Source organism: Ornithodoros turicata, chromosome 1, assembly GCF_037126465.1.
Source record: "Ornithodoros turicata isolate Travis chromosome 1, ASM3712646v1, whole genome shotgun sequence".
Taxonomy (NCBI): Eukaryota; Metazoa; Arthropoda; class Arachnida; order Ixodida; family Argasidae; genus Ornithodoros; species Ornithodoros turicata.
The window spans coordinates 156,506,294-156,636,332 of NC_088201.1; the positions used below are offsets into that span (position 1 = coordinate 156,506,294).

The 130,039-nt window shown below is 45.5% G+C and overlaps 2 protein-coding genes, 2 long non-coding RNA genes and 28 other non-coding genes across 32 annotated transcripts; 2 read left to right on the forward strand and 30 right to left on the reverse strand.

Annotated features, from left to right (window-relative positions):
- Positions 1–44,288: 44,288 nt before the first annotated feature.
- On the reverse strand, positions 44,289–44,362 carry Trnat-agu (transfer RNA threonine (anticodon AGU)). Its single transcript has one exon. It is a non-coding gene; the product is annotated as a tRNA-Thr (tRNA).
- A 475-nt stretch (positions 44,363–44,837) lies between these two features.
- On the reverse strand, positions 44,838–44,911 carry Trnat-agu (transfer RNA threonine (anticodon AGU)). Its single transcript has one exon. It is a non-coding gene; the product is annotated as a tRNA-Thr (tRNA).
- A 3,993-nt stretch (positions 44,912–48,904) lies between these two features.
- Positions 48,905–48,978, reverse strand: Trnat-agu (transfer RNA threonine (anticodon AGU)). Its single transcript has one exon. It is a non-coding gene; the product is annotated as a tRNA-Thr (tRNA).
- A 109-nt stretch (positions 48,979–49,087) lies between these two features.
- On the reverse strand, positions 49,088–49,161 carry Trnat-agu (transfer RNA threonine (anticodon AGU)). Its single transcript has one exon. It is a non-coding gene; the product is annotated as a tRNA-Thr (tRNA).
- A 109-nt stretch (positions 49,162–49,270) lies between these two features.
- Trnat-agu (transfer RNA threonine (anticodon AGU)) lies at positions 49,271–49,344 on the reverse strand. The gene has a single exon. It is a non-coding gene; the product is annotated as a tRNA-Thr (tRNA).
- A 292-nt stretch (positions 49,345–49,636) lies between these two features.
- Positions 49,637–49,710, reverse strand: Trnat-agu (transfer RNA threonine (anticodon AGU)). The gene has a single exon. It is a non-coding gene; the product is annotated as a tRNA-Thr (tRNA).
- Positions 49,711–50,002: 292 nt separating this feature from the next.
- Trnat-agu (transfer RNA threonine (anticodon AGU)) lies at positions 50,003–50,076 on the reverse strand. The gene has a single exon. It is a non-coding gene; the product is annotated as a tRNA-Thr (tRNA).
- A 109-nt stretch (positions 50,077–50,185) lies between these two features.
- On the reverse strand, positions 50,186–50,259 carry Trnat-agu (transfer RNA threonine (anticodon AGU)). Its single transcript has one exon. It is a non-coding gene; the product is annotated as a tRNA-Thr (tRNA).
- Positions 50,260–50,734: 475 nt separating this feature from the next.
- Trnat-agu (transfer RNA threonine (anticodon AGU)) lies at positions 50,735–50,808 on the reverse strand. The gene has a single exon. It is a non-coding gene; the product is annotated as a tRNA-Thr (tRNA).
- Positions 50,809–50,917: 109 nt separating this feature from the next.
- Positions 50,918–50,991, reverse strand: Trnat-agu (transfer RNA threonine (anticodon AGU)). Its single transcript has one exon. It is a non-coding gene; the product is annotated as a tRNA-Thr (tRNA).
- Positions 50,992–51,100: 109 nt separating this feature from the next.
- Trnat-agu (transfer RNA threonine (anticodon AGU)) lies at positions 51,101–51,174 on the reverse strand. The gene has a single exon. It is a non-coding gene; the product is annotated as a tRNA-Thr (tRNA).
- Positions 51,175–53,626: 2,452 nt separating this feature from the next.
- Positions 53,627–53,700, reverse strand: Trnat-agu (transfer RNA threonine (anticodon AGU)). Its single transcript has one exon. It is a non-coding gene; the product is annotated as a tRNA-Thr (tRNA).
- Positions 53,701–54,175: 475 nt separating this feature from the next.
- Trnat-agu (transfer RNA threonine (anticodon AGU)) lies at positions 54,176–54,249 on the reverse strand. The gene has a single exon. It is a non-coding gene; the product is annotated as a tRNA-Thr (tRNA).
- Positions 54,250–59,982: 5,733 nt separating this feature from the next.
- Trnav-cac (transfer RNA valine (anticodon CAC)) lies at positions 59,983–60,055 on the reverse strand. The gene has a single exon. It is a non-coding gene; the product is annotated as a tRNA-Val (tRNA).
- Positions 60,056–60,970: 915 nt separating this feature from the next.
- Positions 60,971–61,725, reverse strand: LOC135371529 (uncharacterized). Its single transcript, XR_010415631.1, has 2 exons — positions 61,613–61,725; positions 60,971–61,146 (listed from the first exon to the last, which is right to left on the reverse strand). It is a non-coding gene; the product is annotated as an uncharacterized LOC135371529 (long non-coding RNA).
- Positions 61,726–63,715: 1,990 nt separating this feature from the next.
- LOC135388078 (uncharacterized) lies at positions 63,716–65,735 on the reverse strand. Its single transcript, XM_064617389.1, has 2 exons — positions 64,830–65,735; positions 63,716–63,733 (listed from the first exon to the last, which is right to left on the reverse strand). Exons 1-2 carry the CDS (start codon positions 65,733–65,735, stop codon positions 63,716–63,718), a joined length of 924 nt encoding a protein of 307 aa, XP_064473459.1.
- Positions 65,736–86,330: 20,595 nt separating this feature from the next.
- Positions 86,331–86,877, forward strand: LOC135371540 (uncharacterized). The gene is made up of 3 exons (XR_010415632.1): positions 86,331–86,401; positions 86,483–86,712; positions 86,789–86,877. It is a non-coding gene; the product is annotated as an uncharacterized LOC135371540 (long non-coding RNA).
- A 13,986-nt stretch (positions 86,878–100,863) lies between these two features.
- Positions 100,864–100,936, reverse strand: Trnav-cac (transfer RNA valine (anticodon CAC)). Its single transcript has one exon. It is a non-coding gene; the product is annotated as a tRNA-Val (tRNA).
- A 1,118-nt stretch (positions 100,937–102,054) lies between these two features.
- Trnav-uac (transfer RNA valine (anticodon UAC)) lies at positions 102,055–102,127 on the reverse strand. The gene has a single exon. It is a non-coding gene; the product is annotated as a tRNA-Val (tRNA).
- Positions 102,128–102,360: 233 nt separating this feature from the next.
- Trnav-cac (transfer RNA valine (anticodon CAC)) lies at positions 102,361–102,433 on the reverse strand. Its single transcript has one exon. It is a non-coding gene; the product is annotated as a tRNA-Val (tRNA).
- A 233-nt stretch (positions 102,434–102,666) lies between these two features.
- Positions 102,667–102,739, reverse strand: Trnav-cac (transfer RNA valine (anticodon CAC)). Its single transcript has one exon. It is a non-coding gene; the product is annotated as a tRNA-Val (tRNA).
- Positions 102,740–102,971: 232 nt separating this feature from the next.
- Trnav-cac (transfer RNA valine (anticodon CAC)) lies at positions 102,972–103,044 on the reverse strand. The gene has a single exon. It is a non-coding gene; the product is annotated as a tRNA-Val (tRNA).
- A 232-nt stretch (positions 103,045–103,276) lies between these two features.
- Trnav-cac (transfer RNA valine (anticodon CAC)) lies at positions 103,277–103,349 on the reverse strand. Its single transcript has one exon. It is a non-coding gene; the product is annotated as a tRNA-Val (tRNA).
- A 232-nt stretch (positions 103,350–103,581) lies between these two features.
- Trnad-auc (transfer RNA aspartic acid (anticodon AUC)) lies at positions 103,582–103,654 on the reverse strand. Its single transcript has one exon. It is a non-coding gene; the product is annotated as a tRNA-Asp (tRNA).
- A 232-nt stretch (positions 103,655–103,886) lies between these two features.
- Trnav-cac (transfer RNA valine (anticodon CAC)) lies at positions 103,887–103,959 on the reverse strand. The gene has a single exon. It is a non-coding gene; the product is annotated as a tRNA-Val (tRNA).
- Positions 103,960–104,191: 232 nt separating this feature from the next.
- On the reverse strand, positions 104,192–104,264 carry Trnav-cac (transfer RNA valine (anticodon CAC)). Its single transcript has one exon. It is a non-coding gene; the product is annotated as a tRNA-Val (tRNA).
- A 232-nt stretch (positions 104,265–104,496) lies between these two features.
- On the reverse strand, positions 104,497–104,569 carry Trnad-auc (transfer RNA aspartic acid (anticodon AUC)). The gene has a single exon. It is a non-coding gene; the product is annotated as a tRNA-Asp (tRNA).
- A 232-nt stretch (positions 104,570–104,801) lies between these two features.
- On the reverse strand, positions 104,802–104,874 carry Trnav-cac (transfer RNA valine (anticodon CAC)). The gene has a single exon. It is a non-coding gene; the product is annotated as a tRNA-Val (tRNA).
- Positions 104,875–106,922: 2,048 nt separating this feature from the next.
- Trnav-cac (transfer RNA valine (anticodon CAC)) lies at positions 106,923–106,995 on the reverse strand. The gene has a single exon. It is a non-coding gene; the product is annotated as a tRNA-Val (tRNA).
- Positions 106,996–107,227: 232 nt separating this feature from the next.
- Trnav-cac (transfer RNA valine (anticodon CAC)) lies at positions 107,228–107,300 on the reverse strand. Its single transcript has one exon. It is a non-coding gene; the product is annotated as a tRNA-Val (tRNA).
- A 233-nt stretch (positions 107,301–107,533) lies between these two features.
- Positions 107,534–107,606, reverse strand: Trnav-cac (transfer RNA valine (anticodon CAC)). The gene has a single exon. It is a non-coding gene; the product is annotated as a tRNA-Val (tRNA).
- A 9,775-nt stretch (positions 107,607–117,381) lies between these two features.
- Positions 117,382–119,037, forward strand: LOC135388086 (endothelin-converting enzyme-like 1). Its single transcript, XM_064617402.1, has one exon. It carries the CDS (start codon positions 117,382–117,384, stop codon positions 119,035–119,037), a length of 1,656 nt encoding a protein of 551 aa, XP_064473472.1.
- The last annotated feature ends 11,002 nt before the right edge of the window (positions 119,038–130,039 follow it).

Genomic DNA, 130,039 nt, shown 5'->3' on the forward strand with positions numbered 1-130,039 from the left:
TAGGTGATTCTTTTTATTTTGTGCGTGCGGACCAAACACGCGTGTATGCGGTATTTCGGGCAACAATGGGTGCCTGATGAACTGTGCACGTTTATGCTTTCGACAATTGGAATATTTTCAAATCATAGGCGATACTTTTTATTTTGTGCGTGCGGACTAAACACGCGTGCATGTGGTATTTCGGAACCCAGTGGCTGCCCGATGAACTATGCATGTTTCTGCTTTCGACAATTGCATTATTTTCAAATCATGGGTGATTCTTTTGATATCTTACGTGCGGACTAAACACGCGTGTATGTGTTTTGGGCAACAGTGGCTGCATGATGAAATTTGCACGTTTGTGCTTTCGACAATTGCAATATTTTCAAATCATAGGTGATTCTTTTTATATTGTGCGTGCGGACTAAACACGCGTGTTTGCGGTATTTTGGGCATCAGTGGCGGCCTGATGACCTTTGCACGTTTGTGCTTTCGACAATTGCAATATTTTCAAATTATAGGTGATTCTTTTTATTTTGTGCGTGCGGACTAAACACGCGTGCATATGGTATTTAGGGCAACAGTGGCTGCCCGATGAACTGTGCACGTTTATGCTTTCGTCAATGGCATTATTTCCAAATTATTGGAGATTCTTTTATTTTGTGCATGCGGACTAAGCACGCGTGTATGCCGCATTTTGGGCAACAGTGGCTGCCTGATGAACTTTGCACGTTTGTGCTTTCGTCATTGGCAATATTTTCAAATTATAGGTGATTCTTTTTATTTTGTGCGTGCGGCTAAACACGCATGTATGCGGTATTTTGGGCAACAGTGGCTGCCGGATGAAATTTGCACGTTAGTGCTTTCGACAATTGGAATATTTTCAAATCATAGGTGATTCTTTTTTATTTTTTGCGTGCGGACTAAACACGCGAGTATTCGGTATTCTGGACAACAGTGGCTGCCTGATTAATTTTGCACGTTTAGGCTTACAACAATTGCAATATTCTCAAATTATAGGTGATTCTTTTTATTTTGTGCGTGCGGACCAAACACGCGTGTATGCGGTATTTCGGGCAACAATGGGTGCCTGATGAACTGTGCACGTTTATGCTTTCGACAATTGGAATATTTTCAAATCATAGGCGATACTTTTTATTTTGTGCGTGCGGACTAAACACGCGTGCATGTGGTATTTCGGAACCCAGTGGCTGCCCGATGAACTATGCATGTTTATGCTTTCGACAATTGCATTATTTTCAAATCATGGGTGATTCTTTTGATTTCTTACGTGCGGACTAAACACGCGTGTACGTAGTGTTTTGGGCAACAGTGGCTGCCTGATGAAATTTGCACGTTTGTGCTTTCGACAATTGCAATATTTTCAAATCATAGGTGATTATTTTTATATTGTGCGTGCAGACTAAACACGCGTGTTTGCGGTATTTTTGGCATCAGTGGCGGCCTGATGACCTTTGCACGTTTGTGCATTCGACAATTGCAATATTTTCAAATCATAGGTGATTCTTTTTTTGCGTGTGGACTAAACACGCATGTATGCGGTATTTTGGACAACAGAGGCTGCCTGATGAACTTTGCACGTTTGTATTTTCGACAATTGCTATATTTTCAAATTATAGGTGATTCTTTTTATTTTGTGCGTGCGGACTAAACACGCGTGCATATGGTATTTAGGACAACAGTGGCTGCCCGATGAACTGTGCACGTTTATGCTTTCGACAATTGCAATATTTTCGAATTATAAGTGATTCTTTTTATTTTTCGCGTGCGGACTAACACGCGTGTATGCGGTATTTTGGGCAACAGTGGCTGCCTAATGAAATTTGCACGTTCCTGCTTTCGACATTGGCAATATTTTCAAATTATTGGTGATTAATTTTATTTTGTGCGTGCGGAATAAAGACGCGTGCATGTGAGATTTAGGACAACAGTGGCTGCCCGATGAACTGTGCACGTTTATGCTTTCCACAATGGCGTTATTTTCAAATTATGGTGATTCTTTTTATTCTTTTCGTGCGGACTAACACGCGTGTTTGTGGTATTTTGGGCAACACTGGCTGGCTGATGAAATTTGCACGTTTCGGCTTGCGACATTGGCAATATTTTCAAATTATTGGTGATTAATTTTATTTTGTGCGTGCGGAATAAACACGCGTGCATGTGATATTTAGGACAACAGTGACTGCCCGATGAAGTGTGCACGTTTATGCTTTCGACATTGGCAATATTTTCAAATTATAGGTAATTCTTTTTATTTTGTGCTTGCGGACTAAACACGCGTGCATATGGTATTTGGGACAACAGTGGCTGCACGATGAACTCTGCACGTTTATGCTTTCGTCAATGGCATTATTTCCAAATTATATGTGATTCTTTTTATTTTGTGCATGTGGACTAAACACGTGTGTATGCCGTATTTAGGGCAACAATGGCTGCCTGATGAACTTTGCACGTTTGTGCTTTCGACATTGGCAATATTTTCAAATTATAGGTGATTCTGTTTATTTTGTGCGTGCGGACTAAACACGCGTGCATATGGTATTTAGGACAACAGTGGCTGCCCGATGAACTGTGCACGTTTATGCTTTCGACAATTCCAAAATTTTCGAATTATAGGTGATTCTTTTTATTTTGTGCGTGCGGACTAAACACGCGTGTATGCCGTATTTAGGGCAACAGTGGCTGCCCGATCAACTGTGCACGTTTATGCTTTCGTCAATGACATTATTTCCAAATTATAGGTGATTCTCTCTTATTTTGTGCATGCGGACTAAACACGCGTGTATGCCGTGTTTTGGGCAACAGTGGCTGCCTGATGAATTTAAAATATAGGTGACTCTTTTTATTTTGTGCTTGCGGACTAAACACGCGTGCATATGGTATTTAGGACAACAGTGGCTGCCCGATGAACTGTGCGCGTTTATGCTTTCGTCAATGGCATGATTTCCAAATTATAGGAGATTCTTTTATTTTGTGCATGCGGACTAAACACGCGTGTATGCCGTATTTTGGGCAACAGTGGCTGCCTGATGAACTTTGCACGTTTGTGCTTTCGACATTAGCAATATTTTCAAATTATAGGTGATTCTTTTTATTTTGTGCGTGCGGACTAAACACGCGTGTATGCGGTATTTCGGGCAACAATGGCTGCCTGATGAACTGTGCACATTTATGCTTTCGAGAATTCCAATATTTTCGAATTATAGGTGATTCTTTTTATTTTGTGCGTGCGGCTAAACACGCGTGTGTGCGGTATTTTGGGCAACAGTGGCTGCCGGATGAAATTTGCACGTTTGTGCTTGCGACAATTGGAATATTTACAAATCATAGGTGATCTTTTTTATTTTTTTCGTGCGGACTAAACACGCGTGTATTCGGTATTATGGAGAACAGTGGCTGCCTGATGAAATTTGCACGTTTGTGCTTTCGACATTGGCAATATTTTCAAATTATAGGTGATTCTTTTTATTTTGTGCGTGCGAACTAAATACGCGGGTATGTGGTATTTCGGGCACACAATGGCTGCCTGATGAACTGTGCACGTTTATGCTTTCGGTAATTGCAATATTTTCAAATCATAGGTGATTTTTTTTATTTTGTGCGTGCGGACTAAACACGCGTGTATGCGGTATTTTGGACAACAGTGGCTGCCTGATTAACTTTGCAAGTTCGTGCTTTCGCCAATTGCAATATTTTCAAATCATAGGCGATTTTTTTTATTTTGTGCGAGCGGACTAAACACACGTGCATGTGGTATTTCGGAACCCAGTGGCTGCCCGACGAACTATGCACGTTTATGCTTTCGACAATGGCATTACTTTCAAATCATAAGTGATTCTTTTTATTTTGTGCGTTCGGACTAAACACGCGTGCATGCGGTATTTTGGGCAACAGTGGCTACCTGATGGACTTTGCACGTTTGTGCTTTCGACATTGGCAATATTTTCAAAATATAGGTGATTCTTTTTATTTTGTGCGTGCGGACTAAACACGCGTGTATGCGGTATTTTTGCAACAGTGGCTGCTTGATGAACTTTGCACGTTTGTACTTTCGACAATTGCAATATTTCCAAATTATAGGTGATTCTTTTTATTTTGTGCGTGCCGAGTAAACACGCGTGTATGCGCTATTTCGGACAACAGTGGCTGCCCGATGAACTGTGCACGTTTATGCTTTCGACAATTCTAATATTTTCAAATTATAGGTGATTCTCTCTTATTTTATGCATGCAGACTAAACACGCGTGTATGCCGTATTTTGGGCAACAGTGGCTGCCTGATGAACTTTGCACGTTTGTGCTTTCGACATTGGCAATGTTTTAAAATATAGGCGACTCTTTTTATTTTGTGCTTGCGGACTAAACACGCGTGCATATGGTATTTAGGACAACAGTGGGTACCCGATGAACTGTGCGCGTTTATGCTTTCGACAATTCCAATATTTTCGAATTATAGGTGATTCTTTTAATTTTGTGCGTGCGGACTAAACACGTGTGCATGTGGTGTTTAGGACAACAGTGGCTGCCCGATGAACTGTGCACGTTTATGCTTTCGACAATGGCATTATGTGGCATGAGGGGGCTTTTTGGCAGCGGCAGGGAAACAATCTCTTATGCCTATTTCTTCTATTTCTGCTGCTGACTTCCGGCAATGGCACATGTCTTGAAAACAGCAGATCTTCTGCATGGACGGCAAGCAACGTGCATCGCGATAGCGAAGCTGTATCAGCGACGTATGATCTCAAGGTAGACGACACGGCAGGAATCTTCATGAAATTGATTGGCTCACCGACTACTGCCACACCACAGCTTACCTTTAAAAGATGTGAACTGGCCGATGGCATCAGTGGGCTTTTTGGCAGCGGCAGGGAAAATGTCTTACGCCTATTTCTTCTTTAATATTCAGCTGCTGCTGACTTCCGGCAATGGCACATGTCTTGAGAACAGCAGATCTTCTGCATGGACGGCAAGCAACGTGCATCTCGATAGCGAAGCTGTATCAGCGACGTATGATCTCAAGGTAGACGACACGGCAGGAATCTTCATGAAATTAATTGGCTCACCGACTACTGCCACGCCACAGCTTACCTTTAAAAGATGTGAACTGGCCGATGGCATCAGTGGGCTTTTTGGCAGCGGCCTGGAAACAATGTCTTACGCCTATTTCTTCTTTAATATTCAGCTGCTGCTGACTTCCGGCAATGGCACATGTCTTGAGAACAGCAGATCTTCTGCATGGACGGCAAGCAACGTGCATCTCGATAGCGAAGCTGTATCAGCGACGTATGATCTCAAGGTCGACGACACGGCAGGAATCTTCATGAAATTGATTGGCTCACCGACTACTGCCACGCCACAGCTTACCTTTAAAAGATGTGAACTGGCCGATGGCATCAGTGGGCTTTTTGGCAGCGGCAGGGAAACAATGTCTTACGCCTATTTATTCTTTAATATTCAGCTGCTGCTGACTTCCGGCAATGGCACATGTCTTGAGAACAGCAGATCTTCTGCATGGACGGCAAGCAACGTGTATCTCGATAGCGAAGCTGTATCAGCGACGTATGATCTCAAGGTAGACGACACGGCAGGAATCTTCATGAAATTAATTGGCTCACCGACTACTGCCACGCCACAGCTTACCTTTAAAAGATGTGAACTGGCCGATGGCATCAGTGGGCTTTTTGGCAGCGGCCTGGAAACAATGTCTTACGCCTATTTCTTCTTTAATATTCAGCTGCTGCTGACTTCCGGCAATGGCACATGTCTTGAGAACAGCAGATCTTCTGCATGGACGGCAAGCAACGTGCATCTCGATAGCGAAACTGTATCAGCGACGTATGATCTCAAGGTCGACGACACGGCAGGAATCTTCATGAAATTGATTGGCTCACCGACTACTGCCACGCCACAGCTTACCTTTAAAAGATGTGAACTGGCCGATGGCATCAGTGGGCTTTTTGGCAGCGGCAGGGAAACAATGTCTTACGCCTATTTCTTCTTTAATATTCAGCTGCTGCTGACTTCCGGCAATGGCACATGTCTTGAGAACAGCAGATCTTCTGCATGGACGGCAAGCAACGTGCATCTCGATAGCGAAGCTGTATCAGCGACGTATGATCTCAAGGTAGACGACACGGCAGGAATCTTCATGAAATTAATTGGCTCACCGACTACTGCCACGCCACAGCTTACCTTTAAAAGATGTGAACTGGCCGATGGCATCAGTGGGCTTTTTGGCAGCGGCCTGGAAACAATGTCTTACGCCTATTTCTCCTTTAATATTCAGCTGCTGCTGACTTCCGGCAATGGCACATGTCTTGAGAACAGGAGATCTTCTGCATGGACGGCAAGCAACGTGCATCTCGATAGCGAAGCTGTATCAGCGACGTATGATCTCAAGGTCGACGACACGGCAGGAATCTTCATGAAATTGATTGGCTCACCGACTACTGCCACGCCACAGCTTACCTTTAAAAGATGTGAACTGGCCGATGGCATCAGTGGGCTTTTTGGCAGCGGCAGGGAAACAATGTCTTACGCCTATTTCTTCTTTAATATTCAGCTGCTGCTGACTTCCGGCAATTGCACATGTCTTGAGAACAGCAGATCTTCTGCATGGACGGCAAGCAACGTGCATCTCGATAGCGAAGCTGTATCAGTGACGTATGATCTCAAGGTAGACGACACGGCAGGAATCTTCATGAAATTGATTGGCTCACCGACTACTGCCACGCCACAGCTTACCTTTAAAAGATGTGAACTGGCCGATGGCATCAGTGGGCTTTTTGGCAGCGTCAGGGAAACAATGTCTTACGCCTATTTCTTCTTTAATATTCAGCTGCTGCTGACTTCCGGCAATGGCACATGTATTGAGAACAGCAGATCTTTTGCATGGACGGCAAGCAACGTGCATCTCGATAGCGAAGCTGTATCAGCGACGTATGATCTCAAGGTAGACGACACGGCAGGAATCTTCATGAAATTGATTGGCTCACCGACTACTGCCACGCCACAGCTTACCTTTAAAAGATGTGAACTGGCCGATGGCATCAGTGGGCTTTTTGGCAGCGGCCTGGAAACAATGTCTTACGCCTATTTCTTCTTTAATATTCAGCTGCTGCTGACTTCCGGCAATGGCACATGTCTTGAGAACAGCAGATCTTCTGCATGGACGGCAAGCAACGTGCATCTGGATAGCGAAGCTGTATCAGCGACGTATGATCTCAAGGTCGACGACACGGCAGGAATCTTCATGAAATTGATTGGCTCACCGACTACTGCCACGCCACAGCTTACCTTTAAAAGATGTGAACTGGCCGATGGCATCAGTGGGCTTTTTGGCAGCGGCAGGGAAACAATGTCTTACGCCTATTTATTCTTTAATATTCAGCTGCTGCTGACTTCTGGCAATGGCACATGTCTTGAGAACAGCAGATCTTCTGCATGGACGGCAAGCAACGTGCATCTCGATAGCGAAGCTGTATCAGCGACGTATGATCTCAAGGTCGACGACACGGCAGGAATCTTCGTGAAATTGATTGGCTCACCGACTACTGCCACGCCACAGCTTACCTTTAAAAGATGTGAACTGGCCGATGGCATCAGTGGGCTTTTTGGCAGCGGCAGGGAAACAATGTCTTACGCCTATTTCTTCTTTAATATTCAGCTGCTGCTGACTTCCGGCAATGGCACATGTCTTGAGAACAGCAGATCTTCTGCATGGACGGCAAGCAACGTGCATCTCGATAGCGAAGCTGTATCAGCGACGTATGATCTCAAGGTAGACGACACGGCAGGAATCTTCATGAAATTGATTGGCTCAGCGACTACTGCCACGCCACAGCTTACCTTTAAAAGATGTGAACTGGCCGATGGCATCAGTGGGCTTTTTGCAGTGGCAGGAAAACAATGTCTTACGCCTCTTTCTTCTTTATTATTCAGCTGCTGCTGACTTCCGGCAATGGCACATGTCTTGAAAACAGCAGATCTTCTGCATGGACGGCAAGCAACGTGCATCTCGATAGCGAAGCTGTATCAGCGACGTATGATCTCAAGGTAGACGACACGGCAGGAATCTTCATGAAATTGATTGGCTCATCGACTATTGCCGCGCCACAGCTTACCTTTAAAAGATGTGAACTGGCCGATGGCATCAGTGGGCTTTTTGGCAGTGGCAGGGAAACAATGTCTTACGCCTATTTCTTCTTTATTATTCAGCTGCTGCTGACTTCCGGCAATGGCACATGTCTTGAGAACAGCAGATCTTCTGCATGGACGGCAAGCAACGTGCATCTCGATAGCGAAGCTGTATCAGCGACGTATGATCTCAAGGTAGACGACACGGCAGGAATCTTCATGAAATTAATTGGCTCACCGACTACTGCCACGCCACAGCTTACCTTTAAAAGATGTGAACTGGCCGATGGCATCAGTGGGCTTTTTGGCAGCGGCCTGGAAACAATGTCTTACGCCTATTTCTTCTTTAATATTCAGCTGCTGCTGACTTCCGGCAATGGCACATGTCTTGAGAACAGCACATCTTCTGCATGGACGGCAAGCAACGTGCATCTGGATAGCGAAGCTGTATCAGCGACGTATGATCTCAAGGTCGACGACACGGCAGGAATCTTCATGAAATTGATTGGCTCACCGACTACTGCCACGCCACAGCTTACCTTTAAAAGATGTGAACTGGCCGATGGCATCAGTGGGCTTTTTGGCAGCGGCAGGGAAACAATGTCTTACGCCTATTTATTCTTTAATATTCAGCTGCTGCTGACTTCCGGCAATGGCACATGTCTTGAGAACAGCAGATCTTCTGCATGGACGGCAAGCAACGTGCATCTCGATAGCGAAGCTGTATCAGCGACGTATGATCTCAAGGTCGACGACACGGCAGGAATCTTCATGAAATTGATTGGCTCACCGACTACTGCCACGCCACAGCTTACCTTTAAAAGATGTGAACTGGCCGATGGCATCAGTGGGCTTTTTGGCAGTGGCAGGGAAACAATGTCTTACGCCTATTTCTTCTTTATTATTCAGCTGCTGCTGACTTCCGGCAATGGCACATGTCTTGAAAACAGCAGATCTTCTGCATGGACGGCAAGCAACGTGCATCTCGATAGCGAAGCTGTATCAGCGACGTATGATCTCAAGGTAGACGACACGGCAGGAATCTTCATGAAATTTATTGGCTCATCGACTATTGCCGCGCCACAGCTTACCTTTAAAAGATATGAACTGGCCGATGGCATCAGTGGGCTTTTTGGCAGTGGCAGGGAAACAATGTCTTACGCCTATTTCTTCTTTATTATTCAGGTGCTGCTGACTTCCGGCAATAGCACATGTCTTGAGAACAGCAGATCTTCTGCATGGACGGCAAGCAACGTGCATCTCGATAGCGAAGCTGTATCAACGACGTATGATCTCAAGGTCGACGACACGGCAGGAATGTGCATGAAATTGATTGGCTCATCGACTATTGCCGCGCCACAGCTTGCCTTTAAAAGATGTGAACTGGCCGATGGCATCAGTGGGCTTTTTGGCAGCGGCAGGGAAACAATGTCTTACGCCTATTTCTTCTTTATTATTCAGCTGCTGCGGACTTCCGGCAATGGCACATGTCTTGAGAACAGCAGATCTTCTGCATGGGCGGCTAGCAACGTGCATCTCGATAGCGAAGCTGTATCAGCTACGTATGATCTCAAGGTCGACGACACGGCAGGAATCTTCATGAAATTGATTGGCTCATCGACTATTGCCGCGCCACAGCTTACCTTTAAAAGATGTGAACTGGCCGATGGCATCAGTGGGCTTTTTGGCAGCGGCAGGGAAACAATGTCTTACGCCTATTTCTTCTTTGTTATTCAGGTATGCAGACCTCCCATTCATTCTTATAGAAGTGACAATCGATTCTTAATGCTGCTGCCGCTCCCACGTGTCCAGAATGAATGTTGTGGGGTATTTTGGATGAACTTACTCGTTTTGTGTGGGGATGTTGAAACGAACCCTGGACCTAAGGATACGCAAGAGAAGATTCTTTCTCAAATACAGTCGACCCCCGTTTATCCGGACTTCATTTATCCGGATCCCGCGGTATCCGGACAAAAGGCACGGGAACGGATTTTTCTCCATGTATTTTGTTCTCGTTTATCCGGACTTCAGCTTCCGGACTCGGACAAGAATTCCAGGGAACGACAGTCGAAAATTCTTGTAATCCAGCTTCAGTTATCCGGACTACCGTGAGTATGAGGAGACACTGACCCCGCTTCATCACCCTTTTCGCTGTGTCGGGGTTATTCCCGTCACACGTTAGGGACCTACATTCCTCCGTAGGGGCGACAACCGTGCACGATGACCCCCTTTTCTATTTGTATGCGTTTGTCACGTTGACCAGTCGAGTCATTTGGAAATATCTCGAGCAACTGTCCGGTTCTAGAGGGGAAAACTCCAACCTGAGGGCCTGCTGCTTACGGCCCGTTGGCCGATGAAGACATTCCCCTAGGTGAGCTGCGATCCCTGATGCAGAGGCTCACTGTGACTGCCGTAGGTGATGCCTGGGGTTTCTGACTACGTTGACGTTGATAAGGATGATGACGCGTGCGCAGCTATGACTGATGACGGTGTGATTGCTGCTGTCGCCTCCGATGATGTGCAGCAAGACGGTCCCGATGATGCCAGTGAGAAACAAGGCTCCGACATTGACACTTTGCGTCCGCACTGACATTCTTCGAGCAGCGCAACGGCGTGGCTCAACTCTATGCAATTAGCAAAAGTTTGCAGGAATCGAGTGACTGCACTACTATGGAACAGCTGTCATTGACAAAATTTTTGTGTTTTAATTAAACCTTGCTCTGTAGGACGTTTCTATTCGGTCGTTTCATTTATCCGGATGCCCCGGTATCCGGACGATTTCGCCGGGAACGGTACCGTCCGGATAAACGGGGGTCGACTGTATTAGAAACTCAGAAAGCCATCGTGGAAGATCTTGGCAAAGTAAAACTGCAACAGACGGAACTAACGGACAATCTTATGAGCTTTCGGTCTGATATGAATGTTATGAAACAGAACCAAGACAAATGTGAAAATACAATGATGGATCTTTCACAGAGATCCTTTCACAGATTAGAGTCAACCAAGAAACCATAGAAAATAAATTACTTGGCTTTGAATCCAGGTTCACACAGTTTGATAATGCACTCACTAGAGTGGACTCGCTAGAAGTAAAAGTGTTAGATCAAAACAAAACGATAGGAGAGCTATTGCCAGTCGTGATTGATCTCGAAAATCGAGGGAGGAGAAATAACCTGGTGATTTATGGCCTTGCGGAAGAAGAAGGCGAAACTGGACAGAAGTTGCAGAATTTGGTATTGCATACCTTATTTGACCGGAAGATGGGGTTGCAAATCAAAGGCATGGAACGTTGTCATCGCCTCGGCCGAAAAGTGGGAAATAGACATAGGCCTGTGGTATTACGAAGTTGCTGATTTTCGCGAAAAAATATCGATTTTGAGGGCCGCACCAAAACTCAAAGGAACTACTATTGCTATTAGCGAAGATTTTTCTCAGAGCACCCGTCAGATCAGGAAAATGCTTTGGGATAGGGCGTCAGAAGGGCGTAGAAATGGTGCTAAGGTGGTACTACGATATGACAAGCTGTTTATTGACAATGTTCAGTATAAGTGGAACGCACAGCTACAAAAGAGAGTCCAATGCACTAGCAGTATACGGCCATGACGCTCACGGGGTAGTCATCTCACAAGCCCGTCATGTTCAACGCTTAAGCTGGCAAATAAATGCAATGAGTTTGGCCAATAAAATCACAGAATTCGAGACTTTTATAATTGCGCACTCGCCACATGTGGTTTTTGTTACAGAGACGTGGTTGCATTCTGAAATCAGTGATTTAGAACTAATTCCATCTTGTTATCATATTCAGCGTACAGATCGCGGTCGAAGAGGCGGTGGTGTAGCGATAGTCTGTAGAAATGACATACCCCTCATGTTGATGCAAAAAGACTCTGAAGGTGAAATTTTAACTTCTAAGATAATAATTGATGATGAGATATATATTGTGTGTGTCGTCTATCGCCCCCTAATTCCTCACAAGAATTTTTTGAGGATCTCAGATCACATATATCGATGTTTAAGAAATCAAAGCTAATAATAACAGGGACTTTTATCTCCCAGAAATGAATTGGGACGCATTAGTGCAGAAATAAGTGATAAAAACTGTGAATTACTGATTGATATGGCGTTGGTGTTTAACCTGAGACAGGTTGTTACTAATCCAACGCGTGTTCAAGCGGACAGTTCTTCCATACTAGACCTTGTGTTCTTAACAAATGATGTTGCATTGAATGAGTGTGAAGTTTTCGATGGTATGTCAGACTATTGCGCCGAAGTTGTGACTATTCCAATGAAAGTTCCTTCGAAGCACCACATAAGTAAAGTGTATAACTTTGATAACGCTGACGACACGAGTGTCCTCGACTTCCTGGCAGACAGATACGACAACTTTGAAAGATGTGTGATGTGCGAGTCCAGACGTGTTGATGACTTGTGGCTTCGTTTCAAGGCACTTGCTCATGAAAGTATTACTAGGTTTGTCCCAATTAAGTTGAGAAAGGTGAACATTTCAAACCCTTGGATAACACGTGAGATTATACAATCTAAAAGACGTCTTCAAAGGTTACCCTCTCGTCGACGATTATCGGCATCAAATGAACTTGCTTATCAGACCGCAAACGCTGATTTTAAGCTGAAGCTTAAAGGAGCGAAATTTAACTTCTATAACATCACTATGAAAAATTACTCCACCAAAGTCCACGGAAATTTTGGAGATATATCTCACCCCCAAAAGGAAAAGAAAACCGGTCATTTACTATTAACGAGATTAGTGTCGAGGACCCTCGTCTCGTATCTGAAGCATTTAACTGCCATTTCCAGTCAGCTTTCACATGTGATAATGGTCGTTGTCCAGATTTTGTTGCTAATAGAAATGTCGATTGTCTAGGGGACTTGATAATTCGCGAAGAAGGTGTTCTAAATCTATTGCCAAGTTTGGATGTGAGAAAGAGTGCGGGTTCAGACGGGATCCCTAATACGTTTCTGAGGCGCTATGCAGTTTGGGTGTCGAAATATCTTTGCCTTATATTTAACCGCAGCTTACGTGATGGCTCTGTGCCGCCAGAATGGAAGGTCGCGAAGGTATGCCCGATACCTAAAGATGGGGGACCAGCGTATTGTCACGAATTACAAGCCGATTTCATTATCAGTTGCTGGTAAGGTAATGGAACATATAATAGCGGCGCACATAATGAATTATGTAGAAAAGTACTGTATCTTATCAAAGAAACAGCACGGGTTCCGCAAAGGTTACTCGACAATTACACAATTAACTGAAATTATGCACGGCTTCCCTTCTGCAGTGAACGATAAAAAGGAAACAGATGCTGTATTTTTGGATCTCCGTCGCGCGGTTGATAAAGTGGTGCACAAGAAGCTTGAGCAAAAACTCCAGCATATTTTACGTAATGATGCAGTTATTAGGTGGATGTCTGATTACTTATCCGATAGGGAACAATTCGTGCACTTCGCTGGCTCTAGTTCCACACGAGCTCCTGTTAGCTCCGGAGTCCCACAGGGATCTGCGTTGGGGCCAGCACTCTTTCTTCTTTATATGAATGATATCTGTGAATCGGTGTCTCACTTACCTGTATGTATTAGACTTTACGCTGATGACTGTGTTGTTTATTGTCGAGTCAGTGATGAGAATGATCATATTATACTTGCACATGCTCTCGAGAAAATTAACGAATGGTGCGACATGTGGCAGATGTCAATTAATCCCGAGAAAACCGTTGTTATGTCTATATCACTCAAAAGGAAACCTAAAAGGCACTTCTATTACAATGCTACCACAAAGAGGAAACTTAGGCAGCATCCCGGACAGATTTAGGATGGAGAGACTCAAATTCTTGTAGCAAATCGAAGCGGTATTTCGGACAAGAGTGGCTGCCTCATGAACTATGCACGTTTATGCTTTCGACAGTTGCATTATTTTCAGATCATAGGTGATTCTTTTGATTTTGTACGTGCGGACTAAACACCCGTGTATGTGGTATTTTGGGACACAGTGGCTGCCTGATGACGTTTGCACGTTTGTGCTTTCGACAATGGCATTATTTTCAAATCATAGGTGATTCTTTTGATTTTGTACGTGCGGACTAAACACGCGTGTATGCGGTATTTGGGGCAACAGTGGCAGCTTGATGAACTGTGCAAGTATATGCTTTGTACAATTGCATTATTTTGAAATTGCAGGTGATTCTTTTTATTTTCTAAGCGCTGACTAAACACGCGTGTATTTGGTATTTCGGAACCCAGTGGCTACCAGATGAACTTTGCACATTTGTGTTCTCGATAATTGTTACGGCACTTCTATTACAATGCTACCACAAAGAGGAAACTTAGGCAGCATCCCGGACAGATTTAGGATGGAGAGACTCAAATTCTTGTAGCAAATCGAAGCGGTATTTCGGACAAGAGTGGCTGCCTCATGAACTATGCACGTTTATGCTTTCGACAATTGCATTATTTTGAAATCATAGGGGATTCTTTTTATATTGTGCGTGCGGGCTATACACGCGTGTATGCGGTATTTTGGCCAACAGTGGCTGCCTGATGAACTTTGCACGTTTGTGCTTTCGACACTGGCAATATTTTCAAATTATAGGTGATTCTTTTTATTTTGTGCGTGCGGACTAAACACGCGTGCATATGATATTTAGGACAACAGTGGCTGCCCGATGAACTGTGCACGTTTATGCTTTCGTCAATGGCATTATTTCCAAATTGTAGGTGATTCTTTTTATTTTGTGCGTGCGGACTAAACACGCGTGTATGCGGTATTTCGGGCAACAGTGGCTACCTGATGAACTGTCCACGTTTATGCTTTCGGCAATTGCAATATTTTCGAATGATAGGTGATTCTTTTTATTTCGTGCGTGCGGACTAAACACGCGTGTATGCGGTATTTTGGACAACACTGGCTGCCTGATTAACTTTGCAAGCTTGTGCTTTCGCCAATTGCAATATTTTCAAATCATAGGCGATTCTTTTTATTTTGTGCGTGCGGACCAAACACGCGTGCATGTGGTATTTCGGAACCCAGTGGCTGCCCGACGAAATATGCACGTTTATGCTTTCGACAATGGCGCTATTTTCAAATCATTGGTGATACTTTTTATTTTGTGCGTTCGGACTAAACACGCGTGCATGCGGTATTTCGGACAACAGTGGCTGCCCGATGAACTATGCACGTTTATGCTTTCGACAATGGCATTATTTTCAAATCATAGGTGATTTTTTTGATTTCGTTCGTGCGGACTAAACACGCGTGTATGTGGTGTTTTGGGCTACAGTGGCTGCCTGATGAAATTTGCACGTTTGTGCCTTCGACAATTGCAATATTTTCAAATCATATGTGATTCTTTTTATATTGGGCGTGCGGACTAAACGCGCGTGTACCGGTATTTCGGGCATCAGTGGCGGCCTGATGACCTTTGCACGTTTGTGCTTTCGACAATTGCAATATTTCCAAATCATAGGCGATTCTTTTGTGCGTGCAGACTAAACACGCGTGTATGCCGTATTTTGGGCAACAGTGGCTGCATGATGAACTTTGCACATTTGTGCTTTCGACATTGGCAATATTTTCAAATTATAGGTGATTCTTTTTATTTTGTGCGTGCGGACTAAACACGCGTGCATATGGTATTTAGGACAACAGTGGCTGCCCGATGAACTGTGCACGTTTATGCTTTCGTCAATGGCATTATTTTCAAATCATAGGTGATTCTTTTTATTTTGTGCGTGCGAACTAAACACGCGTGTATGCGGTATTTCGAACAACAGTGGCTGCGCGATGAACTGTGCACGTTTGTGCTTTCGACAATTCCAATATGCACAGATTATAGGTGATTCTTTTTATTTTGTGCGTGCGGAATACACACGCATGTATGCGGTATTTTGGACAACAGAGCCTGCCTGATGAACTTCGCAAGATTATGCTTTCGACAATTGCAATATTTCGAAATTATAGGTGATTCTTTTTATTTTGTGCGTGCGGACTAAACACGCGCGTATGCGGTATTTCGGGCAACAGTGGCTGCCTAATGAACTGTGGACGTTTATGTTTTGGACAATTGCAATATTTTAAAATTGTAGGTGATCCTTTTTATTTTGTACGTGCGGACTAAACACGCGTGTATACGGTATTTTGGGCAACAGTGGATGCCGGATGAAATTTGCAAGTTCGTGCTTCCGCCAATTGCAATATTTTCAAATCATAGGCGATTCTTTTTATTTTCTGCGTGCGGACTAAACACGGGTGCATGTGGTATTTCGGACAACAGTGGCTGCCCGATGAGCTCTGCACGTTCATCCTTTCGACAATGGCATTATTTTCAAATCATAGGTGATTCTTTTCGTTTTGTACGTGAGGACTAAACACGCGTGTATGCGGTATTTTGGGCAACAGTGTCTGCCTGATGAACTTTGCACGTTTGTGCTTTCGACAATTACAATATTTCTAAATTATAGGTGATTCATTTTCTGCGTGCAGACTAAACACGCGTGTATGCGGTATTTTGGACAAAAGTGGCTGCTTGATGAACTGTGCCTGTTTATCCTTTGTACAATTGCATTATTTTTTATTTTCAAATTGTAGGTGATTCTTTTTATGTTCTAAGTGCAGACTAAACACGCGTGTATGCGGTATTTTTGAGCCCAGTCGCTACCAGCTGAACTTTGCACATTTGTGTTCTCGACATTTGCCATATTTCCAAATTATAGGTGATTCTTTTTATGTTGTGCGTGCGGACTAAACACGCGTGCATGCGGTATTTCGGGCATCAGTGGCGGCCTGATCACGTTTGTGCTTTCGACAATTGCAATATTTTCAAATCATCGACAATTCTTTTTTTGCGTGCGGACTAAACACGCGTGTATGCGGTATTTTGGACAAAAGTGGCTGCGCGATGAACTGTGCACGTTTCTGCTTTTGACAATGGCATTGTTTTAAAATCATACGTGATTCTTTTGATTTTGTACGTGCTGAATAAACAAGCGTGTATGCGGTATTTTGGGCAACAGTGGCTGCCTGATCAAATTTGCACGTTTGTGGTTTCGACATTATCCATATTTTCAAATTATAGGTGATTCTTTTTAGTTTGTGCGTGCGGACTAAACACGCGTGCATATGGTATTTGGGACAACAGTGGCTGCCTGATGAACTGTGCACGTTTATGTTTTCGACCATTGCAATATGTACAGATTATAGGTGATTCTATTTATATTGTGCGTGCCGACTAAACACGCGTGTATGCGGTATTTTTGGCAACAGTGGCTGCCGGATGAAATTTGCACGTTTGTGCTTTCGACTGTTGCAATATTTTCAAATTATAGGTGATTCTTTTTATTTGTGCTTGCGGACTAAACACGCGTGTATGTGGTATTTCAGACAACAGTGGCTGCCCGATGAACTGTGCACGTTCATCCTTTCGACAATGGCATTATTTTCAAATCATAGGTGATTCTTTTGATTTTGTACGTGCGGACTAAACACGCGTGTATGCGGTATTTGGGCAACAGTGTCTGCCTGATGAACTTTGCACGTTTGTGCTTTCGACAATTACAATATTTTTAAATTATAGGTGATTCATTTTGTTCATGCAGACTAAACACGAGTGTATGCGGTATTTTGGACAAAAGTGGCTGCTTGATGAACTGTGCATGTTTATGCTTTGTACAATTGCATTATTTTCAAATTGTAGGTGATTCTTTTTATTTTCTAAGCGCAGACTAAACACGCGTGTATGCGGTATTTCGGAACCCAGTGGCTACCAGATGAACTTTGCACATTTGTGTTCTCGATAATTCCAATATTTCCAAATTATAGGCGATTCTTTTTATTTTGTGCGTGCGGACTAAACACGCGTGTATGCCGTATTTTCGGCAACAGTGGCTGCCTGATGAACTTTGCACGTTTGTGCTTTCGACATTGGCAATATTTTCAAATTATAGGTGATTCTTTTTATTTTGTGCGTACGGACAAAACACGCGTGCATGTGGTATTTGGAACAACAGTGGCTGCCCAACGAACTCTGCACGTTTATGCTTTCGACAATGGTATTGTTTTCAAATCATAGGTGATTCTTTTTATTTTGTGCGTGCGAACTAAACACGCGTGTATGCGGTATTTTGAACAACAGTGGCTGCCCGATGAACTGTGCACGTTTGTGATTTCGACAATGGCAATATGTACAGATTGTAGGTGATTCTTTTTATTTTGTGCGTGCGGACTAAACACGCGTGCATGCGGTATTTCGGACAACAGTGGCTGCCCGATGAACTTTGCAAGTTTGTGCTTTCGCCAATTGCAATATTTTCAAATCATAGGCGATTCTTCTTATTTTTTGGGTGCGGACTAAACACGCATGTATGCGGTATTTTGGACAACAGAGGGTGCCTGATGAATTTCGCACGTTTATGCTTTCGACAATTGCAATATTTTCAAATTATAGATGATTCTTTTGATTTTGTGCGTTCGGACTAAACACGCGTGCATGCGGTATTTCGGGCAACAGTGGCTGCCCGATGAACTGTGCACGTTCATCCTTTCGACAATGGCATTATTTTCAAATCATAGGTGATTCTTTTCATTTTGTACGTGCGGACTAAACACGCGTGTATGCCGTATTTTGGGCGACAGTGGCTGCCTGATGAACTTTGCACGTTTGTGCTTTCGACAATTACAATATGTACAGATTATAGGTGATTCTTTTTATATTGTGCGTGCGGACTAAACACGTGTGTATGCGGTATTTTGGGCAACAGTGACTGCCGGATGAAATTTGCACGTTTGTGCTTTCGACAATTGGAATATTTTCAAATCATAGGTGGTTCTTTTTATTTTTTGCGTGCGGACTAAACATGCGTGTATTCGGTATTTTGGACAACAGTGGATGCCTGATGAACTTTGCACGTTTGTGCTTTCGACAATTGCAATATTTTCAAATTATAGGTGATTCTTTTTATTTGTGCTTGCGGACTAAACACGCGTGTATGTGGTATTTTAGACAACAGTGGCTGCCCGATGAACTGTGCACATTCATCCTTTCGACAATGGCATTATTTTCAAATCATAGGTGATTCTTTTGATTTTGTACGTGCGGACTAAACACGCGTGTATTTGGTATTTGGGGCAACAGTGGCAGCTTGATGAACTGTGCAAGTATATGCTTTGTACAATTGCATTATTTTGAAATTGTAGGTGATTCTTTTTATTTTCTAAGCGCTGACTAAACACGCGTGTATTTGGTATTTCGGAACCCAGTGGCTACCAGATGAACTTTGCACATTTGTGTTCTCGATAACTGCAATATTTCCAAATTATAGGCGATTCTTTTTATTTTGTGCGTGCGGACTAAACACGCGTGTATGCCGTATTTTCGGCAACAGTAGCTGCCTGGTGAACTCTGCATGTTTATGCTTTGTACAATTGCATTATTTTCAAATTGTAGGTGATTCTTTTTATTTTCTAACCACTGACTAAACACGCGTGTATGCGGTGTTTCGGAACCCAGTGGCTACCAGATGAACTTTGCACATTTGTGTTCTCGATAATTGCAATATTTCCAAATTATAGGCGATTCTTTTTATTTTGTGCGTGCGGACTACACACGTGTGTATGCCGTATTTTCGGCAACAGTGGCTGCCTGATTAACTTTGCACGTTTGTGCTTTCGACATTGGCAATACTTTCAAATTATAGGTGATTCTTTTTATTTTGTGCGTGCGGACTAAACACGCGTGCATATGGTATTTAGGACAACAGTGGCCGCCCGATGAACTGTGCTCGTTTATGATTTGGACAATGGCATTATTTTCAAATCATATGTGATTCTTGTTATTTTGTGCGTTCGGACTAAACACGCGTGCATGCGGTATTTCGGACAACAGTGGCTGCCCGATGAACTATTCACGTTTATGCTTTCGACAATGGCATTATTTTCAAATCATAGGTGATTCTTTTTATATTGTGCGTGCGGACTAAACACGCGTGTATGCGGTATTTCGGACAACAGTGGCTGCCCGATGAACTGTGCATTTTTGTGCTTTCGACAATTGCAATATGTACAGATGATTCTTTTTATTTTGTGCGTGCGGACCAAACACGCGTGCATGTGGTATCTGGAACATCGGTTGGCTGCCCGACGAACTGTGCACGATTATGCTTTCGTCAATGGCATTATTTTGAAATCATACGTGATTCTTTTTATTTTGTGCGTGTGAACTAAACACGCGTGTATGCGGTATTTCGGACAACAGTGGCTGCCCGATGAACTGTGCACGTTTGTGCCTTCGACATTGGCATTATTTTCAAATCATAGGGGATGCGTCTGATTTTCTACGTGCGGACTAAACACGTGTGTATGCGGTATTTTGGACAACAGTGGCTTCCTGATGAAATTTGCACATTTGTGTTCTCGACAATTGCAATATCTCAAAATTATAGGTGATTCTTTTTATTTTGTGCGTGCGGACTAAACACGCGTGTATGCGGTATTTTGGGCAACAGTGGCTGCCGGATGAACTTTGCACGTTGATGCTTTCGACAATTGCAATTTTTTCAAATTATAGGTAATTCTTTTTATTTTGTGCGTGCGGACTAAACACGCGTGTATGCGGTATTTTGGACAACAGTGGCTACCTGATGTACTCTGCAATTTTGTGCTTTCGCCAATTGCAATATTTTCAAATCCTAGGCGATTCTTTTTATTTTTTTCGTGCGGACTCAACATGCGTGTATGCGGTATTTCGGACAACAGTGGCTGCCCGATGAACTGTGCACTTTTGTGCTTTCGACAATTGCAATATATTCAAATTAAACGTGATTCTTCTTATTTTGTGCGTGCGGACTAAACACGCGTGCATGCGGTATTTCAGACAACAGTGGCTGCCCGATGAACTATGCACGTTTATGCTTTCGACAATGGCATTATTTTCAAATCATAGGTGATTCTTTTTATATTGTACGTACGGACTAAACACGCGTGTATGTGGTATTTTGGGCAACAGTGGCTGCCCGATGAACTGTGCACGTTTATGCTTTCCACAATGGCGTTATTTTCAAATCATAGGTGATTCTTTTATATTTTGTGCGCGCGGACTAAACATGCGTGTATGCGGTATTTCGGGCGACAGTGGCTGCATGATGAACTTTGCAGGTTTGTGCTTTCGACATTGGCGATATTTTCAAATTATAGGTGATTCTTTTTATTTTGTGCGTGCGGACTAAACACGCGCGTATGCGGTATTTCGAACTACAGTGGCTGCCCGATGAACTGTGCACGTTTGTGCTTTCGACAATTGCAATATCTACAGATTATACGTGATTCTTTTTATTTTGTGCGTTCGGACTAAACACGCGTGTATGCGGTATATTGGACAACAGAGGCTGCCTGATGAACTTTGCACGTTTGTGTTTTCGACAATTGCTATACTTTCAAATTATAGGTGATTCTTTTTATTTTGTGCGTGCGGACTAAACACGCGTGTATGCCGTATTTTGGGCAACAGTGGCTACCTGATGAACTTTGCACGTTTGTGCTTTCGACATTGGCAATATTTTCAAATTATAGGTGATTCTTTTTATTTTGTGCGTGCGGACTAAACACGCGCGTATGCGATATTTCGGACTAGAGTGGCTGCCCGATGAACTGTGCACGTTTGTGCTTTCGACAATTGCAATATGTACAGACTATAGGTGATTCTTTTTATTTTGTGCGTTCAGACTAAACACGCGTGCATGCGGTATTTCGGACAGCAGTGGCTGCCCGATGAACTATGCACGTTTATGCTTTCGACAATGGCATTATTTTCAAATCATAGGTGATTCTTTTGATTTCGTACGTGCGGACTAAACACGCGTGTATGCGGTATTTTGGGTATCAGTGGCGGCCTGATGACCTTTGCAGGTTTGTGCTTTCGACAATTGCTATGTTTCTAAATTATAGGTGATTCTTTTTATTTTGTGCGTGCGGACTAAACACGCGTGTATGCCGTATTTTGGGCAACAGTGGCTGCCTGATGAACTTTGCACGCTTGTGCTTTCGACATTTGCAATATTTTCAAATTATAGGTGATTCTTCTGACTTTGTACATGCGGACTAAACACGTGTGTATGCGGTATTTTGGAAAACAGTGGCTCCCTGATCAAATTTGCACGTTTGTGCTTTCGACAATGGCAATATTTTCAAATTATAGGTGATTCTTTTTAGTTTAGTTTTAGTTTGTGCGTGCACGCGTGCATGCGGTATTTCGGACAACAGTGGCTGCCCGATGAACTATCCACGTTTATGCTGTCGACAATGGCATTATTTTCAAATCATGGGTGATTTTGTACGTACGGACTAGACACGCGTGTATGCGGTATTGTGGAAAACTGTGGCTGCCCGATGAACTTTGCACGTTTGTGCTTTCGACAATGGCAATATTTTCAAATTATAGGTGATTCTTTTGATTTGATTCGTGCGAACTAAACACGCGTGTATGCGGTATTTTCAGCAACAGAGGCTGTCTGATTAAATTTGCACGTTTGTGCTTTCGACCATTGCAATATTTCAAAATTATAGGCGATTCTTTTTATTTTGTGCGTGCGGACTAAACACGCCTGTATGCGGTATTAGTGGCTGCCCGATGAACTGTGCACGTTTGTGCCTTCGACAATTGCAATATTTTCAAACCATAGGTGATTCTTTTTATATTGTGCGTGCGGACTAAACACGCGTGTATGCGGTATTTCGGGCAACAGTGGCTGCCTGATGAACTGTGCACGTTTATCCTTTGGGCAATTGCAATATTTTCAAATTATAGGTGATTCTTTTTATTTTGTGCGTGCGGACTAAACACGCGTGCATGCGGTATTTCGGACAACAGTGGCTACCAGATGAACTTTGCACATTTGTGTTCTCGATAATTGCAATATTTCCAAATTATAGGCGATTCTTTTTATTTTGTGCGTGCGGACTACACACGCGTGTATGCCGTATTTTCGGCAACAGTGGCTGCCTGATGAACTTTGCACGTTTGTGCTTTCGACAATGGCATTATTTTCAAATCATATGTGATTCTTGTTATTTTGTGCGTTCGGACTAAACACGCGTGCATGCGGTATTTCGGACAACAGTGGCTGCCCGATGAACTATTCACGTTTATGCTTTCGACAATGGCATTATTTTCAAATCATAGGTGATTCTTTTTATATTGTGCGTGCGGACTAAACACGCGTGTATGCGGTATTTCGGACAACAGTGGCTGCCCGATGAACTGTGCATTTTTGTGCTTTCGACAATTGCAATATGTACAGATGATTCTTTTTATTTTGTGCGTGCGGACCAAACACGCGTGCATGTGGTATCTGGAACATCGGTTGGCTGCCCGACGAACTGTGCACGATTATGCTTTCGTCAATGGCATTATTTTGAAATCATACGTGATTCTTTTTATTTTGTGCGTGTGAACTAAACACGCGTGTATGCGGTATTTCGGACAACAGTGGCTGCCCGATGAACTGTGCACGTTTGTGCCTTCGACATTGGCATTATTTTCAAATCATAGGGGATGCGTCTGATTTTCTACGTGCGGACTAAACACGTGTGTATGCGGTATTTTGGACAACAGTGGCTTCCTGATGAAATTTGCACATTTGTGTTCTCGACAATTGCAATATCTCAAAATTATAGGTGATTCTTTTTATTTTGTGCGTGCGGACTAAACACGCGTGTATGCGGTATTTTGGGCAACAGTGGCTGCCGGATGAACTTTGCACGTTGATGCTTTCGACAATTGCAATTTTTTCAAATTATAGGTAATTCTTTTTATTTTGTGCGTGCGGACTAAACACGCGTGTATGCGGTATTTTGGACAACAGTGGCTACCTGATGTACTCTGCAATTTTGTGCTTTCGCCAATTGCAATATTTTCAAATCCTAGGCGATTCTTTTTATTTTTTTCGTGCGGACTCAACATGCGTGTATGCGGTATTTCGGACAACAGTGGCTGCCCGATGAACTGTGCACTTTTGTGCTTTCGACAATTGCAATATATTCAAATTAAACGTGATTCTTCTTATTTTGTGCGTGCGGACTAAACACGCGTGCATGCGGTATTTCAGACAACAGTGGCTGCCCGATGAACTATGCACGTTTATGCTTTCGACAATGGCATTATTTTCAAATCATAGGTGATTCTTTTTATATTGTACGTACGGACTAAACACGCGTGTATGTGGTATTTTGGGCAACAGTGGCTGCCCGATGAACTGTGCACGTTTATGCTTTCCACAATGGCGTTATTTTCAAATCATAGGTGATTCTTTTATATTTTGTGCGCGCGGACTAAACATGCGTGTATGCGGTATTTCGGGCGACAGTGGCTGCATGATGAACTTTGCAGGTTTGTGCTTTCGACATTGGCGATATTTTCAAATTATAGGTGATTCTTTTTATTTTGTGCGTGCGGACTAAACACGCGCGTATGCGGTATTTCGAACTACAGTGGCTGCCCGATGAACTGTGCACGTTTGTGCTTTCGACAATTGCAATATCTACAGATTATACGTGATTCTTTTTATTTTGTGCGTTCGGACTAAACACGCGTGTATGCGGTATATTGGACAACAGAGGCTGCCTGATGAACTTTGCACGTTTGTGTTTTCGACAATTGCTATACTTTCAAATTATAGGTGATTCTTTTTATTTTGTGCGTGCGGACTAAACACGCGTGTATGCCGTATTTTGGGCAACAGTGGCTACCTGATGAACTTTGCACGTTTGTGCTTTCGACATTGGCAATATTTTCAAATTATAGGTGATTCTTTTTATTTTGTGCGTGCGGACTAAACACGCGCGTATGCGATATTTCGGACTAGAGTGGCTGCCCGATGAACTGTGCACGTTTGTGCTTTCGACAATTGCAATATGTACAGACTATAGGTGATTCTTTTTATTTTGTGCGTTCAGACTAAACACGCGTGCATGCGGTATTTCGGACAGCAGTGGCTGCCCGATGAACTATGCACGTTTATGCTTTCGACAATGGCATTATTTTCAAATCATAGGTGATTCTTTTGATTTCGTACGTGCGGACTAAACACGCGTGTATGCGGTATTTTGGGCATCAGTGGCGGCCTGATGACCTTTGCAGGTTTGTGCTTTCGACAATTGCTATGTTTCTAAATTATAGGTGATTCTTTTTATTTTGTGCGTGCGGACTAAACACGCGTGTATGCCGTATTTTGGGCAACAGTGGCTGCCTGATGAACTTTGCACGCTTGTGCTTTCGACATTTGCAATATTTTCAAATTATAGGTGATTCTTCTGACTTTGTACATGCGGACTAAACACGTGTGTATGCGGTATTTTGGAAAACAGTGGCTCCCTGATCAAATTTGCACGTTTGTGCTTTCGACAATGGCAATATTTTCAAATTATAGGTGATTCTTTTTAGTTTAGTTTTAGTTTGTGCGTGCACGCGTGCATGCGGTATTTCGGACAACAGTGGCTGCCCGATGAACTATCCACGTTTATGCTGTCGACAATGGCATTATTTTCAAATCATGGGTGATTTTGTACGTACGGACTAGACACGCGTGTATGCGGTATTGTGGAAAACTGTGGCTGCCCGATGAACTTTGCACGTTTGTGCTTTCGACAATGGCAATATTTTCAAATTATAGGTGATTCTTTTGATTTGATTCGTGCGAACTAAACACGCGTGTATGCGGTATTTTCAGCAACAGAGGCTGTCTGATTAAATTTGCACGTTTGTGCTTTCGACCATTGCAATATTTCAAAATTATAGGCGATTCTTTTTATTTTGTGCGTGCGGACTAAACACGCCTGTATGCGGTATTAGTGGCTGCCCGATGAACTGTGCACGTTTGTGCCTTCGACAATTGCAATATTTTCAAACCATAGGTGATTCTTTTTATATTGTGCGTGCGGACTAAACACGCGTGTATGCGGTATTTCGGGCAACAGTGGCTGCCTGATGAACTGTGCACGTTTATCCTTTGGGCAATTGCAATATTTTCAAATTATAGGTGATTCTTTTTATTTTGTGCGTGCGGACTAAACACGCGTGCATGCGGTATTTCGGACAACAGTGGCTGCCCGATGAACTATGCACGTTTATGCTTTCGACAATGGCATTATTTTCAAATCATAGGTGATTCTTTTTATATTGTGCGTGCGGACTAAACACGCGTGTATGCGGTATTTCGGACAACAGTGGCTGCCCGATGAACTGTGCACGTTTGTGCTTTCGACAATTGCAATATTTTCAAATTATAGGTGATTCTTTTTATTTTGTGCGTGCGAACCAAACACGCGTGTATGCGGTATTCGGAACAACAGTGGCTGCCCGACGAACTGTGCACGTTTATGCTTTCGTCAATGGCATTATTTTGAAATCATAGGCGATTCTTTTTATTTTGTGCGTGTGAACTAAACACGCGTGTATGCGGTATTTCGGACAACAGTGGCCGCCCGATGAACTGTGCACGTTTATGCTTTCGACAGTTGCAATATTTTCAAATTATAGGTGATTCTTTTTATTTTGTGCGTTCGAACCAAACACGCGTGTATGCGGTATTTCAGACAACAGTGGCTGCCCGATGAACTGTGCACGTTTGTGCCTTCGACATTGGCATTATTTTCAAATCATAGGTGATGCGTCTGATTTTGTACGTGCGGACTAAACACGTGTGTATGCGGTATTTTGGACAACAGTGGCTTCCTGATGAAATTTGCACATTTGTATTCTCGACAATTGCAATATTTCCAAATTATAGGTGATTCTTTTTATTTTGTGCGTGCGGACTAAACACGCGTGTATGCGGTACTTTGGGCAACAGTGGCTGCCGGATGAACTTTGCACGTTTATGCTTTCGACAATTGCAATTTTTTCAAATTATAGGTGATTCTTTTTATTTGTGTGTGCGGACTAAACACGCGTGCATGCGGTATTTCGGACAACAGTGGCTGCCCGATGAACTACGCACGTTTATGCTTTCGACAATGGCATTATTTTCAAATCACAGGTGATTATTTTGATTTTGTACGTGCGGACTAAACACGCGTGTATGTGGTATTTTGGGCAACAGTGGCTGCCTGATGAAATTTGCACGCTTGTGCTTTCGACATTGCCAATATTTTCAAATGATAGGTGATTAATTTAATTTTGTGCGTGCGGACTAAACACGCGTGCTTGTGGTATTTAGGACAAAAGTGGCTGCGCGATGAACTGTGCACGTTTATGCTTTCCACAATGGCGTTATTTTCAAATCATAGGTGATTCTTTTTTATTTTGTGCGTGCGGACTAAACACGCGTGTATGCTGTATTTCGGGCAACAGTGGCTGCCTGATGAACTTTGCACGTTTGTGCTTTCGACATTAGGGATATTTTCAAATTATAGGTGATTCTTTTTATTTTGTGCGTGCGGTCCTAAACACGCGTGCATGTGGTATTTGAAACAACAGTGGGTGCCCGATGAACTGTGTACGTTTATGCTTTCGACAATGGCATTATTTTCAAATCATATGTGATTCTTTTTATTTTGTGCGTGCGGACAAAACACGCGCGTATGCGGTATTTCGGACTAGAGTGGCTGCCCGATGAACTGTGCACGTTTATGCTTTCGACAATGGCATTATTTTCAAATCATAGGTGATTCTTTTGATTTCGTACGCGTGGTATTTTGGGCATCAGTGGCGGCCTGATGACCTTTGCAGGTTTGTGCTTTCGACAATTGCTATGTTTCTAAATTATAGGTGATTCTTTTTATTTTGTGCGTGCGGACTAAACACGCGTGTATGCCGTATTTTGGGCAACAGTGGCTGCCTGATGAACTTTGCACGCTTGTGCTTTCGACATTGGCAATATTTTCAACTTATAGGTGATTCTTCTGACTTTGTACGTGCGGACTAAACACGTGTGTATGCGTTATTTTGGACAACAGTGGCTCCGTGATGAAATTTGCACGTTTATGCTTTCTAAAATTGCATTATTTTCAAACTAGCGGTGATTCTTTTGATTTTGTACGTGCAGACTAAACGCGCGTGCATACTGTTCTTCGGACAACAGTGGCTGCCTGATGAACTGTGCACGTTTGTGCTTTCGACATTTGCAATGTTTCTAAATTATAGGCGATTCTTTTTATTTTGCGTGTGCGGACTAAAAACGCGTGTATGCGGTATTTCGGTCAACAGTGGCTGCCCGGTGAACTGTGCACGTTTGTGCCTTCGACAATGGCATTATTTTCAAATCATGGGTGATTCTTGTGATTTTGTACGTATGGACTTGACACGCGTGTATTTGGTATTGTGGAAAACTGTGGCTGCCCGATGAACCTTGCACGTTTTTGCCTTCGACAATGGCATTATTTTCAAATCATAGGTGATTCTTCTGATTTTGTACGTGCAGACTAAACACGTGTGTATGCAGTATTTTGGACAACAGTGGCTCCCTGATGAAATTTGCACGTTTGTGCTTTCGACAATTGCAATATTTTCAAATCATAGCTGATACTTTTTATTTTGTGCGTGCGGACTATTCGCACGTGTATGCGGTATTTTGGTCAACAGTGGCTGCCTGATGAACTGTGCGTGTTTATGCTTTGTACAATTGCATTATTTTCAAATTGTATGTGATACTTTTTATTATCTAAGCGCAGACTAAACACTCCTGTATGCGGTATTTTGGAACCCAGTGGCTGCCTGATGAACTGTGCACGTTTATGTTTTCTACAATTGCATTATTTTCAAATTATAGATGATTGTTTCCATTTTGTAGTTGCGGACTAAACACGCGTGTATGCGGTATTTTGGGCAACAGTGGCTGCCTGATGAACTGTGCACGCTTATGCTTTCTAGACTTGCATTATTTTCAAATTATAGGTGATTCTTTTTATTTTGTACGTGCGCACGAAACACGCGTGTGAGCGATATTTCGTGCAACAGTGGCTGCCTGATGAACTGTGCACGCTTATGCTTTCTAGAGTTGCATTATTTTCAAAATATAGGTGATTCTTTTTTTTTGTACGTGCGGACAAAACATGCGTGTATGGGATATTTCGGGCAACAGTGGCTGCCTGATGAACTTGGCACGTTTATGCTTTCTACAATTGAATTATTTTCAAACTAGCGGTGATTCTTTTGATTTTGTACGTGCAGACTAAACGAGCGTGTATACGGTTCTTCGGACAACAGTGGCTGCCGGATAAACTGTGCACGTTTGTGCTTTCGACAATTGCAATTTTTCCAAATTATAGGTGATGCTTTTTATTTTGTGCGTGCGGACGAAAAACGCGTGTATGCTGTATTTCGGTCAACTGTGGCTGCCCGATGAACTTTGCACGTTTGTGCTTTCGACAATGGCAATATTTTCAAATCATAGGTGATTCTTCTGATTTTGTACGTGCGGACTAAACACCGGTGTATGCGGTATTTTGGACAACAGTGGCTCCCTGATGGAATTTGCACGTTTGTGCTTTCGACAATGTCACTATTTTCAAATCATAGGTGATTCTTTTTATTTTGTGCGTGCGGACTATTCGCACGTGTATGCGGTATTTCGGTCAACAGTGGCTGCCTGATGAACTGTGCATGTTTGTGCTTTGTACAATTGCATTATTTTCAAATTGTAGGTGATACTTTTTATTTTCTAAGCGCAGACTAAACACTCGTGCATGCGGTATATTGGAACCCAGCGGCTGCCTGATGAACTGTGCACGTTTATGTTCTCTACAATTGCATTATTTTCAAATAATAGGTGATTATTTTTATTTTGTACGTGCGGACTGTACATGCGTGTGTGCGGTATTTTGGGCAACAGTGGCTGCCTCTTGAACTTCGCACGTTTGTGCTTTCAACAATGACATTATTTTCAAAATATAGGTGACTCTTTTTATTTTGTACGTGCGGACTAAACACGCGTGTAAGCGGTATTTCTGGCAACAGTGGCTGCCTGATGAACTGTGCACGCTTATGCTTTCTAGAGTTGCATTATTTTCAAAATATCGGTGATTCTTTTTTTTTTGTATATGCGGAAAAAACATGCGTGTATGGGGTATTTCTGGCAACAGCGGCTGCCTGATGAGCTTGGCATGTTTATGCTTTCCACAATTGCATTATTTTCAATTAATAGGTGATTATTTTTATTTTGTACGTTCGGACTGTACACGCGGTATGTGTGCGGTATCTTGGGCAACATTGGCTGCCTGATGAACTTTGCACGTTTTTGCTTCCTACAATTGAATTATTTTCAAATTAGCTGTGATTCTTTTGATTTTGTACGTGCGGACTAAACACGCGTGTATGCGGTATTTCGGACAACAGTGGCTGCCTGAGAGTAGACGCCGTTACCTAGTGTCCCGGCTCGTCCGCCCACCTGTCGGTCGTTCGCCAAGGCTATCAAGATCCCTCCTCCGCGCCAAAGGGCGCGCAGTGATTGGCCTCGTCCGGGTGATGTTTCCAGAGAGGAATCCCGGAATCCGTCATCTGCTCTTGCCAAGTTTTATGTCAAACTGCACATGAAGAACGCCACTAATTGGCGTCGGGTTTTCGGTCGTTATTGTCAGTAATGAATGCGAAGTAAAACGGCGCTAGAGTTTTGGAATCGACCAGGACGAACGCGATAGTCACTTTAAAGTGTATGTACTTCTGCTGCAAGAAATGCGTTTAACTAGTCGTTTTGAATTAAGTGTCACGCTTTGAAAAGGATTACGGTGTAAAATTATACTGCAGTTTTGGAGCTTCAAATAGCCGGGGCGAATGCATAGTTTCATTAAACATAACCATGGGAACAGTTAAAGAAATTCACGAAGACATATAAGGGAGATTAGTAGCAATCGATTTAGAATTACCGAATAAGCGGATGATAAGAATTATTAGCATATACGGTCCGAAAAAAAACAAGATATGCAGTGTCCTTTTATAAAGATTTGTCAATGTATCTGTGCAAGAAGTACTCGCTTGTAATAGGCGGATATTTTAATTGCGTGTTAGATAACGAAAAGGACAAGAAGGAAAGACTTTTTATAAGAATTTTGGGAGTGGGTGGTGATAATTTATGTTAGGAGTAGCAGAACAAGTCGGGAGACGAGTTCAATTTCTCTCCTTTTTTTTCATTACAAAGGAACAAAAGGTTCTTAACTGCATAGTTCCACATTTGTTGATAATAGCTCAATTGCAGCATTTTCGTTTTATAAATCTTTGTTTTGTGCCGTAGTTAACGACCCGCTCGTATAGTTTCGATTTCGTCATCAAAGGCCACTATGGCCAATTAGGTGGACAGGCCGCTGTCATTTCTCCTAGTAGCGCCACCTTTTGCATACGCATGTAGCGAAGGCGGCTGAAGAGATCGTTGGCAAAGGTATGCCGGCGGTTGAAGCTGCGAATCCTGGCGAATACATAGTTACTGCCAGGACTTTTGAAGATGCGAACAAGTAAGAGGATGTCCGCCATGGGAGGAGTGTCCTCCTATGAACCTGAGGCCAAAGTAGACATGGTGCATCGGTGCCCAGCGAAGTTTTCTTAGAGTCAACTAAGGGCCCAATAAGGGAAGGCACTCGACATTAAAAGGGAAGTAAGTAACCAGGGGGATGTTGGGAGTAAGAAAGGTTATAGTAACTGCTATGGGTGGAAATTAACTACCCTGGAATCACTCGTCATCTGTCTGTCATCATCTAGTGAGGGATTGAAAGGCGCGGAGATTTGGTCACAGGGCCGGTGTTGAGGCATGCCCACGTGGTGATTTGGTGATTTAGTAGTTCACCATTCCGACGCACGGAAGCCTTGAAATAAGAAATACGAGTATGGAGGTATAATTGCCTCTGGCAAAATGCGTTTCTACATCTTCAGCATATTCTCAATTATTTCTTATTAAAAACGAACTACAACTCAAAGTATTGCAAAAAGCGCCTGCGTCGCCCACTTGCCATAAAGGCTACAAAGTACCGACAATAACAGGACACCACATTTTTTTTCAAAATGTAATTTAAGTAAGTCCTCCTCCTCAGCGTATTCTGCGTTACGTCTTTTTAAAAACGAGGTACAACTCAAAGTAGAACAACAACAAGAAGAGGAAGAAGTAGCACAAGAAGCACAAAAAGAACACGAAGACGACGACGAAGAAGGGGAAGACGAAGAAGACGAAGAAAAGAAGAAAACGAAGAAGTACAAGAGGTGCACGAGAACGATGAAGGAGAAGAACGAGAAGACGACGACGAAGAAGAAGCAAAAGAATAAGCACACGCAGACGACGAAACAGAAGAAGCATAAGAAGAAGAAAAACAGAGAAAAGAAGAATGCGAACCCACGCTTCTTCAAGAATCCCGTTTTGCATTTTGTGTCATTCTCCTTCTTGTTTTTGGTGATTCAGTAGTTCACCATTTCGACGCACGGAAGCCTCGAAATAGGGTATACCAGCATGAACGTATAATTGCGTGCGGTAAAATGCGTTTCTACATCTGCAGCATATTCACCGTATTTTTCTTATTAAAAACCAACTACGACTCAAAGTATTCCAAAAAGCGCCTGCGTCGCCCACTTGCCATAAAGGCTACCAAATACCGACAACAACAGGACACCATATATTTCAATTAATTTTAGGAAGTCCTCCTCCTCACCATATTCCCCGTTATGTCTTTTTAAAAACTAACTACGAGGGCTGTTCAAGTCAAACAGGGACTTTCTGTCTCCTGAGTGTACAAATGGCTCGCGCTACTTCTTTTTCGTCATTTTCACACGGGACAGGCCTCCGCGTTCACCACGTGGTGGTCCAAAGTTTGTGCAAAACAGAAGACACGTGCTGGACAATGTGGCCGACAACGAGGCGAGCCTGCACATCGAACAGCGAATTGACATGAAGTTTCTCGTGAATGAATAGGTAAAGTCATCTGAAATTCACAGAAGACTTCAGGCTCAGTATGGCCATGATACACTTAGCCGCAGGAAAGCGTTTGAGTGACGCAAACGGTTCCGAGACGACCGCACATCAGAGCAGGACGATCCCGGCGGAGGCGGCTCAGAGCCCAGTGTCAGAGTTCCTGAGAGCATCCAACTTGTGGAACGCCTGATCCTCAAGGGCAGACGGACAACATGTCTCGAACTGGCTCGAAAGACGGACCTTTCTGTTAGAACGTTGAACACTATCATTCATGAACGTTTCCAGTTTCGGAAAGTGAGTGCCCGTTGGGTCCCGAGGCAGCTCTCCGTGTTTGACCGGCAAAGAAGACTGGAAATCTCCCAAAAGCTAAGATACCGTTTCGACACTGAAGGACAGCCGTTCCTTGATTGGATCATCACGTGAAATGAAACGTGGGGCCACCATTTCACTCCTGAGTCTAAACGATTATCAAAACAATGGAAGCATCCGGGCTCACCAGCTCCCAAGAAGTTCCAAAGCATCCCGTCTGCGGGTAAGGTCATTGCCACGGTTTTCTGGGACAACAACAACAACTTTATTTTTAACTTTGGAGAGTGGGGAGGTTCCTCGCCAGAGGCGATACCCTACCCCATTGCTGGTAGGAATGTGGGGAATAAAATTACGAGCCCCTTCACAATAACGATCGAAGTCCGATGGTGTCCAGAAATGTCAAAGGAGCTTTGAGCGCAGAGCGTTGCTGGGCTGGATTGGGCCAGGGACCAAGCAGTTTCGATTGGGAGAAGGGGCGAGAGTCCGGCTGACGAAGAGACTCGGAGAGTGCGGTTCGGGAAGTTTAGTAGTGGGGCAATGAAGAACAATATGCTCCAGATCCTCAAGAGCACCACAGTGGCAGCAGGTGGGAGAGTCAACTTATCTCAAGCGGTAACGCCACTGAGCTGTAAAGGCCACATCGAGGCGCATTCGGGGGATTAATGCAGCATCTTGACGAGAGGTGTTTCGTGGCACGCGGAAAGCGAGCGTTGGATCAACTCTCGCTCAACAAAGAGGGGGGGGGGAGAATGTCGGTTGTCCATTGGCGGGAAGCCAGGGGTGTCGTGAGGCGTCGCAGAATGGAACGGCGGTCTTCTCTCAGCAGAACAATACTGGTCCGTTTCCGATACGAGAGTGCTGCTTCTGCGGCGCTGTCGGCCTGCTCGTTCCCCACGACATCACAATGGGCTGGAACCCACTGGAGAACTAGCCTGTGGCTGCTGCGTAGATAGTGTGGTAAGCCATTAACACATCTGTGACTAGGGGTGCAGATGGGCCTCGTATGCCGGAATTTTGAATTGCTTGAAGTGCAGATTTGGAGTCTGTGAAGACTGCCCATTCCCGCGGTGTAAAGTCAGCGATGTATTGTAGAAAGAAAAGGATGGCATAGCAGCTGTGGCGGAGGTTGGATGTGAAAGGCGTCTTCCGTGCACTACGCGTTCGGATGGTATGACAAATGCTGAGGCGGACTTGATGTTTCGGGATGCGCCATCGGTATATGCTGCCGTTAACGTAGAAAACTTCTCGTCTACCAGAGCATGAGAATGGGCTCGGAGGACCTGATCTCTTCTATCCAGAAGGTTTGGATGGCGTACAAAGGTCGGCGATACCGGCACATACCAGGGGGCTTCCGGCAGTATAATGTCCTTAGCTATGAAGCCAGGGAGAGTCTGGCGTGTCTTCTGCGCTACTCGATAGAAGCTGCTTTCAGGGCGGTATCGAATTTTCCTGAGGAGCGGCTGACGGAGAATGTGAGCAAGCAGACAGAGGAAGTGCCGAGTCGTTTCACGTTCATGGAGAACTTCAATCGGGAGTTTACCACCTTCAGCCAGTACTTGCCATGTTTCAGCCATTCTTGGAACTACGAGGCATCGACTGAGGCTTCGGGCAAACAGGGACCGAAGGGTATTTAATGATGTTGTTGATATCCTGTGCAGAACAGGAGGGCTGTAAAGCACAGTCGCCCTCACCAACGCCGCGTGAACAGCGAGCAGGGAACGCTGATCACAGCCCCATCCTGAGCCAGAAAGATGTTGAATGGCGGGAAGCCATCGCTGCACTTTAGTTTCAAGGTGTTTAATGTGCCGAGCGCAGCGCAAGTCCGAGTCGATTACCACGCCAAGTAAGCGGTGGAAAGGTACCGGCTCAAGCTTCTTTGCACCAAGCCAAAAAGGGAAATTGGCCATAGCTTTGCGCGTGAAAGGGAGCTCAACACAGTTTTCGTGTGAAAGGCCCATCCCAAGGTGCGTGAGGTACGTATGGACATTATTTAAAGCGAGCTGCAGGCAGCGCTGTATGGCTGGGCGTGATTTTCCTACTGTCCAAAGCGCGACGTCATCCGCGTACACGGAAAACGACACTTTGCGAGGAATTACTGATTGTAGGCCGGCCATCACCACGTTAAAAAGTGTCGGGCTGAGAATACTTCCTTGGGGGACTCCTTGAGGAACAGGATGTTGAGGGCTTTGGCCTTGGAACGCACGGACAGCGACAGTTCGGTCCGTAAGGAAGTCTCTGAGCCAGATGAAGAGCCGACCGGATACCCCAAACGAGCGCAAGGCGTTCAGCACACAAATGTGCGAGACTGCGTCATATGCGCGCTTCATGTCGAGGAAAACCGATAGGACGATCCGTCGATGGGCACGAGCATGTTGAACTGTAGAGACTAGGTCGAGAACTGGATTCATGGAGCTTCGGTGGCGACGAAATCCAGCCATTTCGTGAGGGAACGCACGTTGTTTTTCGAGCCACCAGTCGAGGCGATGCAAAACCATTCTCTCCATCAGTTTCCCCATACAGCTTGTTAGACTCACAGGGCGAAAGGAGGATAGGGCATTTGGGGGCCTGCCTGGTTTCCGAGACAAGTCTGGCGTTGTTCATGTTGATTTTCTGCCCAGTGGTACCATCATCAATAGTGGATATTACTGCCAGATTCTCAGGGATGTGCATAAGGCGCTGAAGCAAAAGCGGCCAGGCCTCATCCCTAAAGTTGTCCTCCTCCTACAGGACAATGCCGCCCGCATACCGCGCTTCTCACGACACGCACCTTACAGGAAATTGGCTGAGAGTTGCTGCCACATCCCCCGTACAGTTCAGTCCTCGTCCGCAGAGGTTTCCATCTCTTCGGGCCACTGAAGGCTTCTTTGGGGGCCGCCACTTCAGCTGCGACGATGAGGTCAAGAATGCGGTACAATCATGGCTGCGACTCGCGGTAAGGATTTCTAGGCTGCTGGCATCCTAGCCCTCGTGAAACGGCGGGACAAGTGCATTAGTGCAGCTGGAGATTACGTTGAAAAATAAAACTAATTTCTCGCCTGTAAGTTTATTTTACATTTGCGAAAAATGAAAAGTCCCTGTTTGACTTGAACACCCCTCGTACAATTCAAAGTATTCCAAAAAGCGCCTGCTTCCAAAAAAGAAGCACACGAAGACCCCGAAGAAGAAGAAGTAGAAGAGGAACAAGAAGAATAAAAAGAAGACGAAGAAGAAGAAGAATGCGAACCCACGCTTCTTCGGCAATCCCGTTTTGCATTTTGTGTCATTCTCCTCCTTGTTTTTGGTGATTCAGTAGTTCACCATTTCAATGCACGGAAGCCTCGAAATAGGAAATACGAGTATGGAGGTATAATTGCGTCTGGTAAAATGCGTTTCTACACCTTCAGCATATTCTCAGATATTTATTAAAAACGAACTACAACCCAAAGTATTCCAAAAAGCGCCTGCGTCGCCCACATGCCACAAAGGTTGCCAAGTGCCGACAACAACACGACGCCATATTTTTTCAAATTAATTTAAGTAAGTCCTCCTATTCAGCATATTCTCCGTTATTTCTTATTAAAAACGAAAAGCAACTCAAAGTACAACAAGAAGAAGAAGAAGCAAAAGAAGCAGAAAAAGAAGACGACGAAGAAGAAGACGCAGCACACGAAGATGACGAGGATGATAAAGAAGCACAAGAAGCACACGAAGATGACGAAGATGATAAAGAAGCACAAGAAGCACACGAAGACGATGTAGAAGAAGAAGAACGAGAAGACGAAGCAAAAGAAGAAGTAAAAAAGAAGAAGAAGTTGAATGCGAACCCACACTTCTTCGACAATCCCGTTTTGCATTTTGTGTCATTCTCCTCCTTGTTTTTTGCGATTCAGTAGTTCACCATTTCGACGTACGGAAACCTCGAAATAGGAAATGCGAGTATCGAGGTATAATTGCTTCCGGTAAAATGCGTTACTACATCTTCAGCATATTATCCGTCATTTCTTATTAAAAACGAATGACTACTCAAAATATTCCAAAAAGCGCTGGCGTCGCCCACTTACCGTAAAGACTACGAAGTACTGACAAAATCAGGAAGCCATATTTTTTTAAAGATTAATTTAAGTAAGTCCTCCTCCTGACCATATTCGTCGTTATGTCTTTTTAAAAAGAAACTACAACTCAAAGTATTCCAAAAAGAGCCTGCGTCGCCCACTTGCCATCAACGCTACCAAGTACCAACAACTACAGGACGCCATATTTCTATAAAATAATTGACGTAAGTCCTCCTCCTCAGCATATTCTTCGTTATTTCTTATTAAAAACGAACTACAACTCAAAGTATTCCAAAAAGCGCCTGCGTCGCAAACTTGCCATAAAGGCTACCAAGTACGACAACAACACGACGCCATATTTTTTTCAAGCTAATTTAAGCCCTCCTCCTCAGCATATTCTCCGTTATTTCTTATTAAAAACGAACTACTACTTCAAATATTCCAAAAAGCGCCTTCGTTGCGTAAGCAGCCACTGTTAGAAATAAACCTCCCACAATATGCGTTTAAAAATCAACGCACAAAAATAATCGCTGACATATCCCCGTGTAAATAAAAACGCTAAGGAATCCGTGGTTGAGAATATATCGTTAAAAATAAATCGTTCCAGAAACCCCCATGTCTACCCTACGGGTGCTACAACAATATGGTATAGCCGCGGGTGAAATGGACAACCAGCTTAGAGAAATAGTCCAGTTTAGGCTTTAGTCATAAAGATTTATTAGCGTAATCCTGTTATGCCTGCACTGCCCAAAGGAGGGTGAACTGCAAACAGGCGACTTAACTAACCTCACAAGGCCGAACTAGCCTAGGCTATCCCAAACAAACCCCAACTTAAACAAAACTAACCTAACATAACCTGATCTAACCCGACGCAGAATGTAATCAATCCGCCTCAGTGCTGGATGATGAGGGGATTTTGAAACATTTTTAATGGTGCATTCATAAGCGGTGATCTCTAAACGGAGTTATTAAACTGTTTATTTTTGGAGATTTATTTTCAACCAAGCATTTTTTAGCGGTTTATCTTGAATGTTTTATTATTAAGCGGCTTATTCTTAATGTGAGATTTCGGGTACGCCCCAGCGTGGGCATGAGAGTCTTCCTAACTATAACATAGACATGCGGATGGTGGGAGAGTTAGGCACCGGAGGGAGTTGAACCCTCGATCTCCTGTTTACTAGACAGGCGCTTGAACCTAACCTAAGCCACGGCATTATGAAAGGCAGAATACAATGTGATGTCGCGGACCTAAGGAAAACTAGCAGGCCGTGGACATGAGAGTATTCCTAACTATAACAAACATGCGAATGATGGGACAGTTAGGCACCGGAGGGAGTTGAACCCTTGATCTCCAGTTTACTAGACAGGCACTGCACTTTAACCACCTAAGCCACGGCGCCATGGAAGGGAAAATCCAATGCGATGTCACGGAGCTAAAGAAAACTAGCACCGCGTGGACATGAGAGTCAGTAGTGCTAGAGGCACAAGACTGTACACAGAAGTGAGGGAAGAGCGGCCAGCCGAACAACAGCCCGAGCCGGCCGTGCAGTCGTGTTTTATTAACCGCGCGCCGGGTTTTATTAACCGGGGGATGATGGTGGCGATGCCGCTACAGGGCTCTCCTCCCCCCTAGCGAGTGGCAGGAAGGCAATGAGCGGTGTGGAGGTGTGATGCCCAGGAAACTCGGGGGCGAGGGTGCGTTTGCGCTTGTTGCGGAGCGCAGGAGGACTCGACGGGGGGTCGATGGGGATGGCTAGTGGGATTGCCAAGGTCCAGCTCTGGGGTAACACCGAGGGAGCAAGCACTGGATGTTGCTTGAGGGGCCTCGAGAAAAGCTGGCTTGAGGCGTTCCAGCGCGACAGTTTGTTTCGCGGCCTCTAACCAGGATGGTGTAGTGGGTGGGGGCTCTGTGCTGTACGGCGCGAGGACCAGAGTAGGATTGTTGCAAAGGTTTCCTGACGGCGTCGCACGGAAGGAAAACATGCGAGCATGTTTCGAGGGCAGGGTGCTGGAAACCGGTGGCAGGGCGTGGTGCGCGGGTGGGACTGGGGCAAAGAGCATTCATAGCCGGCTGGTGGTACGGCTGCCGAGTCCGCTGCGGCAGAGATGAGGTCGCCGGGGAGTCCCAATGAGGTGCCATAGACCAACTCTGCTGTTGAGCAACCCAAGTCGGGTTTGAAAGCCGATCGGATGCTTAGAAGGACAATGGGGAGGACTTCCGTCCACGGGACTTGAGGCGACGCACGGATGGCGGCTTTTAGCTGACGGTGAAGCCGCTCCCCCATGCCATTGGAGGCCGGGTGGTACGCGGTAGTACGAATCCGTATGGCGCGCAATATGTTAGTGAGGCTGGTGAAGAGGGTGGACTCAAATTGGGCGCCCCGGTCCGTCGTGATGATGGAAGGAACGCCGTACCGTGACACCCATGTTGTTATGAGGGCCGAAGCGACGCTGGCCGCTGTGGCGTCGGGGACCGCGGTTGCTTCTGGCCAACGGGTGGCAAGCGGTCAACGATAGTGAGCATGCAGCGGTCACCGTCGCAGATTGGGAGTGGTCCCACGAGGTCCACATGGATATGCACGAAGCGGTCGTCGGGGGGAAGGAACTGGGATGGGGGTCGGTGGGTTTGTCTCTGTATCTTGCAACGCTGACAAGAAAGCCAGGTCTGCACCCCGCACTTGATTTGCTTGCGGATGCCATCCCCTCTTCCAACAGACTTCAGTTGTAGCGAGGGCAAAAGACAAGACGACTCGGGAAATTATAGAAGCCTCCCTCATTACCCAGCTTCGCACGGAACAATGCATCAGCTGTCAGTCCATTGCCCTGACAGTCCCCGAATTGGAGTATTTGGGTTACTGCGGACGCTGGCCCGCAAAACCGAGCGACCCAGTTTTCCCCTTAAACCTATTCTCCTCCCCCTCCCTAACCTTTCACGCTGTTCTGCTCTGTGAATAAATCTTCTGTTGTGAGTTTGCAGTCATCGTGTTGTGCCTTCCTCTATATGTGTCCCTGTCTTTTTGCTGCATAATATCTACTATGTCACGTTACCAACTACCCCAACTATCAACAGGTCTACGGTTGTAACCTGGGACAACATGCCATTTATACAATCTAATGGTGTATGCATTGGGTCATCTGTTGCACCGATCTTGGCTGAGATTTATCTTAATGCTCTTGACAATGCTATTCGATCTTTCTGTAACTCTCAGTGGGTAGAAACACAATATACATTCGCCGTTATGTTGACGACATTATTGTTTTGTATAATCGTCCGTCCTTGCCACCTGTCACGGTTGCCGATACTATTATGTCTCTCGCGCCGGAGCTAAAATTTTCTGTTGAGTACCCTTCTTGCAATAAGTTGAAATACCTTGACCTTACCCTTGTGTCTCATTCTGGTCTATGCAGGCAGTATGATAACGATGCTAACAAACTCATCCTCCCATGTTCTAGTTAACATTCCAAATTAGTTAAGTTTGGGATAAGTTCAAGTCTTCTAAATGCTGTTTCTTCAAAAAGTTGTCTTCATTGTGTTCCGTCAACTATCTCATGGCAGGTCAACAGACTTGTTGACAAGCAGGCAATGATATGCAGTTGATTGCCTCCAGGTCTCTTATTCTCCTACGCAAGCTTGATGTTCGACTAGACACCAACCCTGAGAATGCCAATTCATCGTCCATTAAACTAGTTGTCATACCGTATGTATTATCATTCTGTTTCCCATAACATTTTATCTGCTGCGAAAGATTTTGGATTGAAAGTGTTTTTTTCTAATGCCTTCAGGTTGAGTCGATTGACTCCATTCAATGTCGTGCCAAAAGGTTGCACTGTTAAGCATAAGTCTGCGACTGTATCATGCACATGTGCTGTTGTTTATTCTATTTCTTTAAGTTGTGGTTTTTGTTATGTGGGGCAGACTGGACGTTGCTTAAATGACCGCCTTCGAGAACACCAGCTGAACTTAAAAAAGAGCCATATCTCTAGCGAGCTCGTTGAGCTTCTTCGCCAATGCAGCAACTGTGGGCCCATTTTCAACGAAACCGTGGTTTTGTCCAGGGAAAGGGTCAAGTGGAAAAGACTTTTCAAAGAGACGGTGGAGATAACGCAACGCGGGAACTGTGTAAACAGGCCACCCTTTATCCCTCTCCCTCCCCTCCGTGAGTTGTTAGGTATTTAGGAGGCTTGGTGTTATTAAATCATTACTGTGTCTGAGAACTCTAGTGGTTGTCTTCGTGTCCCATGTCTCTCGGTTGTTTGGTCCTTCAGCATCATACACCAGTTAGTCTGCGCCCTATCCCTTTTATCGATTTTTGACCAGCTAAACCACGGCGCCATGGAAGGCAAAATCCAATGCGATGTCGCGGACCTAAGGAATGCTAGCAGGCAGTGCACAAGAGGGTCTTCCTAACTATAACGTAAACATGCGAATAATGGGACAGTTAGGCACCGGAGGGAGTTGAACCTTCGATCTCCTGTTTGATAGACAGGCGTTTTAATCGCCTAAGTTTTGTTTGCCTTTTTATTTCATTACATTTTCATAAAACCATCTCCAGAGTCATTACACAACTTGTGCAGACACTCTATAAAACCAAGTAGATTTCAATTGACTATTGACTGATACGCCGCTTGTATCACTTGATTCCGGTGCCCAATCTTGAGCCTGCGAGAATTACTTCTTATCCTTTAGCAGTCGTTGCCTCGCTCTTCTGGGGCTATTATGTGTGCTGGCTTGAACCTAGATTTCCTGAAGGTTGACGTGGCTTCCCATTTAAGGTCGTTTCTTCCACCGTCGTGTTTTTGCACGCTGATGGCGTTGCTTGCCGATGGTGTAGATACCGTACCTTCGCGGATGTTCATCTGCGTTTCGCTTTGGTCGATTGCCTCACGTTTGCCTCTCTCGGGCATCCCTTCTGACGGCCTTTCTTGAACAGGTTCTTGCGCTTGTCGCTGCAAGTTTGCCTGTATTGGCGATGTTGCTTGGGGTGACAGTGCAGGTTCGTTATCCTTCCTGTCTAGTGCGCTGCTCACGTGTTGACCTTCACTGGGCTTTTCGCTATCTGATGCCATTATGTTCACTTGTGTGTGGGGCTTCAGCACTTCGGCATTACCCGCTGTTTTTTCCGTTGTTGTTATGCCAGAGGAAAAAATGCTTCCGTCCTGCTGGAGACTTGTCGCCGTGCATGGTAGCATTCCTGGCACGTCATTTCCCTCCCTAGAGCAGCTTCGACTCCTCTATCTCGTCCCTCATCGACTTCTTCCGTGTTCACAAGGTCCGGCGCAGAGACGTTTTCTGGTGCCATCCTCGTCTTCAACGCACACGTACGCATGTCGTGCTCCTCTTCATGGCCAAAGCCTCTGCAGGTCCGGCACCACTTCGCCTTGCATGTTTTCCTTAGATGACCAATCCTCTTGCACCTGAGACAAATGGGCGGCCTCCCTGGAATGTCGACCAACACTTGTCCTCCAAAAATCCTGATGATGTGTGGAATACTCTCCACGCTGGCGCCATCACGCAGGGCCATGATGACCTTCCGAGTGGTGGTAGCAGCACATGCAAATGCCGTCGACCGCCACCTTTCCTTTTCAATTGTTTGTACCTTGCCATAGGCGCTGAGGGCATTACTCACAGCATCGTCAAGTGCCACAAAAGCCACTGCACAAACAATTCTAGCTCCTTCTGATATGGGTAAATAATGAGACATTTCTAGTTTTTCACTGTAAGCTCCTTCTTCTCTTTCAGTTTTTGCACAGCCAGCCTGGAGAGCGGCGTCAAGGCCCACACATGTTTGTACATTCCGAATTGTGGAACATCTTTCTTTTCAATCACAGAAAGCACACTTTCCTCAATATTGTCTGCCCGATAAGGGTGGCCGGATGGATCAGCATGAAGAAAAACAGTATTGAGCGAGCTGTTACCTGTTGGCAGAACGGGTAACAAAAGCCTGTACCTGTCGCACGACGCGGTCGTCGAAGATCCTGTTGTTGTTTCCCGGCTAGGGTAGCCCGTATTCGACGCAGCTCCGAAGGAGCCCATGATACCTACGTCCGCACGCTACAGCGGCCGGAAGAAGAATGCTTTAACCACCTAAGTCACGGCGCCACGGAAGGCAAAATCCAATGCGAATGTCGCAGACCTAAGTAAAAGTAGCAGGGTGTGGACATGAGGGTCTTCTTAACTAAAACATGCGAATGATGGGGCAGTTAGGCGCCGGAGAGACTTGAATGCTCCATCTCCTGTTTACTAGACAGGCGCTTTTACCACCTAAGCCACGGCGCCATAGAAGGCAAAATCCAATGCGAACATCGCAGACCTAAGTAAAACTAGCAGCGTGTGGACATGAGGGTCTTCTTAACTAAAACATGCGAATGGTGGGACAGTTAGGCGCCGGAGGGACTTGAATGCTCCATCCCCTGTTTACTAGACAGGCGCATTAACCACCTTAGCCAAGGCGCCATGGAAGGCAAAATACAATGCGATGTCGCCGAGCCAACGATCCCTGGCACGGCGTGAACAAGAGAGTCTACCAAAACTGCAACATAAACAGGACAATGATGGGACAGTTAACCACCGGAGGGAGTCGAGCCCTCGATCGCCTGTTTACTAGACAGGCGCTTTAACCACCTAGGCCACGGCGCCATGAAAGGCAAAATATAATGCGATTTCGCGGAGCTAACGATCCCTAGCAGGGCGTGAACAAGGGAGTCTACCAAAACTGCAACATAAACATGACAATGACGGGACAGTTAGGCACCGGAGGGAGCCGAACCCTCGATCTCCTGTTTACTAAACAGGCGCTTTAACCACCTTATAGCCAAGGCGCCCCGGAAGGCGAAATACAATGCGATGTCGCGGAGCTAACGATCCCTTGGAGGGCGTGAACAAGAGAGTTTACCAAAACTGCAACATAAACACGACAATTATGGGACAGTTAGGCACCGGAGGGAGTCGAACCCTCGATCTCCTGTTTACTAGACAGGCGCTTTAACCACCTAAGCCACGGCGCAATGGGAGGCAAAATACAATGCGATGTGGCGGAGCTAACGATCCCTGGCACGGCGTGAACAAGAGAGTCCACCAAAACTACAACATAAACACGACAATGATGGGACAGTTAGGCGCCCGAGGGAGCCGCACCCTCGATCTCCTGTTTACTAGACAGGCGCTTTAACCACCTAAGCCACGGCGCTATGGGAGGCAAAATACAATGCGATTTCGCGGAGCTAACGATCCCTAGCAGGGCGTGAACAAGAGAGTCTACCAAAACTGCAACATAAACACGACAATGACGGGACAGATAGGCACCGGAGGGAGTCGAACCCTCGATCTCCTGTTTACTAGACAGGCGCTTTAACCACCTAACCCAAGGCGCCATGGAAGGCAAAATACAATGCGATGTCGCGGAGCTAACGGTCCCTTGGAGGGCGTGAACAAGAGAGTCTACCAAAACTGCAACATAAACACGACAATGATGGGACAGTTAGGCACCGGAGGGAGTCGAACCCTCGACTTCCTGTTTACTAGACAGGCGCTTTAACCACCTAAGCCACGGCGCCAAGGAAGGAAAAATACAATGCGATGTGGCGGAGCTAACGATCCCTGGCACGGCGTGAACAAGAGAGTCCACCAAAACTACAACATAAACACGACAATGATGGGACAGTTAGGCGCCGGAGGGAGCCGAACCCTCGATCTCCTGTTTACTAGACAGGCGCTTTAACCACCTTAGCCAAGGCGCCATGGAAGGAAAAATACAATGCGATGTGGCGGAGCTAACGATCCGTGGCATGGCGTGAACAAGAGAGTCTACCAAAACTGCAACATAAACACGACAATGATGGGACAGTTAGGCACCGGAGGGAGTCGAGCCCTCGATCTGCCGTTTACTAGACAGGCGCTTTAACAACCTTAGCCACGGCGCCATGGAAGGCAAAATACAATGCGATTTCGCGGAGCTAACGATCCCTAGCAGGGCGTGAACAAGAGAGTCTACCAAAACTGCAACATAAACACGACAATGAGAGGACAGTTAGGCACCGGAGGGAGCCGAACCCTCGATCTCCTGTTTACTAAACAGGCGCTTTAAAGGTCAGCTATGCCGATATCCGAAATAGTCGAAACGGTTGTGATATTCTGAAAGCCCACATCCAGTTCTCCCCAAAATACACCTTCATTCTCTCAGTTCGGTGCAGTATCATGTCAAAAAAAATAGATAATTCATTCCGTAACACACATGGGCGCAGCCATTTTTATGACGTAGATGCACCCGAACGGGCATTGTGACGTGTACGCGCCTTCGTACTTGTCAGTGGATTTCAGCTACGGCTTCTCGCGGCTTCACGTATCTGTGCTTGAAGATGGCGGACAGCCGGGTTCCACCGTTCCGCGATAAGTAAACAGTGCAGCAGCTGCGAACTCATTCGCGAACCAACCTCTGTGCGATGTTGTGACTGGAATTCGTCGTTTGTGTTTTGTGAGCACGTACAATTTGTATCAAGTCGCGTCTGCGTTAGCCCCTTTACAGCACTTGCCCATTGTAGAGATTGACGTTTCGACAGCAGTGTTAGCAAGAAAATGCCGACAGCGTTTTATTCCTGCAGGAAAAAATTGTGCTATGTATTTGAGAAACCGCATACTGCTATGGGACAAGTTTTACGTACGATTTATCAATGTGCAACAGCGTCGGCGATGGTATGTAACGACGAGAGACGTAAAACGAAATACAAATCACATTTTAAACGTTTTTGTGGGATTCTGTGCATTTTCCAGAAGCTTTCTTTGAATCACACACTCCCATGTCACGCTGCGTTGTGTGGCACGCTACAAACTACTGCATTTTATGTCTAACATCTGGATATTATTTGTAATGAACACCGTCGCACAAAAACATGCACACGAAAGCTCCAGTAGCCATGTTGTTGCACACTATGCAGAGGCAAAAGAAGTACCAGAGCACATATTGCCACTTAGAAATGGTGTTTTTAGAAATGTGGTGTCTGAAGAGTTAAAGCATAGCATATATCCTAGAAATCAGGTGCACCTTATCCTTCTGTAGAGTGCTCTTTCAATTCACAACTCAGCCCATGGGGTGTAAAAGTGTTAGAGGCAATTATGTGACTTGTCGTCCGGGGTGACATCACTGGCCAGCCTCGGAATTAATTCCGTGCTCAGGAATTATTGTACAAATCAATTGTATGTATTGAATATTGTATGTAGGACATGATAAGCAATATGTAAGTTGCAACCTTGTCTGCAGCATTCTCGATTGCCTCTTACCTTTACAGTTCGGGACACGTTACCAAACCATTTGCAAAGGGCACTCTTACAGGGGCCGTGTAACTTGAGTTTTTAGTTTATAAAATTTATAAAAATATAAGTATTCAATCTGTAATATGAAATTTATATAAAATAAAAAAATAACATTTATAAAAAGAATTTATAAAGAATAAATAAAAAGGCTTCATGGAAGCAATCCGTTAGCATACCCATTGCACATGAAGCACAATTATATATGCTTGGACATCATCTAATTAATCTTCTGAACCATATGTGTGGCTGCATACGAAATTTTTTATGCGCATCCTCTACCTTCCTATTCCTACATGTGCACACGAATAACAGTGAATATATGTGAAGTGGCAAAAAGCAACGCTAGACTCTACCACCATTGTGCCCCTTTAACTTTTCCACATTTATGTCCGGTGAACAGGGAATATCCCACTAGAAAAGAAGACATTTGTCCATTGTTTGGCAAGCAAACAAATATATTTATTTACATTTTCCATAAATCAACAATGTTGTGACCTGGTGCAATTATTAATGTCAACAAGTAAAGTACTTACAAATTATTCCAATGTGCTTAAGTGCAGATATGACAATTCAGTTTTTGTACCTCAGCACAGTACAGTTTCAAAATTAACAAACTGCACAGCATCAGCAGAGGGGAATCACATAAAGCTCCAATAATGGACTGTGCAAACAAAGCTAAAAAAAAAACTAGGTACTTCAAGAGAAATCTGAATAATCGGTTGCTGTTGTGATATGTACTACTATGCACAGTTCATAAATGGAGAATGTTACCTCATTGCATTGCCTCCATGTGAGCACTAGAACGGGCAGCTTTTTAGGTCGCTCTTTTCGTGTTTTTCTATTGTGTTTTTTTGTTTTCTGTTTTTGCAATAGCAAGCGTGGCCATAGTGAAACACAAGCAGTCAAGGACAGGATGAGACATCTACAATGCGACTGCTAGCTCTAAACTGATATACTTATTAGCAGACTCTGGAATATACACATATATGCTGCTAAGAAAATGACAATTTAACCAATAGAATAACAGACAAGAAAAAAGGGGTTATATATCTTCCCCGCTCCTCCCCATTCTATTTCACAGGCACCCTTGTATCATTATGAGTGTGTCCGTGCGTTCCCTTTGAGATAACGTATCTCGCACACAAGCAAATCCAACAGCGGACTGCTTACGCATGCAACTATCTTGGATTTCTCTAACCACTTGTTATTTAACCGCTGCCTTGAGCTGTGTGTTCTGGAAATTTAGGCAGCATCCAGAGTCCCTGCAATGTGTTGCCATGTTTCTCGAGGGCATCAAAAGTCTGTCCTTGGCTGCCTGTGTTTCACTATGGCTCTTAGATACAAACTACCCCATTTCAACACAGTAGAAAACACAGATTTGTAAATAGCATCTGTTGGTTGCACTGTGCATACCCCCATATCAAGAATCATAGTGGATACTACACCTTGTGTGATAATGTGAGGAACACAAAAAAGCTAGATTTAAACCACTCTTATGTCGTAGTAGTAGTATTTGTGTGAAACTATGCAATTCCTGTACTGCAAATAATTTAAACCATATGTTTCATCTGCCAGCGTGATGATCCCCTGAAAAGCAACTCACACTTGGCGGGAACTACCGGTTCTGAAACCTATCCCTGACATGTGTAGCAATAAAAGAGGAAACCCAAGGGCTGCGGTGGAAAAGACAAACACGCTTTAACCACCTTAGCCAAGGCGCCATGGAAGGCAAAATGCAATGCGATGTCGCGGAGCTAACGATCCCTTGGAGGGCGTGAACAAGAGAGTCTACCAAAACTGCAACATAAACACGACAATGATGGGACAGTTAGGCACTGGACGGAGTCGAACTCTCGATCTCCTGTTTACTAGACAGGCGCTTTAACCACCTAAGCCACTGCGCCATTTTATTTTCCACCAGGTACTCACGTTTATTTACAAACATTAAAATAAGCTATGACTGTACAGTGCTAATGAGTGATGTATGATGAATGAATGATTCACACCGTAGCATCCAAATACACAGGATACAAAAAAGTACATTGTACACAACACACAGGTTACACAGGGAGTCGAACCCTCGATCTCCTGTTTACTAGACAGGCGCTTTAACCACCTAAGCCACGGCGCCGTGGAAGGTAAAATACAATGCGATGTCGCGGAGCTAACGATCCCTTGGAGGGCGTGAACAAGAGAGTCTACCAAAACTGCAACATAAACACGACAATGATGGGACAGTTAGTCACCGGAGGGAGTCGAACCCTCGATCTCCTGTTTACTAGACAGGCGCTTTAACCACCTAAGCCACGGCGCCATGGAAGGTAAAATACAATGCGATGTCGCGGAGCTAACGATCCCTTGGAGGGCGTGAACAAGAGAGTCTACCAAAACTGCAACATAAACACGACAATGATGGGACAGTTAGTCACCGGAGGGAGTCGAACCCTCGATCTCCTGTTTACTAGACAGGCGCTTTAACCACCTAAGCCACGGCGCCGTGGAAGGTAAAATACAATGCGATGTCGCGGAGCTAACGATCCCTTGGAGGGCGTGAACAAGAGAGTCTACCAAAACTGCAACATAAACACGACAATGATGGGACAGTTAGGCACCGGAGGGAGTCGAACCCTCGATCTCCTGTTTACTAGACAGGCGCTTTAACCACCTAAGCCACGGCGCCATGGAAGGTAAAATACAATGCGATGTCGCGGAGCTAACGATCCCTTGGAGGGCGTGAACAAGAGAGTCTACCAAAACTGCAACATAAACACGACAATGATGGGACAGTTAGGCACCGGAGGGAGCCGAACCCTCGATCTCCTGTTTACTAAACAGGCGATTTAACCACCTTAGCCAAGGCGCCATGGAAGGCAAAATGCAATGCGATGTCGCGGAGCTAACGATCCCTTGGAGGGCGTGAACAAGAGAGTCTACCAAAACTGCAACATAAACACGACAATGATGGGACAGTTAGGCACCGGAGGGAGTCGAACCCTCGATCTCCTGTTTACTAGACAGGCGCTTTAACCACCTAAGCCACGGCGCCATGGAAGGTAAAATACAATGCGATGTCGCGGAGCTAACGATCCCTTGGAGGGCGTGAACAAGAGAGTCTACCAAAACTGCAACATAAACACGATAATGATGGGACAGTTAGACACCGGAGGGAGTCGAACCCTCGATCTCCTGTTAACTAAATAGGCGCTTTCACCACCTAAGCCACGGCGCCGTGGAAGGTAAAATACAATGCGATGTCGCGGAGCTAACGATCCCTTGGAGGGCGTGAACAAGAGAGTCTACCAAAACTGCAACATAAACACGACAATGATGGGACAGTTAGGCACCGGAGGGAGTCGAACCCTCGATCTCCTGTTTACTAGACAGGCGCTTTAACCACCTAAGCCACGGCGCCAAGGAAGGTAAAATACAATGCGATGTCGCGGAGCTAACGATCCCTTGGAGGGCGTGAACAAGAGAGTTTACCAAAACTGCAACATAAACACGACAATGATGGGACAGTTAGGCACCGGAGGGAGTCGAACCCTCGATCTCCTGTTTACTAGATAGGCGCTTTCACCACCTAAGCCACGGCGCCAAGGAAGGAAAAATACAATGCGATGTGGCGGAGCTAACGATCCCTGGCACGGCGTGAACAAGAGAGTCTACCAAAACTACAACATAAACACGACAATGATGGGACAGTTAGGCACCGGAGGGAGCCGAACCCTCGATCTCCTGTTTACTAGAGAGGCGCTTTAACCACCTTAGCCAAGGCGCCATGGAAGGCAAAATGCAATGCGATGTCGCGGAGCTAACGATCCCTTGGAGGGCGTGAACAAGAGAGTCTACCAAAACTGCAACATAAACACGACAATTATGGGACAGTTAGGCACCATTGGGAGTCGAACCCTCGATCTCCTGTTGACTAGACAGGCGCTTTAACCACCTAAGCCATGGCGCTATGGAAGGCAAAATACAATGCGATTTCACGGAGCTAACGATCCCTAGCAGGGCGTGAACAAGAGAGTCTACCAGAACTGCAACATAAACACGACAATGATGGGACAGTTAGGCACCGGAGGGAGTCGAACCCTCGGTCTCCTGTTTACTAGACAGGCGCTTTAACCACCTAAGCCACAGCGCCACAGAAGAAAAAATACAATGCGATTTCGCGCAGCTAACGATCCCTAGCAGGGCGTGAACAAGAGAGTCTACCAGAACTGCAACATAAACACGACAATGATGGGACAGTTAGGCACCGGAGGGAGTCGAACCCTCCGTCTCCTGTTTACTAGACAGGCGCTTTAACCACCTAAGCCACGGCGCCGTGGAAGGTAAAATACAATGCGATGTCGCGGAGCTAACGATCCCTTGGAGGGCGTGAACAAGAGAGTCTACCAGAACTGCAACATAAACACGACAATGATGGGACAGTTAGGCACCGGAGGGAGTCGAACCCTCGATCTCCTGTTTACTAGACAGGCGCTTTAACCACCTAAGCCACGGCGCTTTTTTTTTTTTTTCCCACCAGGTAATAACGTTTATTTACAAACATTAAAATAAGCTATGACTGTACAGTGTTAATGAGTGATGTATGATGAATGAATGATGCACACCGTAGCATCCAAATACACAGGATACAAAAAAATACATGGTACACAACACACAGGTTACACAGGTCACATACAGAGAGTAAAAATTTACATACATACACAGGATAGAAAAAAAATACATGGTACACAACGCACAGGTTAAACACGTCCCACACAGAGAGTAATAATTTACATAGTGGACAGCGATTCACACAGATGCTCTAACCACGGTGGTGCTTCCAAATGCTGCATGCAGCATAGCTTCAGCTGCGTTATTTCTACTTTAAAATACTGCATGGGCGACGCCAATGGCTCTTCATTTCTGTCTGCCATACGCAGCTTCCACAAGCAATACATAGCTATCAGCATGACAATATCGTAGCGTATATCTTCATTCGGATGTAATGGTAGGAATCTGATTGTATGTGGATTCAGAGAGAGGCGTTTATTTAGTACTTTAATCTGTATGTCGTCCCAGAAAAACTGTGCTTCCGTACAATCAAGAAAGATGTGGTCAACGGTTTCAGGGACTTTGCAAAACCTGCAGTTGGCAGACCATGGAACATATATGCCTTTCTGTTCCAACCATGCTTTCACAGAGAGCGTTGATGTATGAAGCTTGAAAAAGAATGTTTTCATATTCGGCTTTATGTGCATGCGTTTGACCCTGTGTAAAACGTCCGCTCCAGGCCACTCAGACGGAATTTGCCTGTAAATTGGCACGGGAAACAAGGTATCTATCAAATGGGCTGCCAACACTTTCTTTGAAACCGAAAAGAGGTAATCTGGGGTAAACCTGACTTTTAGAAAGTTGACGCAGTCCACGACCTCCTGATAAAACCCTGTCAACTGCAAGTCTTGCTCGTGGAAGCCAACATATATATCAGGCATATAGTTGTAGGCTACTGCTCTCTTCACGGCGTCTAATAGGGGGTGCACAGACTGCCTATAAAACCAGAGTCTCATAATTAGCTGCTTTACAAACAAGTGCTGTAGACCTAAACCTCCATCCTTGACTTTCTTGAAAAGGTTTTCTCGGCGCATTCTTTCAAAAGTTGAGCACCATATCGTGGTGGCAAACACGCGATGGCATGCATGTACGATTTTACGGGAACACTGAAGTACTTGCAAAATGTATACCATTTTCGCCACCAAAAACACATTGCAAACTGAAGCCCGCTGGAATATTGACAGTTCCTTGCCTCTCCAAGTGAATGCATGCTTTTTCATCTTATCAATTCTTTCTGACCACATCCTGTTTGTGTTTCTACTTGCGTGTAATGGCACCCCCAGGTAGTCCGGGTTGCTCGTCTGCCACTTGATATTGCAAAATATTTCTGGAGTTGAACCCCAAAGCCCACACCATACTCCTAAAGACTTCTCTTTGTTTACTTGAGCTCCAGAAGCTGCACAAAACAAGTCGACCTGCTCCATTATTTTTTCGACACTTCTCTTATCTTTCACCAAGAACGCAACGTCATCTGCATACGCCACAACTTTAACTTCAACACCACCCAGCTGAAAGCCATGAACGTCATACTGACAGATTACGTGTCTACACAACGGTTCTAAGTACAAATCGAAAAGTAAAGGCGATAAAGGACAACCTTGCCGGACCGAAGCTCCAAGCGCAATCGGGGTGGCAATGAATCTATTCACCACAAGGCTCGTTGCAACTAGTTTGTAGCACAACTGGATGCGATTTACAAACCTATCTCCCATGTTGACATGACGCAGCAAGGCGAACAGGTATGTATGACAAACTCTATCGAAAGCTTTCGAAAGATCCAACTGTAGCATCGCCACATGCCCACCCTCATATCTGCACCAGTCCAACACCGTACGAACTAGATGTATATTGGTTTGTATTCTTCTATTCTTGATGGCACACGTTTGATGTTCCCCTACTAGATGGGGCAACACAAATTGCAGACGTGCAGCAAGCACTTTAGCGAAAATTTTGTAGTCCACATTGCAGAGGGTAATAGGCCTATAGTCAGTCACTTTCGGAGTGGACCCCTCAGCTATTTTCTTCGGGATTAATACAGTGTGCGACCTCCGAAAACTGAGAGAAAAAATGCCCTTTTCCTCCGCTTCTGCATAAAGATTCTGCCTAAGCCACGGCGCTTTTCTCTTTTCCACCTTTATTTTTCAGAGCTTACTACTCTGAGTCACGTCGACTCAATACCTCACAATACCATACACAATACGACAAAATCACAGAGGAGAAACATCGTATTCTCCCCCTAAGCCACGGCGCCATGGAAGGTAAAATACAATGCGATGTCGCGGAGCTAACGATCCCTTGGAGGGCGTGAACAAGAGAGTCTACCAAAACTACAACATAAACACGACAATGATGGGACAGTTAGGCACCGGAGGGAGTCGAACCCTCGACTTCCTGTTTACTAGACAGGCGCTTTAACCACCTAAGCCACGGCGCCGTGGAAGGTAAAATACAATGCGATGTCGCGGAGCTAACGATCCCTTGGAGGGCGTGAACAAGAGAGTCTACCAAAACTGCAACATAAACACGACAATGATGGGACAGTTAGGCACCGGAGGGAGCCGAACCCTCGATCTCCTGTTTACTAGACAGGCGCTTTAACCACCTTAGCCAAGGCGCCATGGAAGGCAAAATGCAATGCGATGTCGCGGAGCTAACGATCCCTTGGAGGGCGTGAACAAGAGAGTCTACCAAAACTGCAACATAAACACGACAATGATGGGACAGTTAGGCACCTGAGGGACTCGAACCCTCGATCTTCTGTTTACTAGACAGGCGCTTTAACCACCTGAGCCACGGCGCTATGGAAGGCAAAATACAATGCGATGTCGCGGAGCTAACGATCCCTTGGAGGGCGTGAACAAGAGAGTCTACCAAAACTGCAACATAAACACGACAATGATGGGACAGTTAGGCACCGGAGGGAGTCGAACCCTCGATCTCCTGTTTACTAGACAGGCGCTTTAACCACCTAAGCCACGGCGCCATGGAAGAAAAAATACAATGCGATTTCGCGGAGCTAACGATCCCCAGGGCGTGAACAAGAAAGTCTACTGAAACTGCAACATAAACACGACAATGACGGGACAGTTAGGCACCGGAGGGAGCCGAACCCTCGATCTCCTGTTTACTAGACAGGCGCTTTAACCACCTTAGCCAAGGCGCCATGGAAGGTAAAATACAATGCGATGTCGCGGAGCTAACGATCCCTTGGAGGGCGTGAACAAGAGAGTCTACTAAAACTGCAACATCAACACGACAATGATGGGACAGTTAGGCATCGGAGGGAGTCGAACCCTCGATCTCCTGTTTATTAGACAGGTGCTTTAACCACTTTGCCAAGGCGCCATGGAAGGTAAAATACAATGCGATGTGGCGGAACTAACGATCCCTGGCACGGCGTGAAGAAGAGAGTCTACCAAAACTGCAACATAAACACGACAATGATGGGACAGTTAGGCACCGGAGAGAGTCGAGCCCTCGATCTCCTGTTTACTAGACAGGCGCTTTAACCACCTTAGCCAAGGCGCTTTTTTTTAACCATTATTATAATGGTTCGATACACAACAAGTCACATTCTAAAATCACACTGTCGCTTCCGCCGGAGCGACATTCGAAAATAAAAGGGGTTGGATATTAATTGTATGCCACTTGTGCAGTTAAAATAGGCTCACATGTCTTCTGTGAAGTTTATCGCAAAATTCCCTTAGCCAGTCGGGTACGTTTTTCTTCGCCTCAGCTGCCTGTCGGAGCTCTCTTAATTCCTGTCTTAAAAACACTATTGGCGGCTGCAACGGCTCCTCATTTCTGTCTTTCATTCGGACTTTCCATATACAAAAAAGTGCGATAACACACAAGACATCATATCTAAATCTTCTTTTTCCACTTAATGGCAAAAACCTCATGGTATGCGGGTTCAGATCGAGGTCCTTTCTAAGCAGGTCACTCAAGTCACTCCATAAGAACTGGGTTTCCGTGCAATAAAGAAAGACGTGCTCTATCGTCTCTGGGGCCCTGTAGAAACGACAGTTCACTGTCCAAGGCACGAAAAACCCTTATCTTGCAACCACGTCTTCACCGGCAAGGTTCTTGTATGTAATTTAAAAAAAAGTTTCGATTTCCGGTTTGATTGGCATCTTCTTAACACGTTTTAGAATATTTCTGCCCGGCCATGCCTTTGGTAATTGTCGGTACATTGGCTCAGGGAACAACACATCAACGAGGTCTGCCGCTAACGGTTTTTTTTGTCACTGTGAATATATACTCCTTCGAAAACCTTGCCAAAAGAAACTTCATGCTTCCAACAACCTCAGCATAAAACGCACTGGTCGCCACATTCACATATCTACCAAAATCCGTGACTTCCGGTAAGAATTCATGACCAACACTTTGAGTTACAATTCTTAGGAATGGATGTTTGCTCTCTCTAAAGAACCCAAGTCTCATAACTAGTTGCTTAATAAACAGGTGGCACAAACTCAATCCTCCATCTTCAACTCTGCGAAACAAGTTTTCTCTGCGCATAGATTCGAACGTCGAGTTCCATACAAAGACAACGAATATTCTATGGAAAGCCTGAATATTCTTGCGCGAGCACTGCAGTACATGTAACATGTATATCAGTTTTGCGGCGAGAAAGGTGTTGCACACAACAGGCCCTGTGAAAAATTGGCATTCTTGCCTCCTTCATAATATTCGCAAGCCGTTTTACTTTCGTTGCCAGTTGCCGCCACACACTACTTGTGTTTTTGCTGCAGTCTAGAGGAATGCCTAAGTATGTGGCCGGTGTACTTTGCCATGTTATACCCTCGAATTCAGCTGGCATTGTGCCCCACATTCCAGACCATATACCTAAGGATTTTTCCTGATTTATCTCTGAAGCCGACACTGTACAATATTCGTTGATCTCATACATCACGGCGCTAACGCTCCTCTTATCTTCCGATAATAATACTAGATCATCAGCGTATGCTAAGACGTTCACTTCAATATCAGATAGTTTGTACCCTGTTACACAATCATTCAATATCACACTCCGGCACAAGGGTTCTAAATAAATGTCAAACAATAGCGGGGATAAGGGGCATCCTTGGCGAACTGAAGAGTGTACCTGCACTGGTTTGCTGCACTGATTGTTAACAATGAGTCTGGTCGCTACACTTGTGTAACACAGTCTGACGCGTTGTATAAAAATTGGTCCGAAATTCATCGCTTTCAATACTGTAAACAAAAAGGAATGACAGACCCTATCGAAAGCCTTTTTCAAGTCCGCCTGCAGCACAGCTACCTGATGTCCTTCCAATCGACTAATGTCAAATATAGTCCGGAGCACGTGGATGTTTGTTTGTATTGTTCTCCCTATAATTGTACAGGTTTGGTGATCTCCAATTGGATTTGCCACACAGCCCTGCAATCTCGCTGCTCACACCTTTGAATACACCTTGTAGTCCACATCACAGAGTGTTATTGGTCTATAGTCGGTCACTTTTGGCACTGTTCCATCCGGCACTTTCTTTGGTATTAGCACTGTATGTGATCTTCTAAAGGATGGTGGGAGCATCTCTACTTCTTCAGCTTCACGAAACACTTGTAGTAGTATCCACGCGATGTGATCTCCATACTTTATGTAGAGATCGGCCCCAATGCCATCCGGTCCAGGTGCTCTGTTTCTCTTTAGTGTCCGTATTGCTTCTTTTACCTCGGAAAGGCTTATCGGTTTTTCCAGGTTATCCTTCTTATATATCGGTTGTATATATCGGTATATATATATATATAGGTCATCCTTCTTATCCTATATTCTTTAGACAGTATCGATAAGATATTTTCTAATTTTTTCTTCACTGCCGGGTTTGTCAAGCCTCTTGATTGGCCTATCAGATTATTGTAGTATGTTTCGAAGCAAGCTCGTATCTGATCCGGGTCGTATATTATTCTTCCTTGTTCTTCAATCCCAGTGATTTGCTTCCTGGCGGTATACTCTTTTTCTTTGCGCACGTACCTCTTACTAGGCGTTTCATCGAGCAAGTAATATTGCGTCCTTGATCTGATTTTTGCACCTTCATATATGTGCTCTGCTATCAGGTTCATCTCTAGCTTTATCCTGGCCATGTCTTCCGAAAATTCTCCTGGCTGTCTTGATTCCATATGCATTACATTCACTAGTGCCTTTTCAAGCTCTTTCTGACGGTGGTTTCTTTGGAAGGCCAAAATGTTGCTCCGCTGTATTGCAAAGGCTCGCAATTTCAGTTTGAGCTCTTCCCACGCCACTATCCAGCTGCCTTTTCCTGTGATTATTTCAATGATCCCGTTCTTTACGAAGTCGAAGTCATCAAATTCCTGATCGTCGAGCAAAGCCGTGTTGAATTTCCACAGATGCCACCCAGTACGATCCCGTTTTTCTGTACGAGCCTGGCCAACGATGCCATAACCAGACAGTGATCACTGAAATACGTTGAATGTACCATATATTGCATGACTCTTGGTGAGCTTGTAGTTGCAAAGTAAATTATATCTAGTCTAGCGTGTGCAGTACCTTGAAAATGTGTATAAAGGACACGTCTTTGAGGTATTTCTCCGCTACATCAAACATCCCGTAGTCTCCGAGTATCCCCTTAAATACTTCAATACTTTGGTCGTTGCCCATTTGTTGCTTACTTCGGTCTCTTTTGTTTAGCGTACAGTTGAAATCTCCCAATAGCACCGTTTTATATACATCACTCATGTAGCTTCTTAGACTTAAAAGGAACGCTGTTCTATCTTGCGTTTCATTGGGAACATAGACGTTTATAAATCGCCAAATTCCGTTGTTAATCAGAACATCTAGCATTGCAATTCGGCCTTTGTCATCTACCGCATGTGATATTGGTACAAAACAGTCTAGCTTTCCCAGCATCAGCAGACAACCCGCTGATAATCCCTCGGCATGACTTACGACAACATCGTAAGACTTGATGAAGCAGCTAGATACGAGAGAATCTGCTTCTTTCTGTGTGCTGATCTCCGTTTTTTGCACTGCAAGTACGTCTATTTCAGGAAAATTTTCAAGATAGCGTTTCAACTGATATTGTTTCTTCCGTGAGTTCAGTCCCCTTATATTTAGTGTTGCGACAGTTATGGCTCTCTCCATGGTGTTGTTACGGCGCCGTTGAGACACTTTACGCTATGTTGACTATGTTGCTAGAAAGCCCATATCGTCTAGTTGCGATGAGTCCACTTGTGTTGGCAGTGGCCTCAACATGTCGTTAGCAGTGGAATTTCCTTTTTTCGTTTTCATCATATTCCACTGCCGCTCTGTGTTCTTTGCGTCTGTTACACGCGATTTTTTATTTTCGCCTTTCCTTTTAAATGTTATGTCCCCTTCATACATTTCTTCATCCCTTTCTGTTTCCTCGTCTCTGTCAAGCTGTTGTTCTACTTGACTCTCTTTTTCTACTTCACATCCCTCCCGGCTTTGATCTTCTGCTCTCTTTGTTTGGCTGACTTCTTCACCTTCCACAATATACAGTTCTGCCCCAACTTCGTTCGCTTTCCTTGCCCGCGACGCATATGTTTTGACACATTCCTCCTCCTGATGTCCAAATGTACGACACGTTCTACACCAAGGAGCGTGGCACTGTTTTCTGATATGCCCGATTTGCTTACACCTCAAGCACATTTGCGGTCTTCCTGGTACAGCTACGAGGACCCGGCACCCTGCGATGTACATTTGATGCGGTAGGTTATCGGCTGATGAATCATCTTTTAGGCAGATATTTGCTTGCCGCGTAGTTGAATCAACGTCTTCAAAAAACGAAACTTTCCACTTCTCTCGTCGTATATCGGTAACCTTTCCATATGTCTCGAAGGCTTTATGCACTTCCACGTCTGGCACATTACCAGGAAGCCCATGTATTTTCACGTCAATTTTTTCCCGGTTAGGGTCTATGATAACACATCGTTGTCCCTTTACAGTCAGTTCTTTTCGAGCAAGCAGTTTTTCTTTCTCAGCAACGCTATGGAAAGTGATTGCCCACACGTGATTGTACTGAAATACGCCGAATGTAGCAACGTCTTCTCTTTTCACTAAGCCTTGCATCGTTTGGCCAAAATGATTAACGTTGTACGGTCTTCCTTTGCGTTTCGCGTGCAAAAAAAGCGTATTGCGTGAAACGGCACCTGTAGGCACAGCTGGCATGATGATCCTGTATTTCACGTTGTCTTTCAAAACACGTTTTCCTTCTTCAACCCGGCTAGGCTTAGCCATACAGCCTACTACGGCGGAGCCCGGAACACCTGCGTCCGCACTCATCGACAGCCGGATGTAGACTCCCCCTGCACCACGGAACGATGTTGTACCCTTTTCCAAACGTTCTTAGGATGATTGTTTTCATCTCCGAGGAAAGCTAATGAATGAGAATTGGATGAATTTGCTAACGATATGTATCCTTCGTGGTTTATACAGCAAATTCCATGATAGGCAAGCCTGAGCGATGGGCAAGACACGTAAACATAAACACGAAGGCCCTTCGTGTTTATGTTTGTTTACGTGTCTTGCCCATCGCTCAGGCTTGCCTATCATGGAATTTATCCACCAGCTAGGCTGCATTTACGCCATTTTATACAGCGAGAACCACGTGTGAATCATTTTGTTTATTTTCACACGAACAGATTCGTTATTTCATTCCCTACGCATGCATCTAACGAAAATACCCGCGCTAGGACAAAAACACTACGGCGTACCTGTTTCCGCTCGGGATCGAACCGAGGACCTTGTGCGTGTGAAGCACACGCGATAACCACTACACCACGGAAACGATGTTGTACCCTTTTCCACACGTTCTTAGGATAATTCTTTTCATCTCCGAGGAAAGCTAATGAATGAGAATTGGATGAATTTGCTAACGATATGTATCCTTCGTTGTTTATACAGCAAATTCCATGATAGGCAAGCCTAGGCGATGGCCAAGACACGTAAACAAACATAAACACGAAGGGCCTTCGTGGTTATGTTTGTTTACGTGTCTTGCCCATCGCTCAGGCTTGCCTATCATGGAATTTATCCACCAGCTAGCCTGCATTTACGCCATTTTATACAGCAAGAACCACGTGTGAATCATTTTGTTTACCACGGAAACGATGTTGTACCCTTTTCCACACGTGCTTTGGATGATTCTTTTCATCTCCGGGGAAAGCTAATGAATGAGAATTGGATGAATTTGCTAACGATATGTATCCTACGTGGTTATTACAGCAAGAACCACGCGTGAATCATTTTGTTTATTTTTCACACGAACAGATTCGTTATTTCATTCCAGGGATGGGCAGTATTTAACTACATTGTAATTAAAATACTATTTAAAATATAAATACACGTATTTATATTCTGTATTTAAATACAGACTCGAAAAATGTATTTATAATTATATTTAAATATACAGATTTTTGGGTATTGCTTCTTTTAAATATTTTATGAATACTCTAAATACTGTATACACAAGTAGTAAGTACTGATCACGTTTATCCGGAAACGCACATCTTCGTCTGGACGCCATTAATTAGCAATTAGAGCTAATTGGGACCCCCCACATTAATCAGCACCCTCCAGGGAGCCATCACACTAATTGGGGAATGTCTATCTCGCGTCCAGACCAGTTGTGCGTTTCCGGATAATCGTGATCATAAAAAATAAAAAAATAGGCAGAAAATAAAATAAAAAGATAAAAATAGAGTGGAGAGAAACAATTTATTCGAAAATCAACGATGCCGCGGCGAAGAAGCCGCTCCGCAACACCCGAGTGACCAGCGCCCGCCATGTTGGTAGTTTGCACCCAGCAGTTGCAGAGATCGACGACAGGTGGCCACTTAGTTGCAAGGCATCACACCAGATGGCGCCACCATAATAGCTCTAGACGAGAAAAACAGAGAACAAGATACTAGCGGCAGGTAAAAATGGCAGCACTGCTGAACAAGTCTAGGCATGCGAGAGAGAAGGTCTAACCGCTACTGCTAAACAGAAAACAGTACACATCGGGGAAAAAGGCTTACGGGGACGATCGCTTAGGCCTAACCACAACACTACGCAGCTAACACAAGGCGGGAACCACACATCGCTAAACATGCGTCAACAGGCTTGCTCACCGCAAAACAAGTCTAAACATACGAGGAAAAAGGCTTACGGGGGGGCGATCGCTTAGGCCTAACCTCAACACTATGCAGCTAACACAAGGCGGGAACCACACATCGCTAAACATGCGTCAACAGGCTTGGACACCGCAAAACAAGTCTAAACATGCGAGAAAAGGCTTAGCACGAGCGCTGTCACCGCTAAACACGGCAAACATACGAGAAAAGGAGCGCGTCAAATCACTCACCTTTTCCCCCGCAGCAACTTCCAGGCAGAAACTGAGCGAGCGCGGAGAACACACGTCTGCTCTCTACGAGAGCCAGCCAGAAACTGAGCGAGCGCGCGGAGCGCATGTCCGTCTTCCGCGACAGCCCGAGAGCAACTGAGTGAGGCGACGCGCCGCGGCAGTTATGGATGCGCGCGCGCCCTCTGCTCCACCCGTCCGCGCATGCGCGCGCGTGCGCTCCTAGCGCCCGTTGCGCCGGCCGCGGGTGTTTTCGGTTTCGGCTCTCTGCTGCGCGCGCTCCTTGCCGCGACGGGTGGCTTCTGAGTTTCACTTTCGTTTCTTTGCGCGCGCGTTTATCTGTATAAAGGCAGCGCGCACCGCGCTCGCGTCATCACTACGTGAAGATGTTCAGCTACCACTCTTTACAAAATTGTTCCCGCACCCACGCTTCTTGGGAAGAAGTGGAGAAGGAATGTTTCAACGGCGAAAGTCCCCGCAACGAGCTCGTCATCACTGCTTTTCGCTACGTGATAGACATGGTAGGCTTTGGCAATGTAGGAGAGATCTCGCCAGGGCCGATGCAGGAGATGGTGCGTCGGATCTACGCCCGTTACAAGAACGTCTGCATAACGGTTCCTGACGGACCCCTGGGACTAATGAGCGAATTTGTGAGCTTGTCCAACGCAGAATTCAACTACATCGCTGCAGACATCGTGGACCTTCTCGCTCGTGCCATCGCTCATATTAAGCACGCCGTGCGGAAGCAGCGACATTTGCAAGCAGTCTACATCGCCAACCTTGTCATTGATTTATTGAAATACCGATTGGTTATTGACATGCAACGCATTAAACAGTCCGAATAACTTTGACGAGACTCTGCGTGTTCTTTCACTGAAACATGTTTATTGAATACAAACAAAAGAGTTGGTCAATAGATACCTGCACCCTCCCTCCCTTGTCTGATCATCTCGTAATGCTGCGTACGTGAGATCAGACGTGCCAGAAAAGGGGAATCTTCATCGCAGCGCCGTCATTGCGCGGGTCACTGCGCCAGCACGATGACGGAATGGTAATTCTTTTCGTACACCCATTCCGCTACCACACTGCCACGATGTCCCGTGCTTCTCCTGTCTGCGAGAGAGAGAGAGAGAGAAGCATGTCTCGACTAGAACTTTTATTCTCGATTACATGCGCGTGCAGCTCTTTGTTCCACGGTTACTCGATGCCTGACGTCGACGGTCTCGGGCTCTCTTCCGGGTTTTCCGGTGCTGCACAAAGAGGGAGTACTATCGTAATGCGATACGCGTCAAAACACTAGGAAAGCTTACCGTATTCGCAGCTCCCATAAGGGAAGGAGTGTACGGCATCCACGAGATAGCGTTTGTCGTCGTAGGGGACCAAGCTCTTCTTGAGTCTCGAAATGGTGTACATCGTTTGCTTTATACTCTGGATGGTGCACTGCTTCTGAGAGACCGCCTTTTCATTGAACAGAGAATCTCGGTACACTTCGTGCAATAAATGTTTCCGCACCACGTCTTTCTTAACTCCTTTGGCTCTCGCGATCTGTTTGTGTGTCCCAGCCAAGAGAATGCTGTACATTTTCGCTCGGATGGCTACGACTTCCTGAATAACTCCGCCCCCCGTCTCGTCTTTGAAGTACTGTTGTGTGATAACAGTCAAGGTTAGCACCGGTATGTTATGGGCCACGCCCCCGCGCAGAAGGTAGATAAGCTGCCTGCTTTGCTGTGTGAGGGTCTTTTGTTGGCTGTGCCTCACTCATGCTGCTGACGGGTCGAGCGCTCGGTATGAGCAGAATAAAAGTATGTTGTGCTGCTACGCACCGTCTCATGGATTAGACACAACATATTAGCGACGAGCTGGACGTACGACCCACCATCTCCGGAAAGAATTCTCAGGGCAGTACAGTAACAACTTCGAGGGATATGGCAACACGCATTGCTCAAGTAGGTTTCCTAGAGTCTCTTGATGAGTCTACTAGTGACTGGACAGCGTATGAAGAAAGACTTCAGTCCTATTTGAATGTCAACCGCATTGAGGATGACCACAAGGTAGACGCCGTCGTTAGTATTATCGGGCCAAAAACATACGCACTTTTGAAGTCTCTCACAAGCCCGGACGTTCCTTCAAAAAAGACTTTTAAAGAGATACTGCAGTTACTGCAGGAGTACTACGCCCCGAAGCCTTCTATCATTGGTGAGCGAGCGAAATTCCACCAACGTACTCAGCTAGACGGCGAAAGCATTAAGGATTTTGCTGCAGCATTACGGAAGCTTGCTGAAACTTGTAATTTCGGCGCATTTTTGGACGAGTCCCTGAGGGACAGGTTTGTTTGTGGGCTACAGCGTGTGGAATTTCAAAGGGTCTTATTTACGGAAGACAAGAACCTAACATTTCAGAAGGCAATTGATAAGGCGCAAGCATTAGAAAGCGCGGCCCGTAATGCCACAGCTACGCATGCCAAAGAAGATAGTACGGAAGGACTGCTTAAGATGAAAGAATTTAATCAACCGGGAAAACTGTGTTTAAGGTGCGCATCCACCAAACACGCATCGCAAGCGTGCCCGTTCTTATCGGCAGTCTGTTTCCATTGTAAGAAGAAAGGCCATATCTCACGAGCTTGTAGGTTGAGAACGAGTACTCACGGCAGAGGCACAGGGAAGCGCACAACAAGGTCAATGCAAACGTTATCGGTGCCACTGCAGGAAGTCAAGGTCGGCGGACGCACGCCGTTGTTTGTTGAAGTGCATATTAATGGGATACCCCTACGAATGGAGTTGGATACCGGCGCAGCGGTGTCTGTTGTTTCATGCAAAGATTTTCAAGACCTGTTTCCTGCGCAGGCTCTCAGATCTACAGTTATCAAGCTTAGGACATACACGGGACAGCTGGTGATCCCGAAGGGCGTCGTGGATGTCCAAGTAAAGTACAACAAGCAAGTAGCAACAGTTCCTCTGTACGTGGGGGGGGGGATATGTTTATTGCGAAAAAAAAAGAGGCAGGTAAAAAGGAAAGGTCAGCCAGGCAGGAGCCGACTTGCTATTCCTTGTAAAAAGAAAAGAAAGAAAAGGAAAAAAAAAACAGAAAGGGAGAAAGACGCAAGCGGCACATGGGCAGCAGAGGGGCATGAGTACACGACCGCTCAGAGGCAGTCCAGGAGCCCAGTGTCACCCAGGAAGCATATGAGCGCTCTGGTAACAGCCCATTGCTTCTGCCCTACGGGGCCCAGTAGGGTGGCCAAAGACAGGTCTCTGTGCCCCAGGGCAGATAGACGGTGCGTGAGTGCGGTCCGAGGAGCGGCATATCTTGGGCAGGTCATGAGTAAATGATGGGTGTCGGCGTCGGTGGAGCAGGAGGGGCACGCCGAAGAGGGACGCTGCTTGATCTTGAACAGGAACGATGGAGTACGGGCGACATTCAGGCGAAGACGATGCAGAGCCGACTCTTCCTTTCGAGACAGCCGTAGCGACACACTGAAGGCCATCTTCGGGTCAATGCGGTGGAGGAAGGTGTTGGCTGCGACAGTGTTTTCCATGAAGAGGTGGGTGTCGAAGGAAACGCGCCGGCGGATGTGTATGCGGCAGACGGATGGTGATAACGGGATGACAGTGTTGCACTCAGCTGCGCCATGAGCGCGCTTCGCTGCTGTGTCGGCACGTGTGTTTCCCGGCAAGCCAATGTGGCTTGGCACCCACTGAAACCACACGGAGTGGCCGGAGGTGACGAGGAGGTTGTGCACAACCAGGATCAGTAAGCGGATGTCAGAAACCACTTGCGAGCGAGGCGAAGACAGTGCCTCCAGCGCCGACTTGCTGTCTGTGAGGACTGTCCAGCTTCCAGGTGGACGAGCGGATACAAGCTTCAGTGCTTCGTGAATGGCTACAAGCTCCGCTTCGGTGGGCGACGTTTCGTGGGGAAGCTTGAAGGCTTGTTCGATGTTTTCGGAAGGGAGGAACAGTGCTGCTGTGGAGACGCCCGCGGAGACCGAGCCGTCGGTATATATCTGCAGTCGCTGGCTGTGTAGGGCGTCCAGGTGCTCCAGCACGAGGTACCGCAGGACAGGCGGGGGATGGTCGTTTTTGCTCGTGATGCCAGGGATATGTGTGTACACGGTGGGCGTGACCATCGACCACATTGGTGGGGTGTAAGACGAAGTAGACGCAGTTGATGGGACCGACACCTTCAGTCGCCGGACAGCGGCACCGAATGCCGACGCAGGGCAGTCATGGTCGATGTCCCGCAAGTGGTGGGCGGGATGACGAGTAAGGTATCGTGAGTAGGCGCGGAGGGTTTCCACGTGGTCAGTACGTGGTCAACCAGCATGGACCGCCTCTTCTGGGAAGAGAGTGGTTGCAGCACCTCCTACTAGATTGGCCAGCGATTTGTGGCATCAAAGAACTCCGCAACTGTGGAACTCTCGAGTGCACGGACCGTCAGCAGGAACTCGGTACTCTCCTGGAGAAGTACAAGGCCATTTTTAACGACGAGCTCGGAACCATTAGAGGTGAGAAAGCACGCCTGTTCTTGAAAGAAGGTAGTCGCCCGCGGTTTGTGAAGGCTCGTAGTGTACCCGTTGCGTTGCTGCCAGCTGTTGAAAATGAGTTGAGGAAGCTGGAAGAATTGGAAATCATCGCCGCGACAACCACTAGTGAGTTCGCTACCCCGTTAGTGCCAGTGGTGAAGAAAGATGGAACAATTAGACTGTGCGGTGATTACAAGACAACGATTAATCTGCAGCTCGACATTGACCGTTACCCCCTACCCAGGGTAGACGAATTGCTCGTAACGATGGCTGGAGGACAGAAGTTCGCAAAAATCGATCTCCGTAGGGCGTATCAGCAGGTGGAAGTGTGCGAGGATTCCAAGAAATATTTAACGCTCAGTACGCACAAGGGTCTCTATCAAATGAACCGTCTTCCGTTCGGAATAGCGTCGGTACCGGGAATTTTTCAGAGCATTATGGACAACATATTGAAGGACTTGCCGAAGGTGTCGTGTTTTCTTGATGACATTGTGGTCACGGGCGCCTCATCAGATGAACATCTGGCTAATCTTGAAGCAGTGTTAAAAAGACTGAACGAACACGGTGTACGCGTGAAGCGTGAGAAGTGTGAATTTTTCAAAGACAATCTGCAATACCTGGGTCATGTGATAAGTGCAGAAGGAGTACACACATCGCCGCTGAAAGTCAAAGCAATTGTGGACGCCCCGGAACCGAAGGATAAGCATCAGCTACGATCCCTTCTAGGACTCGTAAACTACTACGGAAAGTTCGTTCCGAAACTGGCGACCATTGCTTTTCCATTAAACAGACTTTTGTGCGACGACGTTAGCTGGCGCTGGGATAAAGCATGTGAGAACGCCTTCACGAAGATTAAGGAGCTCATCACGCAGGCACCGGTCCTAGTGCATTATGACCCGCGATTACCCTTGCAACTGGCGGCTGACGCGTCTGCTTATGGAGTGGGTGCGGTTCTTTCGCACACGTTAACGGACGGAACAGTGCGCCCTATAGCCTACGCATCACGAACTCTTACGCAGGTGGAACAAGGATATTCGCAACTTGAGCGCGAAGCGCTTGCGCTCATTTTCGCCGTGAAGAAATTTCATTATTATCTCTACGGGAGAGAGTTCACGCTAATAACAGACCACAAACCCTTGCAAACAATACTTGGACCGAAGACTGGCATTCCAGCTATTGCAGCAGCGAGGTTACAACGATGGGCAGTTTTTCTTTCCGCATATACATACGTGTTACAGTACAAGCAAGGAAGAAGTAACGTAGAAGCGGATTTCTTGTCAAGATTGCCGTTAAACTGCGATGAGCCAGCAGAAGAAGCGGATGTTGAAATGTTTTACGCATTACGTCTTGAAACGATGCCCATTAGAAGCAGAGATGTGGCTAGGGAAACGGACCGCGACCCGACGTTGCGTCGCGTCCGTGAGCTAATTCTCCTGGGATGGCCAGCCTGTGTTACAGACCCAGTTTTAAAGCCTTACTTTAACAGAAGAAATGAACTGACTGTGCACGAGGGCTGCATCATGTATGGGATGAGGGTGGTGATACCGCCGAAGTTGCAAGCGACCATCTTCGACAAGCTACATGACGGCCATCAGGGGATAGTCAGAACCAAAGAGCTAGCCCGAAGTTACGCGTGGTGGCCTACCATAGACTCTGACATAGCATTAAAAGTGTCCGCATGTCTTGAGTGCCAACAAGTGCAACACGCTCCGCCGAGAGCCCCGCTTCACCCGTGGTCTTGGCCAACAGCCCCATGGCGAAGACTTCACGCGGACTTCGCAGGACCCTTTAGAGGGCGCATGTTTTTCGTTATTGTAGACGCCCATTCGAAGTGGCCTGAGGTTTTTGTTATGCAGAAAACAACTGCGGAGTGTACCATTGACAAGTTGCATAACCTGTTCTGCAGATTCGGCATTCCGGATTCGTTTGTTACTGATAATGGTCAACCCTTTGTTTCTCGGGAATTTAAAGACTTTTTGCAACAAATGGGAGTGAGATCGGTAACCACAGCCCCTTATCATCCGAGCAGTAACGGTTTGGCCGAAAGGTTTGTGCAATCGCTTAAGTCAGCGCTTCGAAAGTGTGAAAATACATCACGACTGAATATCGCCTTGGACCGTTTCCTTCTTCAGTATCGGAATACGCCGCACGCAACGACAGGAGAAACGCCAGCTAGACTGTTGTTCGGACGGAACTTACGTTCCCGTCTAGATCTTGTAAAACCTTGTGTTGAACGTTCAGTGCAACATAAACAGTTCGTGCGGTCTCCACATCGGCGTACTCCGAAACGAACCCTAAACGTTGGTGACATTGTGATGGCGCGTAATTTTCGGGGAGGGCAAAGGTGGTTACGTGGTGTGATCCTTAATCAGACTGGACCAGTTTCTTACAGAGTGCAGGTTAGCACACCGTACGGAACTTTACTGTGGCGGCGACATTTGGACCAACTACGAAGAGTTCCTGTTGCAAGTGGACACGCTTGGTTCGACGGCCCCGCCACCGATGATTCAACGGAAGTCTCCTCGGAGGCAGTGGTCCAGGGTTCCCCACGACGGCACAACGAAGTCCCAGTTGTTCTCGACTGTCAAGGAACGCCTTCGCAAGGAACTTCTCAGCAAAGTGCCTCAGATGGAAGCGAACTTCCTAGACGATACCCCCTACGAGAACGACGCCCACCAGATCGTTTCCAGCCTTAGCTTTGCATTAGAGAGGGAAAAGTGTTGTGTGATAACAGTCAAGGTTAGCACCGGTATGTTATGGGCCACGCCCCCGCGCAGAAGGTAGATAAGCTGCCTGCTTTGCTGTGTGCGGGTCTTTTGTTGGCTGTGCCTCACTCATGCTGCTGCCGGGTCGAGCGCTCGGTATGAGCAGAATAATAGTATGTTCTGCTGCTACGCACCGTCTCATGGATTAGACACAACAAGTACCCCATCTGGTTCGCGTGCTCGTCGTTGTAAAGTGGGTGGTCTGGCGGATAGGAAGACAGATCTAACTCACTCTCAATCTTCATCAGCTGCTCTACCAGGCTTTCACACGTGAGAGAAAAAAATACGCTGTCCGTGTCGCTATAGATCAATTGCACTGGACATGTCAAGCGAGAAAAGAACGACTCGTAGATGAAGCTGTACATTCGGACTTTGGATATTTCAAGAATGGCAAAGCCCACGTAAAGGGGGTGCGTGCATTTGATACGGCGTTGTTTCATCTCGTACAAGATGCACGTATCACTCAGAATGTGAAAATGCTGACTGTCGACGGAGCTAGCTTTTCGGAGCGCGCTTTCGTTGTCGTAGGCTAGGGCATACTTTTTCATCCGTCTCACATTTTCTATCGACTTACCGAACGTGCTGTTCGACATGGTTTTGTACAGGAGTCGCTCGAATTTCGTGCTCGCGGCATTCCTCAACGCGACGTTTCTCTGCACGAAGGTTCGCAAAAAGTTGTCTTGGTGGAACGAGAGGATGCTGTGAACACGTTTTAATTTCATGCCCAACCTCACGTACAGAGCGAGCAGTGCATAATGAACGACGTAGCGTTCTTTGTCGTGGCACGTCAGCAACAGTTTCGTTGTGGAAGGGGCGTTCAGCGCCAACGTATCTTTCAGGTGACGTTGGTAGGGGGAGAGTTCGTTCTCGTCCACGCACCTGTGTTCGGGTGCCAGGGGAAAATTCCTAGTGAGCGCGTGCAGTTCTTCGGGATATGACAAGTCTACCACGTACACGTAACCCACTTCCGAATCGTGAGGAATGTTGCGAAAATCGATCTCGCTCCACCTCGAAGGATCCACCCACTCGAAACCACCTGTCGGGAGATGGAAAGTCATCGCGTACGGGTACAAACTGTTCACGTCGAGGTACTGGATAAAAGTCTTTTCTTGCTGGGGATCGTAATCGTCACACCCCTCGTGATTAGCCCGACAGTATCTGTGGAAGCTGTTACAAATGCCTCCCCTGATTCCCTTCTCGATCGTTTCGTACATCTCGCGATCGCTCATGAGCTCGAGTTTGACTTTGGTGAGCTTCAGAGCGCTGCTCCACGCGTAACTGGCGAGGGACACTGTGCGTAGGATATCTAACCTATCCGTCTCAAGCGCAATCTTCCTTTATACAGTACGACGTCGCAGAGCTGACAGGCGTCGAGCGTGACGTAGAGACGCGTGTAACCGCCTAGGTTCTTACATTCGAACAATTCGAAAATCTCGAGGGCGTACTGATAGTCCTCGTCCCTGATCTCTTGGTCGTTCAGGTCGCTTTTGAAAGCTTCCTTTGTGCGGTAGTGCGGGCAAATTGTACGCTTCGAAACTGTCGACGAAGGTGTACGGGTAAATGCCCTTCCTGAAGAGGCGTCGGAAACGGTCACCAAACATTTGACGGGTACAATGAAACGCGCTCTCGCCTCCGCTGGCGAGCAGAGTTTCCACCAGGTTCGACAGGGAGAGGTTGAAAAACTGCGTGGTATCGCGGAAATGGAGATCGCCAATGTTGAACCCTCTTATCTTTTCCGAGCTCGAGGCGAAGATCCACGGCTCGCCCAGATTTAGAACGTGCATGTGGCGGAGAAGGGAGCTCAAATCGTACTGCAGGTTGTGCACGCACACAACGAGTTCTTTGGTGTTACGACACGTAAGGTTACACGTATCACACAGCGTCGCGACAAAATTCGAAGAACCGGGCTCTACGAAGCGGGTGTGGTCGTGATGCGATACCTTCCGCGTATGTCGGTTAAATTCGATTCCAGAAAATTCGCAGTGTGTAGCGCTCGCGTGCCGAAAGTGGTCTTCCATACTCATGACCAATGGCGCGGGACAACTGTTCAACCTATCGATTTGATCGCTAAATCGCTTGAGCGAGAGCAAGCATTTCTCTGCCGCGTTGGGTCCCAAATAGCCATCTACTTCCATTATTTTCCCATCACAACTTCTCACTAGCACAATGCTATACGAGCTCATCCTGTGCACACTCGAGGCGTCCTTCACGAGCGCGTCCTTTTCCAAAACGCTCTCGGTGTCCAACACCGCGAAATAGGGATAGGGATGCATGTACTGTATCTTGTTGAAGGAGACACACTCCCCCGCTTTTGGCATTTCGAGAATCACTTCGTTTACGTCTCGACACAGACGTTCGTGTTGCTGCAATGCCTCTCTCGTTCCGTAACCGGACGTGCATTTCTCGCAATAAAAGTAGTCACTTCGTCCCATGAAAGTGCTAAATTTTCGGATCCCATAGAAATGCTCCCTAACCTCGAGCAGGTGGACTTTATCCTTATAGAGCGTGCAGGGAACCCGTCCGGTAGATATCGAACTCGTCTGCTCGTCGAACACGTAGATGTAGACGGAGATTTTGTTTTTTCTCTCCCACAGGGAAATGTCTTCGTAAGTGACTGGGAAGCAGGGCGGCCAGTACGTTACGCGCGTCTCCGGATGGGAAGGATTCATGTACTTGTGGTATCTTACATGCAGGTTTGGCTTGCTCCTCAAAGGATGTAAGAGTGCCAGCACGCTATACTTGAAACACTCGTTTTCGTGATTCGGCGGAAGTTTGACGTTTGTGAGAGTCTTTGTTTTTCTCTTTAGCAGCTCGGGAAGCTCGATCGTGCATCCAATCCGCTTCGGTTTTAAGCGCGTTAGTTTTAAGTCGACACATTGGACGTCGTTCGAGGTGAAACCAGACCCTTCTCTCGCATAGTTTTCAACGCGTTGCGAGGACTCTGCGATGGCAGCATTTATCGCGCCTTCGATTTCTTGGCGGTTATGAACGACTCTCATGTGAAGGTTCACGTGAAGGAGATGCGAAGTCAACTTGTCGGCTCCGTCCTTAACCATGAGCGCCTTCGAGCACAGAGAAAATTTGAAAGGCATGGGATAAGCTTCGACGACGCGCGTGATTACTGGAGCTATGCTCGGTAGATAGAGTCGCAAATCGTCGACGTTGTCGTCGTGCGGGGAACAGAGAAGCGTGTACCTAGTAGCCGTTCCGTCAAATGCCTCATCTGTGACAAAAAAAGGAAGGAATCGTCTCTCCGTGACGGAGGGATGATTCTCTACGACGTGTTCTCTCAATTCAACGATTCTACGACCCTGGACAGGCTCAGCTTCGTTTCGAAATTCTGGGCTTGCATCTGGTGATTCATCTCGAACCCTACCAGACAGAGGAACGAAATCTGCATACGACTGATCCCCTTCCCACATGAGCAATTCGTCTGCATTGTCAAGTCCATCTAGGGGTTCGTCGTCGTCCGTTTCAGGTATTACGAAAGGCGGACTACTGTCTCTGTCGTCGTCGTCATCTGAAAGGACGACTGGGCTATTACCGAGATTCTCTATTCTAGCTTCGTGCTCTCTTTCTACGGCCACGAGCATGGCATCGATGGGGTCGTACTGACATACGAGACAGCGCGGCACTGCAGTCAAACAAAATCAGTATGAGATTCCCCCTCACGAAACAATGCTCACTTTTCCCTTCAGTTGAGGAACGCTTGAGATTGATGATGAGAGAGGATGGGATGAGTTCCTGTGTTCAGTGTCATGCGGTGACAGCGGCTATCGGTTCCTGAAAAACAATGTCATACATAGAATACACTCTCACAGCAGAGACGGTCAACTTATATTTTGCTCCACGAAACGCCTCGTGTCGTGGATGGATGGCCCTCGTGGGCTTCCTGTCAATCGTCGTAGAACCTGCGCACCTTTTATAGTCGCTACACCGCTCTCCTCCTCCTCGCATTGCGACGGTGTCGTCTGTACTTTGACCACCCCGCCTTCCGTCTTTCGCGCCTTTTTGCGATGTCGCATATGACAATGATAATACCATCGACACTAATTTCTAGCTAACACTCTGGGACGACTTGTACATGACGACAAGAAGACCCAGAGTGGGATTCGAACCCAGGATCCTTCTACACTGGGCGCTACACACTAACCACCAATCTAATTCGTACTGCGTGACGTTTTTCGTATTGCGGGGTTCGTGTCTACACACGTCACAACATGTTCAAACACGTCCAAACATTTTCAGACACGTTCAATGACGTCATAAAGAGGAAGAGAGAGGAACGAGTGTGTCCAGGGGCGACTTCGACGGTTCGCCGCCCGTGTCCGAACATGTTCAAACATGTTCAAAGACGTCTTAACATGTTCAAACACGTTCAATGACGTCATAGAGAGAGAGGCAAAGGTTTATTATAAATGTCGAAGCGAATGGTCGATCGTCATTCCATCATGATCAGCTTGGTAGATCCTCGTAAGTAATACCCATGACGTCATCATCGCCGAAATGTTTGAAGAGTTTCGTTTCCAGTGTACAACACTTTTGCTGCGCGTGAAGTCGGTTTTTTTCCCGCCTCACATATTTCGGGAGATTGGCAGCGCCCGCTTCTTCTGCACTCATTGTGGTGGATTGTGGTCCAAAGGTACGCTTCCTCGTTATTTTTTTAATACGTTCTATAATCGTTCACATTTTTTCAGAGCAAAAGCATTGGACGGACCGATTGATTCGCCCGTTTCTCGGCTGTCGGACGGTACCGTTCGACGTACGTTGCGAAGGACTTCGACTATTGAAGGAAGATGGAGAAGATGGACCATCAGTGTCACTCTGTGACTGAAGAAGATTGTACGTGTGTGTGTGTTTGAGTTAAAAAAACGCGTTTCTCACACTCCTTTCGTTGCAGATTACGAATGGCTACTGACGGGAGATCTACCCCTGGTCCTAACCTTCAAGCCTCCTCGAAAGACCTTCTTTTTGCGAATCGGCGATCAACTGACTACATGTCGTTGCGGTGGACTCTGGTCGAGAAACCCCAGCCATTGGTTAGACTCGAGCCTTCGTCCGTATTTGGGCTGTCTTCCCGGCTACGAAACCAAAGCTGGAGCCTAATTCATGAGTAACGAGAAATAAAAAAAGGTTGTCTACTCTCATTCCGTCTCAGTCATGATGACGCCCGAGCAGAGGTTTGCCACCTTTGTGCAAACGCGAATGTATCGGGACTTGCTGCGATTACGCGATTATATTCACGGCGATAGCTGCGAGGGAGACTTTCGCTCGATTCTCAAGACGATACCCTTACGTCTGTTCACCGTCAGTGGGAAGATTGCAAAGAAAATGAAGCGTTTCGTAGATTACGAGCTCGAGCTGTTGGAAAAGTATAGACGAAGAGAGACAGTCGACCCGTGTCTCATCAACGCGGGTTTCAACCGACCTATCGTCCGTCGCTACTGGCTTCTCCACACATCCCTCGACGTCACGGTGCAGACCGGCGACGACGGTGAGCGTCGGGTCAGCACGTTGGAAGATCGTCTCGCAAGGGTCTTGTGTATGTCGTGAAAAAATAAATAGACTATTTTTTACGAAACGAGTTCGCTCACGACGAGACGTTTTATTGTTTCGTCATTCTCTTCGAGGTTACAGGAAAACATGGATACACAACTTTTCAAGCTGTAGCTTTTCGACATGCGCGTGGCTACGTAGATACAAAAAAGCCCGCAGTAAGGCGAAAAGGGTAATTGAATACACTTGTCGTTATACTCGTCCACTACAGGTAAAGTCTTTCGAAGGTTTGCTTCGATGGGGGGAAGTCCGTAGCTGTCGAAAAACACGGCAGACCCGTCGTAGTTTTTCAGGTAGACCACCCAGTGCTGTCCGCGCCTTCTTCGCTCTTCGGTATTGATGATTAAATAGCCGGGTTTGCGTAAAACGAAGGCTTCGTCGGAAGCGCAAATGCCTCTCAGCATGGAGGAAGCGAGGGGGTTCAGGGACACGAGTGCCAAGATGTCACTCTCGTACATCTTTTCTTATGGGAAAGTGACCGTACGGTCCTTGTCGACGTACATGAGCTTGGGACACTCGGAAATCAAGAGGACGGTGACCGCGTGTGGAAGGGCTTTAGCGAAGCGTAATTGCAGGCGAACGTTTCCTTTTCGCCACTCGTTCAAATGCGAAGGAGAAGAACACTTGTCCACGTACAAGTTGAAGTAGAGGAGGAACCCGTTCGTTTTAAATCGCTCGTAGCTATACTTGAAATGTTTCTCTCCCAGTTCTTGCAAGAAGGTAAAGTAAAGTAAAGTAGGGAATTTTGACGAGGTCGTTCTGAAAGTCGTACTCGGCTCGCACTTGCTGGCCGTCCACGGAGAGCATCGAATGAGACAGGTCGTAATGACGGAATTTGTAGGGGTTCGATTGGATGTCGCCGAGAAAGTCGGACGTGGCGAGCAGGGCGACGCATAATTTGGAAGGTACCCTTTCGGGGTAAACGTTTTCAAAGTGAGCGTCCAAGCTCCCGGCACTCAAGCTTCGCACCTTGGTTTCCAATCCGCGTAACACGTAGATGGCCGGCGTGGTCTGAAGCCGCCGCTCGTATTCCAAAAATAGGGAAGGTGCGAGCGTCACCTTTTTCAAGTGTAACGTCATTTCTTTAATGTCCACCTCGTAATTGTACGTTTTCTTGTCTTTGGGGACCGATACGAGTTTAAATTCGTCGTTGTTTAATAGGAAAAAGGACGCGAATTTCGACGGCAGGTACCATCAGGCGCGGCTGTTGAAACAAGTCGGTATTGATCTGACCGACCAGGTTAAAGTATTTTCCACCCTTCGTCGCTTCGTAACGTTGTTTCGGACCGCGAGACGAGACGTCGTAATCGTCCTTTAAATGTTCGTCGTCCTCGACATAAAGTCCAGCCGCGTGCACTGTTTCTTGAGCCATGGGCGTGGAATGAAGCACGACGTCCAAAATACTCCTGTAGGCGTACAACTCGTTGGAACTGACAAGCTTGTTGTTCGCATAAACGGTGACCGTCTTAAACATGCCGCTCAACAGGTGGTTTATTGGGAAAACGACATCTTTCTCGTCCATTTCTTCCCCGTCGTCGCGAACAATGCGCACGGTCAAAGACACGAAACTGCCGTAGAGATCCAAGTGTGCCCTTTGCAAATTTTGAATACAAAACTCGATCACGGAATTATTTACTCCACTGACCGGATAAAAAAGTTGGTACGAAGTATCTTCCATGCCGTATTGAATGGAAGGGGGTTCGAATATCATCACATCACTCGTTAGACAGATCGGCGTCTGTATTTTTCCTTTCGTTGACGTCATGACGGAGCGCGCGCAGCAGATGTGTGACCTTCACGGCGTACCAAAGATATCTGCAGGTGCGTCATGTGTCGGCGCCTTTTGTTGTCGTTTGCGGCGTTTCTTCCCATTGTTGTTTACAGAGCCCTCCATGGAATCCAGCACGTCTCTCCCCGTTGCTATGGCCGTCTTTTTTACTGCGCGCGATATTCCTTCGCCATCGGCCAAATTCCGCGCCAAGCGCTTCAACGTTCTCTTGGCGATCGGTTTTATTTGCTGCCAGATGGGAACGATAAACTTGGATATGTTGCTCAACACACCGCCCCCTCGTTGGGAAAGGGGTCCCGTGTACACGGGAATTATTTTGGGGGAATTACGGTACATATTTGAAATGCAACGTTAGATTGGTTCTGCCTTTGGACCGCAACGGCAAACGTCTTCCCGTTTCGTCCGCGAGAACGATCGTCACTGAGGGAATTTCGAATTGAGACAAGTTAAAATACTGGATGTTATCTAACGTGTAGGTGACGACGTGCTTGTCTTTCTCGTAATAAAAGGGTAGTATTTTTAATATCGTTTTTTTCCCGCTCCCCACGTACGTGGGTTCCACGATATCCGTGTAGACGATTATGTTGTGAAACGGGGGTTCCAGGAGTACCTCGACGGAACTCGTGGCATCCTCCCCCGTGAACACGGTACGCGATTCGAAGCCCAAAAGCACGGCCAGGTATTCGGAAAGTCTTAGGGTGGAGGTGCCCTCGGAAAGCCGAATTTTACATTTCTGTTCGGTTCCGTCGAAGCTGAAGCGCGCGCGTTCGCCTACGCGCTGGTTAATCGCATTTAGAAGTGCTTGCGGCGTCGCATAATAGCCGGGAGGCACATGTACTTGCAAAGATCGAGGAATTTTCGTCTTGATCGTGAAAGAAAATTGACGCGCTGCGGGGAGAGAGACGCGTAGCGTTTCTTCGTGTCCCTCGACGGCTGTGAGATGTAGTAGCTTGACAAAGGGTTCCGGTACGTGCAACCCTTTCGGTGTTTTCAGAGAGTAGACGTTATCCGCGAATTCTAGCGAGGCCTCCATCTTGTGCGTCTGGAAATACTTGTTGAGTGTGTTCCGTAGGGACGTGGTTTCCGAATTCAGAGTGACGTCGCCGAAAGCGACGGGTGCGGCGTGCTCCAATAAGATGGAGGTGGCTTCGCGTTCGCTCAATTTGGGGGGTTTCACCGCACGACCTGCTTCGCGGGACGCTCGCGAGGCGTCGAGCGCTTGCGCGAGCCGAGGGTCCAATTCCACGGCTTTCACGTCCACGGGTAAGAGGAAGTCGTATCGCGATTTATTGTACGCGAAAGAAACGTCGAATTCCGGAAGGGCTTTTCCCAAATCCCTCTCGAGATCCGAGGTGACACGAAAAGTTCTGCCGGCTTCCACCGTGTCCTCGAAAGAAACCTCGATTTTCGCATCTTGCCTTTCGTAGCCGATATTTAAAAAATCGTTACTTATGCTGAGATCCATCAGACCGACTTTATACCGATTCGAGAGCTGAAGCGGACTATCGAAAGCTACCGTGAAGGCGTTGAGTTTATTCGAGGGAAACTTATCCATGCTGGCGTTCGAGAGCAGGTGGACGTAGATGTCTGACATCATTTCCCAATCTTGACCACGTCGCTGCTCGGAACCCAACTGTCGTGTTCTTTGTTGTAACCGAACCAGCGAACCAAGGAGAAGCTCTGACCGTTCAGTTGCTTCTTTCTCAGCACTTTCGTTACTGGCCAAGGCTGATTGGCGTCTCGAGTTACGACGAGTACCTCCTCCGGGTAGAAAGATCCGTCCACTTCCTTACCCCGGTAATCTTCTAGGTGTACGACGGGAGGAGAGGTGTCTCTCAGGCGGGAGACGGTGAAAATCTGAGGCGACCAACTCCCTTCCGAGCTCTTATGAAAACCTTTTTTGTGTAGTAGGACCCTCACTTTATCCCCCCGTTTGAGCTTCTTTTCACGGAGGGTACGACGGGCTTCCCATTTATCTTATTGAACAGCTCCAATTCGTTTTCGGGCGTGACTTCGGACGGGCTGATGCCCAAAGTCCTGTGTTTGGTGTTGTTGTAGTCGCGCACGATCTTGGGAAGCGCGGAAACGAAGTGGTATTTTCCCGTTACTCTAAAATAACGGAATATTCTGTCGCGTAAAGTGCGTATGACGCGTTCTGCCTGCGATGCTTTGATTACTGGAGAGAAGGTAGAATACATGTGTACCTTCTTTCGTGAGAGATACTCCTTGACGGTCTTGTTGTAGAATTCCCCGCCTCTGTCGCAAAAGATGCGTGTAGGTACGTTACCTCCCCGAAAAAGTCTTATCATGGCCCTTTTCATTTCGGCGGGGCGCTTCGTCTTTAGAGGGAGGGTGCACAGAAAGCGGGAGAGGGAATCGATTGCCACGAGAATGTAGCGGTAGCCACCGTTGAATCTCTTGTATTTTGAAAAATCGGCGAGATCCGTTTGCCACACGTCGTTGATCTTGAGCGCGATGATGCGTCTCCTATTAAACTTTCTTCTGACCGGATGGTGGAGCGTGTAGGCATCCAGCTTTCTGAGAATGGCGAGAGCCTTCTTTTTGCTCAAGTGATGCGCTTTTCTATAGCGTTCCACACCACCCAAACCACCCTCTGGTTTCTCATATCCCTCCATAAGACGAGTTCGTAAACGGAGGAGTGTCTGATGGGCTTGCCCGACACGGAGACACAACCCTCGCGATCCCAGGAAAGAACCTTCTTTAATTCCGAGACGACCCTTTCTGCTTCCTCTTCGTCCACCTCTGGAGAGAGGAGCGAATAGTCAAAGTCATTTGTAGCGTCGGACGCCTTGTTTTTATTGTCGTAGGGGTCAAATCCGTACTGCTTGAGTATGCGATACAGTGCTTGCAGTATGAGTTTCACTTTGACGTCGTCACTCTCCTTCGAGGAAAGAATATTTCCGATGGAGGAGGTGGTCACTTCAATTCTCTTGGCCATTGGCGAAAAGGTTCAACACGGCGGAAAGCAGGAGAGGAACCACCGACGAAAGAACGCCCTGTCCTCGCTGCTGAGACAGATAGCGCTTCAAACGTTGCGGATTCTTGTGAATCTTTTTGTAGGCAAGCCGTCGTAAAAAGCGTTTGTGCTTCTTCAAACGCGCGAACGTATCTGGAGCTAGAGCACCTTTCCGTTCAATACATTGAGGCAAATTTCGGAGAGGTGTTTCATGTCGGACGAGGACGAACGTCTCAAGACGTCACGACGGCGTGGAGGGGGTAGAGTGGAGAGTACTTTGAGTAAAGTGAGGTGAGGGCGGAGATTCATTTCGGAGCGTAGATATATTGACGTTCTCCGGGAAAGATATTGCTACGCAACCTGTGATCCTCGTGCATATAGTTGTGATCCACGAGTAAATATGCGTGGGGCGACGACATCGCTTGTTTATATGCGTCCAGAAAATACTCCAATCTTTTTCTGCCAAATAGCTGTTGGCCGAAATGTTCCATCTGGTGCACGCTGCGCACGGTGCGCCACAGGACGACATAACTGGCGTTGTAGGATATTGTTCTAAAATGGCTACTGTCGAAAAAGATGTTTTGAACGAGTAAGAAGATTGACGCGTTGGCGTGGTGAGAACCCCGAATGAAAAGATCGGTCACCTCCTTCAAGGAACCGGCGTCGGTCATGTGATCGTCGACGATGATCAGCGTAGCGCGCGACGTGTCCCACTCTCGCAGTAGCTCCTTGGTAGATTTTACGGAGTCCCTGAATTCATCCTGCAGTAGTGAATAGATTAACCCTACAGCCAGGAAATGACGTCAAACAGGAAATGACGTCATCAAGGACGTATGACGTCACTCCAGGCCGCAGCCCTCATATCAGTGAGGTCAGTGGATAAGATAGTTAATCAGTGACGTCACATAGTTAATCTTAGTGATATGATATCAATGATAAGATTAAGTAACAATAATGACGTCACGGTGAAACACACTACGAATCGAACTTGTGTCCTTTAGGTTGTCAGACGAGCGTCTTAAGCCACTGGGCCACGGGCTCTACATGTGTACTTGCGTCGCTAATCAAGATAGAATTGTGTGGGGTGGAGAGGTTGTTTGATTTCTTTTACGCCAGGTGGCGTCATGGGGAGTTGAGTTCGTTCATCTAGAGATGGCAGCACTTCCAGCAAATTTACCGCCGTTCAACAGATGGCGCTACCTGCGCCCCCCAAATTTTAAATTTCGCGCCCATTTGACTTCGCTCTTGGTTTAAAAGAACTCCTCACGATCATGTTGTTTTCATTTTAGAAAAAGAAAAACAATGGCGAGCCAGTTCTATGTCAACTTACTGTCAAACGCCTCGAGTGATGTATTTCCTAGTAACACAATGAGCAAGTTCAGAGTTAAACTAGCTCAGCCAGTGCAATTAGATGGAAAGTGGGAGGTTGCTCTGGCGGAGGTGAATATCCCATTTGCAATTAATAATGTCACAGATATCGTTAATGGTATATCGGAGACTAGCCTCCTCGGTGGCGTAACCACGACAGAGCAAGTTAAGTTTCTTGCGGGAGAAACCATTATTGTACCTTTTCGTCAACTTCTAACGAAACACTTCAAAAACCAAGCCAAAATAATACGAGTCAGTGGTCATTATGAAATACAACTTCCGCTAAATACTGGTCTGGAATTAAGTTCAACTCTCTCTGCTAAGCTTGGCCTTCCTGAAAAGATTATCGGTTCTTCGGAATTGGATGAAGGCCAGCCAGTAAAAGTATTGGAATATCAGGTGGACACTGAAGAGAAAGTCACCCTAATCACGTATCGTTCACGGACAAGCAAATACGAAGTTCCAGAAGGGTATTATGAGTCAGGGAAGGACCTCGCCGATGCGATAAATCACGCATATCGAGCAAACTTACACCTACCAGAAGATGCTCGTCTCATATTTTACAATCCCTATAATGGAGTTTGTCAACTGGAACGTCGCAATGAGGGTTACGTTACATTTCACCCATATTTAGCTCTGATGCTTGGATTTGGAAAACGAACAACCTTCTCCAGTTTCACAGTTGCTCAGCGTGATGTCTGCCTCTTCCCCCCAGCGCAAAATTACATTTTCGTTTACAGCGATATCATCGAAAGTGAAGCTGTAGGTGATATAACCGCAACCCTTCTTCGACTTCTCCCATTTAGACTGCAGAGTCGGAATGAGGTTATGTCTTACTCTTTCACAAATCTTTACTATAAATATGTGACTGTCAAGGAGCTGACTAGCATTCAAATCGAACTGGCAAACGAGATAGGTGATTTCATTCCCTTCATTGCTGGTTCTGGTCGTGTGGGAGTAACATTACATTTTCGAAAATGCATATAACTCAGACACCCTGTTGTATATCGCATTTCGGCAGCGGTAAACGAGATCCACCATTGCCACATTACTCAGCTCCTCTTTATCAAGTTGGATCTGGCTTTTTTTCTGAGTTGGTGCAGCGGTTTATACCTATACTGACTAAACAAGTAGCGCCCTATGTAGGTCGGAAACTTCTTGACACAGGACGTCACATAGCGGAGGAAGTGAAACAGGGAACAACGTTTGGAGAGGCACTAAGGAAAGGGGTTGGTCGCACCATCCATTCAACTCGTGACGAGTTGCTGCATAGGCTCAGAGGGAAGGGTAGGAAACGTAATAAAAGCAAGGGCAACAGAATTGATCGATCAGTAAAACCAACGAAGATACGAAGAAAGGTTGACTTTTTCACCTGAGGAAAAAAAAGATGTCTACCATCGCCTTAGTACATAAAAATTCTTGCTTCTGCACAACGAATCAGTTGGACCTGTTTTCTGTTCCAACGACAAACTTTTCTCTGGAGAAGTCAGAATATGTGGAGTTTTTCCCCATTTCTGCACCTACCTCGAGCGGTGTGATTGAATATAATGTTCCAGGTCTCGGTGGCGGCTTCTTTGATCTCCAGTCGAGTTTCTTACACATTCAATGTAGAGTTGTGCGTAAAAATGGAGACGCAGCATTGACTACAACTGGCAGTACAGTGACAAATGACAACGTTATTCCTGTACAAGCATTTGCATCTTCTCTCTTTCATCATGTCCACATTTATCTTAATTCGACTCTGGTATCTAATTTCGAACATTATGCCTATCGTTCTTACTTGGACATTGTTACAAATGCAAACAATGTTACTCAAACTCACACCTTGTCTGCAATGCTTTACGAACCAGATCCAGTGGGAGAATCTGAAAATTTTGCTATCCCCAACGAAGCAAAAGGACTTTTCGCACGCTATAAACGCACCAAAGGATCAACTCTCTGTGATCTTTATTCTCCTATCTTTAGCGACATCTGTCAGCAAGAAAAATTTGTCCTTAATAACACCGATATTCGAGTGGTGCTGAGACAATGTACTGACGAATTTAGGCTCCTCTCTGGTCCCAGCGAGACTGAAAAGCATACAATAGAGTTTTCTCGAATTGTGCTCTACCTCCGACGTGTGCAGGTTTCTCCAAGCGTACTCGTTGGCATTGAAAGAAGACTTCAAACGACACCCGCCACATACCTTCTTCTAGGTTTAGAGATTAAGTATAGGACAATCGCTCCAAACCAATCTCAGGTGATATTTGATGATCTCTATAGTGAACGAGTTCCTTCTAAGTTGACCGTATTGATGGTCAAGAGTGAAGCATATCAGGGTCATAGAGAACGGAACCCTTTTAAGCTTGAAAATTTTAAACTCAAAAGAGCAGTGCTCGACGTTGGCGGTCAACACTACACCGACGACTTCGACTTTCAACGAGACATCTATGCAAAGGGATACATGAATTTGCTTCACAAACTTAAGAGCAAGGATATACCTCTAGCTCCGGCTGCGTATGCAAAAGAGACATTTATGCTTTATTATCACCTCACACCGGATGTGGAACTGCAGTCACTAAGTCCAGTGCTTCAAGCTAATGTTCGTCTCACATTGACATTTGCTGCTAACCTTACAGAAGCTGTCACGGTGCTCTTTGTTTCCGAGACACCTCGTGTTCTGGAAATAAACAAAGACAGACTCGTTAAATTCGTATAAACGAATAAAAATGGAAGAATGGGAATTTTATGCAGCTTTTGCTCGGAACCACCCAGTAAACCACCGATGTCCCATGGACGTCCTGAAAAGATTCCGAAGTCCTGATCCGCGAAAAATGTCCCAATGATGTAAATAAGACGTCATTCGAAACGTCCAAGCGTTGTCTAGCCAGGATGTATTTTAATGATATCGCTGGGACTTCGAAATGGCGTCCTGATCGGATGTTGATTTAGAAGTAGAATACAAACATACTTTCGATGCTCATTATATTTTTGTATCCTTATGATAACGTTCAACAGCGTGCAGCAAGAAACTAAAACAGTGACACTAAGTTTTATCCGTGTTACCGAAGTGGCAACGCACAAAAATTATTCGTCTGAATTTACAAAGAAACTCCCGACATGGTCCGAGCTTAGCAGATGTACCACAGTATCTAGCTTCTGTTTCGTTTTACTGTAGTGCTAATAAAGGTAGTTGGGAAGGCCGAGAAGACCTCGATATCTCTTGCAATATCCCCATGGAGAACGGAACACACACAACTACATCTCCAGATGTGCTTCCCTGCCGGAACGAGAAGACATAACATCATTGAATTGTCGCCACAATTCCAACGAGATCCAAAGACAAATCAGACTGTCAATTCGTTCATTATGTAGCCGTCAGGTACAAGTTCCTCACTGACAGAATCAGGGTTTTTGAAGAGAAGCTATACCTTCGCGACATCATGTTCCACTATGTTGTGTGACGAAGACCGTACCCACGCAATAAAGAAGCAATTCAATGAATTGGCTTAATGGATATAAATGCTAAACGCTGATTCCCACTTGATTTAATGTAATCCAACATGGTTTGTACACACTGCACCAGTTCAAAGAATGCGAAACCAATTGAAGGAATTGTCCTAGAGTATCAATAAAACAACAACTTTATTTCTAAGGTTAATAATGAGGAGTTTCGTCGCTAGTGTGGATACCCGAGCCCACTGGCATAAAATGCGATGAAATGTGCCCCTTCACCATAAGGATCGAAGTCCTGACGTGTCTAAAAAGACCAAAAAAGCTCTCATCACAGAGTGTTGATGGGCTGGATTTCACCAGGGGCCAAGCAATTTTCATAGAGATAGAAAGGGTGAAATTCCAACTGACTAAGGATCTGAGAGAGCGTGGTTCGGGAAGGTTGGTAGCATGGACAAATAAGAAGAATGTGCCCAGGTCCCCTACGGCACCGTAGTGACATCGGTCAGAATAGATCAGATATGCATAGAGATTCCAACTGAGCACTGCACATGCCACTTGAGGTGGCGGTTGATACCGCGGCGTCTTTTAGCCATCCAGTGGTGGTTTAACCCCATCAGAGTGACATCGCGGTGTTTCGCGATGGGTTCCCGTGTCTAATATCTTGGCCTGCAGCGGCGATATCGGGATGCTGTTTCTTGTGACGAATTTCCCTTCCATCCCCCTACGCGTGCACCTTGCGGCTTGTGAGGAATCCTGGCGGTTGTCCAGATATTTGAAAATTCTAGGCAACTGTCGGTGCTTCTGACACCTTTAAAGTCTTGTAAATCCCGCCCGGACTGTTGGGTCGAGACCAAAATTCAGGTCCGAACGGGCCTGGATTAGCTGTGTGATCGCGCAAATCACACAGGAACTGATCTGTAGTGGTTTCGAACTCGTAGGCGGAGACGCGTTAGTAAAATTCATTTTTCCGAACTTCAGTGCCCTTGTTGGAAAGAAGTTCGCCTCGGACAGGGTTCATACTTGGAGAACCCACTGTTCTCGACGCGGAGCACGTGATAAAATTCACCGCGTCTCTCTAAATTTAGCAGTTCTCGAGTTAGAGGATTCCGCGTCCACACTCCTCCCAATACATGGGACCAGCGGCTTTCCCGCCCCTCCCCCCCCCCCCGTTGCTGCCACATGGTCATGTTTGCCTTCGTTATGAAGGTCTCAATGTGCCCTTTCCAACAGCGTTTGTCCCGCAGGCGCGCGATGTTCCGTTCTCCCGATATCGGCTTAAGAGCATGACGAGCTGCGAGGCTGGCTAGAGCCAACCTGAAACGCTTCCCACTTTTCGGTGTCGTAAGTCGATTACCCGATGTCCGATTTAGTCGAAATTTTGTGTGCGCGTGCTCTGTTCCCTGCTCTACAACTTGAAGGCTTGAAGCCCACGGCGGATCCGACTTCCTTTTAATGGGCACACGCACTCGACATGGGAAACGCTTAGAAACTTGCCGCATCTTTCCATCCCTCTCGGTTCTCGAGTTAGAACACCGTGGCAACGGCGGTTCTCTGATACATGGGCCTGGGGCATTTTTTTCGATATCGGGTTCTTGCTGGCGTAGGAAGGTGATTGAGATGTGTTTTTGAAGAGGAAAATGTCCTCTTTCCGATAGCGTTGGTCCCGTCTTCGCGCGACTTTCCGTTCCCTTGCTACATTCCGAGGAGCGCCTGGCTGGGGCATGGCCTGGCGGGCGGGTGGCCTTCCTGCCGTTTCTGCGCTGCGGGCGGCGTCCATTTCGCTTGCAAGCTTCGTTGCGTTCGCACGCCTTTTTCTGGCTCCCGTTGTCTCGCGTTCCGTCGTTGCTCTGGTGCCCTGGGCTGCTGTGAATGTGTTTTTATGCCCTACTAGTGTTGCCTGGGGGTGCTTTTATGTGTGCACCCTGGAAGATAGGTCCAGAAGCCTTGTGATTTCTTAGATTAAAGGTTAGTTCTATGTTTGTACGATTCGTGCAACTTTTGTTTGGTATCATTCCTAGCGTGTGGGTTCTATTACTTTATGCTAGCAATGTGATTATTACCCTTTTGATTCTTATTACCCTATGCTTTATCTTTCAGCTAAGTGTACTCGTGACCCTACCAGCACTTTTCAAGGTGAAGATGCAACATCGTCAGTGGCCCCGTTACTAATGTCTAATCTATGAATTTCAGATAATTTCGACGTATTCATTGCGGTGAACAACGCGGTTGGGACAGCACACTCACGACGTGGGAAGGTCACAGAAATTTTCCGAGCTCTTCAGTGACTTGTGTTTACTGCGAAACAGGTTGGGCATACGCTTCACCCGTGCAACTTCGTCATGTGCTCCACGGCAGCACAAGCCTTTACGGCTGTGCCACTGTATGTAAAAAATGCTGAGTGATTTTAATAAAGAATTTGCATGGAAGTACAATGTGTCGCACCTTGTTGACTCTTTTACAGATGTGTGGAAACGTCGTAGCGGATGAATGTGAATTATGGATCTCCAAGTGGCGTCGCCCGCGTCATTTTCAAGATTTTACCCGTTTTGAAGGTACGTAGTGAATGTGCGAGGCATTCACGTTCCTACTACGTGGTTATCCATGCGTTTCCCGTCTTCGCAGGCAATAGGGCTGTTGATAGGGAGAATGCTAGGCTACTGCAGACTGCAACCATAGGCGCTGTGTCTAAAGGTATGCGTATACGTCGATGCGTACTTCACAGTGACATTTTGCTGTAGCAGTGTTTTTGAAATTACATTTCTTGCAGGTTAAGCTCACATGACGCGGCAGGGAAGGGAGTCCGTGGCGAAAAGTGAATATAGCCGAAGTTGGATAGCGTTAATTTTTGCGCACGAAAGGCAAGATGGACACATCGCAAATCTCCAGTTGTACGAAACACAGTGCAGCATGGTATGTCGGTTATGCCAGTGCTTCAACATATGTTTCAGCGTCGCACTTCGGACATTGCGGGCATATACCTTTAAGTTTTTCCCCTTGTGGACCGATGCTGTGTGTGTTCATGGACATCATGTTTTCAAAGACATGCAAGTTCTCAATAGTAATGCGAAAAAAAAAATGCTGGTCATGTTACGCTGTGATATAATACCTGGTGAGGTAATACGATGCTATGACGCTCAGTTTCATACGAAATAAAGTGTTTGATCTAATGTTGCTTGTCTGTGCCACAGATACGCACTGCTGTGCGGTGTTGATGTAATGTTCAGAGAACGCCAGTAAGCCTGGCTAAAGCACGGGAAAAAGGTCCACTAGAGGTCCGTAAAAGGTCGTCATTGACGTACTATGGACTTCCTTGGGACGTGCGCGGATGTTATTTTGGCAGTTCTGAGTACATCCCAAGTATGTCAAAATTATGTTTCAGGATGTCCTCAGGATGTCTTCATCGTCCTGAGGGTAACATAATGTAGACGTCCTTGGGACATCGGTGGTTTACTGGGATTGCACAAGGACATGCTTTCGTGGAACTTTCGCTCGCGATGAAATTGCATTGCAAAAAGCTGGACAGGGTCTTTATGTGGTGAATACAGCTCCAAGATCTTCCCCGGGAGAACACTGGACTCTATTCCATATCTCTAACGATAGGAGCATTTCTTATTTCGATAGCTACGGAATGCGACCACTATACATGGAGTTCTACAAATTCATACACCCAGCATCTTCATTTCACTACAACAGGAAACGACTTCAGGGATACGGCTCAGCCACATGTGGACTTTATTGTCTCTATGTAGGTAGTCTTCTCTGCTGTGGGTTTCTACTTGAAGAGTGTACTCGGAGGTTCTCACACACCAACTTTAAACTCAATGATAGGTTGATAGCAATACTTGTGCGTAAACAGATACCACGAAAAACAGATAACATGTCATGTTGTAGTGTACTCTAAAAGTGAATAAATTTGTTTTTGAAAAGAAAAGAGCCTTTATTTAGTCATCTTAGCAAGAAAAGTAGGATACATTACATCAGACAGCTCACAAAAATGGCGAAAAGTATTATACAGTCACAATTTTATCATCACTTTGAAAACAAGAGAACTGAAACAAGCTGTTTTGCAAAGTACATACTCCACTTTTTTTGCAAACACTTTGAAAAAGTTTCATTATTTAAGGAAGTGACAACTCTCTCATTCACATAAAAAAAAACTTAGGAAAAAAGGTGCACTGAATAAGTCAAATGAAGATATGTACAATCAACACTCCTTTAGTGTTAAACACTTGTTAGAAAAAACACAAGAATAAAGAAAGGGTAACATCTATATTGATGGTAATTGGCTTTTCCATCATTTACCATCCTGTTGCTTCCATCTTTGTTTACACTTGTCCGATGCATACATATGATTAGGTGTGAAAACCAAAAGGGAACGTTTCAATTCCATCTGCACAAATGTAATGCTTTGTATCCAAAGAGTTGAGAGCAATCTTTGTCACTGAGACACTTTTGTTTACATTGTCTTTGTGCACGATCAGGTTCTGTTTAATAGAGTGTATTCTGCCATACTCAAGAGCGTCGGTGTACAGGGAATAAAGAAGCTTCTGTGCTTCAGAATGTTTCACACCTTTCGCACGGTTGTACTGCTTTTTGCTACTCAGTTCGAGAGCGTACAGTTTTGGTTTTAGACAACAGAAATCGAGAATGTGATCACGAGGCATCTCGTTTTTAAACATTCCCAGTACCATCTTATTTTTCGCGGAATATAACGGATGATCGGGGTCATAGCTAGAGTTATCCAGATGCTTGTCAGCTAGTTCGAGAAGCGCTTTCTCTTCACTCAACTTTATGATGAAGGAATCTGTGTCCATATACAACAGTCTAGTATCTGGAGCTACACGAAGAAGGTGGTTGTGGTAAAAATCAAACATCTTCAGCTTGGACAGTTCCAGTATCGCGAATCCTAGGTACAGTGGCTGTCTCATGCGGAGCACAGATTGAGAGAATTGGAAGAGGATAACATGAGAGCTCAGTGGTCGGAACTCCTTTAGGTTTGGTTTGCGTAGGAGTCTGAGCACTTGTTCGTCGGTTACTGTGAGACGACAGTTTACAAACTTTCTAACCTGCATACACGAACGTCCGTACACGCTATTAATTGCAATCTTAGCTTGGGAGCTTTCGAAGGCATTCGTAGCTCGTTTTCGAAGATCGTGATTGAAGTCCACATAGGATCGGAGAAAGGGCTTTTGATTGAACTTTAGAACCCTGTGAACTTTGGTGAGACGCAAGCCCAAATGCATATACAACTGTAGATTGCGATAGTGTAGAAAATATCTCTCTTTGTCGAATAATGTCAACAGTAATTTTGCATCGGTAGCTTTCTCAGGAAGGTGAAACTTCTTCATCAATTCCTTTTGATACTCTGACAGCAGATCATAGGGAACTGACATTTTCTCGGGGGCAACTGGCAGATCTCTGTGACGTTGGTGGATTTCTTTGTCATATGCTAGATCTACCTCGAGGAAGTAACCCATAGGTGCGTCATCTGGGAGATGTGTTATATCCAAGTTCGTGATTTCATCCTCTGTGAGCCACTCGAAACCTCCGTAAGGTAGTGGTTCTCTCATTACTGAACCGTAAAGCCCATTAACGTCTATGTAGGGGATCAAGCTACTTGGGCTTTTGGGGTCAAACTGCTCTGTTCCTGGTACATTTGCAGTCGCTTTCCTCAGTGAACACTGTGTAATACCTCCTCGTATGCCATTTTCAATCAGCAGGTACGCGTCAGGATCGTGAATCAACTCTAGCTCTACCTTACTCATTTTTAGGGCGCAAGACATGCTTAATCCGGGCAGAGACACAAAGTGAAAAGGTTCGATCTTGTGAAAGTCAAGTGTCCACTTACGAAAGCCCTGAAACACGTCTGCTAAAAGCAGTGCGTCTGTGAGTAAATATAGGTCTGAATACTCTCCCAGATTACGGAGTTGAAATTTTTCAAAGACCCTCTGTGCATGACAATAATCTTCTTCACTTACTTCTGTCCCATTCAAAGTGTTGAAGAATTGATCCCGAGGAGGTAGAGAAAGCTCATTGTAGGCTTCGAAAGTGGTGACAAAATTGTAACAAAACACTCCTTTGCGAACAACTAGTTGAAAGCGTTCTTCGTTTGGAAAAATTGACGAAGACAACGAAAGTTGTCTTCACCTTTCTCACGTAGATTTTTCACTAATGTTTCGAGACTTGCATTCAAGAAGTTTAAACTATCTAGGAATCGATAAGAGCCAACGTCTATAGCCTTGAATTTTTGGGAGCTACTGGCAATCACGTTTATGTCTACTTTCTTAAGCAAATGCAAGTGAGACAAAAGAAAACTCAAGTCATAGTTGGCATTGTGTGCAATGATTGGAATCTTAGGAGGCACTCTCAGTTTCAAGTTACAGGTGTTACACAAAGTTTGTCGAAATTTTCCACTTACATGGTCATGGTCACGAACTTTTTGCTTCTTTGCAAAAGATTCCTGGCAAACGTTGCAGTGACTTGCTGTGGCATGCTGCTGCTCGTTTTCTGCGGTCATTTCTAGAGGGGCAATTGTACGTATCCATTCCAAAATGTCGTCATGGAGTCTGTGCAGTAGCTCCATGAAGACAGTGACACAATTAGGTCCACGATACAGATGCTTTTGGAGGACATATGAGTCGGATGCGCGTATCACTAACAGACAAAATGAAGAGGGGATGTGATCTTCATACACATTTCCTGAATCCAGACACGGTGACAGCACACTTTCAAAGTCATACACACAGTAGAAGGGAACTTCTGACATGAGATGTTCCCCTGCAAATGCTAATGTCTCTCCTTTCTTTGGGTAAATGGTCTTGGCTACTTTCTGTTGCTTACACATACTTAAATGACACTTCAGACTTCCCTCTGAGCAGAAGCCCATTGTACATCTTTTACAATGAAATTGTCCACGTGGAACAAACAATCCATTAAAATTTGCGATGAGCACAAAATGAGAGTCAACTAGTAACAAGTCCACATGTTTCTGACGCTCCTCATCAACAACTTTGATGGGGTAAATGTAGTTTTCTTCCTTTTCGTACGCGTACACATTAATGCTAATCTACATCTGTACATCTAGTACAAAGTACATCTCCCTCTGACCAAACAGTTCTCACTTTAGAAGGTACAAAATGAATCTCAAGTCGTAACTCCTCATCGGGCGTATGTCGCCCAAGTTCTACTTTAAGAAATGTGAAGTAGCGCAGTAGGAATCCAAAGTGTCGCAATACATTAGCAAGATAGTGTTCATACTCATGAAAAAACGTTGTCACTTCATGCCCCGCCTCGTCTCTGTCATGTAGATGCAACTCGAAGCGTTTCGTGTAGTTCCGTAGTGTGCAGAGAGTCTCACAAAATGGTATGCAGGGTGTCTGGAGTTCGTGAACGTTTGCCAGATGAATTTGGAGTTCCTCTATATTGATGCATAGTACTGACGTTCGTGTTGAGGACATAAGTGACAGGTCACCATGATGTGGAGAGAAGTGTCTCAGGATGGGAGCTGCCGATATGTCGATGTATCATCACTTTTTCTTCCCATGAGTGAATAGAATGTCGGGCGAAGCAACTCTCTTGCCATCTTTGAATCTCTCCTTTTTCTCAATTTTAAGATTTGGCAGTTGTCTCATCTCCTCTAGATCATCCTCTGTCAAATGCTTAAAGCGACTAGGAAGGTAGAACTTTACACGTTTGTCATTCTCCATCAACACTTCTACATAGGCCGCTTCGCCGTACACCGTGTCAATCTTTCGCAAATCCAAGACCTCCAGCTTTTCATTCTTCGGTAGGGTACTCATTTTCTGAATATCTCCATCTCCAGGTTTCTTGAGTTTATCGAGCTTATCCAAAATAGATGTCATACCTTTCTGAAAGTGTTTCTGAACTGAATTGTGTGAAGAACACTTGACAACTGTGAAGAAACACTTGAACATCTGAACCTGAATCTGAACTGTCACTTTCTCTTGTGGTGACTTCTCACTCTGGCTCACTTATTCTTTTCTACACACAGAGTGAAGCTGAAAATAAGAATAAATATAAGCACACTTTCCCACATATCGGAGCGAAAGGAAAAAAGTGTAACGTACCCTTCCTCCTGTGAGGATCTGTGCGAAGAATCGTCATGGAGGGCAGTCTTATATAGCGCTTTGCGAGCAGTGCATGCATAGACATGTTTGACTTTGTTGGTTACCTTCTCTGACGTAACCAATCACGTGCTCATCACATGTCTAGACAAGTTTGAACAGGAAAAAGTAAGAAAAAAAAACCGTCTAGAACAGAGACTTGTTCCGAAAAAAAGATACAGTCACAGACTCATATTGCATGTTTGCACAAACTGAAAGTGCTGGAACTTGAGAATTCTACACTGACTTGCTGCACAAGATATACAGATATGAGTTTCTCAGCTCCCATATCCAACATTGACAAACTAAAGGAGTGCATAAAGGTTAAGTGTTGTTTGCCATTTATCGTTTTCATAAAAAAACACACATGCTTGAAGAAAAAAAGAGTAAAAGTCTTATGTAATGTGCTATTTATACCAGTCTTCATTTACTTGGAAGAGATGACTGAGGTTAGACCTTATAGGTTTATCACTCCTGTCTCAATGACTATATCTGGACAAAGTCAAAGTGGAAAGACGACACTCGTTACACGTTTGATCAAGCATAGAGCCACTGTCTTCGATAAACCTTTCGATCGTATACTATACATATACTTGTACAAGCAACCTATTTTTGACGATTTTCCCAAGGTAACTTTTAGTCAAGATATTCCCACTAACCTGGAGGATGTTAGAAATTCTTTAATCATATTTGACGATTGCTTGGCTGACAAGAAAAGGCTAAAAGAAATCTGTAACTTCTATGTAGCTGGATGCCACCATCTCAACTGTTCGGCCATCTTCATTACTCAATATTTATTTGTTAATGATCCTCTGTATAGATGTATTCAGTTCAATAGCAGTGCTCTAATTCTATGTCGTCCTGCTCGAACTGTGGATCAATTACAAATACTTTCACGACAATTGCTTGGACGGAACAAAAGCGACTTATTGACAAGCATATATAAGGATGCTTGTAAGAAACCGTATTCATACATCGTAATTGACTTGTCTCAAAATTGTTCAGACCACTATCGAGTGTGGACGAACATATTTCCCGACGATCATCGCCAAATAGTATATAAAACATGAAACGTGTAAAGAAGAATATTCATTTTCTTCACTTGCTCGCAGAAACTACGTCACCCGAGCAACGTTATTATCTTTTGGAGCATGCTACAAAGGATCAGTTGAATACGGTCAGAGAAATTTGTATGAACCTTTGTGAAGGAAACGTCACAGTAACTCCGAGAGTAAGAAAGCAATTAAAACCTTACGCAGCATCAATTCGCATTTTGGCAAAACGAGACGCAACGGGGGTCAAGAAAGCTAAAAAGGTCTTGCAATAATCAGGTGGTTTTCTGCAGTTTCTATTACCACCTTTGTTGGGTCTCATCACCTCATTGGGTGGAAGAGCGATTGCAAAAGCAATCGGAGTATAATCGATGCAGAAATACGAACTTGTACCTTACCGAGAAGATCACATCCCAAATATATTGAAGAAAGATGAACCGGATGACATCAAGGCAAAAGAGATAATTCAATATCTTCACTCTTTGCTACATTCAAGTAGAGCTGCAAAACAACATACAAGCGAAACACTTCCTGGATCGCGAGAAGAAGGAACACAGACCGAGGAGGGGGAGAAAAGTGACACAGTTGTTGGTTTTATGAGTAGTGGTTATAAGGTCAGAGCAAACCAACTTCTGCAACTTCTACAACCAACAATCTCCTGGAATGCGCAAACCTTCGAAGTAATCGTTGACGGTCAAACGTTGGAGAATAGTAATATAATCGATCTCGTTTATTATCTTGTCTCAAGAGCGAGAAATGTTCCAACTCCTCCTTACTTCGATCGCATCTTGCCGCTATTGGTCAAACTGAATCTACCAACACTTATTGTGCATCCAAATCGTTTAAAAAAACACAGAGTAACGGGAGCATCGAGCAGTCCAGCATCGCCTGTTACAAGTGAAGCAAGCACACCTGAAGGTGCCTCGCCAGCAATCACACGTGCTGCAGAGCGTGCCTGCCGAAACCTAACATGGAGCCCATATTGGAGCCTGTGCAGGAGGAACAGAAAGACTATTTTCAAGATGAAACCATATTGTCGCGCTTCCCTCCAAGGCATCATAAAAAGGTATTAGCAATACTCAAACTGATAACAACTGTTCTAGCTTACGACGAGTACGGAAGAGTTATATGTCACGGGAAGGTAGTGCCACACTCGTCCATTGTCGAATTGCTGAAGTATATGAACTTCACAACAGACAACCTTCCTGGATGAGAGGAGACGTGTCAGCTACAATAAATGCCTATCTATCCCTTGACGCTCTTCGAGTTCGCAGCAGAGAAAGCACTAATGGCCGCCTATTACGACCCAGAACATGCCGGCAGTTTTGGTGGAGTGCAGAGACTCGCTCAAGCCATCGGTGCAAAGAAGGGCAGAGTTGCTAAATATCTGGAGACAAGTGATGTTTACAGCTTACATAAGGAGTACAAGCGACCCAAGACCTTTCGGAAAATAATTGCACTCGGAAAGCAGGAAATGTTCCAAATCGACCTAAAGGACATGCAGTCTCTAAAAGGGCAAAATGATGGATTTCGCTATTTGTTCTTCTGTATAGATGCTTTTTCCCGGCTCCTCGCTGTTGTACCCATTCGCAATAAAAAATCTCCTGAGATTCTTCGAGCATTTAAAGTTGCATTTAAGAGGATCGGTACTCCACGGCTGATACATAGTGATCGAGGAACAGAGTTTACGAACAAGGTAGTGCGAGAGTTCTTGAAAAGAAAAGGCATAACGTTATATCATTCTATGTCTATTTATAAATGTGCGATGGTTGAGAGATGTCAGCGAAGTATTGTGTCTACACTTTACCGTATCTTTACCTATCAGGGTCATAAACGTTATGTGAAGATTCTACCTCAAGTAATCAAAGCGTACAACAATCGAGTGCACAGGACTCTCTCTGCGAGACCTGTGGATGTAACCAAAGAAAACGAGCACATTTTCCGAGAAAGCCTTTATCCCACCCCAACTGAAGCCCCAAAGAAGCCAGTTTACAATCTTGGTAATCTCGTTAGAATTGCCAAATATAGACACCAGTTAACAAAGAGATATTTACAGTCATTTACGAAAGAGATTTTTTCGGTGAGAGCAATCAAAATAGGTTATCCTAATACATACCTACTGCGTGACCTTAACAACGAAGATATCATTGGTAGTTTCTACGAGAGTGAAATGGTAAGAGTGAGAGAAGTACCGAAAGTAGAAAAGATTATAAAAAGACGAGTTAGAAATGGAAAGCTCCAGTATTTGGTTAGATTCAGTGGAACTGCGGAGAAGAAGTGGATAGCAGAAAATTACCTCGGTTGAAAAAAAAAATGACCAGTACAGCATGGTCCGACGTTCAAACCCAGCCTGGCGATTCATGGTCCACAGACGACGAAACAGAGCAATCGGAAAAAGGAGAAGATGAATGCGGTAAATGGAATAGGAGGTCCCACATATTTCAACTCCATCTCCCATGTAATGAGAAACATACCTCTTGGAAGCAGCTATCAAATTGTGGGTTAACAACGGTCAAGAGGACGCCATTAGCGGAAGCTTTTCAAATTGTGACGAACATTGTGCTGTTTCGAGCTCTACCGAATAATCCTCCAAATCAAGTCATTTGGGAAACTGCAAAGGAAATGTATTCCATGCTTCGTACAGACGATTCGTTTTTAACAAGTTCATCCTTCGTTTTACTAACCGAATGGTCACGGCAAATGAGTGAGCTATTTGACTATTCGACTCGTTTCGATGCCATGCAACTTGCTACAAAGAGTCTGTGTTTTATCGACACTGCCATAAAGCATGGATTCCATTCAACTGCCAAGTACATAACTTTATTTACTCTGGACCTTTTGAAAAATCGACTTGTTTGTGAATAAGAAAAATGTATCGTCAATAAGAAATAAATTCATCCTCAATACTAAGACTTTCTCACTGCATCATAAAAGATCGAAATGGATAGGGTGTGTTTTCTATTTTGTCTTCTGTGTCACATATTCTTTCTCGTCATAGTAACTTTTGAGTTAACGAAGTCATCATCTTCACTTCGACAAGGTAACTGTAGCAAAGAAGTTGAGCTGGAAGAATACGTTTATGCCCATACGTGTCCTCCAAATGCATCACTGCTGGCGTTACGACTTTGGGACAAGACTGGTCTTCCAACACGCTATGGAGTAACTCTCACACACAATGAAACACTACAGCTACAGATGTGCTTGAGATTGGTGAATGTCAGTCATAGCTTTTACGATCAGGAATGTGTAGAAGTATGTTGTTTGTGTGAGGATCGGGAGCTAAAAGTTCACCGCTGCCCACAAAATGTATACACACTCGGTCGAACACATGGCCAACATCATTCTGGATATGGAATTACGCTGTTGAAGAGGGCTGTTATATTGTTGTTAAAGTATCTCAACAAAAAGATTTAATCGGAGAATCACTAGTTTATTTTATTTTGTTTTTAAGTGAGTAGAAATATGTACATAATAATCAAGCACTCTTTGAAGACATTACTATTTCGTTTCAACTTGTTTTTTTGTTTTAGTTCTTAACATGTGTCGCTATCATTCCATGCTCGCCTCTCTTCGGAGAAGTGATGAAAAGCAGACGACGCTGGATCTCTTCCTTTGCGAAAGCAGATTTCGAAAGTGCTACCCACGCTCTACTTTGCAAAGGAAAAAGAAAAAAAAGGTTAACGAAGAGTTTGCGGACCGTGAGTAACGAGGATGTTGACTGCAACGATGTAACACAAAGCCATATGCATGGAGCGATCACGTGGAAGGAAAAGATGTAACACGATGTCGAATGCGCAAAAGTTGTCAAGCGGAACGAAGTGAGATTAGGCTAGCGATGAGTTTGCGGAAAGAGGTGATTAGTGTCTATGACGTCTACAAGGCACGCTGTTGTCACGTGGAAGTTGTCAATAAAAGTATGGGAAAGAAAACCTTGACATAAAGATGGCTGAAACATTCAACAGAACTCCTAGCACAGCGTCGAATCCAGAGAGGGGAGGTCATGTGGTCTGCCTGTCAAATCCGTATGTTTTCGCCGTCACTGCGAGCCCCTCTCTGGTGAGACTGAGCTTTACTCAATGTTCATAGCATCCAGCCGTCTTTAACTCCATGCTACAGAAGCCAGGTCAGACAGTTGATGTACGAGTGGACTCTGTCGTCTTCGAGCGTAATCATCTGAGGCTGCTGTATGCGAGTTCATTGTAGCATTCACGGAAATGCAGTACGAACGTTTCATGATTGTCTCCGTCACTTCCCCATACCGTCTGGCTCACTGGAGAAACTTCAGCGGCTCGTCGGCATCATGTGTAGAGCGACTTTGCTCCTCATCGGAGCGAGACAGCCTTTCTAAGACTCTCTCATGCAATGGGAAAGTTGTCCTACAACTTCATCAGTCAAGACTTGAGTGTGATGACCTCCTTTTGTCGGAAAATCTCCGCAAAGAGACCAGTGATCTGTTGGACTTTCTGTTTGCTTTGGATATCACCAACACAAAATCAACATTGCCTCATCGTCGTCCTCACACGGTATGTGGATCGACTTAATTTAAATGTCGATTCGATGCTGTGTTAGGTTGACTGTGTCATGTAACGTCAATAGAAGGAATATTTATCCCTACAGCGAGACATGTGTGTAATTGTCTTACAATATGTCCGTTACTTACTTTGCATAACACAGTGAATTAGAGTATGAAAATCCAAATGTCAACGAAGCTCAACTGTTTTGTAAACTAGAGTAGCACTATGCTTTGCTCATTCTTTGAAATGACTATAGACTTGAAAGATAACTGTGATCTAACTGTTATAATAAAAATAAGTCATGAAAAAGCGAATAAATTTGTTCTTTTTTTATACTCGTTATTTTTTACTGTTTCGTTAGGGATGGAGAAAAATTTACAATAATGTTTTCTCCCACATTTTGCTTGCTCTCTCATGCTTACAGTAACGAGGAGGGGCTCTCCTCGTGTTATTGTTAATTGCGAATGGAATATTCATCTCAGTCAGAGCAACCTGCCACTTTCGATCTAATTGCACTGAGTGAGCGAGTTTCATTCTAAACTTGCTCCTTGTGTTACTAAGAAATACATCACTCGAGCCGTTTGACAGGAAACTGACGTAGAAGTGCTTCGTAATTTTTTTTTTGAACGAAATTGCTCATTGTGTTACTAGGAAATACATCACTCGAGGCGTTTGACAGTAAGTTGACATAGAACTGGCTCGCCATTGTTTTTCTTTTTCTAAAATGAAAACAACATGATCGTGAGGAGTTCTTTTAAACCAAGAGCGAAGTCAAATGGGCGCGAAATTTAAAATTTGGGGGCGCAGGTAGCGCCATCTGTTGAACGGCGGTAAATTTGCTGGAAGTGCTGCCATCTCTAGATGAACGAACTCAACTCCCCATGACGCCACCTGGCGTAAAAGAAATCAAACAACCTCTCCACCCCACACAATTCTATCCTGATTAGCGATGCAAGTAAACATGTAGAGCCCGTGACCCAGTGGCTTAAGACACTCGTCTGATAACCTAAAGGACCCAAGTTCAATTCCTAGTGTGTTTCACCATGACGTCATTATTGTTACTTAATCTTATCATTGATATCATATCACTAAGATTAACTATGTGACGTCACTGATTAACTATCTTATCCACTGACCTCACTCATATGAGGGCGGAGCGGCTGCGACCTGGAGTGACGTCATACTTCCTTGATGACGTCATTTCCTGTTTGACGTCATTTCCTGGCTGTAGGGTTAATCTATTCACTACTATGCTCGGCGAAGCATATTTCTGCACGTAGAATATTTGTGACGGAGGCTTGTCTACCACGTCGTTCAGGTTCCTCAACACGTTAGGAACGAAAGTAGATTTGCCGCACATGGAGGGGCCGCTTAAGATACAGCGAAAGGGATGACGGAAACGAAAAGGTTCGGGGGAAGACATGTTGCGTGCGTACACGTTGCACGAAGAAAAAGAAGAGACTGAGACTCGAAGAGAAATGCATCGCTTTTATTTACACATCCTCGTCGTCGTCCTCTACATCGGAACTGCGTTCCCAATACAGATTGTCCAGGCTAAAGTTGGACTTCTTTTTCGCCAGTCTGTCCACCGCTAAGATGCGGTAGAGCGTCTTTATCTTGTCCTGACACATTTCTTGACGTGCTTGCAACCATTCCAGACGGTGGACTTGAAAGGCTTCCTCCACGATGCCGCGTATAAATTCGCGAAGTTCTTCGTTTTTTGTCTTTTCCTTGCGACGACGAGAAGCGCAGGAGAATAAACCACACATGGCATTTTCCACGTATCGGTCAGAATGATGACGCGAGAGCGGTGCGCGCTGCCTTTATACAGATAAACGCGCGCGCAAAGAAACGAAAGTGAAACTCAGAAGCCACCCGCCACGGCTAGGAGCGCGCGCAGCAGAGAGCCGAAACCGAAAACACCCGCGGCCGGCGCAGAGGGCGCTAGGAGCGCGCGCGCGCGCATGCGCGGACGGGTGGAGCAGAGGGCGCGCGCGCATCCATAACTGCCGTGTCGCGTCGCCTCACTCAGTTTCTCTCGGGCTGTCGCGGAAGACGGACGTGCGCTCCGCGCGCTCGCTCAGTTTCTGGCTGGAAGTTGCCGCGGGGGAAAAGGTGAGTGATTTGACGCGCTCCTTTTCTCATATGTTTGCAGTAGCGGTATGTTTGCAGTAGCGGGTTTTGTTTTCTGTTTAGCACTAGCGGTTAGACCTTTTCTCTCGCATGCCTAGACTTGTTCAGCAGTGCTGCCATTTTTACCTGCTGCTAGTATCTTGTTCTCTGTCTTTCTCGTCTAGAGCTATGATGGTTGCGCCATCTAGTGTGATGCTTTGCAACTAAGTGGCCACCTGTCGTCGATCTCTGCAACTGCTGGGTGCAAACTACCAACATGGCGGGCACTGGTCACTCTTGGTGTTGCGGAGCGGCTTCTTCGCCGCGGCATCGTTGATTTTCGAATAAATTGTTTCTCTCCACTCTATTTTTATCTTTTTATTTTATTTTCTGCCTATTTTTTTATTTTTTATGACCACGATTATCCGGAAACGCACAACTGGTCTGGACGCGAGATAGACATTCCCCAATTAGTGTGATGGCTCCCTGGAGGGTGCTGATTAATGTGGGGGGTCCCAATTAGCTCTAATTGCTAATTAATGGCGTCCAGACGAAGATGTGCGTTTCCGGATAAACGTGGTCAGTACTTACTACTTACACACTGATTCATATCTTAAAGGTGCCTTGCATTTGACCTTTCGGGAAAAAGGGCGAGTTTGGGGCCGAACCCAAGATGCCTAAAAGATGCAGACTTCGAGAAATTTCTAATTTATTAATATCACCATGATAATCTAACAAATAAATGCTATTGTTCGTTCCTGACTTGTTATGATCATCGTTATTTCTGAAATTCCAGATGATGTTTTCCTCACAGTATTTATGGTAGTAGCTACGGTATTTAAATACTGTATTTATATTTTGTATTTAAATACTCACGTCGAAAAGTATTTATGAAGAGTATTTAAATACCCTTTCAATAAGGTATTTTGTATTTATATTTATATACTCAGAAAAAATGTATTTATGCCCATCCCCGTTTCATTCCCTACGCATGCGTCGAACGAAAATACCCGCGCTAGGACAAAAACACTACTGCGTTCCTGTTTCCGCTCGGGATCGAACCGAGGACCTTGTGCGTGTGAAGCACACGTGATAACCACTACACCACGGAAACTTTTTTTCTTTTCCACTTTTATTTTTCAGAGCTTACTACTCTGAGTCACGTCGACTCAATACCTCACAATACCATACACAATACAACAAAATCACAGAGAGAGAATACGATGTTTCTCCTCTATACCGGACACGTTAATAACACAATTTCTACAAAACATTCAGCCTTTCGCAGACTGTATCTAATCACTCAGGCACTTCTAAGAGCTGAGTACAAGCTAACTTTACCTGCAGTAGTTCGGCTTTGAAATATTTCATAGGAGGACACAAGGGGCTCTTCGTTCCTATCGGCCATACGAAGCTTCCACAAACAGTACATGGCAACAAGAAGAACGATATCGTATCTCACATTTTCGCCGGGGCGTAATGGGAGGAAGCTAGTAGTGTGAGATTAAGCGAAAGACGGCGCTTAAGGACTTTGAACTGTAAGTCATCCCAAAAGAATAAAGCTTCTGTGCAGTCCAGAAAAAGGTGATCGACAGTCTCGGGCGTGTTGCAAAATCTGCAATTCACGGACCACGGAACATAGAATCCCTTCTGTTGAAGCCAAGCTTTCACGGGCAGTGTGGACGTGTGTAATTTAAAGAAAAATGACTTCATGTTGGGCTTGACCGGCATCTTCATGACTCTGCACAATACATCCGTGCCGTGCCATCCGGAGGGGATTTGACGGTAGATGGGCACAGGAAAGAGTACATCGAGAAGATGAGCTACCAACGTTTTCTTGGCGACAGAAAAGAGGTACTCTAAGCTGAATCTAGCCTTCAAGAAGTTTAGGCTCTCGACAACCTCTTTGTAGAACCCGCTTAAGCGTAGACTTTCTTCGTGAAACCCAACATATATATCGGGAATGTAGTTGTACGCAAGGGCCCGCTTGATGGTTTCCAGAATCGGGTGTGAACTCTGCCTATAAAAAAACAGTCTCATGACGAGTTGCTTGATGTAGAGATGCTGTAAGCCTAGTCCGCCGTCCTTGACTTTCTTGAACAGGTTTTGTCTTCGCATCCTTTCGAACGTTGAACACCATATTGTGGTGGCAAATATGCGATGACAACGATGTATAATTTTGCGGGAGCGAACGAAAATACCCGCGCTAGGACAAAAACACTACTGCGTACTTGTTTCCGCTCGGGATCGAACCGAGGACCTTGTGCGTGTAAAGCACACGTGATAACCACTACACCACGGAAACGATGTTGTACGCTTTTCCACACGTGCTTTGGATGATTCTTTTCATCTCCGAGGAAAGCTAATGAATGAGAATTGGATGAATTTGGTAACGCTATGTATCCTACGTGGTTATTACAGCAAGAACCACGTGTGAATCACTTTGTTTATTTTCACACGAACAGATTCGCTATTTCATTCCCTACGCATGCGTCGAACGAAAATACCCGCGCTAGGACAGAAACACTACGGCGTACCTGTTTCCGCTCGGGATCGAACCGAGGACCGTGTGCGTGTGAAGCACACGTGATAACCACTACACCACGGAAACGATGTTGTACGCTTTTCCACACGTGCTTTGGATGATTCTTTTCATCTCCGAGGAAAGCTAATGAATGAGAATTGGATGAATTTGGTAACGCTATGTATCCTACGTGGTTATTACAGCAAGAACCACGTGTGAATCACTTTGTTTATTTTCACACGAACAGATTCGCTATTTCATTCCCTACGCATGCGTCGAACGAAAATACCCGCGCTAGGACAGAAACACTACGGCGTACCTGTTTCCGCTCGGGATCGAACCGAGGACCGTGTGCGTGTGAAGCACACGTGATAACCACTACACCACGGAAACGATGTTGTACGCTTTTCCACACGTGCTTTGGATGATTCTTTTCATCTCCGAGGAAAGCTAATGAATGAGAATTGGATGAATTTGGTAACGCTATGTATCCTACGTGGTTTATACAGCAAGAACCACGTGTGAATCATTTGTTTATTTTCACACGAACAGATTCGTTATTTCATTCCCTACGCATGCGTCGAACGAAAATACCCGCGCTAGGACAAAAACACTACTGCGTACCTGTTTCCGCTCGGGATCGAACCGAGGACCTTGTGCGTGTGAAGCACACGTGATAACCACTACACCACGGAAACGATGTTGTACTGTTTTCCACACGTGCTTTGGATGATTCTTTCCATCTCCGAGGAAAGCTAATGAATGAGAATTGAATGAATTTGCTAACGATATGTATCCTACGTGGTTTATACAGCAAGAACCACGTGTGAATCATTTGTTTATTTTCACACGAACAGATTTGTTATTTCATTCCCTACGCATGCGTCGAACGAAAATACCCGCGCTAGGACAAAAACACTACTGCGTACCTGTTTCCGCTCGGGATCGAACCGAGGACCTTGTGCGTGTGAAGCACACGTGATAACCACTACACCACGGAAACGATGTTGTACTGTTTTCCACACGTGCTTTGGATGATTCTTTCCATCTCCGAGGAAAGCTAATGAATGAGAATTGAATGAATTTGCTAACGATATGTATCCTACGTGGTTTATACAGCAAGAACCACGTGTGAATCATTTGTTTATTTTCACACGAACAGATTCGTTATTTCATTCCCTACGCATGCGTCGAACGAAAATACCCGCGCTAGGACAAAAACACTACTGCGTACCTGTTTCCGCTCGGGATCGAACCGAGGACCTTGTGCGTGATAACCACACGTGATAACCACTACACCACGGAAACGATGTTGTACTGTTTTCCACACGTGCTTTGGATGATTCTTTCCATCTCCGAGGAAAGCTAATGAATGAGAATTGAATGAATTTGCTAACGATATGTATCCTACGTGGTTTATACAGCAAGAACCACGTGTGAATCATTTGTTTATTTTCACACGAACAGATTTGTTATTTCATTCCCTACGCATGCGTCGAACGAAAATACCCGCGCTAGGACAAAAACACTACTGCGTAGCTGTTTCCGCTCGGGATCGAACCGAGGACCTTGTGCGTGTGAAGCACACGTGATAACCACTACACCACGGAAACGATGTTGTACTGTTTTCCACACGTGCTTTGGATGATTCTTTCCATCTCCGAGGAAAGCTAATGAATGAGAATTGAATGAATTTGCTAACGATATGTATCCTACGTGGTTTATACAGCAAGAACCACGTGTGAATCATTTGTTTATTTTCACACGAACAGATTTGTTATTTCATTCCCTACGCATGCGTCGAACGAAAATACCCGCGCTAGGACAAAAACACTACTGCGTACCTGTTTCCGCTCGGGATCGAACCGAGGACCTTGTGCGTGTGAAGCACACGTGATAACCACTACACCACGGAAACGATGTTGTACTGTTTTCCACACGTGCTTTGGATGATTCTTTCCATCTCCGAGGAAAGCTAATGAATGAGAATTGAATGAATTTGCTAACGATATGTATCCTACGTGGTTTATACAGCAAGAACCACGTGTGAATCATTTGTTTATTTTCACACGAACAGATTCGTTATTTCATTCCCTACGCATGCGTCGAACGAAAATACCCGCGCTAGGACAAAAACACTACTGCGTACCTGTTTCCGCTCGGGATCGAACCGAGGACCTTGTGCGTGATAACCACACGTGATAACCACTACACCACGGAAACGATGTTGTACTGTTTTCCACACGTGCTTTGGATGATTCTTTCCATCTCCGAGGAAAGCTAATGAATGAGAATTGAATGAATTTGCTAACGATATGTATCCTACGTGGTTTATACAGCAAGAACCACGTGTGAATCATTTGTTTATTTTCACACGAACAGATTTGTTATTTCATTCCCTACGCATGCGTCGAACGAAAATACCCGCGCTAGGACAAAAACACTACTGCGTAGCTGTTTCCGCTCGGGATCGAACCGAGGACCTTGTGCGTGTGAAGCACACGTGATAACCACTACACCACGGAAACGATGTTGTACTGTTTTCCACACGTGCTTTGGATGATTCTTTCCATCTCCGAGGAAAGCTAATGAATGAGAATTGAATGAATTTGCTAACGATATGTATCCTACGTGGTTTATACAGCAAGAACCTCGTGTGAATCATTTGTTTATTTTCACACGAACAGATTCGTTATTTCATTCCCTACGCATGCGTCGAACGAAAATACACTCTTAGAAATGGATCTTCTATCGTGTCTTCTACAGACACCCGAAAAACGGTAATTTTGGGGTTTCTACGTAGAGACCACGCGAAACCGCGGGGAATGACGTCGCATCACGTGGTTTCCCTCGTAGAAGCCACAAAAGTGGCGTCTGTTTTATGCTTCACAGTTTCCTCCTTTCCCGGTCGTTTCCCCCTCCCCGCGTCCTACTGCCTGTCCCCCGTTTCCTCCTCTCCCCCGTCGCAGGCTTGAAGTCAACAGAATTTGTTTCAAAGGGGATTGAAGGCTTTATTTCGGCAAAGTTGTGAAATTGTGACAGTGATACGGGGAATATTGACTTGCAAACTATGCAGAATACCCTGTTCACAGAGAAATGACCCAGAGAAAATAAAAATGAATAAGAACCACACATACACAAAATATCACAGATTGCACAAAACGGCGCGGCTCGACACCGCTGCTGCGAAACTATTTGCAAGCTTGAAACTCGCTACAAAACAATTTTCGCTGGAATGCAGACCTGTTTGTTGCTCAGGGCATATGATCACCATATTTCAGCGGCTCTACATCTCTTTGTGGGGGCTGTTGATATGGCAGTTGTCACCCGTTGTGCAGCGTTTCCTCCATGCTTCCCATCCTGGCCTCGAATCGGAATTCTGCTTCAAGGCGTAACTGTGACAGAGTAAACGACGACAACGAAGCATTACAAATTGGATAGGAACAACATTAAGTGTAATAAAAGTCACTATCGACAACAGTGAAAGGGTACGAACTATAGCTTATACTAAAACGATGATAGGTGAGGCAGCGAGGAGAGAAAAAAAGGTACATTGGTACCACAGCAGTACCAAGTATGTAGAAGGAGAGATCAAAGAGATATCTTACTGAATGCGGTCATGGTCGACAGGTGCATTGGACGCATGTTCCGGGTAACACTTGTGCCGTGTACCGGCTAATATCTGTCAGTCTTCGGTGAATGGCACGCACATTTCCTCCAGGCGGCACGTTGAACACCAGTGAAGTCTTCGTTGGTGACGTCCGTACCCACTGCGGCAAGCTGAGACAGAGAATGGTTACTGAAACCACGGTCGAAACGAGCCCCCGAAAGACAAAGACATCCTGCGTCATACACAAACGTTAGCGCTCGTGAAGTCCACGTTTAGAGGCAATTCTAACAGAGCTACAAACCGGATACAGCTGATAACACATTAGCGTCTCTCGAATACCTTCACTATACTCAACTTCTCAAGCATCACCACATAATTTTCGTTGACGGCCTGTCACAACCGCCGTGACACTTCCATTCAAACCTGCACCTTCCAAATGATCGTTAGGAGTGTGGGGAAGTAACAGGTAGCCACTACGGTAGTAGTGCTGCTAGCATAGTTATCGCAATAAAATTCATTAAACGGAGGTGTCTTACCTGTAAAAGAATCCCAGAATCAGCAAAGCGAGGAAACGCTGGCGGCAAGGCATCGAAGAAGAGGTGTGAGCAGTGCCGCGCCACCAGCATGTCTGGCCCCGTCGCATAGTTCACGTGACTCCTCGACGCCGGTCAGGTGATCACTCCGAGCGCATAGAAACCACGGCAAAAATTTAGACAACACGAAATAGACTTCACGACGTCCGATTCCTGGTCACGTGATAAACGTGTCTTCTACACGGCGTACGCGCCAAAAAAAGCAAGAAATTTTTTTATGGTATTTTCTTTTCTTCCGGGTCACGTGGGCATCTGTCGTCTAAAACTTCGGCCTTGAGCGTGAATCTAGAAGACACGGCAGCTCTTGACGGCACGATAGAAGGCCTATTTCTAAGAGTGTACCCGCGCTAGGACAAAAACACTACTGCGTACCTGTTTCCGCTCGGGATCGAACCGAGGACCTTGTGCGTGTGAAGCACACGTGATAACCACTACACCACGGAAACGATGTTGTACCGTTTTCCACACGTGCTTTGGATGATTCTTTCCATCTCCGAGGAAAGCTAATGAATGAGAATTGAATGAATTTGCTAACTATATGTATCCTACGTGGTTTATACAGCAATAACCACGTGTGAATCATTTGTTTATTTTCACACGAACAGATTCGTTATTTCATTCCCTACGCATGCGTCGAACGAAAATACCCGCGCTAGGACAAAAACACTACTGCGTACCTGTTTCCGCTCGGGATCGAACCGAGGACCTTGTGCGTGTGAAGCACACGTGATAACCACTACACCACGGAAACGATGTTGTACCGTTTTCCACACGTGCTTTGGATGATTCTTTCCATCTCCGAGGAAAGCTAATGAATGAGAATTGAATGAATTTGCTAACGATATGTATCCTACGTGGTTTATACAGCAAGAACCACGTGTGAATCATTTTGTTTATTTTCACACGAACTGATTCGCTATTTCATTCCCTACGCATGCGTCGAACGAAAATACCCGCGCTAGGACAAAAACACTACTGCGTACCTGTTTCCGCTGGGGATCGAACCGAGGACTTTGTGCGTGTGAAGCACACGTGATAACCACTACACCACGGAAACTTTTTTTTTTCCACCAGGTAATAACGTTTATTTACACGTTATTTCATTCCCTACGCATGCGTCGAACGAAAAGGCGCTAGGACAAAAACACTGTCATGTCAAAACATGACCTCTACACTGTGCATACAATTTCATTTGTGTCAATTCATCTGCGAGATATACCATGGGTGGCTGCACAGGTTCTTCGTTTCTACGAGCGATTATTCACTTCCACAAGCAGAACATTGCTACAACGCACAACGTGTCCATATGGCGGTCCTTTCTTCTCTGGCAGTGGCAGATACCGCATGGTGTGCGGGTTTAACTGCAGTCGCTTTCCAATTGCGGTGCTCAAGTCATCCCACATGAACTGCGCTTTTGTACAATACAGGAAGACATGTTCTATTGTTTCCGGTTCCTTACAGTATCTATAGTTTGTGGACCACGGGACAAATATTCCTTTAGCATACAGCCAAGACTTTACGGGCAAGGTGTTTGTATGCACTTTGAGAAAGAAAGGTTTGACCATCATTTTTTTAACCCTGTACAAAATATTGGTACCTTTCCATTCGACAGGAATTTATCTGTAAAGTGGCACAGGAAAAAGACACTCACAACGGTCGCCAACCTCGAAAATATATACTCTTGAGAACCTTGCCTGTAAGAAGCGCAAACTTTCTACGACTTCTTTATAGAACCGGACAGGGCGAAAGTACGTTTCACAGCAGGTCTGTCAAGTGCGCCTGTCCAACGCCCTGTAACATCTCCCTTATCACTGGGTGCCGGCACTTCCGGAAGAAGAAAAGCCTCATAGTTAACTGTTTCACAAAAAGATGTAACCCCAGTCCGCCCTGGCGCACACTTCTGAAGAGGTTGCTCCTACGCATCGCTTCCCAGTTGGACTTCCATACCAGAACGGCGAACACACGATGAAAGAGCTGCATTTTAGTCCTTGAACACTGCAGCACTTGTAGCCAGTAAACGATTTTTGCCACCAAGAACACGTTGCACACACTGGCTCGCTGGAAAATCGACAGGTCCCTCCCCTTCCAGATGTTTGCTTGAGTCCGTACTTTGCGATAGAGTTCAGTCAAAATCCTGCTGGTGTTCCCAGACGCTTGCAGCGGTACGCCTAAGTATATACGCTTGGTTTGCACTGCCACTTCATACCTTGATACACAGATGGCGTTGTCCCCCATTGTCCTGCCCAAATCCCAATTGACTTGCCTTTGTTGAGGCTAGCACCCGACAGTTCGCAAAAATCTTCTATTTCATCTATCACACCTTTAACACTTTCTTTGTCAGCGACTACGAAGGTTAAGTCGTCAGCGTACGCCAAAACTTTGACTTCACTGTTTCCTAGGTGGAACCCTCCAATATTCATGTTACTGATGACATTTCGGCAGAGCGGTTCCAGAAATAGGTCGAGCAACAGGGGTGAGAATGGATATCCTTGTCGCACAGACGAGCGTAGAGGGATTTCTCCTGTACACTGGTTATTTATAACGAGCTTTGTAGCCACTTCTGCATAACAGAGTCGAATACGATGTGTAAATGTCTTGCCAAAGTTCATCTCAAGAAGGACGAAAAGAGAAATTCATGGCTCACTCTGTCGAAAGCCTTCGACATGTCAGCTTGCATCACAGCTGCCTGATCTCCTTCTCTCGCGCACACATCCAGCACAGTCCGCAGCACATGGATATTCGTCTGAATGCTTCTACCTTTCACGGCACATGTCTGATGCTCTCCGACAAGACTCACTACAACTTTCTGCAGCCTACCTGCCAATACTTTCGCATAGAGTTTATAATCGACATTGCACAATGCGATTGGTCTCAAGTCAGTCACCCAAGGTGTAGACTCTTCAGGAACTTGCTTACGTATAAGCACCGTATGCGAGTGTCTGAAGGACCGGGGAAGCAATCCCTGTCGTTCTGACTCTTCGTAGACTTGTAACAGCAGCGTTGCAATGGGGTCGGCGAACACCTGGTAGAATTCAGCCCCTAGGCCGTCTGGACCTGGCGTCTTGTTTCGGCCAAGGGACGAAATGGCTTCTCTTATTTCCTCAAGTTTCAAAGGGCGATCCAGTATTTGCTGTTCTTCTTTGGTCAGTCGTGGCAAGTCGAAGTTTATTTCATTCGCAGCCCTCATTACCGGTTCTTCTCTTTCCCTATGAGATCTTTGTAATATACTTCGAGGCACTTTCGGATCTCTGATTCATTCCTAACTATTTTGTCATGCATGATCTCCTGTATTGCTTTTCTTTTTCCATGCTCTACTTCATGCTGAAATTGTCTTTTGCTAGGCACCTCATCCGCCAGGTATTGCTGAGATCTGGATCTAACCTTTGCACCTTCGTACTTTGAATGGTTGATTAGTTCAAGATCGTATTTGATATCTTCCATTTCCTTGTAGAATGCTCCCGGCTTGAAGATAACCTCCTTATCTCCTTCTTCACATCCTCCAGAAATTTCTCGTCCTCTAACAGCTTCACATTTAACTTCCACAGGGCCCATCCATTCTTTTTTGCTTTAATAACTTTATCTTGTCCTAGGGTAACTTCCACCATACAATGGTCACTGAAGTATACGAGATGAACGTTGTACTGATGAACTTTCCTTTTGCTTGAAGCAGTGACGTACACTCGGTCCAATCTGGCATGCGCATTTCCTTGAAAGTGCGTAAAGGTTTGTGTACCTATTCGTCCATAATCGAATGCATCTGTCATGCCACTGTTCGTTATCGATGCTACTAATGCTTCTTTACTCCTGTCTGGGGACTGCTTGGCGTTGCTCCTGTCTTTATCTCTCAAGGTACAGTTGAAGTCCCCAAGTAACAATATGTTATCGGCTCCTGTTGCATTGTCTTCCAGAGATTCGAAAAACGCCATTCTTTCCTGCGCCTCGCTGGGAACATACACACTGATAAAACGCCACAATTCATTATCGATGAGCACATCAAGCCTCGCTACCCTTTCTTGTTTGTCGACCACATGCTGCAACGGTGTCATATCGCATCTCTGCTTCAAACACAGTAAAGTTTCTGCTGAGTGGCCCACTGCATGACTCACGACGACATCATACCGCTGGGCAATCAGCTTGTTTATTAGATCAGCAATGGCCTCTTCTGTACTTATCTTTGTTTCCTGTATGGCAATAACATCAATGTTCGGATGGCTTTCAAGATATCGTTTCAAGTGATATTGTTTTTTCCGTGAATTTATCCCTCTGACGTTTAAGGTGGTCACTGTGATTGATGTTACAGCCATGATTTTGTGTATTTGACACGTCTAAGTGAAAGTTTTCATTCCCAGCTTCTTTACTGCACTCAGTGGGCTCCCAGTCGTGTGATTCGTTGATGTGGTGTTAAATAGTAGCAAAGGGGGCGTCATCGAGGCTACACCAAGGAAACTTTCTTTTTTTCCACCAGGTAATAACAGTTATTTACAAACATTAAAATAAGTTATTACTGTACAGTGCTAATGAGTGATGGATGATGAATGATGCACACCGCAGCATCCAAATACACAGGATACAAAAAATACATGGTACACAACACACAGGTCACACACACAGGGATCGGACCGAGGACCTTGTGCGTGTGAAGCACATGTGATAACCACTACACTCTTTTGTTGTCTCTTTCGCCAGCTGGACTTTTTGATTGCATATTATAAAACATCCAAGTACATAATGCACATAATACATAGTACATACTCCTCGTGTACATGCGTATTTAAAATCCGAGTGTACAAAGACCCTGTTCCGAGCGCTTCCTGTATCGTTTGAGGATGCGACCGAATGTCGCGCCAACAAGGCAGGTGATAACCTGAGCTAATTCTTGCCATTGTTCCTCTTCACAGAGCTTCTTGCTTCCGATTAATGTGTGTGTGTGTGGGGGGGGGGGGGGGAATCTATATATTTTCACAAGAAAGGTCAGCCAGAATGGACGGCGGACGGACGACTAATGATAATGTCCACAAAAGCTTCGTTGTCAAGTAGGACTCGGTCCTGACGTCGCGTTCAACACGGGCCGTTCGTGCATTCTAGAGAGCATGATGTCCAGGCATCCCTATAATACTAAGCACCTCGATATGCTTGGAGGCTGCGAAATTCAGAGACTTCAGGCTCTCGTACATTACATCCAACGAGGCCCACAAATCACTTCAGAAAAGCACTGCATTCTTGTACTCGTGGAATAATGGCGAATATTCTCGACTTGACCGCATACCTCACACCTTGCATCCAAGGGCACGAAGAAGCCTTTACCCTTCAGGCACTGCGTCTTGGGGAGGACTTCTAAGCGGAAACGAACAAAGATGTCCTTTGTTCCTGTTGGGACTGGCCGTTTGCGTATCCTTTTGGGTATGTCCTGCTGTTGGATCGCGGTGTAGGATTGACGACATAGTCGCGGTGGGAAGATGCTGGTGACGGTGTCCCAATACAGTGTTTTGCCCTTCAGGGTCTTCTGTCGAGGAATATCATGATGCGCTGCGCGATTTCCTGATGGAATTTCAGAGTAGAGGAACTCCCTACGCAAGGTACACAGAGTGGTCAAGATCCACTGCAAGTGGTGTCGAGTCCCCAACGCAGGGCACGAGCAAGTTCCCTGGAAGCTGCGTAGCCCTTTGGTGTGCGTTGGCACTGGGAAAGCTGAAAGCGTGTGGACTTTGTCTGGATCCGCAGAAATTACACCGGGACACCAGGTAGCCAAGCACCTTTGTCTACCGATAGCCGAAATGGCACTTCTTCGGATTACTACTTGGAGTCTGGCTGAAGCAATGATCTTCAATGTTCGATAATGTCGTCAAGATAACATAGGCAGATGTTCCAGCCTAATCGGCGCAATACGGAATCAATTATGCTTTCAAGGGTATATCGGGGACATTCCATAACCCGAAATGCATGCAGTAGGAATCTACCAATAGCCCGACCTGAGGTCCAGCTAGCCCACCATAGTCCAGCTAAGAGAAGCAGCTCGCGCCGTGTAAGCAAACGACCGCGTCGTCGATACGCGGCGTGGGATATTCTCTTTCCGTGTGACTCTGTTTTACCTTCGATAGTCGACACAAAGTCGTACGGTACCATCGTTTCTTTCTTTACCAAAACAACAGGAGAGGGCTACGTACGAACTTGCAGATTGCCTGGTGATGTTCCGAGGGAGCATGTCCTATACCTCATCTTCGATGACAACTCGTTCCGGAGGTGAAGCTCGGTACGATCGTTGTCTCAGTGTCCGTGTGGTGCCAGTGTCGATGCGATGCTCAACACGTTGGGCAAGAACTACCAGGGGCGACTTGTTTACGTCAAAAAGTCTACGTTCGAAGAAGTGAGAGGAGGCTTAAGCGGGTCTTTTTATCTAGGTGAAGTTGGCAGTACCCCAAGTGACACGTACGTCACCATACCGGAAGGCACAGATCCTTGCAGAAATTATATTAGCGCCACGTCATCGCTCTCGCTGGAGTGGGTCCGAAAACTAAGCGCCCTAACAACGAATTTAAGCATTATCATATTTACGGATACAAAAGGCGTGTACATATTGCGAGGGTAATGTGGCTTGTGGCCACTGTACCTAGTGGTGGACAAGAAGAAGAATTTACGGTGACATCAGCGGGGCACGCAGTAGCTGTTTCACTCATTCTTTTCGCGTTCTTTCTGCTTATAATTGTCTGCGAAAGACTTGATGCAACGACGTGAGAATTCCCGTTCAAGAACCATCGCCTGTTGTGATGCCTTCTGCAGAGACCTCAATGGTCCAAGTAAGCATTTTGAGGCAGAAACTTCCGCAGGATTGAAATATTTGAGTAGCGTGTTTATATTTGCCGCTGACTGCGGTCTGCTTATACCGGGTGTCTCGGTTAAATCCATATCTTCTAAAGCAGGGCGCCGTCGACTTCAAAATGGGTACTACCTCTTTTGGGACTTTGAGTGGACACCTTCTAGAGAAAAATCTGCCACCCGAGCGGGTCATTTGTTTAAGTAATTACTTGGTTTCAGTTTACATATTTTTGTCGAGGCTTGTTGCGGCGAAGTGCAAAAGGACGTAATTCATTGGTGAACATGAGAGGGGAAGGGCGTCCTTTTGCGCTTCAGCGCTACCAGCCGCGAGAAAAATTTGTAAACTGAAACCAGCTAATTACTGCAACAAATGACCCGCTTTGGTCGCAGATTTTTCTCTAAAAGGTGTCTACTGAGGGTACCAGAAGGGGTAGCTGCCTTCGATAGCTGTCTTCCGGTCGAGTTGAACTTCCTGAACCTACCCTAGGTCGTCATGGGTGCCATTTCGGAAACAGAAAACCAGTAAATCTCAGAAAAGGGCAGTAAAGTCCGAACATTTCTCCTCGCAGTATGAAAAATAACTTACGAATTTTTATCGAAGTAACAAACCCTGAAGTCAGATAATTGCACACGTACGAACGTCATTTGAATTCTTTATTGCGAATAAACCTAAATGAGCGATATTTATGAAGGAATATTTATTTTTAAGTTCAGTACGAATATAACATACCCGTAAGCTATACATACTTCTACTAAAAACACATTTTTATGCCGACACGGAGGATCAGACAAATGGCATCGACGCAAAGAGCGTGCGCGAGGTGGGGGGACGCTGGGGACCGAGCCCCGTGCACACTCCAAGGGAAAGGCAGTGACACAACATGGACTAACCTTAACTAAACCTACTAACCAGTCTAGCAAGCTAAAACCACCAGCTCCCCAGCGCCACCTACAGCAGGTTCGTTGCTATGGTACAGCCGATGCTGTTACCTTCACTCACACGCAAAAGGAACGGGATTCCTCCGACGAGGATTCCTTGTCTGTCCCAATTAGAAGGAGGCCGACAATGATGCGCGGGTTCTATTTGGTCTCCTCTACCGGTTTGTCCAATCATCGCGCGAAATCGTCTGAGGGGACCAATGAGAAGCCTCTCCTCATTGTCAGGCTTCTTAAGAGGAAAAGCAAAAACGTGAAAATTTATGCACTATAGTGTCTTTTAAGTACTTAGGAAAAGCTCGATCAACGAAATCGTATCATCGTAAATACGAGCGTCCAAGGTTTTGGTTTTCTAACAGCTCGAACGTGAAACGATGCCTCCTTCGCACACTCTGCGAGTCCTTAATATCACAAACACCTTGTGACCCGTGCTACATTTGAAACGTTGGTAGGGAATGTTGATGAAAGATGAACACTCGCATCGAGCGGTGAAAAAACCTAGTCGAGCAGTACTGCACATTTGTGTAAGATTATCACTTGAGGCAGGCTGGTATTTGCTGATGGGGTTTGTCTCTTTGCAGAACCCGGACGGCCCTGTTGTGGAGTTTGCATGGTCAACCCTATCAGCGGCTTTAAGCTGGATTGGAGCCACCGTGCTTGGCGTCACGGCGGGAACCATCGTTGTCACATCGCTGGCATATTTCAAGAGACACTACAACGACGTGCAACGAAAAAACTCCTCAGAAGGCCTGCACGTCCAACTGTGCTACACGAAGAGCTGTCAACATGCGGCCGAGGCACTAGCCACTACACTCTTAAACCCGTACCTTTTATTGTAACTTTTAGAAACATGTAACTTCTATATAGACGTAGATTTCGAGATTTCTTATAGGTTACACCACTGTAACGTATATTTAGAGGTTAAAAGCGACCAAGGTCATGTCTTTACAACACGAATAGAAGTTACATCTCGGAAAAAACAAAAACAGCTTGTTGTAACTTATAAATGTACCCTCTACTCCGACACTGTAACTTCTAAGCGAAATCTCCAACGATAATCATTTTGTTAGTTTCTTATCGTTTCTTTTCCTTTTGTTTTTCAGCATAATGCCGCGTTTCAGCCTCCCATTCGAGACGACAGTTGCGAATCTACGCTGTTATTTTTTATCTGTTTCAGCGTCACCTATACGTCAACTACATGTTATCAATGCTGTATGAACACAGATTATATGTTCGCAGTCTGAAATACTGATAGTATGTTTCTTTCTAAAGGGTGGAAAACAATTGTCAATGCCGCAACCACCAAGATTTCCGATTTCGCTGCGGAGGCCGAGCCTGGTCTAGGTCTATCCACACTGAGAGCGGTTTCCTTGAAACGCTTAACGCTCGTCGTCCGTCCGTTAACAAGTGTAATCTGTTTTAATCAGTGGTTTTCCTCGCGTTTATCATAGTATCGTCAGGAACAACGGAAAAGCTAGATGTCGCTAGCAAACAAGTATATTTTCGGTGTTCTCAGGGGAAAGTGTAGTGAGTGCGAAGATTGCAAAGAATATATAACCGAAAACGAACGTCACCACCGCAGCCCTAATTCACACACTTCATACACTGGGTAAGTGTACATTTTGTGCTAGGTACGTGCGTTATTTTGATAGCAAGAGCTCTTAGCGCAGGTTTGTTGTGATTATGGCAAGCGTTTTGCGGTCCTGCATATGAACGCCACTTACGCTTGCTACTTTTCTGCTCTTACTTGGTCGCCAAGTCAATACACCGGCGTGCATTTTGCGAGCTGCGGATATATGCATCGAGATATATAATTCGCAGCTTCCTACTTGTTGTATTCTTACGATATTCTAAGACTCAATCGCGGAGTGAACGCCTTCCCGCATTTATGCTGCTTTGTACCTTGTGCTTTGTACGGATTTGAATGGTTCCGTAAATGTTACTCTCATTGCCCAAACTTTTGTTCCGATGATCCCACATGCAGGTTCACATACCGTCACCAGCGCAATGCAGTACCTCACAAACTCGTCCCAGAGCGCCTCCAACGCTGATAACGCAGTAATGTAGTGTCTCCTGCGTTACTGTACACTCATATTCCTCAAGGTTGTGTGCGTTTTATGTAATACTGTATTGCCATTTGCGCTCGCCTCTGCAACACGAATGTGGAATAAATTTTTTTTCTGCTGCAGTTCTCCATTTCGTTGGGTGTGTTCAGCTTAGCAAACATAGGTCAGTTGTTTTGACTCGCTAGCTTCCTCGCACTTTTATGCATTGCTTCTCACTTAGAAGATAGTTCTTTTTTCCACATACATGGTAAAGCGACCATGGTTTCTCCTCACACCAGAATCGCACTTGTGCACAATGTGTCACCTCTCGACAGACTTCTGTTTTTGTAATATACATATGTTCAAGATCTCCTTTTCTGCTGGTTCATTTTGGTACCTTGGTGTGTTCTGTAAATGTCTGTCCATATCCCACGCACAGGGGGTTTGTTTTTATTCGCATCACACCAGCGCTCATTTGACAGGTGGGTTATGTTAATTTTCGCAAATTAACCCATCCGTAGTTACAAACATTTCCGACATTTCCTGACGCATGTGTTTGTAACTACGGATCGACTAATTAGCAAAGATTCACATAACCCACCTGCCAAATGAGCGCTACTCTGTTGCGAATAAAAATGAACATCCTGTATAAAAAGCCGCACGTTGGCGTAACCTTTACGGGCAGGTGCTGGATTGAAGGCCGTAACCTCTAATTAGTGGGTTTCCTTGTAACTTTTATAAAAGGGGTCGCTCAGAGGGTACCTGGTAGCTTCTGAAATAGAGGGTAAAATATTGCGATTTTTTACCCTTTACTAAAGGGTACGGAGTTAAGAGTGTACCCTGAGTTTCAACGTCAATCCTTGCCACGACTTCTTCGCCTTCGTCTGCGACAGATACAACGAACATATTCCAGACGCCTTCAAAGGTGGACGCAACAGTATCTTGAGTTACGCCATAGCTCTTCTGTTCGTGCCCCCGGCCGCCGAGGGTCGTCAACTGTATGCCATTGAGAAAGCCGCCACTTTGTTCAGATCGTGCATGCGTCTCTTCTCATCGGACAACCAGGATTCCAGGTATGTGCTCTCCAACATGATGGACGACATGCACGTCAGTCTGGACCTTCCGCCCACGACTTTCGATCCCTTCGAATCGATGGTACGCTTGGGATTGGAGTACAACATCCCCGTCTTCGTATCCATCGCCGTTGGAAACAACCTAGACCGGAGAAAGGGTAGAACCATGCAGATATCGCACAGCAGGAAAGAGCTGGAGTGGTACGCCAAGAGGAAGAAGAATCGCAGACAGGCACGGAAGGTATATCACGAGTGCTACAAGGCGTACTTCAAAGGCACGTACGACCAGACGTCGTTAGGCATCAAAGCCGGTATGTTCGCGAGAGATATTGATCAGGCGGAGGAAGATGCTTCTAATATCGCCTGGAATGTCCCTCTTACGGACTCAGATAGGCCGTCATACCAGGAGACGACAGTAGGACAACTTCCAGATGACTGGCCGGTTGTACTGATAAATCTCGGAAAACAATATGTCCACGAGAAGGACGTGGTGTTCGTCGATCCAAAAGCCACTAAATTTATCAAAACTTTGCGTAGCCGTTTTGCTGACATTGAAATGAAAATCCTCATAGCGTGGGTTTTGCTAAGAGAATACGGCGTGTATGTTAGTCCGTCTCTCTTGGCGACTCTATCGCCGTCGCGATCGCCTCGAGACCTGTGCTCTGCACGAGTTTCGGAAGTAATGCCGGTGGCGTTTTCTGCGTCCTACCTTTCTAAAGTGATCACTGAAGACGCTATCCAAGCAGCGGATGGCATTGTGCTCAACGTCAGAGACGCCTACATAGCATCGCTCATCAACACCAGCTCGCTCGATGACGAACCGAAAGCAGCCGCCATCGCAAAGTTGAAGGCCATGGAGTTCTATTCAGCGTACTCAAAGGGTCTCATCGACGTCCAGCAACTAGATGCGTATTACGAAGGATACACACCGGAGGAACGGGAGCCATTCTTTGACACTTGGCTGCGAGGGGCTAAAGCGCTCCAAGTAAAGAAAATGAGCGCCATCAACACCGGGGCTGTGTTTCCTGTGTATGAATCAAAAGTATTCTACGTGGTTCACAGCAATCGGTTAGTAGCTTTGGCACCCGCTCTTCGACCGACGCTCTTTATACGAGACGGTCCGGCGTCGTTCAACTACGGTGGGTTAGGTGCGCTAGCCGGACGCGAGATCATGTACGGGTACGACTTGAACGGCAGCACGTACGACGCGTTCGGAAATAAGCACAACTGGTGGTCACCACCTGCGAGGGACCACTACTTGAAACAAGCGCAGTGTGTGAGGCTGTCGGCTGACACCCTGACCGAAGGAAGCGTGAAGTTGGGCAGCGAGGCAGGTGATGTACTCCTCGCTGACTTAGTGGGTCTGCAAATGGCGGCCAGAGCCTTTCAAGCTGTCGCTGGAGGAAAGGATCCCTTGCTCCCAACACTTCCATTCTACTCGATGCAGCTATTTTTCCTCGCTCACTGCTACAAATGGTGCGATGAGCAGGACGAAACGGACGGCCTTCGCCATGGGGAACGATGCAACGTTGCCGTCACCAATATGGCGGAATTTCCGGACGCTTTCAATTGTAAACTCGGCGACCGTTTAAACCCCTCTGAGAGGTGTTCCTTCTTCTGATGGAATAGTTACGATGATGACAATTGAAGTTATTCCTAATGGACGTGCACGAGGTAAAGACCAAACAAACAATAAACCGACGCATCATGTTTGTCTTGGTGAGTTTGGGGTGTGGTGTTTGGTTGAGATTTCGCGTTGTGCAGGCGTAGTTGAGATAATAGTTTAAGGATTTGACACATACCTTCATTTTTAGATGACTTAGTAACAGTTGTCGATTCTGCATTTCCTGCTGTATACATTTGAACATGCGAAGCATTGACAAACATTTTGATGAACTCACCGTGTTGGCTTAAAAAATATTGCAATAAAATAGGTGCAATACAATGTAGCTCTGTTCGAAACATGGCTGGGTGCCCTGAGCGATTCCTTCTCCAGCATAAATGTTTACGACTCCCAGTGTAGTAATTGTCAGGGTGGGGTTGCTCTATGCGTAAGAAATTATGTACTGTACAGAGTTCGAGCAGACATCCCCATTTTGTGAGAACATCTTTCTAGAGATTTCTGAACCTGCATCCCTCCTACCCCATCTTGGACCGTAGTTATTAACATTTCCAGGACGCCCCATGCTGGTTGCTGTTGTGTACAGATCACCGTAAAATCCGGCTGTTCATTTCCTGCAAGAACTTGAAACGTTGTTCTGCTGTTCCTAGAAGTATAACGCTGTCACACTAGGTGATTTAAATATCAATTTGGTAAGCAATAACTCAATTTGGTGCGAAGAGGTGTATTGTAATCATGGGTTCGAACAGATGATGCGCTTTTCAACAAGGTACTTCACTCCCGAGAGAAACATACCAATCGACCACTGTGTGACAAATCTGACGGAGGACCACTTAACGAGCGGCATAGCTTCCTGTGACGTCAGCGATCACAAGTTGACTTACATTACCAGCAAAACACAGAAGGAAAGACTAGTGTCACTAAATAGGAAGCAGAGTAGCGACACTGAGCCACGCCGACGAGCGAGCCCACCATCTTGGGTCCGGCGGGGCTGCGTCGCTTAGCAATAGGACGCCAATGTCCCCCTTCTCCGGTGGAGAACAACGCGCATTCGAACCAGCGCGCGAATGAAGTGCGGCGCGGCCAAGTGTGGACTGGGGGGAGAAAGAGCCGCCACTACGTCGCGAAGCGGATGCGTCGGGCAAGGGCTGGTAGCCAATCGCAGGAGCCCTCCACGGATGAGTGTGCGGTCCAAATTGTAGGATTTAAAGGTCAGCTCCGGAGATACCTTAACTTCTTGAAACTGTAACAATATTCTGGAAGCCCGTATCGAACTGTATCTGAAACCACCCTTCATTTCCACAAAAGAGCCCCATATTTTAAATAATCGTAAATTAACCATTTAGAAACAGACATGGGGGCCGCCATTTTTATGACGGCAGCTGTTCACGCGGTTTATATCGCCGACGTAAGTGATATCAGTGTTCTTCAAGACTTCCCTCCCTCTCTACGGAGCACACGGGAATGTAAACAAGCGATGATGGCAGGGAGCGTCTGCTCGATCGACGTAGGCTTCTTGATCGCATCGATTTTCTTATATTTCGGATGATCTGCCAATGCCAAAACACGCTGTTGATACCATTTGTGCAGTTAGAAATCGTATAATTATGCTGTCGCGTTCCGGCCAGCGGCAAACTGGCTAAGAACGCAATGAACGTCACGTATGTCGTCAACGGAACTGTGCTACGCCTAATACGAAAGATATTTTTATTCGCATTGTAGGTGTCTTTTGATAAAGTAAGTCAATTCATTGCTTAATTAAAGACTTCACTCTCTCATAGTTACGGCTCACCACTGCTGCATCACTTGCGCATATCTTTCTCACTCTCGAATACCTGGCGTTTGACGTTACAGGAGCAGTAATCACATTTCTTGGCATTATACCGGGTGAACGAGTTGTGTTTGGTAACGCCATGTTATCGTATACACACTGCAGGTACGTACGTAAGAACTGGGTTTGAATGACAACCTTAGTGTAGATTCGCGATGAACGTATTTGCCGAAATTTTACGCTGTCGAGAGAGCAAGCACCAGATACAAGAACAAGATACTTACATGAGGGCATACGTGGCTTATGAGAGCTGAACAGAAAAAGAAAGGAAGGAAAAAATAAACGAAAACAAAAAATACATTGCACACTACAAGGACACCGTGCAAGTGTAATTATCAGGGATATCTTGCATCTTATTTCGGCTGGTCTACTAGTGCAGTGCAGCCATGAGCCATCACATTAATCAACCACTAAAAAAAAAGATATGAAGATGATGAGTTGCTTCCATACGTCATCTACACCAATATTACATCTGGATCTGCATGCTGGTTTCAGGAGCCGAGTTACTTCTTGAATCAATGCAGATCTCCACACATTCCACAGATACTGTCATTTTACACGTAACATTGAATAGACCATAATTTTATTGAATACACAGAGATCATAAAACCCCATAATCCCTCGCAACAGGTAAACGAGTACACTGCAAGATGGACAGAATACAGGTGCAGTTGAGGGGAGTTGCCTCAGGACAGAAGCCGCCGATATTTCGAACAGAGACTGTTCTTAGAGACTAGGTATGAGACTGTTTGTAGACGTTCACTGAAGCCCTTCTGCTGTCGACTTGCATATAATGCCTTGCAGAGCTGTTAGCGTTGTACTGACTCATTCACTGTAACGCTTGCGGTGAGCCCCCCTTGTGTAGTCTCTTCCTTCTGTTCGGGGGCTCATGAACAGCCATTGTCCACAGAGATCGAGCAGAGCACCAGAAAGCCCCTGGACATACCCTGACATGAAAATTAGCATTATTAGCAGTAAAGAAGCAATGCAATTCTCTGTTTCAGTAGTTTTCTCACACACATTCTTTATGCGTAGATACAATATGTGGCACACAGATAAGGTGGAAGCGGTGGTGTGATACATGACCTATTTACCATGACATACTTAGATACGTGACCGAGTAACAGCACTGAGACGAGGCAACTTTTGGTGCACACAATGGCGGGATGTCTTTCAGAATGGGAAGTACACCCACTATCCCTTACAACGCTTTGAATGTTCCAGTTCCTGTAAGTGAGGAATGCAGGACAATTGCTTAGTAATCGCTGCTAGCTTGAAATACTGTAAATCACCTTCGTGGGGCCAAAGCAGCTTCCCAATGTCTTGATGTGCACATCTTGCATGGTGACTTTGATGCTCATGAATATGTGAAGCAACGTTATGATCCAAATATTCATGACATGCCAGAGTATCATGAGCCATTTTACCGGAACCAGGTTTCCATTATCATTGCTTGTCCATGTGCGCACACATGTGCATGTTCACGATACTGTGGCACCATTATTGTAGCGCCAGACGTCGCTTCACCAGTGCTGCTGTATGTACCTGTTTCCTGAGCAAGGAGAAGCAGAAATTATAATTATACCTGTTAAGGCTAATATTGTTAGGAAAAGCAAAAAAGCATCTACATATTTAAGAGCTACAAAATGTGATCAACAATGTTGACAGCATAGCTTGCCCCCAGCTATACCCCTGCTAATAGGAAATATGTTGTTCAACGAATGGACAGCGTACATGTGTGTTATGACGGTTTGCCACAAAGCAAATGTGGCCCTCTTGCAATGTGCCATGTGTCAAAACGATGATTCACAGATAGAAGAGTCTTTCTCATGACTTCACCTATTTCTGCTAATCTGTGACGAGCATGCTGACCGTCATCCCTTGCTGGTCAAAATACTCAGTTGCTGGAGTCAACTTCATTAGTATAGAAGGACAGAATGGAATTTTTGGCACGTAATAACTTTACATTACAACTTGAATACACAGCACTCACAGACACAGCCCGGCTTTTAAAGAGGAACAACAATATGCTACCATGTATGCAGGATATGGGGTAGTTCCATGGTTGGGAAAAGGCTGAGTGTGGTCATACAGAAGTCCAGACAGACACAGAGCGTCTCAAAACAGGAACTCCTAAGTTGTTGCTGATTTCAGCTGCTGTGACTGTTTTGGCTTCCCTGTGCCCAAGCTCAGACTTCTCCAAACTGATGTAATTTCTCAACCAGCTTCTCTGAGAAACTGCCTAGTTTTACATACAACCGCGGATTATAGGACTTAGCAGTCCAATATTTGTCGTTCACATGTTTACATTGTGTACAAGCCATAGTGCAAGTTTGTGCGGACACTTACCCGCAACTTTGGTCCTTTGGTGCTATCCTCTCCTCTTCGTTGTTGTCGAAAGAGGCAGGTGCCGCATCACCTTTCCAGCGGCTTTTGCAGTCCAAATCGGCCGTCAGGGGAACGACCTCGTAACATTCTGATGCAAAATGCTTCGAGCACACACGGCAGTTGCCTTGATAAGTTCAGAGCACTCAACCACTGGTTTCGTACCACTCAATCACGCACAATATCAACTGGGAACCTGGCACGAAACATCTTTCTTAGTAGCGTACCTGCTCGTACTGCGAGAAGCACGGCAAACCAAATAACAGATTTCGCAGTAAATACAGGGTATTCGCCCAAATCATTTTGGAAGTACATTCAGTAGGCATCAACCTTTGTGCCTGTGAGTTTTTGTTGTAATCTGTGGCAGTGAGTTTCCTCCGGAGCTGACCTTTAAGTTGTCACTGACTATAGAGTAGATGCTTCACATATATTGCGCTATCCGAACGGCTGCTTTCATTGCATGGCTGGTCGTTCTCTGGCTGTGGTAACGCACAACAACAGTTTACCCGGTTCTTGGGTGCTTTGCAATCTATTAGCAATAAATCTACTCGTGTAATACCAGGCATAGTACCCCTTTTCACCAGGCATAGTACACCTATAGGAAAGCGTGGGTTACTGCCGGCCTATTAAAGTCGATCAAACAAGATGTGTCGTTCTCATTCCGCAAATCAAACACTCTTTGCACGGTATAAAATATATACAGTAATGCGCTCTGGAAACTATTGACCGTTGCGAAGGAGCAGCGCTTCTCTTGGGCTGGACAAACTAATAAAACAGTAATAAAAGTATATTATTATTATTATTATTATCGCTGAATGTGGTGGCGATCAAAAGAAGTTGTGGCAAGTCATCAAAATAGCATTGAATGACACAATCCATGCAACCATGTCATTTTCTGTAGACATCCAGACAATATTTTGCACGCAATATTTGATATCTTCGCGATATCCGCTAATATTCAACTGTCGTGTAATGGACCTTCCATAGATATTCCCATTGCCTAATGCTGGATGTCCAGAAAACATTTTGAGAATAATTCAGAAGATCCACTGGACATCTTGTGTATGTGCATGTGTCTAAATGTCGAGCGTCGGATATTTTTAGTCCGGATAAAAGAAAACTTCCTCGACATGCGCTGGAGATCCCTTCCAGGTTCACCGGATGTCGACCCGTGGAAGTGAGACATTTCTCCTGCAGAGGTCCAGCGGGTATCCAGTTGACCTGATTCAAAAGCGGTAAAAACCGATAAAACCCGGGCTGTTTGGTGGTACATTCTAAAAGCGAACCCCAGTGCAGGGGACATGGACGGACGAAACACAGACGAAGCACTGACTAACAAACACCTTTAATGGCAGAGGTAACGCTTAAGTACACTAACTGCACCGAACTGACCCCTAGTGGTAGCCAAGGCCATCATGCTGTAATCACATCAGTTATCACGCAAACAGGAGCACCAAGTAAACGCCCCCCCCCCCCCACCTGGGAACCGGAATTCAGGTTAGTTATCAATGAACTGCTGAATTTTATCCATCAACAACACAGTAGGCACGCTAATACAACTATCGCCAGCCTGTTTTATCCGTAAAGCTTCTTTATAAAGAAGAACCCTTAACTTATGACTTTTAAACAACACTTTCGTTTTTTTTAACTGCGGCTCACACCCGGAATAGGTCCTTAAGTGTTCGGCCAGTTTACCATAACCCTTTCCTCTTGAAGCTCGATGTTCCATCAGACGTACATTAACACAACGTTTAGTTTGACCAATATACTGGCACCCGCAAGACAAGGGAATTGAATAAACAACACCAACACTGCAAGCCACAAAATGATCTACGTGTTTTACATGATATCCCCCGGTTTTTGTCCGGTTAACCCTAGCCATCAAAGACCTGAGCCAATAACCCCTTTTAAAAACAACATCAACACCATGCCTACAATCTACCTTTTTTAGGCGATGGGAGGCCTGATGAACATACGGGATCACCCCAACCCCCTCCAATCTCTCTGTTCACATCGCACGTGAGGATCACAAGGTTCCTTTACCAACCTATTTACGATATCACTGATTATATTCTTAGAATATCCAGCGTCCTCAAGGCTAGTCACCTGCTACATACAACCCGCCCCACCTTATGAACACACGACCTCACCAAAGCGTTTTTTATCAAAGATTTTGCAACTTTGGCTTTTACATTTTTTTATATATTAGAGTCAAAGGGCGTTAAAGGTTTTTTACAGCGCTGGCGATATTCCCAACATACTCCATTCCCATCAGAAGAAATCCGAAGATCCAAACACTGAACTTGACCATTTTCTTCCCTTTCCCACAGTAAACTTTAAACCTAAACCCTCTCCAACGAACAAACCCTATATACCCGATTCATCTCCGTCCATACCCGCACATACCAAAAAGTCATCAACATACCTAGTAATAAATTCAACCCCAAATCTCCCACCCCCCAAGCTCTCAGAAACAGCCCTATCTACCTTAGCCGAAACCAAATCACTAAGTACTGGAGCAATTTTTGATCCTATACACACACCATCCCGTTGTCGGAAAACCCCACCCGACACATGCAATACAGTAGAATCTAAATACAATTCTAGAATATCCATGAAAACACTATCTGATACACCCACAGTATTTTGAAAGGACACTAACCCAACAGATATTGCCTCCTGTACACACGAAGAAATGATATGCAAAGGCAAACTATAGAACAGATCAACAACATCCAAAGAGAAAAAACGAGCCTTTATCGCTTTTAGAATGGACCTGATTCGTCCGTTCATTGCTGACATGGGCATTACCTGAACCAACCCTATCAAAAATTTGTCTGGTGGTCCATCAGAAATCTTGATGGTACATTAGAACAATCTGATGTAAGTTGATGGTCCACCAGACGACCTCTGGTGGAGCCTGACTTTCCACCAGATGACCTGTGATGGAGCCTGATGGTACATCAGGCAACCCTTCGTGGCTCCTGATGGTCCACCAGTCCTCTTCTGGTGAAGCTTGTTAGGCCACAAGATATCGAGGTGCAGTATCTGTTACAACATGTGTTCACCGCGAGATCGACCTATAGGTGCAACACCATCACCGTTCTAGTGTGGATAACACGTCGGCTGCTGTTTGCACCCGGTGGCCCTTTGCCGTAATTCCTGTGTATATTTAACGGAACATCACTGCCGCGATGGTACGATACTGCTTGGTTCCCCAGTGCTCCACCTACTGCACTGAACGCGGAATAAACATGTAAGAGCACACGACTTGAGGAAGTATCCTCACTGCTGTAGTCCGTTTCTCCGCAGCTCACTGATACTGTTCGATCTCGGAGCGATTTGCATAAATAGCTGCAAGGGTCCTCTCAGATAATACTATCTCATGCAGAGCACACTGCCCTGTGTCCCGGTGCATGAAAAAGCACAGCCTACCGTAACTTTTTCTCTTTTATTTTTCTCCTTTTTCCCTTCCAGTAATTCAAGACATTGTCAACCGTCAATCCCTTTCGAAACAATTAGGGATGTCACATAAATACAATGCATCAGAAATACAAACAAAGACACATGCACTGTCAACATCGTGTCCAGTGACAACAAACAGGGATTCACCTTCGGGAGGAATTGTGCATTCTACAATGTACTGTACTTTGCCGATATCACATGAGGAGACTATGACCTATTTGCACACCAGTATTATGTTTCCACTCTGTACAGACTTGTATATACTGTGAATTTCACAGTACTTGCCACTGGTCGTTTTGACAAATCGGGAGCATGTTTTCTGCGGTCTTGTGTATTCTGCACTGTGTACAGTTACGCTGTTGCAGACAGCACGTAAATACCGCTCAACCCTTGGGACGTAGCCCATGTCTCGAACAAACACAGACTTGATGAAGTGATCCAAGTTGCTTGTCAGCTGTGGTACACCTAGAACACTGTTTTTTGATGCTTGCTTTTGCCTTGTTCGTAAGCGGTCATAGACAGTCTGCAGAACAACGGGAAGCTGTACAAACGACTGGAGCCTGTCTAGTTGTTGTAACATTACACAACGTTCAGCTGCTTGAAGTGGGACTGCTTTTGCAGCTGTCACTTTTTTGAGGAGAGTGCCATTTGCTCCTTCAAAAGGGAACATTGATGTTGTCCAAAGAGGACCAAAGTTCCGAACTGTCTGTGGCAAGTGCAGCAGCTGATGGACGTTAAAGGTGCACGCAACAGTCCCATAAAGTTCTTCCACTTTCAAGCAGAATTCAGTCAGCAGCCTTTCTGCACACGTCACATCTTCTTCTGAAACCGTGTGCTTTAGAAGAACAAACAGTGCTTGGCTAAGACCTGAGAAGTGCATGAAGAATCTGGTAGGTAAGATACCTTTCATACAAGGAAGGCAATAATACAGTGTCCAAAATTTCCATTCCGTTGCCTTCCACAGTGATCTGTCCTTTGTACTCCTTGGAAGACGGGTGAAAGTTATTGGTGGTTGTATTCCACACAGTCTCATGTCAATGATGTCCGCTGACCTCCCGATGTACGCAGGGCTATTGGCATCTCCAAACCAAACTTCTGTAATCTGTTTCGCAACACCTTCTAATATGCAATGCATATAGTCTGGACATATTCCAAGGACGATGTTGAGACCCTTTAGTTTGACGATTGGGCTCACACCCTTCACTCCGTTGACAATTTGTCTTGTTCTGGTTGCTTTTTTCATGTCCCTTAAGAGTTCGTGGTGTTGTCGCTGCTGTGTATTTGGACGAAAAGGGTACCTCAAGCTACCTTTTAGACAACTGACAGCGGCACAAAACATTAGTGGGATCAACTATGTTGTAATTCTAGAATCATGTACTCACAGGAAGCACACTCTGCTACAAGCATATTATATACAAGAAGGGTCGTGCCACGCCCAATGGTCCTGCTCGTTCCCCTCATTTCTTTTCCGAAAAAAGAAATACCATGGATATTCCTTCCTATCAACAGCATATGCTGAAATTTTACTAAAAAATACTGACCTGCTCACTAGTTACAAAGTCCAAAAATTTATTTCTACAAGGGTGAAAACCACACTACGAATGAAAAGCCAAGATGGCAGTCTTCTTCATATGGACAGGGCTTTGCGGCACAGAATGACAAAACGAGACCGCAGTAAAGTGCCAATGGCGATTTTGCTTGCCCACTTTTAATTTTTAAGCACAGAGGCAGGCATATGTTGTGGCACTATTTCTTGCATATCTAATTCTTTTAAGGTACCTAGTGTTCAAGGAGGAAGAACGGGAAATTTTGTGCTTACTTAACACACTTCATACAAGTTATCGGTACCTTTTCCAAACTTGTCGAGGCAGCAAATTTTCCTAGGTTAAATTTTAAGCATGATAGTTTTGTCGATCCTTTTGTTTCCACGGCTGTTTCCGCAAGTGAAGCAGTGTGGCCACAAAAGCCTGTTTTGTTGCCCAGGAACACAGGGATTTCTCCCGAAATATCTCGGACACTCGAAATAAGGAAATAAGTGGGATCGCGAAGCGTAGTATTGCCCCATCAAACACCATGCCTTGTGCTTACATACCATGAAGAGTACTATATTACTGAGGATTTCTCTATCATTTTCAATATGTCTCACATATCTCCATCCACCACTACATTTTTGAAAACAGCCCTGAAAATAATCATCTTTGACAGAACTGTCATGTTCAATGTAGCAAAATCTGCTGCGCAGGTAAAGCTTCAAAACGTACCAACATGTTGTATGGGGTGCGGTAAAGTTACCACAGATTGTTCTGGTATTCCTCCTTGAATGCAAGGTACCTTAAAGAATTGCAAACTAACAGGAAATACTTGTGGAATAAGGGTCTGCTTCTGGTACTAAAAATAAAAAGGTGCCAAATAAACAACTTTGGGCACAGTGCCGTGACGTCGTTCTGTCATAAACTTGTCCATGTGAAGAAACCCATCCTCTCGGTTTCTTCCTTCAATATATGATTTCCATCTTTTGCATAAATTTTGAGCCCTCGTAACTTAGGAGTGGTTCAGTATTGTTCAGTAAATCTTTGGGGAATGCGTATTGGTAGGACAGAGTTCCTACGGTATTTTTTCAGAAAGGAACTGTTGGGGTCGAGCAGGGCCAGTGGATCATTTGGCGTGGAACCGTGGAATGGCACCGATTTTTTTCTTTTTTTTTTAAAGGTGCATCCCATGAGAAGGTCCCCATGGGAGAGGGTAAAGTAAACAACTCACATGCGGTGACAACAAATTTCGCTTCATTGTGTGAGATGCGCATCGGTTGTGTTTAGCGTGGTTAAGGGATGCATAAGCTCTTGGTTATAGTACTAAAATCTGAAATTACAATGATCACAAATGCTTTGTCTGCTACGTCGAACACTTTAACACTTTCAAATGAAAGAAAATGAAAAGCCAAGAAACACTGTGCGTGGCGCACCTTGTTCGTATGTGCCAGGATGGTAGCACCATGGGCAACCAAAGAAACCATTAAACTGTTTCATGTTGAGCAACGCCGCTCTTGCTGGTGAATCCACAACACCACATACTGCATAAACGTTTGAAGAGACAGGTTCACCGTTGCTCTTTATCCAGGATACTTGTCCAATGTTATCGAGTGTGTCAAGAAAGGCTTTCATGAACAGCAGCATATTTAGATGACCGTTCGAACATCAGAGTCCAGCTAGAGAGGCATTCTGCCATCGCGGAAGTACAGGAAGCTCATTCAACTGGAAGTGAACTGGCCAGAGCGATGACGTGCTTGATTTGAACACTGGCGCACCGTCGGAGTTAAAGGTG

Excerpts from the sequence above, each read along its gene's own strand:
- LOC135388078 (XM_064617389.1), bottom strand. The coding sequence starts at position 65,735 with ATGGTCACGCCCACCGTGTACACACATATCCCTGGCATCACGAGCAAA.
- LOC135388086 (XM_064617402.1), top strand. The coding sequence starts at position 117,382 with ATGCGTCTCTTCTCATCGGACAACCAGGATTCCAGGTATGTGCTCTCC.